General features: G+C 43.3%; 8 protein-coding genes across 15 annotated transcripts; all 8 read left to right on the top strand.

The window, feature by feature from the left end:
* The first annotated feature begins 14070 nt into the window (after positions 1 to 14070).
* LOC139312027 (zinc finger protein 420-like) lies at positions 14071 to 20850 on the top strand. The gene is made up of 2 exons (XM_070936550.1): positions 14071 to 14771; positions 19357 to 20850. The coding sequence occupies exons 1-2, from the start codon at positions 14080 to 14082 to the stop codon at positions 20213 to 20215; spliced, it is 1551 nt and encodes a 516-aa protein (XP_070792651.1). The 5' UTR covers positions 14071 to 14079; the 3' UTR covers positions 20216 to 20850.
* Positions 20851 to 27416: 6566 nt separating this feature from the next.
* Positions 27417 to 36548, top strand: LOC139310064 (zinc finger protein 84-like). The gene is made up of 6 exons (XM_070934229.1): positions 27417 to 27458; positions 31718 to 32768; positions 32818 to 32940; positions 32983 to 33218; positions 34285 to 34452; positions 36519 to 36548. Exons 1-6 carry the CDS (start codon positions 27417 to 27419, stop codon positions 36546 to 36548), a joined length of 1650 nt encoding a protein of 549 aa, XP_070790330.1.
* LOC139312025 (zinc finger and SCAN domain-containing protein 2-like) lies at positions 27825 to 68602 on the top strand. 4 transcript variants are annotated; one of them, XM_070936549.1, is made up of 5 exons: positions 27825 to 27893; positions 36483 to 36619; positions 38003 to 39710; positions 47743 to 48600; positions 58871 to 61124. In XM_070936549.1, exons 3-5 carry the CDS (start codon positions 38557 to 38559, stop codon positions 60315 to 60317), a joined length of 3459 nt encoding a protein of 1152 aa, XP_070792650.1. In that variant the 5' UTR covers positions 27825 to 27893; positions 36483 to 36619; positions 38003 to 38556; the 3' UTR covers positions 60318 to 61124. The 4 variants fall into 4 exon arrangements, with proteins under 4 accessions (XP_070792650.1, XP_070792646.1, XP_070792648.1 ...); XM_070936545.1 differs by lacking the exons at positions 27825 to 27893; positions 36483 to 36619; positions 38003 to 39710; positions 58871 to 61124 and adding an exon at positions 45756 to 45892 and having other exon boundaries at positions 47334 to 48898; XM_070936547.1 differs by lacking the exons at positions 27825 to 27893; positions 36483 to 36619; positions 38003 to 39710; positions 58871 to 61124 and adding an exon at positions 45756 to 45892 and having other exon boundaries at positions 47331 to 48898.
* LOC139312020 (zinc finger protein 271-like) lies at positions 55892 to 76881 on the top strand. 2 transcript variants are annotated; one of them, XM_070936539.1, is made up of 3 exons: positions 55892 to 55961; positions 66799 to 67000; positions 74218 to 76881. In XM_070936539.1, exon 3 carries the CDS (start codon positions 74808 to 74810, stop codon positions 76530 to 76532), a length of 1725 nt encoding a protein of 574 aa, XP_070792640.1. In that variant the 5' UTR covers positions 55892 to 55961; positions 66799 to 67000; positions 74218 to 74807; the 3' UTR covers positions 76533 to 76881. The 2 variants fall into 2 exon arrangements, with proteins under 2 accessions (XP_070792640.1, XP_070792641.1); XM_070936540.1 differs by lacking the exons at positions 55892 to 55961; positions 66799 to 67000 and adding an exon at positions 73484 to 73552.
* Positions 55899 to 93804, top strand: LOC139312022 (zinc finger protein 135-like). 4 transcript variants are annotated; one of them, XM_070936543.1, is made up of 2 exons: positions 55899 to 55961; positions 91412 to 93804. In XM_070936543.1, the coding sequence occupies exon 2, from the start codon at positions 92272 to 92274 to the stop codon at positions 93577 to 93579; it is 1308 nt and encodes a 435-aa protein (XP_070792644.1). In that variant the 5' UTR covers positions 55899 to 55961; positions 91412 to 92271; the 3' UTR covers positions 93580 to 93804. The 4 variants fall into 4 exon arrangements, 3 of the variants coding, with proteins under 3 accessions (XP_070792644.1, XP_070792645.1, XP_070792643.1); XM_070936544.1 differs by lacking the exon at positions 55899 to 55961 and adding an exon at positions 81277 to 81346; XR_011599961.1 differs by lacking the exons at positions 55899 to 55961; positions 91412 to 93804 and adding exons at positions 81283 to 81346; positions 81950 to 82019.
* LOC139312019 (zinc finger protein 850-like) lies at positions 82253 to 86120 on the top strand. The gene has a single exon (XM_070936538.1). The coding sequence runs from the start codon at positions 82574 to 82576 to the stop codon at positions 84716 to 84718; it is 2145 nt and encodes a 714-aa protein (XP_070792639.1). The 5' UTR covers positions 82253 to 82573; the 3' UTR covers positions 84719 to 86120.
* A 7650-nt stretch (positions 93805 to 101454) lies between the features above and the next one.
* Positions 101455 to 103447, top strand: LOC139312021 (zinc finger protein 271-like). The gene has a single exon (XM_070936541.1). The coding sequence runs from the start codon at positions 101619 to 101621 to the stop codon at positions 103329 to 103331; it is 1713 nt and encodes a 570-aa protein (XP_070792642.1). The 5' UTR covers positions 101455 to 101618; the 3' UTR covers positions 103332 to 103447.
* Positions 103448 to 107236: 3789 nt separating this feature from the next.
* LOC139312018 (zinc finger protein 208-like) lies at positions 107237 to 118143 on the top strand. Its single transcript, XM_070936537.1, has 2 exons — positions 107237 to 108937; positions 115620 to 118143. The coding sequence occupies exons 1-2, from the start codon at positions 107626 to 107628 to the stop codon at positions 117344 to 117346; spliced, it is 3039 nt and encodes a 1012-aa protein (XP_070792638.1). The 5' UTR covers positions 107237 to 107625; the 3' UTR covers positions 117347 to 118143.
* The last annotated feature ends 301 nt before the right edge of the window (positions 118144 to 118444 follow it).

Genomic DNA, 118444 nt, shown 5'->3' with positions numbered 1-118444 from the left:
AATTTAAATCAGAAGTTAATGTCAAGATGAAAGACAATGATTATAAAATTGATGAAGTTGACAATAAAATGCAGAGAATTGAAGATGAGATTGTTATGATACAATTCCGGGCGATGGAATTTGCTATACGGCTTCGGGGAATTCGAGAGGAGGAGAGACAGGACTTGAGACAAGTTTGCTCTGAAGCCTTGGCTAAGATTTTACAAGCTAGTCCTGATTTGGTATTTCACAAAATAGATAAAATTTACAGAGTCAACTCTTGGGTGGCCAGACAAAGACAACTGCCTAGAGATGTGGTGATATATTTCACTGATAGAGAAATTAGAAATCATATCCTGCAAAAATCTTTTCATACTTCTGTACAAGTGGGGGGTTCACGACTTGAAATTTTTAAAGAATTACCTCCTAAAATGCTGAAAGCTAGAAAAGAATTTGGTTTTCTTGTTAAGGAATTGAAAAATTTACAGATACCCTTCCGGTGGGATGCACCAGCTGGGATAATTTTTAGATACAAGGGAGAAGGATATCGGTTGAATACCGTGGAGAAGGCACAACATTTTTATAGTACTATACTTAAGGAAAGAACTCCATCTCCACGTACATCTACAGTTTTGGAGATTAAGGAGAGTGAAGAGAGGCAATTGGAAGAACAGTCTAAGCAGGAATTAGAAACAGTGCAAGGTGCAGAAGGAGGTTTTTTGAGTGAGCCCTTGCTGGATTCTTCTCCAATTTTGGATTTGATTCAGTTGGCTGAAGTGAAAGATCAACGTATAACTAGAGCTCAATCTAAGCTATTTAAACAACAGCAACAACAACAACAGGAAAGACAAGACAAGAAGGCAGTTAAGAGTACCGTACAAGAGAGTGGCGCTATGGGAGGAGCGAGATCGAAGCTTTCGGAGGAACTTCAAAGATATTGCTCCGCGCTCCAGAAAGAGGCCGATGACCTTTAAGTGTCTATCTTGGAATGTCAATGGGTTGAATTCAGCACAGAAAAGGAAGAAAATATTTACATATTTGAAACAATTTAATAATGATATAATATGTTTACAAGAAACGCATATAACTACTCAAGATCAAAAATATTTGATAAACTCAAAATTAGGAGTACATTTTATATCTTCGACTTCGCAGAAAAAGAATGGTGTGGTTATTTATGTAAATAAAAAATTAATAGCGAAAGTTATAGAAGCAGATCAAGATGGTAGGTTTGTAGCAATTGAATTGCTTACAGCAAATGGACCAATTCTTTTGATTGGAATTTATGCTCCCAACCAACAACAGGATTATTTTTATAAGATATTACATACTAAAATATTGCAATGGGACTATAGATCTATTTTAATTATGGGAGACTGGAATGGAGTAATTGATTCTAAATTAGATAAAAAGAGCTTGGCAAAGTCTAGAATTAGACTACCACAGACTTTTTTTGATATGAAAGAAGATATGGAATTAAAAGATGTTTGGAGAATACATAATTCAAATGTATTGGATTACACTTTTTTTTCTGATAGACATAGATCTTTTTCTAGGATTGACTTTATCCTGTTGTCAAATGATCTACTTGTTAAGACCAAAAGAACAAAGATTTTTCCAAGAACCTTGACTGACCATAGCCCTGTATGGATAGAAATTGAGATGGATAAGGTTGAGAGACGCTCTTGGAGATTAAATGAGAACTTGTTTAGATATGAAAAAAATATAATAGAACTTAAAAAGCATTTGAAAGAATTTTTTGAAATAAATTTGAATAAAGGTACTCCAATTGAAATTGTTTGGGATGCAAGTAAAGCTTATATGAGAGGGGTACTTATCTATATGAACTCTAAACACAGACAGTTCCGACAAAAGAAAAGAATCGAGTTGGAAATGGAAATAAAGAATAAAGAACAGCTACTTATTAAAAACCCAACAGATGAAAGAATTCGAGGTGCTATAAAACTTTTGAAAGACCAATTTCAAATGCTTATGGCGGAACAAGTTGCAACAAGCCTACAATATGCGAAGCATAATACATTTTGCAACGCTAACAAACCGGGCAGATGGTTGGCTTACACATTGAGGAAAAAACAAAGTATACGGACTATTGATAGTATTGATATTGGCGGGAAAGAAATCTTTCAACAAAAATTAATTAAAGAAGCTTTTGTGGATTATTATACTAAATTATATGCTAAAGAAGAGGTGCAGAATGGACTTATAGAAAAATATTTAAATGATAAGAGAATTACAAAAATTACTGATCAACAAAAGGAAAGAATGAATTATCCCATAACAGAGGAGGAGATAACAGCAGCAATTAAACAGTTAAAAACAGCCAAAGCTCCTGGCACGGATGGTCTGACTGCAGTGTATTATAAAACTTTGCAAGCTGAAATGGTGGGACAACTTAGAGACTTATTTTGTAACATTCAACAAGGGGGTAAAATACCCCCATCTTGGACAACTGCTTATATATCTTTGATACCAAAAGAACAAGTTGGTCCTAAAAAACCAGAGAATTATAGACCAATATCTCTTTTGAATACAGACTCTAAAATTTATGCGAAGGTATTAGCCAACAGATTGATGCCAGTAATTCAAAAGGTGATTCATGAGGATCAAGCGGGATTTATTGAAGGCAGATATATGAAGGACAATGTAAGGCAAGTAATAGACTTATTGGAATATCTTGATAAGAATAAACAGATTCCTGCAGTGCTGGCTTTTTTGGACGCAGAGAAGGCCTTTGATAGAGTGGATTGGAATTTTCTATTAAAGACTTTAAAAAAGATGGACTTTGGGGACCAATTTATACAGGCAATCTCAGCAATTTATCAAGAGCAAAAGGCACAGATTATTATTAATGGAAGTTTGACGACAGAGTTTAAAATTGAAAAAGGAACAAGACAGGGATGTCCGTTGTCCCCACTTTTATTTATTTTAACATTGGAAGTCTTGTTAAACACAATACGGGATTCTAAAATTTTGAAAGGCATAATGATAAGGCAAGAGGATTACAGAATAAAGGCATTTGCAGATGATCTGGTGGTTACCCTATCACAACCAATGGAATCAATAATCTTGATGAATGACATTATACAAGACTATGGTAGAGTTTCAGGTTTTAGACTGAATTCAAAAAAGACCAAAATGATAGTTAAAAATATGACACAAGATCGTAAATATGAGCTTGAAAGGAGGGCAGGTTTTGAAATTGTACCTAAGGTAAAATATCTTGGAGTTCAGGTTGCAGAATCAAATTTGAAATTGTTTCAAAATAATTATGAGGTGTTGTGGCGAGAGGTCCAGAAAGATATGGAGACCTGGAAAAAGCTGCAACTGTCTTTACTTGGAAGAATAGCAGCAGTTAAGATGAATATTTTGCCAAGACTTCTGTTTTTGTTTCAAATGATTCCGGTGCTTAAAAGTGATAAACAATTGAAAGTTTGGCAGTCTGGTGTGAATAAGTTTGTCTGGAACGAGAAGAAGCCGAGAGTGAAACTGAAAATTATGCAAGATGTTCCAGAAAGAGGAGGCCTTAAACTCCCAAACCTACAGTTATATTATGATGCTGCAGCTTTAACTTTAACAAGTGATTGGTTTGGAAGTAAAAAGACTGGAATACTAAACGCAGAAAGTTTTGATCTCGAATTTGGATGGCATGCTTATTTATTTTATGACGACAAAGTAGATAAAGTATTTAAAAGCCATATACTTAGAGACTCCTTGATGAGAGTTTGGAAGAAGCACCGACTCAAATGGGATTACAAAATACCGCTATGGCTGGATCTTGGTCATACTTTGTGGAATACAAATATAATGTCACTCGGGGGGTTTTTATACAAAGAGGTTCTTTTTACAGATGCGGGCAGATGGCAGCTGAAGACATTACAGACACTGTTGGATGAAGGACTTAATCTAACTTGGTTACAATATAATCAATTACAATTGAGATGGAAAGAGGACCAAAAAACTGGTATTATGTTGCATGAGGAAGAATTGGTTAGACATATAAAAGAGAAAGGTCCAATGCATATTAAAAGGCTTTATAATGTTTTGCTAGAAAGGGATTCAGAAACCGAATTAGTTAAAGATTGTATGATTAAGTGGGCACAAAATTTTGAAGAACCAGTGATGTTGGAAACATGGGAAAAAATTTGGGTTCAGAATGTTAAATTTACACAGTCGCAGAATCTGAGGGAAAATTTCTATAAAATGTTTTATAGATGGCATTTAGATCCCAAAAAGTTGTCATGTATGTACCCTAATGTTCAGCCAAAATGTTGGAGATGCGAATGTTTGGATGCTACGTATTATCATGTTTGGTGGACCTGTAGGAAAGTTAAGGCTTTTTGGATAAAAATTTGGTGGGTCATGCAGAATGTTTTGAAGAAAAAAATTCAGTTTTCTCCACAACTGTTTTTATTGGGTATAGTTAAGGGTTTTACATTGGGTGAAACAAAATTGATATTGTATATGATAACGGCAGCAAGACTGTTGATAGGTAAATACTGGAAGAATGAAGCTTTGCCCACTATCGAGGAATGGACTGTGAAGATGGCCAGTTTTGCAGAGATGGCGAAGATTTCAGCGTATTTAAAAGATTGTTCACAAGAGACTTATGAATGGGAATGGAAAAGGTGGATAGAATATGTTCAGAACAAATATCAAACTAGAAAGTATCAAATAGCTTTTATTTGAAAATAATGTATTAGAAATATTTTAATGCAAAGGGATAAAGAGGAAAAACTTTATAGGGGGAGGGACGGGTTCAGGCTTATATATTAGTGTCATTAGTTATGAGTAAGTAATAGGGAAGTCTGGGGGGGGAGGGTTAGGGAGGGTTAGGGAGGATGGGAAGTTTGGGGCGGGAGGTGGGGGGTGAAAAAGGGGGTGAAAATGTAATTGTAAAACTTTTGCAATAAAAAAAAAAAAAACTAAGAGGATGGGATCAAGCCAGCCCAGCTAGATGGAACAAGTGTGTCTTCAGGGCCCGATGAAAAGTCCGGAGGTCTGATATCGTGCGTATCTCGGGGCAGGTCATTCCAGAGGGCAGGCGCTGCCACAGAGAAGGCTCTCCCCCTGGGGGTCGCCTGCTGGCACTGCCTGGCCAATGGCACGCTGAGGAGGCCCTCTGTGTGTGAACGAACCGGTCGGTGGGAGGCTATCGGCGGCAGAAGGCGGTCTCGCAAATACCCTGGCCTTAAGCCATGGAGTGCTTTAAAGGTGGTCACCAACACCTTGAGGCGCACCCGGAAGACCACAGGAAGCCAGTGCAGCTCACGCAGGAGAGGTGTTATATGTGAGCGCCCCGTCACTCCCATAATGCCCCGCTCGGCCGCGTTCTGGACCAACTGCAGCCTCCGGGTGCACCCCAAGGGGAGCCCCATGTAGAGAGCATTGCAGTAGTCCAGGCGGGAAGTGACGAGTGCTTGAGTGACCGTGCGTAGGGAGTCCCGATCCAGAAAGGGGCGCAACTGGCGTATCAGGCGAACCTGATAAAAAGCCCCGCTGGCCACGGCCATCATATGCTCTTCTAAAGACAGCCGTGGGTCCAGGAGGACGCCTAAGTTGCAAGCCCTCTCCGTGGTGGCCAGTTATTCGCCCCCAATAGCCAGCGATGGCACCAGCTGGCTATATCGGGACGCCGGAAGCCACAGCCACTCAGTCTTGGAAGGGTTGAGTCGGAGCCTGTTTCTCCCCATCCAGGCCCTCACGGCCTCCAGGCACTGGGACATCACTTCAAGGGCATCGTTGGGGTGGCCTGGGGTGGAGATGTACAGCTGAGTGTCGTCAGCGTACTGATGGAACTCCACCCCAAAGCCACGGATGACCTCGCCCAGTGGCTTTACATAAATGTTGAACAGAAGGAGCGAGAGGACTGACCCTTGTGGCACCCCACGAACAAGGTGCCTCGGGGTCGACCGCTGCCCCCCTGTCAACACGGATTGCGACCGGTCAGAGAGGTAGGAGGAGAACCACTGCAGGACGGTGCCCCCCACCCCCAGCCCCTTCAACCGGTGCAACATGATACCATGGTCGATGGTATCAAAAGCCGCTGAGAGGTCTAACAGGACCAGGATAGAGGAACAACCCCTATCCCGAGCCCTCCAGAGATCATCCACCAACGCGACCAATGCCGTTTCCGTGCTGTACCGAGGCCAGAAACCAGACTGGAGCGGGTCCAGATAGACAGCTTCATCCAGGTACCGGGGAAGCTGCCGCGCTACCACACTCTCAACAACCTTCGCAATGAAGCGAAGGTTGGAGACTGGACGATAGTTAGCCAAAATAGCCGGATCCAGGGAGGGCTTCTTGAGGAGGGGCCTCACCACCGCTTCTTTCAAAGTGGTGGGCAGGATCCCCTCACTCAGAGAAGCGTTAACAATCCCCTGGAGCCAGCCTCGTGTAACCTTCCGGGAAGCCAGTACCAACCAGGAGGGACACGGGTCCAATAAATATGTGGTCGCGTTCAGCCGTCCCAGGATCCTGTCCACATCCTCAGGAGCAACAGGATCAAACTCCTCCCAGATAACATTCTCAAGACCTGCCTCTGTCATCCCGTCTGGACTTACCCAGTCAGAGGCCAAGCCTTCCCGAATCTGAGCGATCTTGTCATACAGGTACTGCACAAAGTCCTCAGCTCGACCCTGCAAGGGATCATCCCACACTTCCAGATGGAGGAGAGAGCGGGTCACCCTAAACAGGGCGGCTGGGCGATTATCTGATGACGGGATAAGAGCGGCAAAATAGCTAGATTTCGCCGCTTTTATCGCCACTAGGTAGGTCTTAATATGAGACCTCACCAGTGTTCGGTCGGATTCGGAGCGGCTGGTCCTCCAACTACTCTCCAGGCGTCTTTTCCGGCGCTTCATCTCCCTCAGCTCCACAGAGAACCAAGGAGCTAGGTGAGTTCGGTGCCGGGTCAGAGGCCGCAAAGGCACGACACGGTCCAAAGCCCCGGCGGCCGCACTCTCCCAGGCAGCCACCAGGTCTTCAGCCGAATCATGAGCCAGAGTCTCAGGAAATGGGCCAAGCTCTGTCTGGAACCTATCAGGATCCATCAGGCGCCTGGGGCGGAACCACCTGGTCGGTCCCGCCTCCCTGCAGCGAGGTGCAGCGGTTGCAGTAGCGATGTGGGCATCCCTGTGAGACCCCAAAGGACAGACTAGGGCTAGATCATCCTAGAGAAAAAAACTTATGGATGTGATGGCTAAGAGTGGAAAACATTAAAAAAAGAAGAAAAACACCTTAGAAACTCCTGATGTCTGTATTTTCAGCCTCACGTCACTAGGGGGAGCTCTAACAACACGAGCGTCTGGCAATCCGTCAATATAATAGCGGTATCCTTGGTGGCTGAGATCCGACATTCAACTGGAGGGGGCGCAGCTGAGGTGAAAGGCGTTAAAACCAGCGAGTATTGAGGAGAGGAGAAGAGCAGAGGAACTTCCTCTTCCGGCTCCTCCATGGAGTCGTGGAGAGTGGAAGTCCTGCTCTTCCCAGGGTGGAAGCAGCAGCAGCTGGAAGGTGAGCTGTAGGCAGATGGGAGGAGAAGCCTGGAGCAAGTGAGGCTCTTTGGTTTCCTCCAAGGGGTAGATGCAGAGGAAGCAACGAGGCTGAAACTTGGCTGCTGCTGCTGCTGCTGCATGTTATTTCTCTCCCCAAATGTTTTTATCCTTTTGCTGCATGATTTTAAATTGCTGCCTGTGATTTTTTTTTTTTTTTGGCTTGGAAATGGGAGAGACTATAATTGAAAGGGGACATATGAAGAAGAGTTGCAGATTTGGGAATGGCTTAGTCTAGACCCGTGATGGCGAACCTATGGCACGTGTGCCACAGGTGGCACGCGGAGCCATATCTGTGGGCAGACGAGCGTTGCCCTAGCTAGCTTCAGTGCGCATGCGTGCGCCAGCCAGCTGATTTTCGGGCCCTCCAGGCCCACTGGATCCAGAGGCTTTCTAGGAGCGTAGGGCGTTCCGGTCCCACGGAAGTTGGCAAACAGGCCATTTCCTGCCTCCGGAGCGCCTCTGGGGGGATGGGGAAGGCTGTTTTTGCCCTCCCCAGTCTCCTAGAAAGCCTCTGGAGCCTGGGGAGGGCTAAAAATGGGCCCACTGGGCCCACCATGCCATCGCATGCCAAAAAAAGGGGGACCACGGGGGGCATGCATGCGCGGAGGGGAGGCACATTGATTTATGGGTGTGGGCACGCACGCGTGTGACACCCCCCCCTGGTGCTGCCCCCACTTTTGGCACGTGACAGCAAAAAGGTTAGCCATCACTGGTCTAGACCAGTGTTTCTCAACCTTGTTAGCTTGAAGATGGGTGGACTTCAACTCCCAGAATCCCCCAGGCAGCAGCGCTGGGAGTTGAAGTCCACCATCTTCAAGCTTCCAAGGTTGAGAAACACTGGTCTAGACCAGTGGTGGGTTCCTCCCGGTTCGCGAGAGCCGGTAGCGGTGACAATGTGACGTCACCGAACCGGTTCTCTGTCTTCGGGAGCTGGGCCCTCCCGCCCGCCCCAGCATTATGCCGACCTTAAATTTCTTATTTTTTTGCCCAGCTGAGAGGTGCGGCAGAGCGGATTGCCGCACCTCAGCTGGGCAGATTCGCAATGCGCCTGAGCAAAGCGCAAGTTTGGCACGCAGGCAAGCAAACCGAGCATGCGCATGGCGATCGCGCACAAAGTGTGCGACCGAAGAGGTGATCACGCGTGAAGCGTGAGCACAAAGAGAACCAGTAGTAAAGCTGGTTAGAGCCCACCCCTGGTCTAGACTTAGAGAAAAGAAGGACTAGGGAGGACATGATAGCAGTATTCGAGTATTTGAGAGGCTGTCACAAAGAAGAGGGGGTCAATTTATTTTCCAAACCTCCTGCAGGCTGGACGAAAAACAATGGATGGAAACTAATCAAGGAGAGAAGCAACGTGGAATTAAGGAAGAAACTTCCTAATAGTGAGGACAATAAGCCAGTGGAACATCTAGAAATTCCATCTAGAAGTTGTGGGTGCTTCATCACTGGAGGTTTTTAAGAAGAGACAGGACAATCGCTTGTCTGAAATGTTATAGGGTCTCTTACTTGAACAGGGGGTTGAGCCAGAAGTACAAAGACCCTTTGACATCTGGGAGATTTAAAAAATCCTTATTTTTCATAACTCTCACCTCTCTCTCTCTCTCTCTCTCTCTCTCTCTCTCTCTCTCTCTCTCTCTCTCTCTCTCTCTCTCTCTCTCTCCCTCCCTCCCTCCCTCCCTCCCTTCCTCCCTCCCTCTGTCTTCATGTAATACTTGATTCTTTGACATGTTGTTTTCCTGGTGAGGAGTTTCGTGAGCAAGGTAGATGCTTTAAATATTAAATAGAGCCTGGTGGCGCAGCAGACTAATAGCCTGTTATTAACATTCAGCTGCCTGCAATTTCTGCTGGTTCGAATCTCTCCAAGGCTCAAGGTTGACTCGGCCTTCCATCCTTTCTAAGGTAGGTGAAATGAGGACCCAGTTTGTGGGGGCAATAAGCTGACTTTGTATAAAAATATACAAAAGTATGAAGGCTATTGCTTAACGCATTGAGTCTCCAGAGAAGGGCGGCATATAAATCAAATTAAAAAAAAAAATATTGCATAGGATTTGGACACCATTTTTTCTCTTAGTGTCCCCATCTTTCTAAAATTAGATTTAAAAAAATTGAGAAAATGCACTTCTGGCATGTTTTGCCCACTGAAATACACACAGATTTTCTACATACATAATTCATATGTGTGTATTTCTGTGTGTATATGCATGCATATATCAATCAGATTACAGCCGGAAGGGACTTTGGAGGTTGTCTACTCCAACCCCCTGGTGAAGCAGGAAACCCTTTACCATTTCAGATAGGAGGCTGTCCAGTTTTTTCTTAAAAACCTCCAGGAATGAAGCACCCACAACTTCTAGATGGAATTTGTTCCACTGGTAAATTGTCCTCACTGTTAGGAAGCTTCTCCTTAATTCCAGATTACTTCTCTCCCAGATTAATACATGGTTTCTTGCCTTGCCTTCTGGATGCTTTGAAAATAAGTTGACTCCCTCTTCATTGTGGCAGCCCCTCAAATACTGGAATACTGCTATCGTGTCCCTCCTAGTCCTTCTTTTCTCTAGACTGGCCATACCCAATTCCTTCAACCATTCTTCATATATTTTTGTCTCCAGCCTCTTAATCATCTTAGTTGCTCTTTTTTGCATTTGCATCCTTTTAGAGCATGGTATCAAACTCGCAGCATCACGTTGCTGTCGTGTGATGTTTCATGATGTTGTTCCCCTTTGGGGAGCTGGGGTGGGAGGTTATCTGTGACCTCAGGGTTACCTGGGTAGTGCAAATGGATGAGTAGTTTTGGAACTGCTGAAATGACTGTGTTGTAGACTGGAGATAGATGATGTCATATCCCTCCCCCTCTGTTGAGAGAGGGCTGTTCAATTTTGAGGCCTCGAAAGAGGAATTCAGCAGTTCCAAGAAGGCTCCACACCCATTTCTACTACCCAGATGACTCTGAAGACACAGATAAACCTCCAAGTGCCTCACCAACTCTCCATCTGTCTGCAAGGAATATAAATCGTTCCATTCCCCACCATCCAGTCAGAGCTGAATAAGCTTGGAGGAGAAGTGAAATGTCTTCAAAGAAAAACAAGAAAGTCCAGTTGCCTCCTTAAAAAGCACTTTTGGGACAACCATGATCTGGATGACTGAGAATCTCCATAGATAATTGGTCTCCAGTTTTCTGGGTCTGGTTTTTATTATTATTATTATTTTTTGAAGATGGTAACCACATCAGCTCTTTTCCGATCCTCTAGTACAGTGATAGCTAACCTTTTTGCTATTGCATGCCAAAAGGGGGGGGATATGGGGGGGTCACGCATGTGTGTGCGCACACCCATAATTCAGTGCCCCCCCACGCATGCATCCACGACCCCCCCCCTGCTCTCTCCCTGCTTTTGGCACGCAGTGGCAAAAAGATTACTGGTGGGCCTGGTGGGCTTGTTTTTTCCCCTTCCCAGGCTCCAGAGGCTTTCTTGGAGCCTGGGGAGGGCAAAAATGTCCTCCCCCACCCTCCCGGAGGCTCTCTAGAGTCCAGAAATGGCTGTTTCCCAACTTCCAGTGGGCCTGGAAGGCCCGAAAATCAGCTGGCCAGCACACGCATGCACGCTGGAGCCCAGCCAGGGCAAAGCTCGCATCCCCACAGATATGGCTCCGCGTGCCACAGATTCGCCATCACGGCTCTAGTAATTCCCCAGTGCTCCAGGATGTTTTAAAGATATGGTACAATGGTTCTGAAATAACATCTATCAGTTCCTTCAGAACTCTGGGAAGTGATTTATATTCATCAAGATCAATCAGATAGGTGTCCTCTTTTTCTTGCTTATTTTAATTTTTATTTCTTATCTGTCTTTTACGGTTATGTTTTTGGTAGGTTGGGCTATAGTTTCATTTTGATAAAGACTGATGCAAAGATAAGAGTTAAGCATCTCTGCTTTCTCTCTACTGTCTGTTAACAGTAACAGAGTTGGAAGGGACCTTGGAGGTCATTGCAACTATCGCCATCTGCTGGTCTTTTATCTGAATAGCACAGACCCGGAGCAGAAAGGCGGAGAGATGTAGTGATCTTTTATATATAATGCAACTCCACCTTTTCTTTTGTTAGAGGAGATCAAGTTTCTGTTTCTTTTGAACAGTTTGTATCCCTCTATCAGGACATTCCAGTCATGAGTTTCATCCCACCAAGTTTCAGTAATGGCAACTATATCATATCTGCCTTCATGTACTAATACTTCAAGTTCACCCTGTTTGTTCCCTAAACTTTTAGCATTGGTGTATGGGCATTTGAGTCCTTTATGGGTCTTGGATATGTTTCTTTTATCTCTTACTTTGTAACTGGGATTTACATCCTTTCCATCAGTCTCAATCAACTTCATTATGTTTTAATTCTTTTTATTTCTTTCTCTTTATTCCCTATGTCCGTGATGGCGAACCTATGGCACGGGTGCCACATGTGGCACGCGGAGCCATATCGGTGGGCACGTGAGCTCAGCTCCAGCACACATGTGTGCGCCAGCCAGCTGATTTTTGGCCCTTCTGGGCCCACCAGAAGTCAGGAAACACACTGTTTCCGGCCTCCGGAGGGCCTCTGGGGGGGGCATTTTTGCCCTCCCCAGGCTCCTAGAAAGGCTCTGGAGTCTGGGGAGAGCAAAAAACGGGCCTACTGGGCCCACTGTGCTATCACGTGCCAAAAGCGGGGGAGAGCACGGGGGGCGGGGCGCATAGAATTATGGATGTGGGCACATGTGCGTGTGACCCCACTGTGCTCCCCCCACTTTTGGCATGTGATGGCAAAAAGGTTAGCCATCACTGCCCTATGTGATTGGTTATTTAGTGGTTTTTGCTTGGAATTACGTTCTAAAGGTCGTGAAGATTGGCTCTCCCTCCCCCTCAATTTCAGTTTAAAGCCCTTCTGAAAAGATGAGCCAGTCATTTTCCAAATATATTCTTTCCAGTTCTTGTGAAGGTTCACTCCGTCCCTTGCCAGCAGCCCTTCATGTAAGTAATGCAAATCATGGTCTAGGAAGCCGAAGTCCTGTTGACAACACCAGTTTTTAAGCCAGTAGTTCATTTCTAAAACAATTTGCGGGAGCATCATTGGATGTTGGCCTTTTGTTGGAAGTATAGACGAAAACACCTCTTATGCTCCTACTTCTTTTAACTTTCTTTCCTAGGTATTCGTCATCTCTTGTTTTCAGATTCATTGTTGTGTCATTGCTCCCCACATGTAGGAGAAGAAAGGGATTGTAAACCACGGGGTTGATTATTTTAGTGATATACCATTTCCCCCAAAATAAGACATCCCCTGATAATAAACCCAATCAGGCTTTTGAGCACATGGCAATAGGGCGAAGCGCTTATTTCAGGGTTCAAAAAAATAATAAGACCAGGGTCTTATTTTTGAAGAAACACGGTAGAGTAGTAGAGATGTAGAGTAAAAGAGATATGTGTGGTCTATTCAAGTTAAAAAGAATTTTATGATTCAGTCAATATTTCAACATGAATCCTGCTATTCTTCTATACGCCAAATGAATCATAGTTAATGTTAGAGCTTAAACTAGAATTTTGATGCTTCATGGTAATATTTGGGGATGTTTTTTTGCTGCTTCCACATATTATGCAGCCATTTTTTTTATACAATAATGAAACTAATCCATTAATATGAATCTTACAGACAAAAAGCCAAGAACAGCAATCTGGAGAACAGAAAATGAGAAGCAGCCTTAAAATGCAAAACAAACCATCAATCAAGATCTTTTCTACTTTCTTCAGGCAGTGTAAAAACTGCTCTTATCAGATGACAAACAAGGGAGAGAATAACGAGCAGTTTTGAGCTGGAATAAACAGAGAATATGGAACTCAAGGAAATATTACATGGGACGTGAAAGGGGATAATTTCCAAATAAAAAGTAGGAAGTACCTGGAAGTCAGTGGGAAGGAAAAGGCCCAGATGGCCAAAATGGGCAGGCATCAATTAAAGCCTTTGAAGAAGGAAAGAGCGGCATAAATCAAAGAACCTCCAGGTAAGAGATCAGAAATATTGTTGGCCGCCTCAAGAATCCAAGAATATTAGTGTTGGAAAAACCCTACAGACAGCTTATTGTTTGTAAATCACAGCTGATTATGGGAAGAGGATCCACCCAACGAAAATCCATAGAAATGTTTGGCGTATAGCAAAAGCTTTAATCAGAACAGCTTTCTCATGATTCGTGGAATGATTTCTACAAAAGAGAAGCTCTACCAGTGCTCCCAATCTGTTATGTTGAAACACGAGATGACGACCATGGGGAAAAAACCACATGAGTGTCCAGATTGTGGGAAAGGTTTCAAGCAGAATTCTAAGCTGGTGCTCCATCAGAGGACTCACACAGGAGAGAAACCATTTGAGTGTCTGTATTGTGGCAAAGGTTTCAGTCAGAATTACAACCTGGTGATACACCAGAGGACCCACACAGGAGAAAAACCATATGAATGTCTGAATTGTGGCAAAGGTTTCAGTCACAGTTCCTCCCTGGTGAAACACCAGAGGACTCACATGGTAGAGAAATTGTATGAGTGTTCAGATTGTGAGAAACGTTTGAGTTGCAATACCCATCTGATGGTACATCAGAGCATTCTCACAGGAGAAAAAACCTATGAGTGCCTGGATTGTGGGAAAAGTTTCAGTTGCAATTCCTACCTGGTAGAACACCAGAAGAGTCACATGGGAGAGAAACCATATAAGTGTCCAGATTGTGAGAAAAGTTTCCAGCATAATTCCAAGCTGGTGATACACCAGAGGACTCACATGAAAGAGAAACCATATAAGTGTGAGGATTGTGGGGAAAGTTTCAGTCAGAATTCTTTCCTGGTGAAACACCATAGGACTCATACAGGAAAGAAACCATTTGTATGTCTGGATTGTGGCAAAAGTTTCAGTCAGAATTACTACCTGGTTATACACAAGAGGACTCACACAGGAGAGAAACCACATAAGTGTCCAGATTGTGGAAAATGTTTCAATTGGAATTCCGAGCTTGTGGTACATCAGAGAACACACACAGGAGAGAAACCATATAAGTGTCCTGATTGCGGAAAAGGTTTCAATCGAAATTCTAACCTGGTGGTACATCAGAGAACTCACACGGGGGACAAACAGTACCAGTGCCCAGATTGTTGTAAAAGTTTCACTCAGAATTCCTACTTGGTGAAACACCAGAGAATTCACACAGGAGAAAAACGATATGAGTGTCTCTTTTGTGAGAAAAGTTTTATTCAGAATTCCGACTTGGAGATACATCAGAGGACTCACACAGGAGAAAAAACACATCAGTGTCCGTTTTGCTGGAAAGGTTTCCTTCGTAAGTCCGGGTTGGTGATACACCAGAGGAGTCACACAGGAGAAAAACCATATGAGTGTCCTGACTGTGGAAAAGGTTTCATAAGGAATTCCAGTTTAGTGATACACCAGAGAACTCACACAGGAGAGAAACCGTATGAGTGTCCAGTTTGTGGGAAAGATTTTGGGACCAGGTCTAGCCTTATAAATCATGTAAGGTTACACACAGGAGAGAAACCATATGAGTGTCCAGATTGTGGAAAATGTTTCACACAGAATTCAATTTTTTTCATACACAAAAAATCACACACAAGCCAAAATTTGATGCATTAATTTCTTGCTTGATTCTTTTTAGTCAAATGTGTCGTAGTATCAAAATATGAGGGGGGGGGAGATGTGAGCTTTCTTTCTCTGGCCCAGTGCTGCAGTTTCCTTTCATGGAGTCGAGGTGCTGGGCCAGGGAAAGCAAGCTTAGATCTGTATTAGGTATATTTGCCGCCTTGAGGTATTTGTACATATCATAAAGGGGGATATAAATATGTATAAGTATGTATGATTTATTTTAAAAATGTATATCGCAGCCCAATTCCTGTTGACTTTGGGCAGCTTGCAGCAATAAAACCCTACTACAGAAATCAATAAACCCTACATATTGCAAATGGCAAAATACAAAGCCTCCACATTTAAGATGTACTTGCCCTGCAAGTACAGGTAATGCTCGAGTTACAAATGTAATGGAGCCTCACCATTCTATTTGTAACTTCATTCGTAGGAGTGAATCTCGTACGTTGAAGTTTTGTCTGCTTGTAAATGCGGCGTTTGGAAACTGAGTGATTCGCTCCATTTTCAAATGCCCCATTTGCACACAAATGAAGCTTCTAATCTCCGTCAGGTCTCTGGGTGAAAAGTGTCCCGGTGGTGGCGGAAAGGAGATGGTGGATGGAGAAGCAGGAGACAGGCACCGTAAACGCTTTTTGTGTGGAGAATAAAAGTTTCTGGGGTCCATGAACTCACGAGAGTTCAGGCACCCAGTTTCTGCAAAAGAAGATGGGGGTGCCAGAACTCTTGTGATATTACAGCACTGAGAGTGGAGAGGAGAGTTCTATTGACTCTCCTCTCCCTCAAAGGCAAAGAAACCTTTGAGGCAGAGTGGAGCCAGATCTTGTTAGTCTGGCGTGGCAGGATGGGAGAGGGAAGCAGTTGTGGGGAGAGGGGGGTGGGAAATAGGTGTGAATGTTGCACACCCTCTGCAGTCTTCATAAGGCCGAACAACTGCTGTGGCGCTGCAACATTCGTAATTTCGGGACTTGATCGTAAACACTAGGGGGCATTTATCTCGTAACTTCGAATGGGCGCTAAATGAATGAATGCTCGTAAATTGGGGATTACCTGTATAGGACACTTTTAGCAAGGTTGATGGAATTTTGATGGTCAGGGAGCTCCAAAAAAGTCCACGACTGCCTGTATATAATTAGATATGTTAAAAAGGAGGAGCAAAAGGCTTGAGCCACGAGATCCCAAATTGAAGAGGCCAAGATTCAGGCCCTCTTTTACCAATACCCACTGGAACCAGCCATGGAGGCAGAAGTAGAACCACAGTAATAAAGTGCCTCCCATTTCCTGTCTCCAAAGCTGGTCCAGAAGGATATCCTGGTTGATGTATTGAAACCTGATGGGAGGTCTAAGAGGGATATAATGGTTGTAGTCCCATCTATCTCAAACCCTCCAAAAGTCCATGATAATTGCAACCAATACCGTTTTGGTGATGTGCCCTGGCCTGAATCCAGACTGAGAAGGGCCCAGGTGTTTTTCTCCTGCACAGCCCTTTCTCCAGGTGGCAAAGTCAGAGCTGGAAGCAGAGGGTGAATTGAACTCCCAGGCTGCCAACCTTTCATTGCCCTCTTCAGCTGCACTTATAAAAGATCTTAATCTGCAGCAATGCCTTGAATTCCTCTGCCAGGAAAACCTCTCATGATTTTATTATGCATTACAAACGGCTGTTGAAGGTGTAAAGCGCGGGGATGGGGTGGGGAATTACGCTTCCAGCCCTTTCTTGAGCTTGGAAAAGAAATATGGGTAGTTCTCAATTTGCGACAGGAATTGGTGCCAGAATTTCCATTGCTAAGCAGGGGTGGAGCACCAATAAGAAATACCGAGCTTGTTAGCTGAACATGGAAGTAAATGAAAATAAAATCACAGGGGCGAGGGGTCAAGCTTCGTTCTTACAGCTTCACTAAGTTACAGAGGCAGGTTTTTGAGAAGTTATCCTGCTTCCCTCCAGAGGAAAAACTGTCTGGAACCAAGGGAGGAGGACTTTCCCACCTTCCTATTTGCACATCATTTCCAGCCCCACCCCACCCCCTCCAAAGGGCGCTTTCCTTTGGTTTAGTGGCCGTTCCTTGCAAACGAAGCTTTGGGCTCAACTCCAGGGACAATGAATACCCACTTGGGCGACCTGAAAGAAAAGGTTTGGGGATGGAGCCTCAGGGAGAAAAGCTACCGATGAGCTCGATGAGAGTCGAATAGGACTTGATGGCACACAAGGAAGAACAGAATCCATGAGAATATCTTCAAGCGCCTTAGGGTAGATAGAACGAGCGTGGTCTTCGGCCTTTCGTCGCCAGAGGGCGCCCTACTCGCGTCCAGGAATAAGGTACGGTACAGCGGCGGCAGAGGTATTCTAGGGAAGGAGCAGAGGCTGGGCTGGAACGGGTTGATAACGATAGAGTATTGTATTCCTAGAGAGTTCATTGATTCGCCCTGGGGCCGTATTCCTAGAGGGGATGTGGAGGAGAGGAGGCGAAGGACAGAGGAACTTCACCCAAGGATAATGGCGTCGGCGGAGCCTCTTGTGCCGCTTGGAGGGTGGAAGCGGCTGCTGGGAGGTGAGTGGAGGGAAGGTCGGAGGAGAAGCCGGGAGCAAGTCGGGCTCTTTAGGTTCCTCCACGGGGTATGAAGCAGAGGAAGCAACGAGGTTGAAACATGGGGGCTGCTGCTGTATATTCTTCCCCCTCCCCAAATTTTATTCCTCTGGGGATTTAAAATCTGCTGCCTGTGATTTTCTGCTGGGAGGTGGGAGATTTTTTTTATTATTTTTTTTTAAATTAGATTTATATGCCGCCCTTCTCCGGAGACTCAGGGCTGCTTACAGTGCGTTAAGCAATAACCTTCATACTTTTGTATATTTATACAAAGTCAGCTTATTGCCCCCACAATCTGGGTCCTCAATTTACCTACTTTAGAAAGGATGGAAGGCTGAGTCAATCTTGAGCCTGGGGAGATTCGAACTTGCAATAATTGCAGACAGCTGAATGTTAATAACAGGCTTTTAGTCTGTTGAGCTATCCAGGCTCCTGGATAGCTATTTTAAAGGCTATTTAAAGAAATATTTATATGTTTTTTATAGTTTTTAAGCGCCCATCAGTTTCATGGGCAATGCGGATGCTTTAAATCTTGCATAGCATTTGGGCACCATTTCATCTATTATTGTCTCCACCTTTGTAAATTTAAATAAAAAGTTTGTGTGGATGCACTTTTGGGACATTTTGCACACTTGATACATATACATTGCCTACATACATAAATTCATAGGTTTTTATCTCTGTGCAGAGAGGCGTGCATATTTGTGTGATCTATCCAAGCCAAAAAGAGAATATTGTAATTGATTCGATATTTGAGCTTGGATCTTGCTAGCCTTCTATATGCCAAATGAATCATAATTAATGTTAGAGCTTAAACTACGATTTTAGTCTTTGTTTTTCCATGTTAATATATGTGGGTGCTTTTCCTGTTTCACATGTTCTGCAGCCATTTTTTAGACAATTAATGAAACTAACTCATTCATATGAATCTTACAGACAAAGAGGATGCCAAGGAGATTACTGTGGAAAACAGAAACCGAGAAGCAGCATTAAAAAGGAAAACAAGCCATCAAACAAAAATTTTTCCCTTCCTCTGGAAAGTGAAAACCTCATTTCATTCCTCAGCAGATGAGAGACAAGGGAGAGAATAACAAGAACAACCTTTTGAGCTGGAAAAAATAGACTTTATGAAAGCATTAAATGAGAAGGCAAGGAGGATAATTTCCAAGTAAAGAAAAAGTGGGAAATTCCTGGAAGTCAGTGGAAAGGAAAAGGTCCCTTGGATAGCCAGATTGGGCAGGCATTATTTGAATTCTTTGAGGAAGGAAAGAATGGCTTGAATCAAAGAACCTCCAAGTAAGAGATCAGAAATATTTTTGGCTTCCACAAAAATCTAATAATATGAATGTTGGAAAAACAACACAGACAGCTTAATGTGGGGGGAAAACATATTGTAGATCACAGCTGACTATGCATAAGAGGATCCACCAAATGAAAAGCCATAGGAATGTTTGGAATGCAACGAAAGCTTTACTCCGAAAAGCTTCCTCATGATTGATGGAAGAACCCTATTGGAGAGAATCTCTACCAGTGGCAAAAGGATTACAATGCGCATACATGTAAGACAAAAGAGGACTTGCACTGGCGAGAAACAGTTTGAATGTTCTGATTGTGGGAAATGTTTCACATGGAATTCTGAGCTGCTGATACACCAGAGGACTCACACGGGAGAGAAACCATATGAGTGTCCAGATTGTGGGAAAAGTTTCAGTCAGAATTCCAATCTGGTGAGACATCGGAAGACTCACACAGGAGAAAAACCATATGAGTGTCCAGATTGTGGGAAAAGTTTCTGTCAGATTTCCTACCTGGTGAAACATCAGAGAACTCACACGGGAGAGAAACCATATGAGTGTCTATATTGTGGGAAAAGTTTCAGTCAGAATTCCCACCTGGTGGAACACCAGAGGACTCACACAGGAGAAAAACCATATGAGTGCCTGGATTGTGGGAAAAGTTTCAGATGGAATTTCCACCTGGTGGAACACCAGAGGACTCACACGGGAGAGAAACCGTATAAATGTTTAGATTGTGGGAAAAGTTTCAGTCGGAAGTCTCACCTGGTGGTACATCAGAGAACTCATACCGGAGACAAACGGTATCAGTGTCCAGATTGTGGGAAATGTTTCGCTCGGAATTCCCACCTGCTGATGCACCAGAGAACTCACACAGGAGAAAAACCATATCAGTGTCCAGATTGTGGGAAAAGTTTCAGTCAGAATTCCTACCTGGTGAGACACCAGAGGACTCACACAGGAGAAAAACCGTATAAGTGTCTTGAATGTGGGAAAAGTTTCAGTTGGAATTCCAATTTGGTGATACACCGGAGGACTCATACAGGAGAGAAACCATATGAATGTCCGGATTGTGGGAAAGATTTCAGTACTAGGTCTAGCCTTATAAATCATGTAAGGTTACACATAGGGGAGTAATCATTCAAATAACCAGACTACAGACAGTGTTTCGCACAAAATTATTCCCTTATCACACACAAGAAATTCCATCTGAGGGAAAATTTAATGTGTGTAGAGGAATCATGAATTTTGTTTCTTTTCTCTCATTGGAAGCTCAGCTGAACAATTAACTATTTAATTTTTTTTGCATGATTCCTTTTAGTAAAACATGTCTTAATATCAAACATGAGAGTGGAATAGAATAGAATAACAGAGTTGGAAGGGACCTTCTATGCCATCTAGTCCAACCCATTGCTCAAGCATGTTATCCTATACCTGTGATGGCGAACCTATGACAAGGTTCATAGCAGCGACCCTGCCCGAGCTACTCGACGTCATTGCCGGGGTGGCGGTTGATACCCCCAGACTTATTGTCATGGGGGATTTCAACCTTCCATCCGCGGGTGAGGCGTCAGAGGCAGCTCGGGAGTTCATGGCTTCCATGACGGCCATGGACCTGACCCAGTTAGTTCAAGGCCCCACTCACATAGGGGGACACACTCTGGACCTGATTTTTGTCTCTGGTCAGTGGTTGAATGATCTTGGTAGAGGGGACCTAGATATTAAACCCTTGTCATGGACAGATCATTCGCTCCTCCAACTAGACTTTCCTACCGCCACCCCCCCGCCGCAGGGAGACGGAGCCAACTAGATGGTTCCATCCCAGGCGCCTGATGGAACCCGAAAGGTTCCTGACGGAGCTTGGGCCGTGCCCTGAGACCCTAACACACGACTCGACTGAAGAGCTGGTGGCCGCCTGGGAAAGGGCGGCCGCTGGAGCTTTGGACCGCGTCGTGCCTTTGCGGCCTCTGACCCGATGCCGATCTCAACTGGCTCCTTGGTTTTCTGAGGAGCTGAGAGAGATGAAGCGTCGGAAAAGACGCCTAGAGAGCATTTGGAGGACTAGCCAATCCGATTCCGACCGCACACAGGTGAGGTCTTATATCAAGACCTACCTAGTGGCGATAAAAGCGGCAAAGTCTAACCACTTTTCCGCTCTTATCGCATCTGCAGAGAACCGCCCAGCCGCCTTGTTTAGGGTGACCCACTCCCTCCTCCGGGGGGGAGTGCGGGAAGATCCCTTGCAGGGTCGTGCTGAGGATTTTGTGCAATTCCTGCACGATAAAGTCGCTCGGATTCGGGATGGCTTGGACTCCGACTGGATGAGTCCACGGGAGGAGACGAGGGCAGGTCTTGAGAATGTTACCTGGGAGGAGTTTGATCCTGTGACTCCCGAGGATGTGGACAGGGTTCTGGGTAAGATTAGTGCCGCCACGTGTTTATTGGACCCGTGTCCCTCCTGGTTGGTGCTGGCCTCCCGGGAGGTTACACGAGGCTGGCTCCAGGGGATTATAAGTGCTTCTCTGAGTGAGGGTGCCTTTCCTGCCGCCTTGAAAGAGGCGGTAGTGAGGCCCCTCCTCAAGAAGCCTTCCCTGGACCCGGCTGAATTAGCCAACTATCGTCCAGTCTCCAACCTTCGTTTTGTGGCGAAGGTTGTTGAGAGCGTGGTGGCACGACAACTTCCCCGGCACCTGGATGAAGCTATCTATCTAGACCCGTACCAGTCGGGCTTCAGGCAGGGGTACAGCACTGAAACGGCATTGGTCGCATTGGTGGATGATCTCTGGAGGGCTCGGGACAGGGGCTGCTCCTCTGTCCTAGTCCTATTAGACCTCTCGGCGGCTTTTGATACCATCGATCATGGTATCATGCTGCAGCGGTTGAGGGGGTTAGGAATAGGGGGCACCGTTTTGCGGTGGTTCTCCTCCTTCCTCTCCGACCGCTCGCAGTTTGTGTTGGCAGGGGGACAGAGGTCGACCTCGAGGCATCTCGCATGGGGAGTGCCGCAAGGGTCGGTCCTCTCGCCTCTCCTGTTCAACATTTATGTGAAGCCGCTGGGTGAGATCATCCGTGGTTTCGGGGTGAAGTGTCATCTGTACGCTGACGATACTCAGCTGTACATCTCCACCCCAGACCACCCCAACGATGCCCTTGATGTGATGTCCCGCTGCCTGGAGGCCGTGCGGGCCTGGATGGGGAGGAACAGGCTCAGACTCAACCCCTCCAAGACCGAGTGGCTGTGGCTTCCGGCGCCCCGATATAGTCAGCAGGTGCCATCGCTGACTATTGGGGGTGAATCTTTGCCCCCCACAGAGAGGGCTCGCAATCTGGGTGTCCTCCTGGACGCACGGCTGTCTTTAGAAGAGCACATGACGGCCGTGGCCAGGGGGGCCTTTTATCAGGTTCGCCTGATTCGCCAGTTGCGGCCCTTTCTGGATCGGGACGCCTTGCGCACGGTCACTCACGCCCTTGTCACCTCCCGGTTGGACTATTGTAATGCTCTCTACATGGGGCTCCCCTTGAAGAGCACTCGGAGGCTCCAACTGGTCCAGAATGCGGCCGCGCGGGTGGTTATGGGTGCAACTCGTTGCGCCCACGTGACACCCCTCCTGCGCGAGCTGCACTGGCTCCCAGTGGTCTTCCGGGTGCGATTCAAGGTGTTGGTTACCACCTTTAAAGCGCTCCATGGCATAGGACCCGGGTACCTTCGAGACCGACTTCTGCCACCAATAGCCTCCCACTGACCAGTCCGCTCCCACAGAGAGGGTCTCCTCCGGGTGCCATCAGCCAAGTTATGTCGGCTGGCGACACCCAGGGGGAGGGCCTTCTCTGTGGGAGCTCCAGCCCTGTGGAATGAACTGCCCCCCGAAATACGAAAGATTTCCGACCTCCGGGTGTTTCGCTGCGCTCTGAAGACCCTGTTGTTCCGCCAGGCAGGGCTATTAACATAACGTTTTAAATTGGGGTATTTTAAATTTCTGGGATTTTAATTGGAGCCTAATGATTTAATGATTTTAAATTTTAAATTGTTGTTGTGTTTTTTGTGTTTTTAAATAGGCTGTACACCGCCCTGAGTCCTTCGGGAGAAGGGCGGTATAGAAATAAAATTATTATTATTATTATTATTATAAGTGTGCCAGAAGAGGCACGCAGAGCCTTCTCTGTGGGCATGCAGGCTGTTGCCCCAGTTCAGCTCCGCTGTACATGCACGTGCGCCTCCCACTGGCCAGCTGGTCTTTAGGTCTCTGCCGTGCATACACGAGGGGCGGGCAAGGAGGCAGTGCACGCACGCTCAGGAGAGGCGCACGCATGGGGGGTGTTGGGACGCATGGGGGGGGCTGCAAGTGCATTGCATTTTGGGGGTTCAGGCGCGCACACGCGCTTTGGGTACTCCAGTCTGAAAAAGTTTAGCCATCACTGTCCTATACCATTTCTGACGAGTAGCAGTCACATCTCTCCTTGAAAGCCTCCAGTGATGAAGCACTCACAACTTCTGAAGGCGAGTTGTTCCGTTGGTTGATTGTTATCACTGTCTCAGAATGTCTCCTTATTTCTAGGTTGAATCTCTCCTTGATCAGTTTCCATCCATTGTTCCTCGTCTGCCCTTCGGGTGCTTTGGAAAATAGACTGTCCCCCTCTCTTTATGACAATCCCTCAAATATTGGAAGACTGTTGTGTCACCCCTGGTTCTTCTCTTCACTAGACTGGCCATGCCCAGTTCTTCTAACTGTTCTTCGTATGTTCTAGCCAGGAGGCCTCTAATCTGATTTGAGCTTCCTTTTTCTTTCTTTGTTCTTCGTTTCTCTTTCTTTTCTCTAACCTTATCTGACCTTCCTTTCTCTGGCCCAGTGCGGTCGTTCCTTATCACGGAATCAAGGGGAAGTGCTATGCTGGGCCAGAGTAAAGGAGCTTGCATCTCTTGTTATGTATGTTTGCCGCCTTGAGTTATTTCTACATATAATAAAGGATATAAGCATGTATGTATGTATGTATTTTTACTTAGCATGAAAATATGTATGGCAGCCCCACTCATAATGACTCCACATGGTTTACAGCAATAAAACTAATACAGAAATCAATAATCCCAATATATTTCAAATGGCAAAATGCAAATCCTATATATTTAACATTTACTTGCCCTGCAAAGAGAAGGCACTTCTAACAAGGTTGATGGCATTCGGGTGGTCATTCGGATTCCAAAAATGTGATTCAATTTATAAGTTAACCAGGCCTCCTGGCCTTATTAATTATATTCATGTCAGGTGCCATTCTTGCCCAAATCTGGTTATCTTTCTCCTTGCAAGGAGTTAAATTGGAGAAGTTCACCGCAGGTTTAGCAGCATATCAATTTGATAATTAAAGAAATGCATAGATCTTCAGAGCCTCAAGCAACCTGCAGATGGGCAACCTCAGTAGCACCATTTTCCAGATTAATCTTTTTCCTTTGATTTATTTAAAATATTTATGTAGCCATCCATGTTATAACAAACACTGGCCAGCTCCCAATCAGTAATTAACTTAACCATATTAAAACTAAATGCATAAAAACAAACACCTGGCTCCCAATCAAGCTTCTGATGCACAGGCATCTCTTTTTAATCCCAGTGTTTAGGGGGAAAGCTACATCTTCTTTCCTTTATGGAAGACTAGGGGGATAAAGGCCTTCCAAATGTCAGGGGGAAGAGTGTCTGATAGGGCAGGAGCTGCAACGGAAAAGACTCACTTCCTAGCTCCTATCAGATGGTAATATTTAAGGCAAGGGGCTAGGAATGTGTCCACCCTATCTGACCTGGTAGAACAGGCAGATGGGAAAATAATAAAGGTGGGAAACTAGTGACGTGCCCTGGTGGCTCAGTGGTTAGAATGCAGTATTGCTGGCTGACTCTTCCCACTGCCTGGAGTTCGATCCTGATAGGGCTCGAGGTTGACTCAGCCTTCTATCCTTCTGAGATTGGTAAAATGAGGACCCAGATTGTTGAGGACAATATTCTGACACTATATACCGAGAGAGCTATAAAGCACTGTGTGGTGGTATATAGGGCTAAGTGCTATTGCTATTGTTATAATAAATAGCTTTAAAGGTGATGACCATCTTCAATTGCACCTTAAAAAACGAATCCAGTGAAGCTTGCGTGACAAATATGTTACATGGGCAACCTAGAAGCCTCCATTATTGTGTGCACTGCTGTGTTCTGGACCAGTTGAAGTTTCTAGTTGGCCCATTGGTCCAGTGCGGTAAGCCAAAACTAGGTGAACAAGGCATTAATGACCTGTGTGCAAGGCCTCTTAACTATCTGAAGTTTGATCACATGACCATGGGCATGCTGCAATGTGAAAAATGGCCATGTCAATTTTCTATGCCCTTGTAACTTCAAATGGTCACTGACTGAAATGTTGTAAATCAAGGACGACCTGTACATAATTGGGTATCTCAGAATGGATGGCCTCCCCGAGCAGTTTCATGTAGATGTTGAAAAGCAGCAGCCAAAGGCTTGAGACCCGGGACACCCCAATTTCAGGGGCCAGGACTCTGTTCCTCTTCTACATGATGATGTTCGTCCATTGTGTTCGAAGAGGACCTTGACATCTAACGGTTGTGGGCTGTCAACGGTTTGGTTGCAGGTGGCTGGTAAGGCCTATACAGGCACGGGATGTTCTGCCACATGTTGGGCAGATATGTGTAGGCACCATTGTTGCAGCATTTACAGCTCTGGCTTTGCGGAGTGCTTGCTCCTCTTGTGCTGTGGATGTTTCTCTGTCTTTAAATGTCCGGCAGTGGATCAACGTCCGCCATGTCAATCGATCTTGTACCAGGGTTTCCCAGGAGGTGATGTCGATATCCAGGAACTTGAAGGAGGCTTTCAACCTGTCTATCGCTTCCTTTGTCTCCCGTGTGATCGCTTACATTGAGACAACTCACCATAGAGGAGCTGTTTAGGGATGCGATGGCATGGCATCCTTGCAACTTGGCCTGCCCAGTGTGTCTGGGCTTTCATATCAGCAAGGTGTGAACTGATGACAGGCCTGCTCTGGAGAGGACTTCTGTGTCTGGCACCTTGTCCTGCCACCAGATTCTCATAAGTCTGCAGAGGCAGGTCGTGTGGAAGTGGTTCAAGAGCCATGGGTGGCGCAGCTGACTAAGTGCTGTTAAAGTAGCACCAACTGCCTGCAATTAGTGCAAGTTCAAATCTCACCAGGCTCAAGGTTGACTCAGTCTTCCATCCTTTCGAGGTAGGTAAAATGAGGACCCGGATTTTGGGGACAATAAACTGACTTTGTATAAAAAAAGAACACCGCTTGGGGGGGGGGGCGAAAGCCGTACTAAGCAGGTATATACAAAATTATGAAGGCTATTGCTTAACGCATTGTAAGCCACCCTGAGTCTCCGGAGAAGGGCGGCATATAAATCGGACCAATAAATAAATAAATTGCCTAGCATGCCTCCTGTATACGGTCCAAGTCTCACTGGCATACATCAGGTGTCCTCTTCTACACACGCCAACTGAACGTAGAAATAGAATCACCATAATAAATTGCCTCCCATTTCCTGTACCCAAAGCCGGTCCAGAAGAATAGCATGGTCGATGGTGTTGAAATCTGAACTAGGAAAGACATAATGGTTGTGCCCCATCTATCCCAAGCCCTCCAAAAGTCCATGAGAATTGCAACCAGTGCTGTTTTGGTGATATGTCCTGGCCTGACCCCAGACTAAGAAGGGCCCAGGTGGCTTTCTCCTGCACAGTCCTTTCTCCAGGTGGCAAAGTCAGAGCTGCAAAGTGAGTGAGGGTGAGTTGAAGTTCCAGGCTGCCAACCTTTCATTGCCCTCTTCAGCTGCACTTAGAGAAGATCTTAATCTGCAGCAATGCCTTGAACTGCTCTGCCAGGAAAACCCCTTATGATTTTATTATGCATTACAAACTGCTGTTCAAAGTATAAAGCTTGCCAGGATGCCAACTGTCCGGGGGGAGGGATTACTCTTCCAGCCCCCTCCTGAGCTTGTAAAAAAAAGGGGGTATTTCTTGCATTATGACAGGAATTGGTGTCAGGATTTTCACTGCTATACAATGTGGTCATAAAAAGTGATGTGACCAGATTGCTTAGTGAGGGCAATCCTGGCAGTTCCATTTCATTAGCCTCTTCAGCTGCACTTACAAGTGATCTTAATCTGCAGCAATGCATTGAGCACCTCCGCCAGATAAAGTTCTCTTGATATCGATCGCTTACAAAGCTATCCATACGGATGGCACATCAGGAAGCAGGGAATCCGGGAAAACCTCTTGCAAATCCCTTAAGAGTTGAAGTAGTAGAACGAACACGTTCTTCAGCCTTATGGCGCTAGATGGCGCTCTACAAAGAAGCAACACTCGCGCCTAGGCAGCAGGTAGGGTACAGGGGCAACAGAGCTACTCTAGGAAAGCGGGAGAGGCTGGGCTGGAACGAGACGAAACGATAGAGTGTTAGTCTTCCCAAAGGATTTATAACGGAACTGGCTTGTCTACAAGGAGTATAAATAAACACTTCCATTCCCCACTATCCAGTCAGAGCTGAAGAAGCTTCTCGGATGAGGAGCGAAACGTCTTTAAAGGAAAAGCAGAAAATCCAGTTGCCTCCTGAAAAAGCACCTTTGGGACAACCATGACCTGGATGACTGAGAATCTCCAGAGGGGAGATAAGAGTATTGGATTGCTAGAGGGGATGTGGAGGAGAGGAGGCATGGGGCAGAGGGGACTTCCTCTTCCGGCTGACCCACGGGGAGGAAGATGGCGTCGCTGGTTCCTCTTGTGCTGTTTCAAGGGGTCGAAGATGCTCCTGGGAGGTGAGTGGAGGGAAGGTCGGAGGAGAAGCCGGGAGGAAGTCGGGCCCTTTGGGTGCCTCCACGGCGGAGAAGCAGCGAAGGGACAAGGATGAAAGATGCGGGCTGTGCTGCATATTCTTTCCCTTCCTAAAGTTTTAAAGTTTGATGGCTGTGATTTTCTGCTGGGAGATTTAAAAATAATATGTATTTTTCACATTTCCTAACCGCCCATCTCCCTCAGCCTTCACCTCACACCTCATTCCTTGTGATGTTATTGACATGTTTGCTTTCCTGGCAAGTGAGGAGTTTCGTGGGCAAAAACGGATTTTTTAAATCTTGCCTAGGATTTGGTCCCCACATTTCATCTGTTCCCCGCCTTTTTCAACTAAGATCAAAACTTTGGAACCAGGGTGGATTTGATTTAAATCGAGTTGATTTAAATCACAAATCATAATTTAAATCACTAGTAAAAAGGCTTGATTTAAATCAACTCGATTTAAATCATAATTTTTAAAGAGCAACTGTCATCTCTGCTACTCCTTTGACCCACTGTTGACCCACCGATAGTCCCAGTGTTGCAGAATATACAGCCTCATGCTACATAACTAAGCTCCATTTCATGCTGAATAAACTAAATTATTTATGTATCTTAAATAGAAAACTATCTTACGATAGATTTTTACCCCAAAAGTTTTTTATTAAAATAAATTTGATAAAAATAAAAAAAAATCCTATTTTAATCAAAAAAATACATTTTTTTTATTTTTTTTTTAAAAAATCATTGATTTTTATCCACCCTGGTTGGAATGAATAGAATTCTGGGACATTTTGCACACTGAAGCGCATATAGATTGTCAACATATATAAATTCACGGGTGTGTATTTCTGTGTTCCTATGTTTTGAGTAACAGAAGAACAGAGTTGGAAGGGACCTTGGAGGTCTTCTAGTCCAACCCCCTGCTCAGGCAGAAAACCTATATCATTTCAGACAAATGGTTATGCAATTTCTTCTTTAAAACTTCCAGTATTTGGAGCATTCACAACTTCTGGAGGCAAGGTGTTCCACTGATCAATTGTTCTCACTGTCAGGAAATTTCTCCTTAGTTCTAGGTTGCTTCTCTCCTTGATTAGTTTCTGTTCAGTTTCTTGTTCTGCCCTCAGGTACTTTGGAGAATAGCTTGACTTCCTCTTTGTAGCAGCCCCTGAAATATTGGAACACTGCTATCATGTTTCCCCTAGTCCTTTTCAGTAAACTACTGTGTTTCCCTGAAAATAAAACCTTGTCTTATTTTCTTTTTAACCCTGAAATAAGCGTTTGGCCTTATTGCCATGCACTCAAAAGCCCGATTAAAGCCTTATTATCAGGGGATGTCTTATTTTGGGGAAAACAGGGTAGACAGAGAGTTCCTGCAACTGTTCTTCATATGTTTTAGCCTTCAGTCTCTAAACCTCTTTCTTGCTCTTCTCTGCACTCTTTCTAGAGTCTCCACATGTTTTCTACATCGTGGGGACCAAAGCTGGATGCAGTACTCCAAGTGTCATTTTACCAAGGCATTATAAAATGATACTAACACTTCACATGACCTTGATACTACCCCTCTGTTAATGCAGCCTAGGACTGTCCACTAGTTTTGATAAGAATGCAATAAGATATGTCTGGCATACAGGGTGGATAAAAATCAATGATTTTTTTAAAAAAATCAAAAAAATTGGATTTTTTTTATTTAAATCGGATTTTTTTTATTTTTATTGAATTTATTTTAATAAAAAACTTTGGGGGTAAAAATCTATCGTAAGATAGTTTTCTATTTAAGATACATAAATAATTTAGTTTATTCAGCATGAAATGGAGCTTAGTTATATAGCACAAGGCTGTATATTCTGCAACACTGGGACTATCGGTGAGTCAACAGTGGGTCAAAGGAGTAGCAGAGATGACAGTTGCTCTTTAAAAATTATGATTTAAATCGAGTTGATTTAAATCAAGTTTTTTTACTAGTGATTTAAATCACGATTTAAATCAAATCCACCCTGCTGGCATGATCTGTTTTTGACAAATCCATGTTGGTTTTTGGTTATAACTGTTTCCCTCTAGGTGTTCGCTGTTTGTTGCTTATCTTTTCCAGAATCTTCCCAGATTTTGACAAAACAAACAAAAAAGCAGATTAGGAACAAAGGTTAAAATAGGCAAGAAAATGGTAAGTGAACACCTGACCACCCCTGACAAGTTCAGATTGCCAGGACCAGATGGATTACACCCCAAGGTTCTGAGGGAAGTGGCAGACGTGATCTCAGAACCACTGAACTATATCTTTCAAAGATGCTGGAGCACTGGGGAACTACCAGAGGACTGGAAAAGAGCTGATGTAGTTCCCATCTTCAAAAAAGGGGAAAAAATGGACCCAGGAAACTACAGACCTATTGGTCTGACCTCAAAACCTTTTCTGGAAAAGATAAGCAACAAACTCCCCCCCAAAGCGGTGTTGTTCTATACAAAGCTGGCTTACTGCCCCCATAATCCGGGTCCTCAAATTACCTACCTCGAAAGGATGGAAGGCTGAGTCAACCTTGAGCCTGGTGAGATTTGAACTCGCACTAATTGCAGGCAGCTGGCAGCTAAGTGCTAGCCCTTAACAGCACTTAGTCCGCTGCACCACCGAGGATTAGTTTCCATCCATTGCTTCTTGTCCTGCCCTCAGGTGCTTTGGAGAATAGTTTGACTCCCTCTTCTTTGTGGCAGCCCCTGAGATATTGGAACACTGCTATCATGTTTCCCCTAGTCGTTATTTTCAGTAAACTTACATATCTGCTCTATTTCTATAGAGATGTAGCTATTTCTTATATATATTGCAACTCCACCTCTTCTTATATTTGGTCTGTTTCTTTTAAATAATTTAAATCCTTCTAGCTGTATATTTGTGTGTATATGACTGATTTACCCAAGCCAAAAAGGGAATCTTATGTTTGAGTTGATATTTCAGTTTCAATCTTGCTAGTCGTCTCTATGTCAATCAGTCAGAATATAGTTGGAACGGACCATGTAGATCTTCTATCTAGTACAACTCCCTGCCTCAAGCAGGAGATACTGTACCATTTCAGACAGGTGGCTGTTTAGTCATGCCAAATGAATCATAATGTTAGAGGTTAAACTAGAATTTTGGAGTTTGTTTTTTCATTGTAATACATGGGGGGAGTGTTGCTGCTTTCACATGTCCTGCAGACATTTTTTTAAGCAATAATGAAATTAACCCATTCATATGAATCTTACAGACAAAGAGAATGCCAGGAAGAGCACTCTGGACAAAAGAGAATGAGAAACAGCATTAAAATGTAAAACAAACAGAATCTTCATGAAACATCAATCAGAATCTTTTCCACCACCTCCAAAAAGTGTAGACAAAGTAGAGAATTACAAGGACAGAGTTTTCACTTGGAAAAAGTGGAAAATAACTGGAAGTCAGTAAGAAGGAAAAGGTCCCTTGGATAGCCAAAATGGGTAGGCATTAGTGAAAGCACTTGAGGAAAGAAAGAGTGGCTTGAATCAAAGAACCTCCAAGTAAGAGATCAGAAATATTTTTGCCTCCTCAAGAATCCAAGAATATTAGTGTTGAGAAAACCCCACACATGGCTTTTTGTGGGAAAAACACAGATTGCAGATCACAGCTGATTATGCACGAGAGGATCCATCCAGTGAAAAATGATACAAATGTTTGGAGTGCAGCAAAAACTTTACTCAAAACACCTCTCTCATGATTCGTTGAATGACCTATACAAGAGAGAAACTCGTACCAGTGCTTCCAATACGATTAAAAGATTGAGCATGAACAGTCATCTGATGAGACAAGAGGACGCACACTGGGGAGACACACTTTGAATGTGCTGATTGTGGGAACAGTTCCACACGGAATTCTGAACTGGTAACACACCAGAGGACTCATGTGGGAGAGAAACCATATAAGTGTTCTGACTGTGGAAAAAGTTTCAGTTGGATTTCTCACATGATGATACACTGCAGGACTCACACAGGAGAGAAACCATATGAATGTCCAGATTATGACAAAAGTTTCAACCAGAATTCCTACCTGGTTGATCATCAAAGAACTCACACAGGAGAGAAACTATATAAGTGTCCAGATTGTGGGAAAGGTTTCTCTCAGAATTTCAGCCTGGGGGTACACAAGAGGATTCACACAGGAGAGAAACTATATAAGTGTCTGGATTGTGGGAGATGTTTTAGACAGAATTCCAAGCTAGTGATACACCAGAGAACTCACACAGGAGACAAACCATACAAGTATCTGGATTGTGAGAAAAGTTTTAGTCTCAATTACAACCTGGTGGTTCACCAGAGGACTCATACGGGAGAGAAACCATATGAGTGTTTGGATTGTGGAAAAAGTTTCAGTCGGAATTCCCACCTGGTGGAACATCAAAGGACTCACACGGGCAAGAAACCATATAAATGTAGTGATTGTGGGAAAACTTTCAGACATAATTGCAACCTGATGAAACACCAGAAGACACATACAGGAGAAAATCCATATGAGTGTTTGGATTGTGGGAAAAGATTCAGTTGTAATTTCCATCTCATGATACACCAGAAGACTCACAGAGGAGAGAGACTATATGAGTATCTGGATCGTGGGAAAAGTTTCAGTCAGAATTCAAACCTAATGATACACGAGAGAACTCATACAGGAGAAAAACCATGTAGGTGTCCAGATTGTGGGAGAAGTTTCAGTCAAAATTCCCACCTGCTTGATCATCAGAGGACTCACACAGGAGAGAAGCCATATAAGTGTTGTGATTGTGGGAAATGTTTCACTTGGAATTCCAAGCAGAGAACTCACACGGGAGAGAAACCATATGAGTGTCTTTATTGTGGGAAAAGTTTCAGTCAGAATTCCAACTTGTTGATTGATATACCAGAAAACTCACATGGGAGAGAAACCATATCAATGTCCAGATTGTGGGGAAAGTTTCAGCCAGAGTTCCAACTTGGCGAAACACCAGAGGACTCATACAGGAGAGAAACCATATGAGTGTTTGGATTGTGGGAAAAGTTTCAGTCGGAATTCCAACCTGGTGATTCACCAGAGGACTCATACAGGAGAGAAACCATATGAGTGTTTGGATTGTGGGAAAAGTTTCAGTCGGAATTGCAACCTGGTGAAACATCGGAGGACTCACACAGGAGAGAAACCATATGAGTGTCTTGAATGTGGGAAACGTTTCAGTCAGAATTTCCATTTGGTGATACACCAGAGGACTCATACAGGAGAGAAACCATATGAATGTCCGGATTGTGGGAAAGATTTCCATACTAAGTCTAGCTTTATAAATCATGTAAGGTTACACATAGGGAAGTAGCCATTCAAATATCCAGATTGCAGGCAAAAATAGTTTTGCACAAAATTTCTCCCTTATCACTCACAAGAAATTGCACTTGAGTCAAAATTTAATTTCTTGCATGATTCTTTTTAGTGAAATATGTTTTAGTATCAAACACGAGGAATAGAACAGAACAGAACAGAACAGAATAGAATAATAGAATCTATATTAGGTATGTTGGCCGCCTTGAGTTGTTTCTACATGTAATAATGGGGGATATAAATATATATATATTCCTCTCTATGTATTTTTGTTCAGTAAAAAAAGTATATGGCAGCCTAACTCATATGTCTCCACATGGTTTACAGCAATAAAACCTTAATACAGAAATCAATCAACCCCATATATTTCAAATGGCAAAATGCAAAGCCTCCACATTGAAAATGTAGTCCTACAAATACAGAGCACTTCTAATAAAGTTGATGGCATTTTGATGATCTGGGAATCCTGAAAAGGTGATTCTTCAATTTTGAACTTAACCAGGCCTCCTGGCCTTACTAATTATGTTCATGTCAGGTGCCATTTTCCATTGTGATGCTTAGGCAATTCAAGCGTGGGTTTTCTCTCATCTGCTTGCTAGGGACTAAGTGTAGTATTTCTTTAAATCTGTTGTGACCACGCCTCCTTTGTTCTGCTGAGCTTCAGTTGTTTCGCTCAGTCTAGCAATAGGGATGTGTGTTAAACTGCTCTTGCAGTTAGTGTAGTTAATTAGGATTTTTTTGTGTTTTAAAAATTTTTTAATTTGAGAGTTTGTTTTTGTTAGGAGGGAGCAGAAGAGGATTTATTTATTTCAGGAGCCAGTTGCGGCTGCAGCTGGTTTTCCTTGTGCTGCAGAGTGGGCAGATCGGCTCTGGGGCTCCAGGTCGACTGCCCACGAGGTGGATTTACTTGCAGCGTGCGGGTTATTGCCCTTTGGGAGGGCAAGCCCATCGAGCTATTTTAGCTTGATAGTGCTGCCGGCAGTTGAGCTGGTTGCCTAGTCTGCTGGCATAACTGCCTCCGCCATTGCTCCCACATAAAGGCGGCTTCAGAGTTACCACTCGGCAGCACCGAGGCAGGCTCTGTGGAATTCAACCTTGCGGCATTTTTTCTGAGCGGTTTTAGTTCCAGCGCCTTAGAAAGCAGCGTTTGGTGGATGGTGAGGGAGACTGGAACCGCCGGGACAGATGAAGAATTGCGAGCCGGCTGGGTGAGCAGAGATTTGAATCTCCCGCCTATTTGCCTTGGCGGGCTGCTTAGCAAGGCAGCAAATTGGGGGTGGTAACTCCTCCCAAAGCCTAAATTGTTTTTTTTTCGGAAGTGAGTGGGGGTGCTGGGAGGAAATTGATCCTAGCTTCTACTTTCGTTTCTGGAGGAGCTGCTTGGAATTGGACTTGGTCGTTGGCATTGAAACCTAATCAGAGGTCTATGAGGTACACAGTGATTTTACCAGAAATGGAATCCAGCAGGTTCTGACAGGTTCTGGAGAACCGGTAGTGGAAATTTTGAGCAGTTCGAAGAACCAGTAGTGGACATTTTGAGTAGTTTGGAGAACTGGTAAATACCACCTCTGGCTGACCCCAGAGTAGGGTGGGAATGAGGATTTTGCAGTATCCTTCCCCTGCCATGCCCACCAAGCCATGCCCACAGAACTGGTAGTAAAAAAATTTGGATTTCACCCCGTCTATCTGAAGCCCTCCAGAAGTCTTGAGAATTACAACCAATGGCATTTTGGTGTGTAGGAAGTCAGCAACCAACAACCAACCCCACCCCTCCAAGGAATGAAATATTTGGGGAATATTAAAAGAGACAAAATATTACAATTTCCCCCAAAATAAGACATCCCCTGATAATAAGCCCAATCAGGCTTTTGAGCCGGTTATAAGTAGAGACGCAACATTAATCATAATAGTAATCATAATAGACATATCAGTATTAATCACAAAATAGTAATACAATTAGTTTGTCCATCTTATAAAATTTTCAAGAAAATTTATCTTTTTAGTCTTTTTAGATTCTAACCTCTGTTCTATGTTCTGTGTTTGTTTTGGTAAAACAAATCTCATGTTAAAAAGTATTCTGTTTCTTTTTTTCTTTTATTTTAAGTGTTAATTTATCCATCTCAGTACATTCTAGTACTTTTTATAACACTTTCATCTATTGGAATCTCTTCATTTTTCCATTGTTGTGCAAACACAATTCTTGCTCCCATTAATACATTTAAAATTAAGTATGTTTTCTCTTTATTATACTGTTCTGGTATATATCCAACAAAACTATTTCTGGTTTCAAATCTATATGTTGCTTTATCATTTTTTCTAACCAAGTATGTATTTTAGTCCAATATTTTTTTGCCTTTGAGCATGTCCACCACATATTTGAACCTGGTATCTGATTACATTTCTAACATTTAGCTGATAAGTTTTCATACATCTTTGCTAATCTCGCAGGTGGTAAATGCCACTTATAAAACATTTTGTATAAATTTTCCTTTGACATAATTAACGTAGAAATTGAAGAGGCCAGCTTTTAGAAATGCAGATTTGGTAATCCATTCAGAAAGACTGGGTCAGACAGGAAACTCCAAATTAGCAATTAGACAAGCCAAAAAGGTTGAGAGCAGCGTTGAAATCCTCTGAAGCCAGCTACTGGTTCTTTGAGTCTGCTACCGAGTGTGCGCTTTGCGCAAATGCACACCTGAGGCACGCCCGCACAGCACTAAAAAAGGAATATTTTGAAGCCAAGTCCGCAAAGATAAGTAGAACAGGGGGGGGGGAATCCGCTGTACTACGCGATTTAGATTAGCTAGAGAGCAGGAAATCCGACGATTCTAGCTAATATAAATCGTGCGTCACAGCTGATCATTGCCCAGCTGATCGTCGGAAATACCAGTTCAGCTGAACCCGTAGCATTTTTTACTACCGGTTCACCTGAACCAGTCTGAACCGGTAGCATTTCACCCCTGGTTGAGAGGATTAGCTCAGACAAGCACCGAGGATTTGCAGTTCCCCTTTTGCCTATAGAGCCAGCCATGACCCCATAGGAATCTGATGACAGCCATTAGAATATTGAAAGACATGTTCTTGCACAGGAATAGGAAGCTCAAATACAAAGCCCAAAGAAAGTATCAAAACCCACCTACTCTCAACTCCATTTTGTCAGCTGTCCCAGAACTCCTGTTAAGTTGTGTTCATCATCAAACTTTCTTTCCAATCAGTCTCCATTTTATTTTATTCCCAGCTTGGACCTGAACCACATGGATTTTTCTTCTAACAGGTGATGTGCCCCAGCCTGAACCCAGACTGAGAAGGGCCCAGGTTTCTTTCCTCCTGCACAGCCCTTTCTCCAGATGTCAAAGTCAGCGCTGCAATCAGAGGGTGAGTTGTACTGCCAAGCTGCCAACCTTTCATTGCTCTCTTCCGTTGGAAAACTCAATTTAAAAAAAAAAAAAATCTGTCTCCAGATAGAGACAGAATGAGCGTATTTTCAGGCTCACGTCACTAGGTGGAGCTGTAACACAACTGCAGCACCTTGAACACTTGCTGAGTTGCGACATCCAACAGAAGAGGATGCAGGGGAGGTGAAAGGAGTTAAAACCAGGGAGTATTGCTAGAAAACATGTGGAAAGGATACAGGCAGAGGAACTTCCTTTTCTGGCTCACCCATAGGAGGATGGAGGCGTGGGGTGGGGGTGTGCCAGTCCTGTTCTTCCCAGGGTTGAAGCAGCATCTGGAAGGTGAATTGAGCATAGGTTGGAGGAGAAGCCAGGAGCAAATCGGGTTCTTTGGTTTCCTCCAAGGAGTAAAAGCAGCGAAGGAACAAAGCTGAAACTTGTCAGCTGCTACGTGTTCTTTCTCTCCCCAAATGTTATTACAGTTATACTGTATAACTTATCTGTTTTCGCCCTCCCCAGATGCATAGACAGGATCTGGAGCCAGGTGAGAAAGAAAAATGGGCCTTCCCCACCCCACCCCCCCAGGCCCTCCAGAGGCAGGAAACAGCCTGTTTCCCTATTTCTGGTGGGCCCAGAAGGCCCGAAAACAAGCTAGCCGGCACGCACATGCACGCCAGAGCTGAGCTGGCATACCCACAGATATGGCTATGGGTGCCACCTATGGCACGCGTGCCATAGGTTTGCCATCATGGGTATAGAGTTTTTTGCTTGAGTAGAGCGTTGGGCTAGAAGACCCACAAGGACCCTTCTAGCTCTATTCTGAATATAAGACATAGGAGATTTAAAAAATCTTAATTTTTTTATATTTCATATCTGCCCATCTCCCTCAGTCTCTTGATTCCTTGATATATTATTGTCATGTTGTTTTCCTGGCAAGTGAGGAGTTGCATAGGTAAAATGGATGATTTAAATCTTGCATAGGATTTGGGCACCATTTCGTCTGTTAGCGCCCCCACATTTCTAAATTTAGATAAAAAAATTTGAATGCACTTCTAGGACGATTTGCATACTAAAATGCAGATAGATTTTCTACATAAATGATTTTTTTTTTATTTAGGCATGCATATATGTGTGATTTTACCCAAGCCAAAAAAAGAATTTTGTGATTGAGTTGATATTTGAACTAGGATCTGGTAGTCTTCAACATGCCAAATGAATCATAATTAATGTTATAGCTGAAACTAGAACATTGATGTTTTTTCTTTCATGGTACTATATGGGGGTTGGGGTTTTTTGATGCTTTCACATGTCCTACAGCAAATTTTTAAATAAGAATGAAACTAATCCATTAATATTAATCTTACAGACAAGGAGGATGCCAAGAAGAGCACTCTGGACAACAGACAATGAGAAGCAGCCTTAAAATGCAAAAGAAGTCATCAATCAACATTTTTTTCCATTTCCTCCAGAATGTGTAAAAACTCTTCTTCTTCCTCAGAAGATGAGAGACAAGGGAGAGAATAACAAGAACAAAATTTTGAGCTGGAAAAAATATGTGTATGTGGAACTAAAGCAAACATTACCTAAGAGGTCAAGGGGGATAATATTGAAATAAAAAAACAGTGCAAATAACTGGAAGTCAGTGGGAAGGAAAAGGTTCCTTGTACAGCCAAAATGGACAGGTATTAATGAAAATCTTTGATGAAGGAAAGAATGACATGAAGCAAAGAACCTCCAAGAGATCAGAAATATTGTTGGCCTCTTCAAGAGTCCAAGAATATCAGTGTGGGAAAAACCTCACAGACTGCCTATTGTGGAAAAACACGGCTGACTATGGATGAGAGGATCCACCCAATGAAAAGCCATACAAATACTTGGAGTACGGCAAAAGCTTTACTCAAAAAATCTTCCTCATGATTCATGGAAAGACCCATACTTGAGACAAACCCCACCAGTGCTCCCAATGTGGCAAAAGATTTAGCATGCAATCTGGTGAAACACAAGAAAACTCACACTAGGGAGAAACTCTTCGAATGTCTGGATTGTGGGAAAAGTTTCACACGGAATTCTGACCTGGTGATACACCAGAGGACTCACACGGGAGAGAAACCATATGAGTGTCCAGATTGTGGGAAAAGTTTCAGTCAGAATTCCCACTTGGTGGCACATCAGAGGATTCACACAGGAGAAAAACCATATGAATGTCCAGTTTGTGGAAAAAGTTTCTCTCAGAATTCCCCCCTGGTGGATCATCAGAGGACTCACACAGGAGAGAAACCATATAAGTGTCCAGATTGTGGGAAAGGTTTCACTCACAATTCTAGCCTGGTGGTACATAAGAGGATTCACACAGGAGAGAAACTATATAACTGTCCGGATAGTGAGAGACATTTTAGTCAGAATTCCAAGCTAGTGATACACCAGAGGACTCACACAAGAGAGAAACTATACAAATGTTCGGATTGTGAGAAAAGTTTCACTGGCAATTCCAACCTGGTGATTCACCAGAGGACTCATACGGGAGAGAAACCATTTGAGTGTTTGGATTGTGGGAAAAGTTTCAGTCGGAATTATCACCTGGTAGAACATCAGAGGACTCACACAGGAGAGAAACCATATGAGTGTCCAGATTGTGGGAAAAGTTTCAGTCAGAATTCCAATCTGGTGAGACATCGAAGGACTCACACAGTAGAAAAACCATATGAGTGTTCTGATTGTGGGAAAAGTTTCCAGGATAATTCCAACCTGGTGAAACATCAGAGGACTCACACAGGAGAGAAACCATATGAATGTCCAGATTGTGGGAAAAGTTTCAGTCAGAATTCCAACCTGGTGATTCACCAGAGGACTCATACAGGAGAGAAACCATATGAGTGTTTGGATTGTGGGAAAAGTTTCAGTCGGAATTGCAACCTGGTGGAACATCGGAGGACTCACACAGGAGAGAAACCATATGAGTGTCTTGAATGTGGGAAAAGTTTTAGTCAGAATTCCCATTTGGTGATACATTGGAGGACTCATACAGGAGAGAAACCATATGAGTGTCCGGATTGTGGGAAAGATTTCAGTACTAGGTCTAGCCTTATAAATCATGTGAGGTTACACATAGGGGAGTAACCCTTCAACTACCCAGATTTCAGACAATTATTGTTTTGCACAACATTGCTCCCTTATCACTCACAAGAAATTCCACTTGAGGCAAAACTTGATGTGTGTAGAGGAATCTTGAATTTTGTTTCTTGTGTCTCATTTGTTACCCAGCTGAGCAATTTACCATTTAATTTCTTGCATGATTCTTTTTAGTTAAAATCCGCCCTGTAGCACTGTATGGCACTGAATGTTGGGCAGCAACAACAAGGGACCGAAAGCTATCTCCATGCCATGGAAATGTGAACGCTTCGTTGGATATCGGGCATCTCCCTTCTTGACCACATCACAAACGACAACATTTTGTTGTGGCACCAATTATAGAGAAGGTGAGAGAAGGCTGACTCTGCTGGTATGGACATGTCCAGAGAGCAGCACCTTCCATCATGGCCAAGACTTCCTACGAAGTAGAAGTCAATGGTTGGTGACCTCACAGGCATCCAAAACAGAGATGGCAAGATACCATCAACAAAGATATGCAAGCCATTAGCCTGTGCCTTGGAGACACAGCTGACCGTGCAAAATGGTATTCAGTAATGTGAAAAGTGGACTCTGCACCTGCGGGAATACGCTAGAAAGAAGATTCTTTTTACTGAAACATGTCTTGGTGTCAAACATGTAGAATAGAATAGAATAGAATAATAGAATAGAACAGAATAGAATGATCTGTATTAGTTATATTTGCCACCTTGAGTTATTTCTACATATAATAAAGGGGGATATAAATATATATGAATTTTTCTACAGGAACAAAATGTATCTGGCAACCCCACTCAAATGACTCCATATGGTTTACAGCAATAAAACCCTATTACAGAAACCAATGAATCCCATATGTAGCAGGTGGCAAAATGCAAAGCCTCTGCATTTACAAATACAGATCACTTCTAGTAAAGTTGATGGCAATTTGATGATTTCGGAATCCCGAAATGGTGATTCTTGCTTTTGTTCAATTTTGAACTTAGCCAGGCCTTCTGTCCTTACTAATTATGTTTATTGTCAGGTGCCATTCTTGCTCAAAACTGGTTATCTTTTTCCTTGCAAGAAGTCAAATTGGAGTAGTCAACCTCAGGATTAGCGGCATATAAATTTAATAAATATAAACAAAAACCTGGTTCCAAATCAAGTTTCTTGTGTAGAGGCAACTCTTCTTATCCCAGGACTTAGGGTCCTTATTTTACAGAGGACCAGGAGGATAAAGGCTTGTCAAACTTCGTGGGGAAGTCGTGTTTCATAGGGCAGAGTCTGCAACGCGAAAGAGACACTTTCCAGCTCCTATCAGATGGTAATATTTACCAGAAGAGGCTAGCAACATGTCCATCCTGTCTGACCTGGTAGAATAGATAGATATAAAAATAATAAAGGTGGAACAATGATGACAGCTGTCTTGGTGGTCTAGGGATTAAAGGCCAGTATTGCTGGCTGACTCTGCCCACAGCCTGGAATTCAATCCTGATGGCGCTTGAGGTTGAGTCAGTCTTCCATCCTTCTGAGGTTAGTAAAATGAAGACCCAGATTGTTGGGACAATATGCTGACACTATACACCGAGAGTGGTATAAAGCACTGTGGGTTGGTATATAATTAAGTGCTATTAAGAAATAGCTTAAAAGGTGATGACCAGCATCTTCACTTGCACTTTAAAAGAAACGAATCTAGTGCAGCTCTACTACAAAGATGTTACATGGACAACCTAGGGACACCATTACTGTGTGCACTACTGCATTCTGGACCAGTTGCAGTTTCTGAATGGTCCAGGGCAGTAATCCGTACAGGAGGTGACCAAAGCAAGAAGGACCGACTGCAAAACCTTCCCGGTCCAGAAAAGGGCATAATTGGTTGACCAGATGAATCTCTGCAAGGTCCCTTCCCCCCGGTCACAATTTCTTCAAGCAGGAGCCATAATTCCAGGAAGACCCCCAGGTTCTGCGCCTGTTCAGTCCCCAAAGGGGATCACATAACCCCAGGACATATCACAAATAAGACTCTACTTGCCCCATTTCTGAATTTTGATCATCTTGACAAAGGGTGTTACTGCAACGGTGAGAAAAAGACTTCTACCCACACTAGAATCAGCCATGGAGGCAGAAGTAGAAGCACTGTAATAAAGTGCCTCCTATTTCCAGTCCTGAAAAGCTGGTCGATGGTATTGAAACCTGATGGGAGGTCTAGGAGGGACATAATGGTTGCATCCCGTCTAATCTCAAACCCTCCAAAAGTCAATTAGAATTGAAACAGATGCCATTTTGGTGATGTGTCCTGGTCTTAACCGAGGCTGAGAAGGGCCCAGGTGTCTTTCTCCTACACAGCCCTTTCTCTGGGTGGCAAAGTCAAGAGTTGCAAGCAGAGGGTAAGTTATAGTTCCAGGCTGCCAACCTATCATTGCCGCCTTCAGCTGTACTTTTAAAAGATCTGAATCTGCAACAATGCCTTGAACTCCTCTGGCAGGAAAACCCTTCATGATTTTCTTATGCATAAGAAACTGCTGTTGAAGGTATCAAGATGGTCATGATGTCAAGTGTCCAGAAATGGGGAAATGACTCTTCCAGCCCTCTCCTCAGCTTGTAAAAGAAATTGGGTATTTCTTGGGTTGTGACAGCAATTGGTGCCAGAATTTCCATTGCTATGCAATGAGGTTATAAAAAATGACACCATGTGACTACATTGCTTAGTGAGGGCAATTTTGGCAGTTCCAATTGCCATGGCTATTCTAGCACCACGTGGGTCATTAAGTGAGGACCTCATGTTATTTGGATGTGGGAAGAGGTAGGAGTCCCAGGCCAGCAGCTGAGAGTTTCAGGCAAGTGGTTGGTCTCCAGGCCTGCTCCTTTCTGGGCCTGGGAGAGGAATTGAGAACCAAATATTAAAGCCCAGGACTCTTTAGATCAGCTTTCTACAAACTAGCGCACTCCAAATCTTTTGCCCAAACTCCCTGGGAATATTCAACGCTGGAATCTTGACTCCTCTGGAAACTGGCTCCTCAGACCAATTCTGCCCTCTAGTGAGATTTAGAGATCTGCAAGAATGCAGATGGAAAATCAATATCTGCTATCTAGATGTGTTTGGAGCAATGTATGACGGGGGGGAGGGGAATTCAACGTTTTCTCCCATATTTCATTCTTTTATTAATGGGATGAAGCTGGCAATCGTTTAAAGTTCATGGAGCAGATTGTAATCTTGTGAAGCTAAGTAGGATCAAGCTTCACTTTTCAAGCTTCCCTTAGTTGCAAACTTAATTTTGGGGAGTTTTCCTGCACCCCTAAGATGGAGAACTGGCTGGAATAGTCTTTGCTGATCCTGTAAGGAGGCGTACTTTCTTGTTGCCTGATGGCACATTGTGTTTCCCCCACGGGTGCTTTCCCTTGGTTTAGTTCTTGCAAATGAAGCTCCAGGCTCAGTTGAAGTGATGATGAGGAGGTCCCTGCGAGACCCCAAAGGACAGATTGTGATTCTCATTTTTTTACTACCGGTTCTATGGGCGTGGCTTGGTGGGCATGGCTTGGTGGGTGTAGCAGGAGAAAGATACTGCAAAATCTCCATTCCCACCCCACTCCAGGGGAAGGATACTGTAAAATCTCCATTCCCTCCCAATCAGCTGGGACTCAGGAGGCAGAGAATAGACAGGGGTGGGCCCAGTCAGAGGTGGTATTACCAGTTCTCCGAACTAGCTACTGGTTCTCCAGAATTGGTCAGAACCTGCTGAATACCACCTCTGGATAGATCGTCCTGGAGAAAAATTATGGATGTGGTCACTTAACAGTGGAAAATGGCACTTCATTAGAAAAATCTTAAAAGCATCAGATTAGGACAGAATGAGCTTATTTTCAGCATTCTGTCACTAGATGGAGCTCTAACACCACACTGGAAAACCTCCAGTCTCATAGCGGCATTGGTGGTGGCTGAGATCTGACATCCAACGGGAATGATAGAGTTAAAACCACCGAATATTGCTAGAAAGGATTTAGAGGAGGAAAGAGGAGATGGGGAGAGGAGCTTCCTCTTTCGGTTCCCATAGGCGGTGGGAGGAGTGGAGGGGGGGGGGCTGTCTGGCTTTTCCCACGGTCCAAGCAGCAGCTGGAAGGTGAGTCGTGGTCAGGTCAGAAAAGAAGCCGGGAACAAGTTGCGGGGCTCCTGGTTTCCTCCGCTGTGTAAAAGCAGAGTAACAACTAGGTTTCTATATATTCCTTCTCACCCTGGATTTTATTCCATCGGTGCTGCAGTCCATAAAACTGATGCCCACAATTTTCTGCTGGTTGGAAGCTTTAAAAAGTCTCCTTCAAATTAAAATTAATTCCTTGGGTATTTTACGGGCATGTTCTTTTCCTGGCAACATTATGGGACTGATCTGCCACTGCTCTCTTCTGGGATTTTACTTTCTTTTACTTCCATGAATAAAATAGGAATAGAATTAGGAATACAAGAGACATAGACATAGAGCTGGAAGGGACCTTGGAGGTCTTCTAGTCCAGCCCCCCTGCTCAAGGAGGAGAACCTATACCAGTGATGGCTAACCTTTTTGCCATCGTGTGCCAAAAGTGAGGGGAGTGTGGGGGGACGCATGCATGTGTGCCCACACCCTTAATTCTATGTGCCCCCCCCCCCCGTGCATGCACGCACGACCTCTCTGCACTCCCCCTGCTTTTGGCACACAATGGCACTGTGGGCCCGATAGGCCCATTTTTCACTCTCCCCAGGCTCCAGAGCCTTTCTAGGAGCCTGGGGAGGGTGAAAACGGCCTTCCCCACAGCCCCGGAGGCCCTCCAGAGGCCGAAAACAGCATGTTTCCTGACTTCTGGTGGGCCCAGAAGGCCCGAAAATCAGCTGGTCGGAGCTGAGCTCGCGTGCCCACCAATATGGCTCTGTGTGCCACTGTGGCACACGTGCCACAGGTTTGCCATCACGGACGTATACCATTTCAGACAAGTGACTGTCCAGTCTCTTCTTAAAAATCTCCAGTGATGGAGCTCCCACGATTTCTCAAGGCAAAGTTATTCCATTGGTTGATTGTCCTCCCTGATTGGAAGTTTCTCCTTAATTCCAGGTTGCTTCTCTCTTTCATTAGTTTCTAACCATTATTTCTTGTCCTGCCTTCTGGTGCTTTGGAGAATAATTTGACACCCCCCACCCTTCTTTTTGGCAGCCCCTCAAATACTGTAATAGTGGTATCATATCACCCCTAATTCTGCTTTTCTTTACACCAGCCAGACCCCAAACCTGCATCCGTTCTGTATATGGTTTAGTTTCTAGGCCTTTGATCATCTTAGTTGCTCGTCTCTGAACTTTTCCCAAGGTCTCAACATCTTTTAAGTAGTATGGTGACCATAATTGGTTGCAGCGTTCCAGGTGTGGTCTTACTAGGGTTTTGTAAAGCGGCAATAATACTCCACGTGTTCTTGATTCTATGCCTCTCTTTATACAACTCAGGATTGTACTAGCTTTTTCTTGCTGCTGCTGCACATTGCTGGTTTATATTCAAATCATCACTCACTAGGACTCCAAGGTCCCTCTCACAGTTACGGTTTTCTTGCCTCTTTCCCACTGCAGGACTAAAGCAAACAAGCGTGTCCCCGCCATGGCTACCGGCAATAGAACGGGAGCGGAAGCAAGAGGGAAGGGGCTATTCTGGCCATCCCCAGCATCAGGGCACTGCAGGCCTAGCCACGGCCCCAACAGTTTCCTTGGCTATCCCATCTGCATAGGGTCCGCACAGAGATTGGTGGCCCTGCAGGGCCCAATGGGGGCTGCGGCTGCAGAAAGGAAGGGAAGGGGCCTGTGGGAGGCAGCAGTTTCCTTCCTGGTAGGGAAGGCTGGGCAAGGCCAGCTGGGACTCCACAGGGCAGGCTGCCTGTGTGTCCTGTCCTGCACTCCACCGCAGGAGGAGAAGAAGTACTATTAGTAACCAGGTTTTCTACCTGTAAATTAAAAGCACCTTCCAAGCTGATGGTCTTAACTGTGGCTTATTTTTTGGGTAGGACTTATATTATGAGCCTCGGTGGAGCAGTGGTTGGAGTGCAGTACTGCAGGCAACTTCTGCTGACTGCCGGCTGACTGCAATTTGGCAGTTCAAATCTCAACCGGCTCAAGGTTGACTCAGCCTTCCATCCTTCCGAGGTGAGTAAAATGAGACCCAGATTATTGGGGGCAATATGCTGACTCTCGTTAACCTCTTAGAGAGGGTTGTAAAGCATTGTGAATTGATATATAAGTCTAAGACCTATTACTATTAGGCGCAAACTATGCTAGGGCTTATTTTCTGGTTGGGCTTCATTTTGGGGGAAACACGGTAGATGTGTTCGGAAGCAACGTGTGGACACTTCAAGGTTTTGTTCTGTATTTCATTCCATATAATCCTCAACTTGCGAACACAGTCAAGCCCAAAATTTATCTTGCTAAGTGAAACATATATTAAGTGAGTTTCCCCCATTTTACGACCTTTCCTGATACTTCTTAAGTGAATCACTGTAGTAGTTAAATCAATCAAACTCTCAATGTAAATCTGGCTTCCCCATTGACTTTGCTTGTCAAAAAGTCACGAAAGGGAGTCATGTTGCCCCAGGGCACTGGGGTATAATATAAATATGAGTCATAAATACGAGTCAATTGCCAAGCAACTGAATTTCCATTATGGGTGGTCTTCAGGGTGCGCTTCATGGTGTTGGTGATCACCTTTAAAGCGCTCCATGGCTTAGGGCCGGGGTATTTACGAGACCGCCTTCTGCCACCAATAGCCTCCCACTGGCCAGTACGCTCCCACAGGGAGGGACTCCTCAGGGTGCCGTCGGCCAGACAATGTCGGCTGGCGACCCCCAGGGGGAGAGCCTTCTCTGTGGCGGCACCTGCCCTCTGGAACGACCTACCCCCAGAGATACGCACGATACCAGACCTCTGGACTTTTTGTCGGGCCCTGAAAACACATCTTTTTCACCTAGCAGGGCTGGCTTGATCCCATCCCTTCAGTTTTAATTTGTAATTGGTTTTAACCCGGGTTGTTTTAAATGGATAGCCAAAATTATTTAATGTTTTTTAAATTGTTTTTAAATTTTATATGTTATGTTTTACCATGGCTGTTCACCGCCCTGAGTCCGTTGGAGAAGGGCGGTATACAAATAAAATAAAATAATAAATAAATAAATAATGGGGACGCTGCAAGACCCATAGGTGGGGAAAAATTGGTTATAAGTTACTTTTTCAGTGCTGTTAATAACTTCAAACAGTCACTGAAAGAACTATTATAAGTGGAGGACTACCTGTACAGGTAGTCCCGATAGTCCCGAGGTAACGAGTGTTTCCTTAGCGAACATTTGAAGTTACGCAATAAGCATCCCCTAGTGCAGGGGTGGGCAAATGTGGCTCTTTTACAACCTGTGGACTTCAACTCCCAGAATTCCTGAGAGCTTGGCCAAGCTGTCTCAGGAATTCTGGGAGTTGAAGTCCACAGGTAGTAAAAGAGCCACATTTGCCCACGCCTGCACTAGTGTTTATGAACAAGTCCCAAAACCATGAATGTTGCAAAATGTTACACGAAAGTATAAAAACTCTTCTTCCTCAGCAGATGAGAGACAAGGGAGAGTTTTGACCTGGAAAAAATTAAGAGTATTTGGAACTGGAGCAAACATTTCCTAAGATGTCAAGGGGGATAATATCGGAATAACGAAAAAGTAGAAATAACTGGAAGTCAGTCGGAAGGGAAAGGTTCCTTGGATACCTAAAATGGGGAGACACAAGAGGACTCGCACTGGGGAGAAACTCTTTGGATGCCTGGATTGTGGGAAAAGTTTCACTTGGAATTCTGGCCTGGTGATCCACAAAAGAACTCACACAGGAGAAAAACCGTATGAATGTCCAGATTGTGGGAAAAGTTTCCAGAAGAATTACAACCTGGTGGAACATCAGAGAACTCACACAGGAGAGAAACCATATAAGTGTTGTGATTGTGAGAAATGTTTCAGTTTCAATTCCAGCCTGGTGAGCCATAAAAGGACTCACACAGGAGAGAAACCATATGAGTGTCTGTATTGTGGGAAAAGTTTCAGTCACAGTTCCCAGCTAGTGAAACACCAGAGGACTCACACAGGAGAGAAACCATATGAGTGTCCGGATTGTGGGAAAAGTTTCAGTCACCGTTCCCACCTGGTGAAACATCAGAAGACTCACACAGGAGAAAAACCGTATGAATGTCCAGATTGTGGGAAAAGTTTCCAGCAGAATTACAACCTGGTGGAACATCGGAGGACTCACACAGGAGAGAAACCATATAAGTGTTGTGATTGTGGGAAATGTTTCTCTCGGAATTCTAGCCTGGTGATACACCAGAGGACTCACACAGGAGAGAAACCATATAAGTGCTTGAATTGTGGCAAAACTTTCAGTCAGAATTCCCACCTGCTACAACACCACAAAATTCACACGGCAGAGAAACCATATGAGTGTCCGGATTGTGGGAAAAGTTTTAGTCAGAATTCGGAACTAGTGAGTCACCAGAGGACTCACACAGGAGATAAACCATATGAGTGTCTTGAATGTGGGAAAAGTTTCAGTTGGAATTCCAGTTTGGTGATACACCAGAGGACTCACACAGGAGATAAACCATATGTGTGTCTTGAATGTGGGAAATGTTTTTCTCGGAATTCTAGCCTGGTGATACACCAGAGGACTCACACAGGAGAGAAACCATATGTGTGTTTTGAATGTGGGAAATGTTTTTCTCGGAATTCTAGCCTGATGATACACCAGAGGACTCACACAGGAGAGAAACTGTATGAATGCCCGGATTGTGGGAAAGATTTCAGTACTAAGTCTAGCCTTATAAATCATGTAAGGTTACACATAGGGGAGTAATCATTCCCTGATTGCAGACAATTATTGTTTTACACAACATTGCTTCCTTATCACACAAAATTCAGTTGGGGCAAAATGGGTATAGAGGAATCTTGAATTTTGATTCTTGTCTCTTGTTTGTAACCCAGCTGAGCAAGTTACCATTTAATTTCTTGTATTATTTTTTTAGTGAAACAGATCTTAGTATCAAACATGAGGGGTAGGGTACGGTAGGGTAGGGTGATTAGGTATGTTTGCCATTTGAGTTATTTCTGCATAGAATAAATGGGGATAAAGATACGTATGTATTTATGTATTTTTATTCAGTAACAAAATGTATCTGGCAACCCAACTCATATGACTCCATATGGTTTACAGCAATAAAACCTTATTACAGAAACCAATGAATCCCATATGTAGCAGGTGGCAAAATACAAAGCCTCTGCATTTAAAATGTAGTCCTGCAAATACAGATCACTTCTAGTAAAGTTGATGGCATTTTGATGATCTGGGAATCCCCAAAAGGTGATTCTTGCTTTTGTTCAATTTTGAACTTAACCAGGCCTCCTGGCCTTACTAATTATGTTCATTGTCAGGTGCCATTCTTGCTCAAAACTGGTTATATTTCTCCTTGTGAGGAGTCAAATTGGAGAAGTTAACTGCGGGATTATCTTAAAAGGTGATTTTTTATTTTTATTTATTTATTTTATTGAATTTGTATACCACCCTACTCCCGAAGGACTCAGGGCGGTGAACAGCCATAGAATAAAACATATAGATACAAAATTTAAAATAAACTAAAATGAATTAAATAATTTGGCTGAACAAATTTAAAACCCCAATAATTTAAAACCAAATTTCAAATTTCCATTTAAAAAGGGGAAAGACTTAGGTCAGGCCAGCTTGATGAAATAAGAAAGTCTTGAGCATGCGACGGAAGGTACGCAGATCCGGGATCCTCCGTATCTCCGGGAGGAGCTCATTCCAGATAGTAGGTGCCCCCACAGAGAAGGCTCTCCCCCTGGGGGCCGCCAGTCGACATTGTTTGGCCGACGGCACCCGGAGGAGCCCCGCTCTATGGGAGCGTACTGGTCAGTGGGAGGCTATTGGTGGTAGCAGGCGGTCCCGTAAATAATGATGACGAGCATGTTAAATTGTACCTTAAAGAAACTAATCCAGTGCAGCTCCACTGCAAAGATGTTACATGGGCAATCTAGGGATGCATATTACTCTGTGCGGTGCTGCATTCCAGACCAGTTGAAGTTTCTGGATAACCTAGGGCAGTAGTCCATACAGGAGGTGACCAAGGGATGAGTGACCCCCTGTGGAAATCCTTCCTGGTCCAAGAAATGGCATAATTGGCTGACCAGATGAATCTGTGCAAGGCCCGTCCCCCCAGTCACGATGTTGTCAAGCAGGAGCTGTGAATCCAGGAGGACCCCCAGGTTGTACACCAGCTCAGTCCCCAAAGGTGATCACATGACCCCAGGACAGTGAAACTATCACAAGTACAGTATGACTCAATTGCCACGTTTCTGAATTTTGATTGTGTGATAATGGGGATGCTGCAATGGTTATGAGAAAAAGACTTGGCCTCTTCTACCCACACTGGAACCGGCCATGGAGGCAGAAGTAGAAGCACTGTAATAAAGTGCCTTCTATTTCCAGTCCTGAAAAGCTGGTTGATGGTATTTAAACCTGATGGGAGGTCTAGGAGGGACATAATGGTTGCATCCCGTCTATCTCGAACCCTCCAAAAGTCCATGAGGATTGCAACCAATGGCATTTTGGTGATGTTCCCTGGCCTGAACTGTCAGTTTATTGCAAAATCAAATCCAAAAAGCACACACAGGTAAACTGATTCAGCAGGATTCATTAACTTCTTTATATACATAATAACACATGAATTTACAATAACAACAGCAGATTCTTCCAATGTGGTAGAGAGTTACAGGCAGAGGAGAGAACAGTTCTTGGTTTCAATTCAGCAGAGCAGATAAGGCCAGACTTGTTTGGTTCTCAGCACAGATCCAGATCTGCAGAGCCACGCCCAGGCTCCTTCCAGTTTCAGTTTCCAAGTCAGCTCCCATTGGCTGGTCTGTTGCCATGCTTATTCATTGGCTGACCTTGTTACTACGTCTTATTCTAGCCAGCCCCAATGGCTGACCTGTTACCATGTCTATCCCAGTTCATGAATATTCTGACATGAACCCAGACTGAGATGGACCCAGGTGCCTTTCTCCTTCACAGTCCATTCTCTAGGTGGCAAAGTCAGAGCTGCAAGCAGAGGGTGAATTGAAGTCCCAGGCTGCCAGCTTTTCATTGCCCTCTTCAGCTGCACTTACAAAAGATGTTAATCTGCAGAAATGCCTTGAACTCCTGTGCCAGGAAAACCCTTCATGATTTTCTTATGCATAAGAAACTGCTGTTGAAAGTATCAAGATGGTCATGATGCCAAGTGTCCAGAAGTGGGGAAATGACTCTTCCAGCCCTCTCCTCAGCTTGTAAAAGAAATATGGGTATTTCTTGGGTTGTGACAGCAATTGGTGCCAGAATTTAAAATATGACACCATGTGATTACATTGCTTAGTGAGGGCAATCCTGGCAGTTCCAGTTGCCATGGCTATTCTAGCACCCTGTGGGTCATTAAGTGAGGACCTCATGTGACTTGGATAAGGGAAGAGGTAGGAGTCCCAGGCACGATGAGGACGTCCCTGCAAGACCCCAAAGTCTCTCGACTGGGGCTAGATCGTCCTGGAGAAAAGTTATGGATGTGATGGTTAAGAGTGGAAAATGGCACTTCATTAGAAAAATCTTAAAAGCATCAGATAGGGACAGAATGAGCGTATTTTCAGTCTTATGTCACTAGATAGCGCTCTAACACCACAAGAGGCCTGGAAAACCATAGCGGTATTGGTGGTGGCTGACAGCCGATATCCAACAGGCGTGATAGAGTTAAAACAAGGGAATATTGCTAGAAAGAATTTCGACTAGAGGATAGGAGCAGACGATGGAGCCAGCAGTCATGCTCTTCACAGGGTCGAAGCAGCAGCTAGAAGGTTAGTTGAGGGCAGGTCAGGAAAAAAACCGGGAGCAAGACTTTGGCTTCCTCCACGGTGTAAAAGCAGAGAAGGAACTAGGCTGTTACATATTCCTTCCCAGTCCATATTTTATTCCACCGTTGCTGTAGGCTTTAAAACTGATGCCTGCAAATTTTTTGCTGCTGGAAGATTTAAAAAGTCTTCAAGCTAAGATTGATTCCTTGGGATTTTATGGACATGGTATTTTCTTGGCACCATGAATATGGGACTGGAAGGAATGAATGAATGAATGGAATTAATGAGCTGGAATGGACCTTGGAGGTCTTCTAGTCCAGCCCCCTGTTCAAATAGGAGAACCTATACCATTTCAGGTAAGTAAATGTCCACTCATCTTAAAAACCTCCAGTGATGGAGCTCCCACGATTTCTGAAGGCAAAGCTGTTCTATTGTTTAATTGTCCTCACAGTAAGGAAGTTTCTCCATAATTCCAGATTGCTTCTCTTTTTGATCAGTTTCCAACTGGTGCTTTGGAGAATAATTTGACCCCCTCTTCTTTGTGGCAGCCCCTCAAGAACTGGAATACTGCTATCATGTCCCCCCAGTCCTTTTTTTCTCTAGACTGGTCTTTTCTGGGATTTTACTTTCTTTTAATTCCATGTTTAGCTCCTATTGGAGCCTCATCAATGTATTAACCAGGTTGAACCGTTCTTAAGCCAGCATTTTTGTAAAAAAAATAGCTGTTAAGGATCTTTTGTGAGGTTCAGTTGTGTAGGGAGTCCTCCCTTACCATTTCTTCCCTGAGCCTTCAAAATTACTATGGCACTAAAAGCAGACATACACCTGGTCCACCGATTTGTGGCCATGGTGGCACTTCTTCAGTGACTGCACTTCAGCCCTTCCTGTGGTTCTGAAGGTCCAGGAAAAGGAGTTGCATCAATTTGGATGCTGCCACAGGTGCACATTTATGATCCCGTTTGTGACCTTCCCAGCTATCTTCTGACAAGGGGATACTGGCAAGAAGTCGCCAGACACAGTCATGTGAAAGTACCTTTAACAACCCACAGTGATTAGGTTAACAACCACAGAGGAGAAGATATAGCAGTGATGGCTAACCTTTTTGGTTGCCAAAAGCGGGGGGGGGGGGGGACACACGGACATGTGCCCACATCCATAATTCTATGCACACACCCCTCATGCCCCCCCTGCTTTTGGCACATGATGACACAGTGGGCCCAGTAGGCCCATTTTTTGCTCTTCCCAGGCTCCAGAGCCTTTCTAGGAGCCTGGGGAGGGCAAAAATAGCCTTCTCCATGCTTCTTTGAGGCCCTCCGGAGGCTGGAAACAGCGTGTTTCCTGACTTCTCGTGGGCCCAGAAGGTCCGAAAATCAACTGGCCAGCGCACTCATGCTTGCCAGAGCTGAGCTCGTGTGCCCACCAATATGGCTCCACGTGCCACCTGTGGCACCCGTGCCATAGGTTCGCCATTACGGAGATGTCATGTTGCACTGTCATGCGACATGATTAATGAATGGGCTACTTAGGTGACACAGATGCCAGTCCCAATTGCGGTCAGTAAGTGAGGACTACTTCAATGGGTATGTCACAAGAGAGGTTTTGGGCAGTATTTTCTGTCCTTATTGTGAGCTGAAGACTTCCATGGGCAAAACTGGTGCTTCAAATGTTGCGGGGGCTTTCGGCATCATTTCATCAGTTAAAGCCCACATCTCTAAAAGTAGCTCAAAAGGTTTGACTGTAACCATTTTGGGACATTTTTCAGACTAAAATATATGTGGATTTTCTCTCTCTATATATACACACCTTTGTAGGTGTGTATATTTGTATTTCTCTCTGTGTATATATCTGAATATAATCTTATCCCCCAAACTTCCAGATATATAGTGGATATAGAATGTCTACACACCCCTTGTAAAATGCCAGGTTTGCGGGATGTAACAAAATCAGACCTCAGAATTTTTTCCAGCTTTCAAATAACTTATTAGATGTACAATTCAATTGAAATACAAACTGAAATCTTTTACTGGGAAGAAATGACAATAGAAACTTACAACAACATGGTTTCACACCCTTAAACTAATACTTTCTTGAAGCACATTTTGGTTTTCTAACAGTATGCAAGCTTTTTGGGGAACAGCCTATCAGCATGGCACATCCAGCCTTGGGAATCTTTTGCCCACTCTTCCTTGCAAAATGCTCCAAATATTTCAGTTTGTGAGGGTCACAATGGCTCTAGTCAGGCCATTCCAAAACTTTGATCATCTTCTGGTTAAGCCATTGTTTTATTGACTTGGAAGTATGTTCTAGGTCAGGGGTATCATACTCCCGGCCCTTGAGCCGAATGCGTCACCTACTGACCACGCCCATCCCCGGTTTAGCAAATGGGGGAAAAGTTGTGATACTTCATGTAACGACTTGAGTTTGACACCCCTGATCTAACTTATTGAAAGGTGGAATTATTCTTCATCTTCAGGATTCTGGCAGAGACTTGAAGGTTTTCTCCCAAAATTGACTGATATTTAGAACTGTTCATAATTCCCTCCACCTTGACTCAGTGGTGAAATCCAATTTTTTTTACTACCGGTTCTGTGGGTGTGGCTTGGTGGACATGGCTTGGTGGGTGTGGCAGGGGAAGGATACTGCAAAATCTCAATTCCCATCCACTCCAGGGGAAGGATATTGCAAAATCTCCATTCCCACCCCACTCTGGGGCCAGCCAGAGGTGGTATTTGCCGGTTCTCCAAACTACTCAAAATTTCCGCTACCGGTTCTCCGGAACCTGTCAGAACCTGCTGGATTTCACCCCTGCCTTGACTGAAGCTCAAGTTAGAGGTGAAGAAAAGCAGCCTCAAAGCATAAGGCTCCCACCACCATCCTTCAGTAGAGCCACAAGAACTCGTTCATCAAATTGTAGGATTTAAAGAAGTTTTGACCTCCCCTAAAACCACTGCTAAAAAAAGGACAGGAATTCTTAGACCAGCTTTCTGCAAATTGGTTTCCTCTAAGTGTCTTGCTCGAACTGCTTGGGAATAAATGAGGCTGAAAGATAATAATGCTGGGAATTGGGGAGGCTGCTCTGAGCAATTCTACTGCCTAGGAAGATTTAGACTCCCCGATGAAACAGACAGGAAGATCATATCTACCTCCTATCTAGAGGTGGCTCAGAGGCACTTCAGAGTTGCTCCAGTATTTAATTATTCTATTAATAGCATGAAGCTGGCAACCATTTAGGGCCACACAGAAACAAAAACTTCATGAACTTTTAGGGTACAGCACTTGCCTAAACCTGTGAACCTAAGTAGGGTCAAGCTTCATTCTTACAGCTTCAATCTTTTGCCAAAGCAAGTTTCAAGGAGTTGTCTTGCACTCAGTGGTGGGTTGCCCCTGGTTAACACCAGTTCTATAGAACAGGTAGTAAAACCGTCGGGAGGCTCCGCCCACTGACCCCGATGTCACCAAAACGCTTCTGAGCATGCGCAGAAGAGCATGCGCACCCCACTGCGAACCGGTAGTAAAGCTAAGTAGTAGTAAAGCTTACTATCTGTTTGCAGCGGGGCCGCATGCTTTGCCTCTCATGCACGCTCTCTTCTGCTGCGCATGCGCAGAAGCATTTTGATAACGTTGGGGTCAGTGAGCGGAGCCTCCCGCCGGTTTTACTACCAGTTCTATAGAACCGGTGCGAACCGGGGGGCAACCCACCACCGGAACCCACCCCTGCTTGCACCCCTTAAGACAAAAAACTGGCTGGAACAATCTTCACCAGCCCATAAGGGAGGTCCACTTTCTGGTTGGCTGTTATAGTCACTCGCCCGCCTTGGACGCTTTCCTTGGGTTTAGGTTGAGCAACTGGGACAGTGGGTGCCCTCTTGGGAGACCTGAAAGAAAAGGTTTAGGATAGTTTGTCCTGCACAAAAACTATCCATGTGCTGAATACGAGTCGGATGCGACTGGATGGCAGCGAAGGAAGCACGGAAATCAATGAAAACATTTTGCTTTAGAGTAGAAATAGAACGAGCGTGATTTTCAACCTTATGTCGCTAGATGGCGTACTTCAAAGAAGCGACTCTCGCGCCTAAAACAGCAGCGAATACAGTACCATAGTAGTGGCATCGATAGTCTACTGGGGGTGGGATCTAGAGGCTGAGCTGGAATGAATGGAAACGATAAAGTATTGGATTGCTAGAGGGGATGTGGAGGAGAAGAGGCGAAGGGCAGAGGGACTTCCTCTTCCGGTTGACCCACGGGGAGGATAATGGCGTCGGCGGAGCTTCCTGTGCTGCTTGGAAGGTGGAAGCGGCTCCTGGGAGGTGAGTGGAGGGAAGGTCGGAGGAGAAGCCGGGAGCAACTCGGGCGCTTTGGGTTCCTCCATGTTGTAGGTAGAAGCAGCGAAGGGACAAAGCTAAAACATGGGGGCTGCTGCTGCTGCATATTCTTTCTCTCCCCCAAACGCTGTTATCCTTATGCTCTATGGTTTGAAACAGCTGCCTGTGGTTTTCTGCTGGGAGTTTTGGGAGATTTTTTTTAAAAAAATCATATTTTTTAACCGCCTCTCTCCCTCGCCCTGCACGTAACACTTTCATTCCTTGTGATGTTATTGAGATGATGTTTTCCTGGCAAGCGAGGAGTTTCATGGGCAAAACGGCTGCATTCAATCTTGCATAGGATTTGGGCATCATTTCATCTGTTAGTGTCCCCCCACCTTTCCAAAACTGGATCAAAAAAAAATTGAGTGAATGCACTTCTGGGGCATTTTGCATGATGGTTCACATGAACAAATTCTTAGTTGTGTATTTCTGTGTGAATAGGCATGTATATATGTGTGATTTACTACCATTCTTTTTACAAGGCTCCCAAAGTGTCTTAGTTTAGTTTACCAAATACAGGCAGCTTCTTTTCCAGCTCCCTTTTTCTAGACCTTGCTGTGTCTCACTCACTTTGACTTAATGGAGATTTCTGTGCTAAGGAAAATACAGAAACACATGGCATTTAGCAGACTTAAAATCTTACACATGGCCCTGATGAGCAGGAGTGAGGCTAGATCCCTTGGCGCCTCTGGCCTGTTGGGGCTTCTGTGTCCTAAATCCTTTGGAGCCAAAGGAAATCAGTCATAAAATGTTGGGATGTAGAGAGGTTTTGAGGGTGATTTGAGAGCCATCAACACAGGACACTTTAGCTAAGGCTTATTTTCTGGTTGGGTCTCGTTTTCAGGGAAGCACAATAGATGTGTTCGGAAGCAACATGGGTGGGCACTTCAAGAATTTGTTCTGTATTTCTTTCTAGTTAATCCTCAATTTATGATCACAACTGAGCTCAAAATTTCTGTTGCTAACTGAAACATATATTAAGTCAGTTTGCCCCATTTTATGGCCTTTCCTGGCGTACTTGTTAAATGAATCACTGCAGTAGTTAATCAAACTGTTGAAGTGAATCTGGCTTCCCTATTGACTTTGCTTGTCAGAAGGTTGCGAAAGGGGGTCATGTTATCCCAGGGCACAGGGGTATAATATACCGTATTTTTTGGAGTATAAAATGCTCCGGATTATAAAACGCACATTAGTTTTTGGGCAGGAAAACAAGAAAAAAAAATTCTGCCTCTGCCTACCAGCATACATTGGTATTCATCTGGCTAGCATCTACAGCAAATAGGCTGATCAACTTCAGCACATTATTGCAGCCTGATTCAGCTGTTCCACGCTGCGGAGATCAGCACAGCCACCTCTGCACATTGCGTCTTCAACCTCCACGTGCTCCGTTCTAGACCTGTTCCAGGCTGTGGGGATCGCCACAGCACATCGCCGCCAATCGCCACCTCTAAATGTTGGGTTTTTGGCCGGTTCCAGGCAGCGGGGAGGCCAAAAATGGGGCATGCGGAGGCTGAAAACATGATGCGCGAAGGCAGCGATCGGCAGCAATGTGCTGTGGTGGTTCCCAGAGCCTGGAATGGGTCTAAAATGGAGCGTGTGGAAGCCAAAAACGCGACGCGCAGAGGCCAAAAATGGCCAAAGGGTGGGGGCCGAATGGTGGGCGGGGCTTCAGCAACATTCACTGTATAAGACGCACCACAATTTTCACCCACTTTCAGGGGAGAAAAAAGTGTGTTCTATATTCTGAAAAATATGGTAAATATTAGTCATGAGTCAATTGCCAAGCGATTGAATTTTCAATACATGACCACAGGGATGCTGCAAGACCCGTAGGTGTCAAAAAAATTGGTTATAAGGTACTTTTTCAGTGCTGTTATAACTTCAAGTTCTTTTGAAAGAACTGTTATAAGTGGATGATTACCTGTACTGGTAGTCTCCAGGTTACGAGTATTCCCCTAGCGAACTTTCAAAGCTACGTAATAAGGGCCACCTAGCGTTTACGAACAAGTCCCAAAACTACGACTCTTGCAGCACCACTTATGTTTGCCCTTATGAACAACTACAAAGGCTCTGCAACATTCGTCCTGCACGTTGCCAGCCAAAATGCAGCTTCTGAGGGGTGAAGCAGCCCCTCCGGAGCTCCATTCAGTCCTCCACCGGTTGTTCCTGGCACATTGCAGGCCGAAATGAAGCTTCTGAGGGGAGGGCAGTAAGTTTAAAAACTCTTCTCCTTCCTCAGCAGATGAGAGACAAGGGAGAAAATAACAAGACCAAAGTTTTGAGCTGGAAAAAATAGAGTATATGGAACTGAAGCAAACATTACCTAAGAAGTCAAGGGGGATAAGATCCAAATAAAGAAAAAGTGGAAATAACTGGAAGTCAGTGGAAACGAAAAGGTTCCTTGGACAGCCAAAATGGACAGGTATCAATGAATGTCTTTCACGAAGGAAAGGCTGGCTTGAATCAAAAACCTCCAAGTAATATCAGAAATATTTTTGGCCTCCTCAAGAGTCCAAGAATATCAGTGTGGGAAAACTCGCCACAGTCTGCCTATTGTGGAAAAAACACAGATTGCAGATCACAGTTGATTATGGACGAGAGGATCCACCCAGTGAAAACCCATACAAATACTTGGAGTGTGATGGAAGCTTTACTCAAAAAACCTTCCTCATGATTCATGGAAGCACCCATACTGAAGAGAAGCTCAACCAGTGCTCTCAATGTGGCAAAAGATTTAGCATGCAGACCAATCTGGTGAGACACAAGAGGACTCACACTGGGGACAAACTCTTTGAATGTCCGTCTTGTGCGAAAAGTTTCACTAGGAATTCTGACCTGGTGATACACAAAAGGACTCACACAGGAGAAAAATCATATAAATGTTCAGATTGTGGGAAAAGATTCAGTCAGAATTCCCACCTAGGGGTTCATCAGAGGACTCATTCAGGAAAGAAACCATATGAGTGTCCAGAATGTGGGAAAAGTTTCAGTCAGAATTCCAACCTGGTGATTCACCAGAGGACTCACACGGGAGAGAAACCATTTGAGTGTCCAGATTGTGGGAAAAGTTTCAGTCAGAATTCCCACCTGGTGATTCATCAGAGGACTCATTCAGGAAAGAAACCATATAAGTGCTGTGATTGTGGGAAAAGTTTCTCTCAGAATTCAAGCCTGGTGGTACACCATAGGACTCACACAGGAGAGAAACCATACAAGTGTCCGGATTGTGAGAAAAGTTTCAGTCTCAATTCCAACCTGGTGATTCACCAGAGGACTCATACGGGAGAGAAACCATATGAGTGTCCAGAATGTGGGAAAAGATTCAGTCAGATTTCCCACCTGGTGAGACATCGGAGGACACACACTGTAGAAAAACCATATGAGTGTTCGTATTGTGGGAAAAGTTTCCAAGATAATTCCAACCTGGTGATTCACCAGAGGACTCATACAGGAGAGAAACCATATGAGTGTCCAGAATGTGGGAAAAGTTTCAGTCAGAATTCCAACCTGGTGATTCACCAGAGGACTCATACAGGAGAGAGACCATACGAGTGTCCAGATTGTGGGAAAAGTTTCAGTCAGAATTCCCACGTGGTGAGACATCAGAGGATTCATACAGTAGAAAACCCATATAAGTGTTCGGATTGTGGGAAAAGTTTCCAGGATAATTCCAACCTGTTGATTCACCAGAGGACTCATATGGGAGAGAAACCATATGAGTGTCCAGATTGTGGGAAAAGTTTCAGTCAGAATACCCACCTGGTGAGACATCAGATGACTCACACTGTAGAAAAACCATATAAGTGTTCGGATTGTGGGAAAAGTTTCCAGGATAATTTCAACCTGGTGATTCACCAGAGGACTCATACAGGAGAGAAACCATATGAGTGTCCAGATTGTGGGAAAAGTTTCAGTCGGAATTCCCACCTGGTGAGACATCGGAGGACTCACACAGGAGATAAACCATATGAGTGTTTGGATTGTGGGAAAAGTTTCCAGGATAATTCCAACCTGGTGATTCATCAGAGGACTCATACAGGAGAGAAACCATATGAGTGTCCAGATTGTAGGAAATGTTTCAGTCAGAATTCCCATCTAGTGGAACATCATAGGACTCACACAGGAGAAAAACCATATGAGTGTCTTGAATGTGGGAAATGTTTCAATCAGAATTCCCATTTGGTGATACACTGGAGGACTCACACAGGAGAGAAACCCTATGAATGTCCGGATTGTGGGAAAGATTTCAGTACTAGGTCTAGCCTTATAAATCATGTAAGGTTACACATAGGGGAGTAACCATTCAAATACTTAGATTGTACACGAAAATGGTTTTGCACAAAATTCCTCCTTTATCACACACAAGAAATTGCACTTGAGTCAAAATTTGATGTGTGTAGAAGAAATGTGTCTCTCATTTGAATCCCAGCTGAGCAATTTACCATTTAATTTCTCTTATGATTCTTTTTGGAATAGAATGGAATTTCTGAATTTTAAACATGTGAGAATGGGGATGCTGCAATGGTTATGATAAAAATGGTCATTTTTTCTCAGTGCTGTTGTAACTTCAAATGGTCGCTAAATGAAATCTTATAAGTCCCAGACTACCTCTACATAATTTGGTATCATCGGCTGGATAGCCTCCCCAGCCGTTCCATGTAGATGTGAAAAAGCCACAGGAACAGGCTTAAGTCTAAGGGCATCCCAAATTTCAGGGCTAAGACTTTTTTATTTTGCATACAAATAATACAAACATAATACATATACCGTAGAACCTCTGGGCAAATATCCTTTTGTTTACAAACAACAGTGCCCCACGTGTGGCCGCTTCATTAATTTTGGTTAGGTTCGGGTCACAACCAAATTGGGTTGAGACCAAACTTATGGAACAAATTATGGTTGTGACCAGAGGTTCCACTGTAACTCTAAATACAAAAAAAAAAGAGGAAAAAAATACAAATATTACAGTGCACACACACCCTGGAGAACATTTTTTCCCTTATATTTCTTCTATAACAACTAAAAGATATATAATATATTTCAATTGTGCCCTTATCCGCTCCAAAACAACATATATTTTTGAGTAGGTTTATTCCCTTTGCCTTCCACCCCCATATTTCATTATAATAATTTACTTTAATTATCCCTTTTTAAAATTTAATTTCTCTTGTTAATTTATAATTTGTTGCCATACTCCAAATTTCGTTATACCACTCATTTCTTTGAATATCCCAATTTTGTCCCCAATACTTAGCCATCACATGGTCACTAAATGAAATCTTATAAGTGCCAGATTACCTGTACATAATTCGGTATAAGGTGGATGGCCTCCCCGGCAGTTCCATGTAGATATGAAAAAGCAACAGCAAAAGGCTTGAGCCCTGGGGCATCCCAAATTTCAGGGCTAAGACTTGTCCCTTTCTACCCACACTGGAACCAGCCATGGAGGCAGAAATAGAACCACTGTAATAAAATGCCTCCCATTTCCAGTCCTGAAAAGCTGGTCCAGAAGGATATCCTGTTCGATGGTATTGAAACCTGATGGGAGGTCTAGAAGGGACATAATGGTTGCATCCTGTCTATCGCAAACCCTCCAAAAGTCCATGAGAATTGCAACCAATGGCATTTTGGTGATGTGCCTCAACCTGAAGCCAGACTGAGAAGGGCCCAGGTGCCTTTCTCCTTCACAGCCCTTTCTCCAGGTGGCAAAGTCAGAGCTGGAAGCAGAGGGTGAGTTGAACTGCCAACCTTTCATTGCCCTCTTCAGCTGCACATACAAAAGACCTTAATCTTCAGCAAAGCCTTAAACTCCTCCACCAGGAAAACCTCTCATGATTTTCTTATGCATAAGAAACAGCTGTTGGAGGTATAAAGCCAGCCAGGATGCCAACTGTCCAGAAGGGGAGAAATTACTCTTCCAGCCCTCTCTTGAGTTTGTAAAAGAAATATGGGTAGTTCTCGGGTTGTGACAGCAATTGGTGCCAGAATTTCCATTGTCATGCAATGTGGTTATAAAAAATGACATCACATGACCACATTGTTTCGTGAGGGCAATTTTGGCAGTTCCAGTTGCTGTTGCAATTCCAGGACCCCGTGGGTCATTAAGTGAGGACCTCATTTGATTTGGATGTGGGAAGAGATAGGAGTCCCAGGCCAGCAGCTGAGAGTTACGGGCAAGTGGATGGTCTCCAGGCCTGCTCATTTCTGGGCCTGGGAGAGGAATTGTGAGCCAAATATTAAAGCCCAGGACATTTTAGATCAACTTTCTATCAGCTAGCACCCTCCAAATCTTTTGCCCAAGCTGCCTGGGAATATTCAATGCTGGAATCTTGACTCCTCTGGAAACTGGCTCCTCAGAGCAATTCTGCCTTCTAGTGAGATTTAGGCCCTGCAAGAATGCAGATGGAAAAATAATATCTCCCATCTAGATGTGCTTGGAAGCAATGGGGGGTGGGGGAAAATTCAACGTTTTGTCCCATATTTTATTCTTTTATTAATGGGATGACGTTAGCAAACGTTTAAAACTGATGCAGCAGCTGGTAATCTTGTGAAGCTAATTAGGATCAAGCTTCACTCTTCAAGCTTCTCTCAGTTGCAGAGGTAGTTTTGGGGAGTTTTCCTGCACCCACAACAGGAAGAACTGGCTGGAATAGTCTCCATGCATCCCCAGGCCTGGAAAACTGTCTAGTGGTGGCTGAGATGTGACATCCAAGGGGAGTGAAGGAGTTAAAATCAGCGAGTGTTGCTAGAAAGGATGTGGAGGAGACAGGGCGGATAAAAATCCATGTTTTTTTTTTAAATTTAAAAAAAATAGGATTTTTAAATTTTAAATTGGATTTTTTATATTTTTATCAAATGTATTTTAATAAAATGCTTTTGGAGTAAAAATCTGTCTAAAGAGAGTTTTCTTTTTAAGAGACATTAATTTAGTTTATTCAGCATGAAATGGAGTTTAGTTATGTAGCAAGAGGCTGTATATTCTACAATATTTACACCTTTGGTAAACTCAATGAATCCAAGCTCTGCAAGCTAAACAGGAAGCCTTCATTTTGTTTGCAAATAATAATATTAAAGATTCTAACTACCAGCAAGAATGAGTCCTTACATTTAAAGAGCACCTGTCATTTCAGATCCATCATGGCAGCGTCTGTTAGCGGGCATCCACTCACCTGCTTCCCGCCATGTCCCCCACCTTGTTGTGTCACTGCCGCATCACCAGCCATCCTATTAAAGTGAATGGGACTGTCAGTGAGTCAACAGCGCGTCAGAGGAGAAGCCACTGTGGGACAGAGATGACAGTTACTCTTTAAAAATTATTATTTAAATCCAGATGATTTAAATAAAGCCTTTTTACTAGTGATTAGCTTTGCTGGCTGAGGAATTCTGGGAGTTGAAGTCTACAAGTCTTAAAGTTGCCAAGGTTGGAGACCCCTGGTTTAAATAAAATCTACCCTGGTAGGAGAGATTACGGGCAGAGGAATTTCCAGCTCACCTATAGGAGGATGGAGGCATGTGGGGATGCCACTTCCATGTTTAGCTAACAAACATGGTATTTTCTAGTGTAGCCTCATTAATGTATTAACCAGATTTAACTATGCTTAAGGCAGCAATTAAAAAAAAAAAAGCTGTTGAGGACCTTTTGTGAGGTTCACTTGTGTAGTCAGTCCTCGCTTACCATTTCTTCCTTGAGTCTTCAGAGTTACTATGGCACTATAAAATCAGGGACGCGGTGGCTCAGTGGCTAAGACGTTGAGCTTCTCGGTAGAAAGGTCGGCAGTTCAGCGGTTCGAATCCCTAGTGCCGCGTACAGGGGTGAGCTCCCGTTACTTGTCCCAGCTTCTGCAAACCTAGCAGCTCGAAAGCACGTAAAAAATGCAAGTAGAAAAATAGGGACCACCTTTGGTGGGAAGGTAACAGCGTTCCGTACGCCTTTGGCGTTTAGTCATGCCGGCCACATGACCACAAAGATGTCTTCGGACAGCGCTGGCTCTTTGGCTTTCAAATGGAGATGAGCACCGCCCCCTAGAGTCGGGAACGATTAGCACATAAGTGCGAGGGGAACCTTTACCTTTACCTATAAACAAATTTGTGGCCATGGTGGTATTTTTTCAGTGACTGCACTTCAACACTTGCTCTGGTTCTGAAGGCGCAGGAAGACGAGTTGTACCCATTCTACCACAGATGCACATTTATGATCCTGTTTGTGACCTTCCCAGCTATCTTCTGACCAGGGGATGCTGGCAAGAAGTCGCCAGTCACAGTTATGTGAAATTGCCTTTAACAACCCACAGTCAGTGATTAGGTTAAACAATGGCAAAGGAGCAGATACAGGTTGGCACTGTCATGTGACACCATGCTTAATGGTCAGGCGTCTTAGTGACACAGATGCCAGTCCCAATTGCAGTCACTAAGTGAGGACTAATTGAATTGGATTGTCATTGGATTGTGGAAGGGTGGAGTACAGAGCGGGGAAAACAGGCAGGCTGCCCTGTGAAATGTCGGCCGGCCTTGCCCTGCCTTCCCTGCAAGAAAGGAGACTGCTGGCTCCTGCCGGACACTTCCCATCATTCCTGCAGCCGCATCTCCCCTCGGGCCCCAGAAGGCCGCCCATCTCTGCATGGACCCTGTCCGGATGGGTGACCAAGCAAACTGTTGGGGCAGTGAGACTTGCAGAGTCCTGATTGACAGGACAGTGACTGAAGCAGCCCCTTCCCTGTCTCACCTGGGAGCGGCGGCCAGCGAGGCGCCTTCTGCCGCTGCTCCTGTTCCACTGCTGGTTGTTGCAGCAATGGCTGGTATTCCTGCCGCTGCTGTACCGCTGTCACCTCACCCCCACTGTCAGCCGTGGGGGTGGGCAGCACAGGAGGTGGCGGGCACAGGTCTTAATGCTTTTAATTTACAAATAGAAAACCTGGTTACTAATACCACTTCTTCTCCTTCTCTTCTTTTTCTTGGCCTCGCTTTTTCCCTTTTCCTTGTCATCTTTCCTATCCTTATATCCCTCCTTCCCCTTCCCCTCCTTCTTCTCGGTGTCTCTTTTGGCAATCTTGTTGATGAGGTTGTGCAGCACTACCACCCAACAGATCAGGCGAGGCAGGAGGCAGGGTGGGGTTGGCGCCACACCATAGTCCCTATGCCACTTCTCTAGCTTTGCCCGTCCAGGCTTCTTCACTTTACTCCTGCAGTGGAAAAAAGGCAAGAAACCCACTCGAGGCTCCAAGGCTCTTTCCGTTGCTGTGCCCAAAGGCCAACTGGATGAGACGGCGTTAATTTTTCTGCAGACAGTTTCAGGTGGGTGCACTGAATCCACTCAGGGCGGCAAATTGCTGCAGCGGTACCACCAAATGAATTAGGCGAGGCATGGGGTGGGGCAGGGGTGGCGCCGCACCATAGTGCCTGCCGTCCAACATCATCCTCCAGCTGTGCCACAAATGTAGGGTGAGCAGCACTGGAGGATGATGTTGGACAGCAGGGTGGATCATACAGGGGCCACGGTGCGGAGGCACCATCACCCTGCCCCAATGCCTTGGCTGATCTGTTTGATGGTAGCACTGCAGCAATTTACCGCCCTTTGTGGATTCAGCTCACCCTCCTGAAACTGGAAAATCAAGCAATGGAGGGAAACTAATCAAGGAGAGAAGCAACCTAGAATTGAGGAGAAACTTCCTTGAGAGTAAGGACAACTAAGCAGAGAAAGAGCTTGCCTTCAGAAATTGTGGGTGCTTCATCATGGGAGGCTTTTAAAGAAAGACTTGGACAGCTACTTGTCTAAAATGGTATAGGATCTCTTGCTTTTTTTTTTTTGCTTTAATTTATATGCCGCCCTTCTCCGGAGACACAGGGCGGTTTACAATGCGTTAAGCAATAGCCTTCATACTTTTTTTATACAAAGTCATCTTATTGCCCCCACAATCTGGGTCCTCATTTCACCTACCTTAGAAAGGATGGAAGGCTGAGTCGACCTTGAGCCTGGTGAGATTCGAACTTACAGTAATTGCAAGCAGCAGATGTTAATAACAGTGCTTAGTCCACTGTACTACAGGCTCTTTGCTTGAGCAGGGCATTGGGCTAGAAGACCTATAAGGACCCTTCCAGCTCTATTCTGAATCTCAGATTTGGGAGATTTAAAAAATCTTTATTTGTCATATTTCATATCCGCCCATCTCTCTCAGTCTTCACATAATACTTGATTCCTTATGACTTTATTGACATGTTGTTTTCCTGGCAAGTAAAGTGTGTCATGGGCAAAATGGATGCTTTAAATCTTGCATTAGGATTTGGGCACCATTTCAGCACTTACTGTCCCTACCTTTCTAAAATTAAATAATGCACTTCTGGGATACTTTACACACTGAAACACCGATAAATTTTCTATATACATAAATTTATGGCTTTGTATTTCTGTGGGCCTATGTGTCCATATGTGTGTGATATATACTGTATCTAAATCAAAGGGAGAATTTTATAATTAAGTCAATAATTGAACTACAATCTTGCCAAATGAATCATAATGTTAGAGGTTAAACTACAATTTTGATATTTTCGTAATCATATATTGGGGTGTGGTTTTTTTTGCTGCTTTCACATGTCCTGCATCCATTTTTTAAACAATAATGAAATTAACCCATTAATATGAATCTTACAGACAAAGAGGATGGCAAAAAGAGCACGCTGGACAACAGAGAATGAGAAGCATCATTAAAATGCAAAACAAGCCATCAATCAACATTTTTTCCCATTTCCTCCAGAAAGTTTAAAAATTCTTCTCTTTCCTCAACAGATGAAAGACAAGGGAGAGAGTAAAAAGGAGAAAGTTTTGAGCTGGAAAAAATAGAATACGTGGAACTCAAGGAAACATTATATGAGAAGTCAAGGAGAATAATTTCTAAATAAAGAAAAGTGAGTGGGAAGAAATATGTTCCATGGATAGCCAAAACTGCCAGGCCTTTGATGAAGGAAAGAGTGAACCAAACAACCACCAGGTAAGAGATCAAAAATATTTTAGCCTCTTTAAGAATTCAAGAATATCAATGTTGGGAAAAACCCACCACAGACTGCCTATTGTGGGAAAAACACAGATTACAGATCACAACTGATATGCATGTGGGGATCCAGCCAGGCAAAGGCTATACAAATGTTTGGAGAGAGACAAAAGCTTTACTTGGAACAGCTCCCTCATGATTCATGGAAGGAGCCATACCGGAGAGAAGCTCTATCATTGCTTCCATTGTGACAAAATATTTAGCATGCAAACCAATTTGGTGAGACAGAAGAGGACTCACACTAGGGAGGAACTGTTTGAATGTGCTGACTGGGGGAAAAGTTTCACTCAGAATTCTGACCAGGTGATACACCAGAGGAGTCACATGATAGAGAAACCATATGAATGTCCGGATAGTGGGAAAAGTTTCAAGCAGAATTCCCACCTTGTGGAACATCAGAGGACTCACACAGGAAAGAAACAATATGAGTGCCCAGTTTGTGGGAAAAGTTTCCAGCAGAATTCCAAGCTGGTGATACACCAGAGAACTCACACGGGAGAGAAACCGTACAAGTGCCCAGATTGTGGGAAAGGTTTCAGTTGCAATTCCGACCTGGTGAAACATCAGAGGACTCACACAGGAGAGAAACCATATGAGTGTCTCTATTGTGGGAAAAGTTTCAGTCAGAAATCCAACCTGGTGATACATCAGAAAAACCACACAGGAGAGAAACCATATGAATGTCCAGATTGTGGAAAATGTTTCCCACATAATTCCAAGCTGGTGATACACCAGAGAACTCATACAGGAGAGAAACCATATCAGTGTCCGGATTGTGACAAAAGTTTCAAGCAGAATTCCAAGTTGGTGGTACACCAGAGGATACACACAGGAGAAAAACCATATGAATGTCTGGATTGTGGGAAAAGTTTCAGTCAGACATCCAACCTGGTGGTACATCAGATGACTCACACAGGAGAGAAACCGTATGAGTGTCAGTATTGTGGGAAAAGTTTCAGTCAGAAATCTAACCTGGTGATACACCACAAAAACCACACAGGAGAGAAACCATATCAGTGTCCAGACTGTGGGAAACGTTTCCAGCATAATTCTAGGCTGGTAGTACACCACAGGACCCACACTGGAGAAAAACCTTATCAGTGTCCGGATTGTGGGAAATGTTTCCAGGAGAATTCCAAGCTGGTGGTACACCAGAGGACTCACACAGGAGAAAAACCGTATGAGTGTCCAGATTGTGGGAAGGATTTCAGTACTAGGTCTAGTCTTATAAATCATGTAAGGATACACATAGGGGAGTAACCGTTCCAATTCCCAGGTTGCAGACAAAGATAGTTTTCCACAAAATTGCTCCCTTATCACACACAAGAAATTATTGCACTTGTGGCAAAATTGGAAGTGTGTAGAGGAATCCTGAATTTAGTTTCTTGTCTCATTGGAAACCCAGCTGAGGAATTTACCATTTAATTTCTTGCATGATTCTTTTTAATGAAACATGTTTTATTATAGTTGTAATGTAGAGTAGAATACAGAGTAGAGCAGAGCAGAGTAGAGTAGAATACATGGATTTGTATTAGGTATGTTTGTTGCCTTGACATATTTCTACATATAATAAAGGGGAATATAAATATGTATGTATTTATGTATTTTTATTCAGTAACAAAATCAGCCTAACTTGTATGACTCCACATGGTTTACAGCAATAAAACTTTAATACAGAAACCAAAAACCCCATATATTGCAAACGGCAAAATGCAAAGGCTCCACATTTAACATGTATTTGCCCTGCAAATACAGGACAGTTCTACCAAGGTTGATGGCATTTGGATGGTCTGGGAATGCCAAAAAGGGGATTCTTGCTTTTGTTCAATTATGTTCATGCCTGGTGCCATTCTGCCTCAAAAGTGGTTATCTTTCACCTTGCAAGGAGTTAAATTGGAGAAATTCACCACAGGATTAGCGGCATATAAATTCAATAAATATAAACAAACACCTGGTTCCGAAACAAGCTTCTGACGTGCAGTCCTCTCCTATCCCTGTGCTTAGGGGGAAAGCTAGTTTTTCTTTATGGAAGACCAGGAGGATAAAAGCCTGCCAAACTTCAGGGTGAAGAGTGTTTCATAGGGCAGGGTCTGCAACGCAAAAGGCTCACTTCCTAGCTCTTATCGGATGGCAATATTTAAGGCAAGGGACTAAGAACGTGCCCACTCTATCTGACCTGGAAGGACAGATAGATGCAAAAATAAAGATGGAACAATAATGACAGGTGCCCTGGTGCCATAGTTATTACAATGCGGTATTGCCAGCTGATTCTGCCCACAGCCTGGAGTTCAATCCTGATGTGGCTTGAGGTTGACTCTGCCTTCTATCCTTCTGTGATCAGTAAAATGAGGACTCAGATTGTTGGGGACAATATGCTGACACTGTAAGCCAAGAGTGCTATGAAGCACTGTGAGGTGATATATATGCCTAAGTGCTATTGCTGTAATAAAAAAAAATGCTTTAAAGGTGATGATCTTAGGAGCCTGGATAGCTCAACAGACAGAGCACTGTAATTTAACACCAGCTGTCTGCAATTAAAGTAAGATCGAATCTCGCCAGGCTCAAGGTTGACTCAGCCTTCTATCCTTTCTAAGGTAGGTAAATTGAGGACCCAGTTTGTGGGGGCAATAAGCTGACTTTGTATAAATATACAAAAGTATGAAGGTTATTGCTTAACACATTGTAAGCTGCCCTGAGTCTCCGGAGAAGGGTGGCATATAAATCAAATTTAAAAAAAAGAAAAAAAGAAATGAATCCAGTGCAGCTCACACTACAAAGATGTTACGTGGGCTACCTAGAGGCCTCCATTACTGTGTGTGCTGCTGTTTTCTGTACCAGTTGAAGTTTCTGGGTGGTCAGTGTAGTATGAGCAAGAGTAATCCGTGTGCAAGGCCTCCCGATCCAGGAAAGAGCACAATTGCCTCACCTGATTAATCTGTGCAAAGCCCCTCCCCCAGCTATGATCTCAAGCAGGATCTGTGAGTCTAGGAGGACCCCCAGGTTATGCACCAGCTCAGTCGATAAAGTTGATCACATGACTCATGATTTTTTTTATGCAAACTGCTGTTGGAGGTATCCAGCCAATCAGGATGTCAACGGTCCAGAAGGGGAAGAAATGACTCTTACAGCCCTCTCCTGGGCTTGGAAAAAAAATATGGGTAGTTCTCAGGTTGTCACAGCAATTGGCACCAGAATATCCATTCCTAAGTAGGGATAGGTCTTCAATAGGAAATACCATGCTACTTAAGTAAACATGGAAAGAAAAGAAAAATAAAATCCCAGAAGAGACAAAGTGCCGAGCTTCACTTTTACAGCTTCGCTAAGTTGTAAGGCAAGTTTTCCTTGGTTTAGTTTTTCCATAAGAAGCTCCTGGCTGAGTTGCAGTGACGATAAGGGCGTTCCTTCGAGACCCCAAAAAAACAGACCAGGGCTAGATTGTCAGAGAAAAGTTATGGACGTGGTTGCTAAGAGTGGAAAATGGCACTTCATTAAAAAATCTGAGAAATGTCAGATAGTTGGAAGATGATCAGCAGCTGGAAGGTGAGTTGTGAGGGCTGGCCGGAGGAGAAGCCCCAAGAAAATAGGGCTGCCTGGTTTCTTCCACGGTGTAGAAGCAGCGAAGGAACAAAGCTGAAACATGTTGGCTGCTGCAGCATATTCTTTCTCTTCCCAAATTTATTGTATTTATCAGAATCAGGATCTTGGAGGTCCTCTAATCCAGCCCCCTGCTCAAGCCAGAGATCCTGTACCATTTCAGACAAGTGGATGTCCAGTTTCTTCTTAAAAACCTCCAATGATGAAACACCCACAATGTCTGAAGGCAAGCTGTTCCATTGGTTAATTGTCCTTATTGTTAGGAAGTGTCTCCTCAATTCCAGGTTGCTTCTCTCCTTGATTAGTTTCCATCCATTGTTTCTTGTCCTGCCATCTGTTTCTTTGGAAAATAAATTGACCCACTCTTCTTTGTGGCAGCCTCTCAAACACTGTTATCAGAATACTGCTATCATGTCCCCCCTGGTCCTTTTCTCTAGCCTAGCCAAACCCAAATCCTGCAACCATTCTTCATATGTTTTTAGTCCCCAGGCCTTTAATCATCTTCGTTGACCTTCTCTGCACTTTTTCCAATGTCTCAACATCTTTTTTGTAATGTAACCAAAACTGAATGCAGGTGTAGTCTTGCCAAGGCTTTAAAAAGCGGTACTAATACTTCACTTGATTTTGATTCTATGCCTGTTTTGACAACCTTTTTTTGCTGATGCTGCACACTGCTGACTTATGTTTTAGTGATTGTCCACCAAGACTCCAAAGTCTTTCTCAGTTACTGTTTTGGAACCAGGTTTCACCTAATCTGTACTTCTACCTTTGTTTTTTTCTGCCCAGGTGTAAAACTTTGCTTTTTTCCACATTAAATTTCATTTTGTTGGATAGGACCCATTGTTCAAGTCTGTCAAGATCTTTTTGGATCCTGAGCTTGTCTTCTGGGGTGTTGGCTGTTCCTTCTAGTTTAGTGTCATCTGCAAATTTGATGAGTTCTCCTTCTATTCCCTCACCTAAATCATTTATGAAGATATTGAAGTATACTGGGCCTAAAACAGAACCTTGTGGCACCCCACTGCTTACTTCCCTCCATGTAGAAGTAGTATTATTAAGGACTACTCGTTGAGTACAGTTTGTCAGCCAGCTACAAATTCATCTGGTGGTGATGCTAGCTATCCCATATTTTTCTAGTTTACCAAGAAGTAGATTGTGGTCTACTTTGTTAAATGCCTTACTGAAATCTAAGTATAGTATGTCCACAGCATTTTGCTGGTGTACTAACTTAGTGATCTTATCAAAAAATGAAATAAAATTGGTTTGGCATGATCTGCTTTTAAAAAACCAATGCTGGCTACTAGTTATAACTTTATTTGTTTCTAGATGTTCACACGTCTGTTTTTTGATTATTTTTTTCCAGTATCTTTCCAGATAGTGATGTTAGGCTGATTGGTCTGTAGTTTCCTGTGTCTCTTCCCCCCTCTTTTTTTTTTTTTTTTTTTTTGAAGATGGGGACTACACCAGCTCTTTTCCAATCTGCTGGTAGTTCCCCAGTGTGCCAAGATTTTTCAAGGATACGATACAATGGTTCCGAAATAACATTTGTCAGCTATTCAGAACTCTGGGATGTAGTCAATCAGGTCCCGGTGATTTACATTCATCAAGGTCAAACCTCTACCTGTAATTCTCTGCTGGGAGAGGGGGAGACTTAAAATTTAAAGAAAATAAGACAAAAACATGAAGAAGGGTTGCAGAATTTGGGTACGGCTAGTCTAGAGAAAATAGGACTGGGGTGACATTTTAACAGCATTCCAATATTTGAGGGGCTGCAAAGAGGTGGAGCTCAATTTATTTTCCAAAGCACCAAAAGGCACCACAAGGAACAGTGGATGGAAACTAATCAAGGAGAAAAGCAACCTGCAATTAAGGAGAAATTACTAATAGAGAGAACAATTAACCAGTGGAACAATTTGCCTTCAGAAGTTGGATGTGGGTGCTCCATCACTGGAGGTTTTTAAGGAAAGACAGAACAGCCACTTGTCTGAAATGGTAGGGGGTCTCTTGCTTAAGCAGGGGGTTGGGCTAAAAGAGCTATAAAGACCCTTCCAGCTCTATTCTGAATTTGAGATTTGGGAGATTTAAAGTCTTTATTTTTCATATTTCTGAACTGCCCAGTTCCCTCAGTCTTCAGGTAACACTTGATTCCTTGTGACTTTATTGACATGTTTTCCTGGCAAGTGAGGAATTTCATTGGGGGTGGGGGTGGGGGGATCCCAGGAGAGACATGGGGTGAAGCTTCATTTTTACAGCTTCGTTAAGTTGCAGAGGCACGTTTCCAGGAGTTATCCTGTACCCCCTGCTCCCGCCCGACGAAAAAGAGCCTGGAACAAAAGGAAGGTACGCTTTCTCCTTTCCAATCTGCACATCATTTCTCTCTCCTCCCCCTCCACCCGCTTTCCAAAAGAGAACTTTGCTTTGGTTTATTTCCCGTTCCCGGCAAACGAAGCTTCGGGCGCAGCTCCAGGGGCAATGGATGCCCTCTTGGGGGACCTGAAAGAAAAGGTTTGGGGATGGAGCCTCAGGGAGAAAAGCTACCGATGAGCTCGATGGGAGTCAAATAGGACTTGTTGGCACTCAAGGAAGCACGGAATCAACGAGAACATCTTCAAACGCCTTCGGGTAGAGAAAGCATGTCCTTCCGCCTTGTGTCGCTAGATGGCGCGCTACAGAGAAACAACACTCCCGTCTACAAAGCAATGGCGACAGAGCTATTCTAGGCAAGGGAGAGAGGCTGGGCTGGAACGAGTTGAAACGATAGAGTATTAGATAGCCAGAGAGAATATGGAGGAGACGAGGTGAAGGGCAGAGGAACTTCCTCTTCCGGCTCATCCACCGGAGGATCATGGTGTCGGCGGAGCCTCTTGTGCTGTTTCAAGGGGTCGAAGAGGCTCCTGGGAGGTGAGTGGAGGGAAGGTCGGAGGAGAAGCCGGGAGCAAGTCGGGCCCTTTGGGTTCCTCCACGGCCTGGAAGCAAGAGCAAGCAACGAAGCTGAAACGTAGCGGCTGCTGCTGCATATTCCTTCCCTCCCCAAATTTTGTTATCCTTATGCCGCACGACTTAAAACTGCTGCCTGTGATTTTCTGCTGGGAGATTTAGGACACTTTCTTTAGTTTTCATATTTCTTAATCGCTCAGTTCCCTCATCCTTTTACATGACACTTGATTCCTTGTGATATTATTGACATGTTATTTTGATGGAAAGTGAGAGGGGTTTCATGGGCAAAAGAGATGGTTTACACCTTGCATAGGATTTGGGCACCATTTCATCCATTATTGTCTGCATCTTTCTAAACTTAGATAAAACTTGAGCAAATGCACTTTGGGAACATTTTGCACACTAAAACAAATATACGTGCATAAATTCATAGGTCTTTATTTCTGCATGAATACGCAGGCATATTTGTGTGATCTATCCAAGCCAAAAAGAGAATTATATGAGATTGAACTACAATTTTTGTGTTTGTTTTTTTCATGCAAATGTATGGGGTATTTTTGCAGCTTTCTTGTGTACTGCGCTAGTATTAAACAATCATGAAACTTAATTCATTAATATATATCTTACAGATAAAGAGGATGCCAAGAAGGGCAATCTGGACCACAGAGAATGAGAAGAAGCATTAAAATGTTAAACAAGCCATCAATCAAAATCTTTTCTACCTTCTCCGCAAATTGTAAAGACTCTCTTTCTTCCTCAGCAGATGAGAGACAAGGGAGAGAATAAAAAGAAAAAAGTTTTCACCTGGAAAAAAATTCAGTATCTACAATTCAAGAAAACATTACATGAAAAGTCAAGGAGGATAATTTCCAAATAAAGAAAAAGAAGGAAATACCAGGAGGTCAGTGGGAAGAAAAAATATCCCTCCAAGTAAGAAATCACAAATATTTTTGGCCTCCTCAAGAATCCCAAAATATCAGTGTTGTAAAGACCCCACAGAGTGCCTATTCTAAGAAAAACACAGATTGCTGATCACAGCTCACTATGCATAAGGGGATCCACCCAGTGAAAAATGAAACAAATGTTTGCAGTGTAGCAAAAGTTGGGGGTTATTCTGGAACGCTGACACTTTATTCAGAAAAGTTTCCTCATAATTCATGGCATGATCCATACATGAGAGAAAATCTAGCAGTACTTCCAATGCGACGAAAAATTAAGCATGACCACCAATGTGCTAAGATACAAGAGGATTTACACAGATGAGACACACTTTGAATGTCCTGATTGTGGGAAAAGTTTCACACACAACTCTGATCTGGTGATACACCAGAGGACTCACACACAGGAGAAACCATATATGTGTTCCGACTGTGGAAAAAGTTTCAATTGGATTTGTCGCCTGAAGATACACCAGAGGACTCACAAAGGAGAAAATCCATATCAGTACCAAGATTGTGGGAAAGATTTCAGTCGGAAATCTGACCTGGTGAAACATCAGAGGACTCACACAGGAGAGAAACCATGTAAATGTTGTGACTGTGGCAAAAGTTTCAGTCAGAATTCCTACCTGGTGAAACACCAGAGGACTCATACGGGAGAGAAACCATATGAGTGTTCAGATTGTGGGAAAGATTTGAGTTGTAATTCCGACCTGGTGAAACATCAGAGGACTGACACAGGAGAAAAACCATATAAATGTCATTATTGTGGGAAAAGTTTCAGTCAGAATTCCTACTTGGTAAAACACCAGAGGACTCACACGCAAGAGAAACCCTATGAGTGTTCAGATTGTAGGAAAGGTTTCAGTTGCAATTCAGCCCTGTTGAAACATCAGAGGACTCACACAGGAGAGAAACCATATGAGTGTCTGCAGTGTGGGAAAAGGTTCATTCAAAATTCCAACCTTGTGCGACATCACAGGACTCACACAGGAGAGAAACCATATAAGTGTCCAAATTGTGGGAAAAGTTTCAGTCAGAATTGTGACCTGGTGATACACCAGGGGACTCACACACAAGAGAAACCGTATGAGTGTTCAGATTGTAGGAAAGGTTTCAGTTGCAATTCCGCCCTGTTGAAACATCGGAGAACTCACACAGGAGAGAAACTATATAAATGTCATTGTGGGAAAAGTTTCGGTCAGAATTCCGCCTTGGTGAAACACCAGAGGATTCACACAGGAGAGAAACCATATAAATGTCAGGATTGTGGGAAATGTTTTGGTCAGAATTGTTACCTGCTGATACACCAGAGAACTCACACAGGGAACAAACATTATCAGTGTGTGGATTGTGGTAAAAGTTTCACTCGGAATTCTAACCTGGTAATACACCAGAGGACGCATGGAGCAGAAAAATTATATGAGTGTCTATTTTGTGGGAAAAGTTTCAATCAGACTGCCAACCTGCTGCAACACCAGAACACTCACACCGGAGAAAAACCATATGAGTGCTTGGATTGTGGGAAAAGGTTCAGTTGGAATTTCCATCTAGTGATACACCAGAAAACTCACACAGATGTAAAACTGTATGAGTGTCCACAATGTGGGAAAAGTTTCAATTGCAAGTCTGAACTGGTGAAGCACCAAAAGACTCACCAAGGAGAGAGACTGTATGAGTGTCCAGCTTGTGGGAAAAGTTTCCCTCGGAATTCTAAGCTGTTGACACACCTGAGAACTCACACAGGGGAGAAACCCTTTGAATGTCCTGATTGTGGGAAAAGTTTCAGTCAGAAAGCTAACTTAGTGGTACACCAGGGAACTCACACAGGAGAAAAACCCTATCAGTGTCCAGATTGTGGGAAATGTTTCCAGCATAATTCCAAGCTAGTGGTACACCAGAGGAGTCACACAGGAGAAAAACCATATGAGTGTCCAGATTGTGGGAAGGATTTCAGTACTAGGTCTAGCCTTATAAATCATGTAAGGATACACATAGGGGAGTAAGCATTCCAGTTCCCAGATTGCAGACAAATATTGTTTTGGACAACATTGCTCCCTTGTCACACACAAGAAATTGCACTTGAGGCGAAATTTGAAGTGTGTAGAGGAATCTTGAATTTGGTTAATTATCTCTCATTGGAAACCCAGCTGAGCAATTTACCTTTTAATTTCTTGTATGATTCTTTTTAGTGAAAATTAGGATAGGATAGGATAGGATAGGATAGGATAGGATAGGATAGGATAGGATAGGATAGGATAGGATAGGATAGGATAGGATAGTGTAGGGATCCATATTAGGCAATGTTTGCTGTCCTCACTTATTTCTACATATAATAAAAAAAGGATATAAATATGTAGGTATTCATGTATTTTTATTCAGTAACAAAATGTATATGCAGCCTAACTTGACGAATGTATCTTGTCTTTTTATGTACACTGAGAGCATATGCTCTCAGACAAATTCCTTGTGTGTCCAATCACACTTGGCCAATAAAGAATTCTATCCTGTCCTGTCCTATGCTATCCTATCTCATATGACTCCACACGATTTACAGCAATAAAACTTTCATAGAGAAACTAATAAACCCCATATAGTGCAAATGGCAAAATGCAAAGGCTCCACATTTAAAATGCACTTGCCCTGCAAGGTTGGTGGCATTTGGGAATGCCAAAAAGGAGATTCTTGCTTTTGTTCAACTATGTTCATGACTGGTGCCATTTATCCTCAAAAGTGGTTATGTTTCACCTTGCAAGGAGTTAAAATGAAGAAATTCACCACAAGTGAATTCATAAATTATAAATTCAATAAATATAAAGAAACACCTGCTTCCAAATCAAGCTTCTGATGTGGAGTCCTCTCTTCTTATCCCGGTACTTAGGTGGAAAGGTAGTTCTTTACCAGGAGGATAAAAGCCTGCCAAACTTCAGGGTGAAGAGTGTTTCATAGGGCAGGGTCTGCAACGGAAAAGGCTCACTTCCTAGTTCACATCAGATGGCAATATTTAAGGCAAGGGACTAAGAGTGTGCCCACCCTATCTGACCTGGTAGAACAGATGGATGCAAAAATAATAAAGGCAGAGCAATAATGACAGGTGCCCTGGTGGCTCAGTGGGTAGAATGCGGTATTGCCAGCTGTTTCTGCTCAGCCTGGAATTCAACTCTGAGAGGGTTTGAGGTTGACTCGGCCTTCCATCCTTCTTAGATTGTTAAAATGAGGACCCAGATTGTTGGGGGAAATATGCTGACACTGTAAACTGAGAGTGGTATGAAGCACTGTCTGGTGGTATATAATTCTAAGTGCTATTGCTATAATAAATGATTATATTTAAATCATAACTAACATTTTCAATTGCACCTTAAAGAAATGAATCCAGTTCAGCTTGCATCACAAAGATGTTACATGGACAACACAGTACTGGACAACCCATTACTGTGTCCACTGCTGCGTTGTGGACTAGTTGAAGTTTTTTGGTGGGCCGGTGCAGTGATCGAAACAGGTGGTGACCAAGGCATGAGTGACCCATTTGTAAGGCCTCCCAGTCCAGGAAAGGTCACAATTGGTGCAATAGATGAATCTGTGCAAAGCCCCGCCCCCGTCACACTCTCAAGCAGGAGACATGAGTCCAGGAGGACCCCCAGATTGTGCACCAGGTCAGTCGCCAAAGGTGATCACATGACCCCAAGACACTGCAACTATCACAAATATGAAGTCAATTGCAAAGCCTCTGAATGTTAACCATGTGACAATGGTGATGCTGTAATGGTTGTAAGGGTGAAAAATGGTCATAAGTCACTTCTTTCAGTGCTGTTGTAACTTCAAATGATCACTAAATGAAATGTTATAAGTCCAGGTCTACCTGTACATAGTTGGGTGTCATAGTATGGATGGCCTCCCCTAGTGATTTCATGTAGATGTTAAAAAGGAGCTGCAAAAGGCTTGATCCCAGGGGCACCCCAAATGGCAGGGGCCAAGATCGGCCTCAGTTCTCCTACCCATCCTGACTGGAACCGGGCATGGATGGGGAAGTAGAACCATAGTAACAAAGTGCCTCCCAGTCCCAGTCCCCAAAGCCGATGCAGGAGATTCAGGTGGTATTTAGCAGGTTCTGTCCAGTTCTGGAGAACCGGTAGCAGAAATTTTGAGTAGTTCGGAGGACCAGTAAATACCACCTCTGACTGGCCCCACCCCCATCTATTTTCTGCCTTCCAAGTCCCAGCTGATTGGAAGTGGGGATTTTGCAGTAACCTTCCCCTGGAGTTGGGTGGGAATGGAGATTTTACTGTATCCTTCCCCTGTCATGCCCACGAAGCTGCTCCCACAGAACTAGTAGTAAAAAAATTTTAATCCAACCACTGCGGAGAATATCATGGTCAATGGTATTGAAATCTAATGAGAGGTCTAGGAGAGACATAATGGTTGCATCCCGTCTATCGCAAACCCTCCAAAAGTCCATGAGAATTGCAATCAATGGCGTTTTGGTGATCTGCCCCAACCTGAGAAGGACCCAGGTGCCTTTCTCCTTCATAGTCCAGGTGGCAAAGTCAGAGCTGGAAGCAGAGGGTGAGTTGAAGTCTCAGGCTGCCAACCTTTCATTGCCCTCTTAACTGCACTTAGAAAAGATCTTAATCTGCAGCAATTCCTTGAACTCCTCTGCTAGGAAAGCCTCTCATCATATCCTTATGCATAGGAAACTGCTGTTGGAGGTAGTGTATATTGCCTGCCAGGATACCAACTGTCCAGATGGGGGGAAAATGACTCTTTCAGACCTATCCTGAGCTTGGAAAAGAAATATGGGCAATTCTCAGCTTGCAACAGCAATAGGCATCAGAATTTCCATTGTTAGGTAGGGATGGGACACCAAAAGGAAATACCATGCTTGTTAACTAAACATGGAAGTAAAAGAAAATAAAATCCCAGAAGAGACAAAGAGGCCAGTTTCACTTTTACAGCTTCACTAAATTGCAAGGCAAGTTTCCCTTGGATTAGTTTTTGCAAAAGAAGCTCCTGGCTGAGTTGCAGTGACGATAAAGGCGTTCCTTCGAGACCCAAAAAAACCAGACTAGGGCTAGGTGGTGTTAGAGAAGTTATGGATGTGGTTGCGAAGAGTGGAAAATGGCACTTCATTAAAAAAACACCTTAGAAATGCCAGATAGTTGAAAGGTGAGCAGCAGGTGGAAGATGAGTTGTGAGGGCAGGTCGGAGGAGAAGCCTGGAGGTTTTAGTAGGTCGATTTTGTTTCCTCCACTGAAGAGAAGCAGTGAAGGAACAAGGCTGAACTATGTAGTCTGCTGCTGTATATTCCTTCTCTTCCCAAATGTTATTTCATTTATGTTGCATAATTTTAAACTTCTACCTGTAATTCTGCTGCGAGATGGGAGAGACCAAAATCTAAAGGGTATGAGACAAAAACATGAAGAAAGGTTGCGGAATACTGGTATGGCTTCTCTAGAGAAAAGACGACTAGGTGGGACATGATAGCTGTATTGCAGTATTTGAGGGGCTGCCACAAATGGAGGGGATCAATTTATTTTCCAAACCACCAGAAGACGAGACAAGAAGCTATTGGTGGGAAAGAAATCAAGGAGAGAAGGATCCTGGAATTAAGGAGAAACTTCTAATGGAGAGAAGAATTATCCAGAGGAAGAGCTTGCCTTCAGACGTTATGGGTGCTTCATCACTTTTTAAGAAGAAACAGCCACTTGGCTGAAATGGTAGGGGGTCTCTTGCTTTAGCAGAGGGTCAGGTTAGAAGATCTATAGAGACCTTTCCACTCTATTCTGAATTTGAGATTTGGGAGATTAGAAAAAAAATGTTTATTTTTCATGCTGATTAAGGGCCCATTTCCTTCAGTCTTCTTGATCCCTTGTGACTTTATTGACATGTTGTTTTCCTGGCAAGTGAGGAATTTCATGGGCAAAAAAAAAAAAAAAAATCCCAGCAGAGACATGGGGTGAAGCTTCATATTTACAGCTTTGTTAAGTTGCAGAGGCAGGTTTCGAGGAGTTATCTTGCCCCCCCCACACCCCCATGAGGAAAAAGTGCCTTGATGCAAGGGCATCCTTTCTCCTTTCCAATTTGTACATCATTCCCCCACCCCACCCCATAGACACATGGAAAGGCAACTTTCCTTTGGTTTAGTTGCTGTTTCTGACAAACTGCTGGTTCGAATCTCTCCAAGGCTCAAGGTTGACTCAGCCTTCCATCCTTTCTAAGGTAGGTGAAATGAGGACCCAGTTTGTGGGGGCAATAAGCTGACTTTGTATAAATATACAAAAGAATGAAGGCTATTGCCTAACGCATTGTAAGCCGCCCTGAGTCTCCGGAGAAGGGCGGCATATAAATCAAATTTAAAAAAAAACGAAAACGAAACGTCAGGCTCACAGACAAGGAGTTCCCTCTTGGGGGACCTGAAAGAAAAGGTTTGGGGATGGAGCCTCAGGGAAAAAAAAGCTATCGATGAGCTCCGTGGGAATCAAATAGGACTTGATGGCACTTAAGGAAGCACGGAATCAATGAGAACATCTTCAAACGCCTTAGGGTAGAACGAGCATGTCCTTCCGCCTTGTGTCGCTAGATGGCGCCAGACAGGCAAGACTCCCGTCTACGAAGCAAGTACGGCGCAACGGCGGCAGAGCTATTCTAGGGAAGGGGGAGAGGCTGGGCTGGAACGAGTTGAAACCATAGAGCATTGTATTGCTAGAGAAGATGTGGAGGCGACGAGCAGAAGAACTTCCTCTTCCGGCTGACCCACGGGGAGGAAGATGGCGTCGCTGGTTCCTCTTGTGCTGTTTCAAGGGGTCGAAGCGGCTCCTGGGAGGTGAGTGGCGGGAAGGTCGGAGGAGAAGCCGGGAGCGAGTCCGGCCCTTTGGGTTCCTCCACGGCGGAGGAAACAACAAGGATGAAACGTAGCGGCTGCTGCTGCATATTCCTTCCCTCCCCAGATTTTGTTAATATTACTTTATTTAATTCTTCAAAGAATTTCCTTCCTAATTTTATCGGTTTTATCGATTTCTTGTGATATTGTTGACATGTTGTTTTGATGGAAAGTGAGGCGTTTCATGGGCAAAAGAGATATTTTACACCTTGCATAGGATTTGGGCACCATTTCATCCCTTAGTGCCTGCGTCTTTCTAAACTTAGATAAAGCTTGAGCAAATGCACTTTGGGAACATTTTGCACACTGAAATAAATATACGTACATTGTCTACAAACATAAATTCATAGGTCTTTATTTCTGCATGAATATGCGTGCATATTTGTGTGATCTATCCAAGCCAAAAAGAGAATTTTATAATATTAAACTAAAATTTTGGTGTTTGTTTTTTTATGCAAATGTATGGGGCATTTTTGCTGCTTTCTCATGTATTGCACTAATTTTTAAACAATAATGAAACTTAATGGATTAATATATATTTTACAGATAAAGAAGATGCCAAGAAGAGCACTTTGGACAACAGAGAATGAGAAGCAGCATTAAAATGTAAAACAAGTCATCAATCAAAATCTTTTCCACCCCCTCTGCAAATTGTAAAAACTCCTCCTTCCTCAGCAGATGAAAGACAAAGGAGAGAATTAAATCAAGAATTTTTTCACCTGGAAATAAATACAGTATCTGGAATTCAAGAAAATATTACATGAAAAGTCAAGGAGGATAATTTCCAAATAAGGAAAAAGAGAGAAATACCTGGAAGTCAGTATAAAAGTATCCCCTGGATAGCCAAAATGGACAGGCATTAATTAAAGCCTTTGAGGAAGGAAATAATGGCTTGAATCAAAGAACCTCCAAGTAAGGGATCCCAAATATTTTTGCTTCCTCAAGAATCCAAGAATATCAGTGTTGTGAAAAACCCACAGACTGCCTATTGTGAAAAAACACAGCTTGCTGATCACAGCTGATTATGCAGAAAAGGATCCACCCACTGAAAAATGATACAAATATTTAGTGTGTGGCCAATGCTTTATTTGAAAAACTTCCTCATGCTTCATTGAATGACCCAAACTGGAGGGAAACTATCAGTGCTTCTAGTGTGATAAAAGATTAACCATGAACACCAATGTGGTGAGACACAAGAGGACTCAGACTGGGGACACAAACTTTGAATGCCCTGTTTGTGGGAAAATTTTCACACGGAATTCTGATCTGGTGATACACCAGATGTCTCACAGGGCAGAGAAACCATATAAATGTTCCGAATGTGGAAAAAGTTTCAATTGGATCTGTCGCCTGAAGATACACCGAGGGACTCACAAAGGAGAAAATAAATATCAGTGCCAAGATTGTGGAAAAGGTTTCAATTGGAATTCTCTCCTGGTGGAACATCAGAGGATTCACACAGGAGAAAAACCCTATGAGTGTCCTGATTGTGGGAAAGATTTCAGTCGGAAATCTGACCTGGTGAAACATCAAAGGACTCACACAGGAGAGAAACCATACAAATGTCATGACTGCGGGGAAAGTTTCAGTCAGAATTCCTACTTGGTGAAACACCAGAGGACTCATACAGGAGAGAAACTGTATGAGTGTTCAGATTGTGGGAAAGATTTCAATTGCAATTCTGCCCTAGTGAAACATCAGAGGACTCACACAGGAGAGAAACCATATAACTGTCCTGATTGTGGGAAAAGTTTCACTAACAATTCCTACCTGGTGAAACACCAGAGGATTCACACAGGAGAGAAACTATATAACTGTCCTGATTGTGGGAAAAGTTTCACTTACAATTCCTACCTGGTGAAACACCAGAGGAGTCACACGCAAGAGAAATCATATGAGTGTTCAGATTGTGGAAAAGCTTACAAGTGCAATTCTTATCTAGTAACGCACCAAAAGATTCACACAGGTGAAAAATCTTATGAGTGTCTGCAGTGTGGGAAAAGTTTCATTCAAAATTCCAACCTTGTGCGACATCACAGGATTCACACTGGAGAGAAACCATATAAGTGTCCAGATTGTGGGAAAAGTTTCACTCAGAAATGTGACCTGGTAATACACCAGAGGATTCATACGGAAGAGAAAGGGTATGAGTGTTCAGATTGTGGGAAAGGATTCAGTTGCAGTTCCAACCTAGTGATACATCAGAGGACTCACACAGGAGAGAAACCATATAAATGTGATTGTGGGAAATGTTTCAGTCAGAATTCCTACCTGGTGAAACACCAAAGGATTCACACAGGAGAGAAACCATATAAATGTCATGATTGTGGGAAAAGTTTCAGTCAGAATTCCTACCTAATGAAACACCAGAAAACTCACATGGCTGAGAAACTCTATGAATGTTCAGAGTGTGGGAAAAGTTTCAGTCAGAATTCCTACCTGGTGAAACACCAGAGGACTCACACAGGAGAGAAACCATATAAGTGTACTGATTGTGGGGAAAGTTTCCATCAGAATTCTCACCTGATGGTACATGAGGCTATTCACACTGAGGACAAACTGTATCAGTGTGTGGATTGTGGTAAAAGTTTCCCTCGGAATTCTGATCTGGTGATACATCAAAGGACTCACGGAGGAGAAAAATTATACGAGTGTCTGTTTTGTGGGAAAAGTTTCAGTCAGACTGCCAACCTGGTGCAACATCAGAATACTCACACAGGAGAAAAACCATATGAGTGCCTGGATTGTGGGAAAAGATTCAGTTGGAATTTCCACCTGGTGATACACCAGAAGACTCACAGAGGAGAGAAACTGTACGAATGTCCAGAATGTCAGGAAGGTTTCAGTATTAAATCTGAATTGGTGAAGCATCAGAAGACTCATAGAGGAGAGAAACTGTACAAGTGTCCTGATTGTGGGAAATGCTTCCCTCGGAATTCCAAGCTGTTAAGACACCAGAGAACTCACACGGGAGAGAAACCATATGAGTGTCTGTATTGTGGAAAAACTTTCAGTCAGAATTCTAACCGGCTGATGCACCAGAAAACTCACACAGGAGAAAAACCATATCAGTGTCCAGATTGCGGAAAAAGTTTCAATCAGAATTCCTACTTGGTGAAACACCAGAGGATTCACAGTGGAGAAAAACCGTATAAGTGTCTTGAATGTGGGAAAACTTTCAGTCGGAATTCCCATTTGGTGATACACTGGAGGACTCACACAGGAGAGAAACCGTATGAATGTCCGGATTGTGGGAAAGATTTCAGAACTAGAACTAGCCTTATAAATCATGTAAGGTTACACATAGGGGAGTAAACTTGCTAATGCCCACATTGTGGACAGTGTTTCGCACAAAGTTCCTCCCTTATTACACAAAATTTGCTTTGTGTTGAGTAATATTGAATCTCATTTCTTGTCTCTCATTGTAAGCCCAGCTGAACATTTAATTACTTGTTCTTTTTAGTGAAACTTGTCTTAGTATCAAAAATGAGTGAGGAATAGCATAGAATAAAATAATAAAGTTGGAGGGGATTTTGTCCCTATTCCAATCCAGCAGTGGAGTGGTCATCTAATCCAACCCATTGCTCCAGGAGGAGACCCTATACCATTTATGACACTTGATTGAGTCTCTTCTTGAAAGCTTCCAGTGATGAAGCATCCACAACTACTGAAGGCAAGCTGTTCCATTGGTTGATTGTTCTCACTGTAGAAAATTTCTCCTTATTTCTAGTTTGAATCTTTCCTTGATCAGTTTTTATCCATTCTTCCATGTCTGGCTTTGGGTATTTTGGAAATAGTTCCCGCCTGGACTATTGTAATGCTCTCTACATGGGGCTCCCCTTGAGGAACACCCGGAGGCTCCAACTGGTCCAGAATGCGACCGCGCGGGTGGTTATGGGAGCGTCATGGCGCTCTCATGTAACACCTCTCCTGCGCGAGCTGCACTGGCTCCCGGTAGTCCTCCGGGTGCAATTCAAGGTGTTGGTTACCACCTTCAGAGCGCTCCATGGCTTAGGACCTGGGTACTTACAAGACCGCCCTCTGCTACCAATAGCCTCCCACCGGCCAATTCGCTCCCACAGAGAGGGGCTCCTCCGGGTGCCTTCGGCCAAGCAATGTCGGCTGGCGACCCCCAGGGGGAGAGCTTTCTCTGTGGGGGCTCCTGCCCTCTGGAATGAATTGCCCCCCGAGATACAGAGGATTCCCGACTTACGTACCTTCTGCCGGGTCCTCAAGACGCTTTTATTTCAACAAGCCGGCCTGGCCTAATTTTAATTTTTTTAATCGTTAATTCTTAATTTTAAATGTCTAAATTGGGTAGCTTTATTTTAATTAGATATGGGCCAAACTATTTAATATTTTTAAACTGTTTTTAAATTTTATATTTGTGTGTTTTATGTTGGCTGTACACCGCCCTGAGTCCCTTTGGGAGAAGGGCGGTATATAAATTAAATAAATAAATAAATAAAATAGGTTGCCCCCCCCCCAGTGACAGCCCCTCACATATTGGAAGACTGCTATCATGTCACTGCTGGTCCTTCTCTTCACTAGAGTAGCCATGGCCACTTCTTGTAACCATTCTTCATATGTTTTAGCCTGCAGGTCTCTAATCTGGGAACTCCTTTGGTGGGTGAGAGAAAGTGAGTTTGGATCTGTAGGAAGTATGTTTGCTGCCTTGAGTTATTTCTATATATAATAAACAGGGATATAAACTATGCATGTATGTAATTTTACTTAGTAAGAAAATGTATATAGTAGCCCAATTTATATGACTCCACACGGTTTACAGCAATAAAACCTTAATAGAGAAACCAGTAAATCCCATATATAGAAAATGGCAAAATGCAAAGCCTCCACATTTAAAATGCACTTGCCCTGCAAGTACAGGGCACTTCTAGCAAGGTTGATGGCAATTTGATGGTCTGAGAATCCCAAAAAGGTGATTCTTCCTTTTGTTCAATTTATATGTTAAAAAGGCCTCTTGGCCTTACTAATTATGTTCCTGTGAGCTGCCACTCTTGCTCAAAATTGGCTATTTTTCACCTCGCAAAGAGTTAAATTGGAGAAGTTCACTTTAGGATTAGAGACATAAAAATTTAATAAATACAAACACCTGGTTCCTAATCAAGCTTCTGATGCAGGGCCTGCAATGGAAACGACTCAGTATCCAGTAGGAATATTTAAGGGAAGGAGCGTGCCCCCCTATCTGACCTGGTAGAACAGATAGATGCAAAAATAATAAAGGGGGGACAGGACAGTAATGACAGGTGTTCTGGGGACTCAGTGGTTACAATGCAGTATTATTGCTGGCTGACTCTGCCCACAGCCTGGAGTTCGATCCTGATGGGGCTCAAGGTTGACTCAGCCTTCCATCCTTTTGAGATCTGTAAAATGAGGACAGGATTGTTGGAGACCATATTCTGACACTAAACCGAGAGGGGTTTCGTGGGGTGTTATATAATTATAAGTGCTATGAAAGAAATAGCTTTAAAGGTTATGACCAGCATGTTGAATTGCACATTAAGTGAATCCAGTGGAGCTCGCACCACAAAGATGTCACATGGGCAACCGAGGGCCCCCGATTACTGTGTGCGCTGCTGCTTTCTCTACCAGTTGAAGTTTCTGGATGGCCCAGGCTAGTAATCCAAATAGGTGACCAAGTTATGAGTGAATCATATGCAAGGCCTCCCTTTCCACTAAAGGGCACAATTGGTGCAATAGATAAATCTGTACAAAGCTCCTTCCCTGGTCACGATCTCAAGTAGGAGCCATGAGTCCAGAGGACTCCAGTGTCAAGGTTCCAAGTAATACATCCCGTGGCTGCGGCTGTTCACTTGGGTGTTGAGGGGTAGGTAAGGCTCTGCACAATTCCCCCGCTTGTCCCGTTGGCGCCTGTTGCTTCTCCGGTTTCTTCATCTTCCCTGAGTCTTTTCTGCTGCCCAGGTAGACTGGGTAAGTGGCCGGAGCTCAAGACCCCAGACAGCAGCTCCAGATTAAGGGAGCTGCTTTAAGGGTTTGGGAGTCAGTTTAATGTCAGGATTCCAAGTAATACAACATATTCAATAAGAACTCTGAGGCAGGCAGGTTCCTCAAAGAACATTTTATTAGGACATATAAAATTGGTATATTCCTAGTGTAAAACCGGCTCTAAATTGGTGCTGGTTTTTCCCCCCAATTAAAAGTAAAATTTCATCACTTCCCCCAGAGTCTCAGTCACATGATCCAATCAGCATACAAGCCAGTTGCTAGATGATCTCAGTCTCCAACCTGCAGACGCCTGCACGAACATCCTTGATTTCCAGGGGAAAGAATTTTATTTAGGCTACAACACCCCAGCTAATCTCTACCCCCCTCCCCCGGCCCCTTCACTCCAGTCTCTGTCAGCCCTGAAGCAGTGAGAAAAGAATCCTCCCTAAAAACTACAAAAAAGAAAATGGCCAGAGTTCAGCCAACAACTTGTACCTATGACTATCATTAAGTGTTGTACCTTATGATTCTTGATGAACGTATCTTTTATGTACACTGAGAGCATATGCACCAAGACAAATTCCTTGTGTGTCCAATCACACTTGGCCAATAAAGAATTCTATTCAGGGTTGACATCCAGGTTGTGCAGCAGCTCAGTCACAAAAGGTGATCACATGACCCCAGGACACTGCACCTGCCACAAATATAAGTCAATTGCCGACCTTCTGAATTTAGATTATGTAACAATGGTTGTGTGAAAATTGGTCAAAAGTCACTTCTTTCAGTGCTATTGTAACCTCAAATGGTCGCTAAATGAAATGTTACTAGTCCAGGACTACATGTACATAATTGGGTATCAGGATGGATAGCCACCCCTAGTGATTTCATGTTTAAAAAGAGCAAAAGGCTTGATCCCCAGGGCACCCCAAATTCCAGGGGCCAAGAGACTGCCTCTCTTCTCCTACACACACTGACTAGAAGTGGGCATGGAGATAGAAGTACAACTGCCATAATAAAAGTACCTCCCATTTCCAGTCCCTAAAACCAGTCCAGAAAGATATCATGTTCATTGTTATTGAAACCTGATGAGAGGTCTAGGAGGGACATAATAGTTGTAGTCCGTCTATTCCAAGACCTCCAGAAGCCCATGAGAATTGCAATCAATATACCCCGCCTTGAACCAAGACAAGAAGGGCCCAGTTGTCTTTCTCCTACACAGCCTTTTCTGCTGGTGGCAAAGTCAGAGCTGGAAGCAGAGGGTAAGGTGAAGTCCCAGGCTGCTAACCTTTAATTGCCCTCTTCAGATACACTACAAAATATCTTAATCTTAGCAATGACTTGAATTCCTCTGCTAGGAAAACCTCTCATCATTTCCTTATGCATAGGAAACTGCTGTTGGAGGTATATAGCCTGCCAGGATGCCAACTGTCCAGATGGGGGGAAATGACTCTTTCAGACCTATCCTGAGCTTGGAAAAGCAGTATGGGCAGGTCTCAGTTCTCACACCTAGAGTACTGCATCCAGTTTTGGTCACACTTTAGATGTTGAGACTCTAGAAAAAGTGCAGAGGAGAGCAACCAGGATTATTAGCGGACTGGAGACTAAAACATATGAAGAACGCTTACATGAACTGGGCATGGCTAGTCTAGTGAAGAGAAGGACAGAGAGGAGACATGATAGCAGTCTTCCAATATTTGAGGGGCTGCCACAGAGAGGAGGGGGTCAAGCTGTTTTCCAAAGCACCTGAAGGCCAGACAAGGAATGATGGAAACTGACCGAGGAGAGATTCAACCTAGAAATGAGGAGGAACTTTCTTACAGTGAGAACAGTGAGTAGGTCCATTTGGTTTCCTCCACTGAATAGAAGCAGCGAAGGAACAAGGCTGAAGTCTGCTGCTGCATATTCCTTCTCTTCCCAAATGTTATTACATTTATATTACATAATTTTAAACTTCTACCTGTAATTCTGCTGCGAGATGGGAGAGACCAAAATCTGACAAAAACATGAAGAAAGGTTGCGGAATATTGGTATGGCTTCTCTAGAAAAAAGAAGGACCAGGTAGGACATGAAAGCAGTATTCCAGTATTTGAGGGGCTGCCATAAAGAGAAGAGGGTCAGTTTATTTTCCAAACCACCAGAAGATGAGACAAGAAGCAATTGGTGGAAAAGAAATCAAGGAGAGAAGGATCCTGGAATTAAGGAGAAATTTCTAATAGAGAGAACAATTAAATCAGTGGAACAGCTTGAATTCAGAAGTTGTGGGTGCTTCATCATTGGGGGTTTTTAAGAAGAACCGGAACAGCCACTTGTCTAAAATGATAGGGGGGTCACTTGCTTGGGCAGGGGATTGGGCTAAAAGAGCTATAAAGACCTTCCGGCTCTTAATCTGAATTTTGAGATTTGGGAGATTTTTTTTTCATATTGCCTTTATTTTTCATATTGCCTAACCACCCATCTCCCTCAGTCTTCTTGATTCCTTGTGACTTTATTGACATGTTGTTTTCCTGGCAAGTGAGGAATTTCATGGGCAAAAAACAACCACCACCCAACAGAGACAAGGGGTCAAGCTTCATTCTTACAGCTTCGTTAAGTTTCAGAGGCAAGTGTCGAGCAGTTATCCTGGGCCCCACCCACGAGGAAAAAGAGCCTGGATCCAAGGGCATCCTTTCTCCTTTCCAATTTGCACGTCATTCCCCCCCCCCCCCCCTTAATATACAGATGGAAAGGAAACTTTCTTTTGGTTTAGTTGCCGTTTCTGGCAAACGAAGCTTCGGTCGCAGCTCCAGGGACAGTGGACACCCTTTTGGGAGGGGGGGGGGCTGAAATAAAAGGTTTTTTTTTGGGGGGGTGGATCTTCAGGGAGAAAAGCTATCGATGAGCTCGGTGGGAGTCGAATAGGAGGGAACCAATGAGATCATCTTCAAACGCCCTAGGGCAGGGGTGGGCAACTGTGGCCCTTTTAGAACCTGTGGACTTCAACTCCCAGAATTCCTGAGACAGCCAAGCTGGCTCAGGAATTCTGGGAGTTGAAGTCCACAGGTCATAAAGGGGCCATATTTGCCCACCCCTGCATTAGGGTAGAACGAGCATGTTCTTCCGCCTTGTGTCGCTAGATGGCGCTCTACAAAGAAGCAACACTTGCGCTAAGAAAGTAGGTATGGTGCAGCGGCGGCCGAACTATTCTAGGAAAGTGGGAGAGGCTTGGCTGGAACGAGTTGAAACGATAGAGTATTGGATTGCCAGAGAGGATGTGGAGAAGAGGCGAAGGGCAGAGTAACTTCGTCTTCCGGGTCACCCACGGGAGGATGATGTCGTCGGCGGAGCCTCTTGTGCCGCTTGGAGGGTGGAAACGGCTCCTGGGAGGTGAGTGGAGGGAAGGTCGGAGGAGAAGCCGGGAAGAAGTCGGGCCTTTTGGGTTCCTCCATGTTGTAGGTAGAAACAGCGAAGGGACAAATCTGAAACATGGGGGCTGCTGCTGCATATTCTTTCTCTCCCCAAATGCTGTTATCCTTATGCTCTATAGTTTGAAACAACTGCCTGTGATTTTCTGCTGGGAGATTTAGGACACTTTCTTTAGTTTTCATATTTCTTAATAGCCCAGTTCCCTCATCCTTCACGTAACACTTGATTCCTTGTGATATTTTTGGCATGTTGTTTTGATGGAAAGTGAGGAGTTTCATGGGCAAAAGAGATATTTTACACCTTGCATAGGATTTGGGCACCATTTCATCCGTTATTGTCTGCATCTTTCTAAATTTAGATAAAATTTTGAGCGAATGCACTTTGGGAACATTTTACACATTGAAATAAATATACGTCCATTGTCTACAAACATAAATTCATGAATCTTTATGTCTGCATGAATATGCATGCATACTTATGTGATTTATCTAAGCCAAAAAGAGAATTTTATGAGATTAAACAACAATTTTGATATTTGTTTTTTCATATAAATGTATGGGGTATTTTTGCTGCTTTCTCATGTATTGTACTAATGTTTAAACAATAATGAAACTTAATTCATTAATATGTATCTTACAGATAAAGAGGATGCCAAGAAGAGCACTTTGGACAACAGAGAATGAGAAGCAGTATTACAATGTAAAACAAGCCATCAATCAAAATCTTTCCCACTTCCTCTGCAAATGGTAAAAACTCACCTCTTTCCTCAGCAGATGAGAGACAAGGGAGAGAATAAAATCAAGAATTTTTTTACTTGGAAATAAATACAGGATCTGGAACTCAAGAAAATATTACATGAAAAGTCAAGGAGGATAATTTCCAAATAAGGAAAAAGAGGGAAATACCTGGAAATCTGTGGGAAGAAAAATGTCACTTGGATAGCCAAAATGGGCAGGCATTAATTAAAGCCTTTGGTAAAGGAAATAATGGCTAGGAGCCTTGGTAGTACAGTGGACTAAAGCACACTTATTAACATCTGCTGCTTGCAGTTACTGCAAGTTCAAATCTCACCAGGCTCAGGGTTGACTAAGCCTTCCATCCTTTCAAAGGTAGGTAAAATGAGGACCCAGATTGTGGGGGCAATAAACTGAGTTTGTATAAAACATACAAAAGTATGAAGGCTATTGCTTAATGCATTGTAAACCGCCCTGAGTCTCCGAAGAAGGGCGGCATATAAATTAAAGCCAAAAAAAAAAAAAAAGAATCAAAGAACCTCCAAGTAAGGGATCACAAATATTTTTTGCCTCTTCAAGAATCCAAAAATATCAGTTCTGGAAAAAACCCTGATTATGCATGAGAAGATCCATCCAGTGAAAAATGATATAAACGTTTAGAGTGTGGCAAAAGCCTTTACTCAGAAAAGCTTCCTCAAGATTCATTGAATGACCCATTTCGGAGAGAAAATCTATTAGTGCTGCCAATACAACAAAATATTAAACATGAACACCAATGTGGTGAGACAGAAGAGGACTCAGACTGGGGAGACAAACTTTGAATGCCCTGATTGTGGGGAAAGATTCACACAGAATTATGATCTGATGATACACCAGAGGACTCACATGCAAGAGAAACCATATAAGTGTTCCGACTGTGGAAAACGTTTCATTTGGATTTGTCACATGAAGATACACCAGATGACTCACAAAGGAGAAAATCTATATCAGTGCCAAGATTGTGGGAAAGGTTTTACTTGCAATTCTCTCCTGGTAGAACATCAGAGGACTCACACAAGAGAGAGACCATATAAGTGTCCTGATTGTGGGAAAGATTTCTCTCGGAAATTTAATCTGGTGAAGCATCAGAGGACTCACACAGGAGAGAGACCATATGAGTGTCCTGATTGTGGGAAAGATTTCCCTCAGAAATTTAACCTGGTGAAACATCAGAGGACTCACACAGGAGAGAGACCATATGAGTGTCCTGATTGTGGGAAAGATTTCCCTCAGAAATTTAACCTGGTGAATCATCAGAGGACTCACACAAAAGAGAAACCATATAAATGTCCTGATTGTGGGAAAAGTTTCAGTCACAATTCCTACCTGGTGAAACACCAAATGACTCACACAGGAGAGAAACCATATAAATGTCATGATTGTGGCAAAAGTTTCAGTCAGAATTCCTACCTGGTGAAACACATGAAAACTCACATGGCAGAGAAACAGTATGAGTGTCCAGAGTGTGGGAAATGTTTCAATCAGAATTCCTACCTAGTGATACACCAGAAGACACACACAGGAGAGAAACTGTACGAATGTCCAGAATGTCAGGAAAGTTTCACTATTAAATCTGAATTGGTGAAGCATCAGAAGACTCATAGAGGAGAGAAACTGTACGAGTGTCCTGATTGTGGGAAATGCTTCCCTCGGAATTCCAAGCTGTTAAGACACCAGAGAACTCACACGGGAGAGAAACCATATGAGTGTCTGTATTGTGGGAAAACTTTCAGTCAGAATTGCAACCGAGTTATACACCAGAAAACTCACACAGGAGAAAAACCATATCAGTGTCCAGATTGTGGGAAAAGTTTCAATCAGAATTCCTACTTGGTGAAACACCAGAGGATTCACAGTGGAGAAAAACCGTATAAGTGTCTTGAATGTGGGAAAAGTTTCAGTCGGAATTCCCATTTGATGATACACTTGAGGAGTCACACAGGAGAGAAACCGTATGAATGTCCAGATTGTGGGAAAGATTTCCGTTATATGTCTACCCTTATAAATCATGTAAGGTTACACATAGGGGAATAACCATTCAAATGCCCAGATTGTGGGCAGTGTTCCTCCCACACAAAGTTCCTCCCTTATCAAACAAGAAATTCCAAGTGAGGCAAAATTTGATTTTCATTTCTTGTCTCTCATTGGAAGCCCCGTTGAACAATAATTACTTGTGTGTTTCTTTTTAGTGAAATTTGTCTTCGTATCAAAAATGAGTGAGGACTAGACTAGACTAAGAATAGAATAGAATAGAATAGAATAGAATAGAATAGAATAGAATAGAATAGAATAGAATAGAATAGAATAGAATAGAATAGAATAGAATAGAATAGAATAGAATAGAATAGAATAGAATAGAATAGAATAGAATAATAAAGTTGGAAGGGACTTTGTCATCTATATGCCTGTGATGGCTAACCTATGGCACGTGTGCCACAGCTGGCACGCAGAGCCCTCTCTGCGGGCATGCAAGCCATCACGCAGCTCAGCTCAACCATGCATACGTGCACGCCTCCCACCGGCCAGCTGATTTTTGAGATGTGCAGGGGGCGGGGCGCATGGGGGAGACACGCAATTGTTGAGGTGACGTGCCCGTGGGGGGGGTGTTGCACGTCCCCCCACGCCCTGTTTTTGTTCTCAGGAGGCTGCAGGTAGGCCTACTAGGCCCAAAACAGGGCGCAGGGGGAGAACGGTGTGCCCCCCCCCCACGGCCCATTTTTGTTCTCAGGAGGCTGCGGGGAGGCCTACTAGGCCCAAAACAGGGCGCAGGGGAGAACGGTGTGCCCCCCCCCATGGCCCATTTTTGGTCTGGGGAGGCTGCAGGGAAGCCCACTAGGCCCAAAATGGGGGGGCGGGTGGTGGGAGAAGTGTGGGGGGTCACGTGTGCATGGGCGGGGGGGCACGGGAGGGTCGTGCGCGCATGTGCAGGGGGAGTGTGGGGGCGTGTGTGCATTGCCTTATGGGTGCTGGTACACGTACGTGCTGTCGACAAAAAGATTAGCCATCACTGCCCTATACTATTTCTGACACGTGGCAGTCGAGTCTCTTCTTGAAAACATCCGGTGATGTAGCAACCATAACTACTGAAGGCAAGCTCTTCCATTGGAAAATAGGTTGCTCCTCCTGTCTGTGACAGCCCCTCACATATTGGAAGACTTCTATCATGTCACCACTGGTCCTTCTCTTCACTAGACTAAACATTCCCAGTTCTTGCAACTATTCTTCATATGTTCTAGCTGAGCTTCATTTCTCTGGTCCAGTGTGGTTGAGGGGTACTCCTTTGATGGGCGAGCGAAAGCGAGTATGGATCTCTAGAAATTATGTTTGCTAGATTAGCAAAAATATTTCCCAGTGCTTCAGCGATATGTTGGAAGTGTGGAAAGGAGGTTGGCACCTTCTTTCATATGTGGTGGTCTTGCCCCGAGACAAAAAAGTTTTGGACAAAAATACGAAATTGGCTCTAGAAATTATGTTTGCTGCCTTGAGTTATTTCTATATATAATAAAGGGGGATATAAACTATATCATATATATATATATATAAAATAAATGTATGTATTTTTACTTACTAAGAAAATGTATATAGCAGCCTAACTCGTATGACTCCACACGATTTACAGCAATAAAACCTTAATAGAGAAACCAGTAAATCCCCATATATAGCAAATGGCAAAATGCAAAGCCTCCACATTTAAAATATACTTGCCCTGCAAATACAGGGCACTTCTAGCAAGGTTGATGGCAATTTGATTATCTGAAGATTCCAAAAAGTTGTCTCTTGCTTTTGTTCAATTTATAAATTTACTTACCTTACTAATTAAGTTTGTGCCTGGTGCCATTCTTGCTCAGAACTGGTTATTTTTTCACTTCGCAGGGGTTACGTTGGAGAAGTTCACCTCAGGATTAGCAGCATATAAATTTAATAAGTAAAAATTAAGCTTCTGATGCAGTGTCTGCAATGGAAATGACTCACTATCCAATAGGAATATTTAAAGGAAGAGGCTAGCAGCGTGCTCACACTATCTGACCTGGTAAAAGAGATAGATGCAAAAATAATAAAGGTGGGACAATAATGACAGGTGCCCTGGTGACTTAGTGGTTACAATGCAGTATTGCTGGCTGACTCTGCCCACAGCCTGGAGTTTGATCCTGACGGGCCTCAAGGTTTGCTCAGCCTTCCGTCCTTCAGTGATTGATAAAATGAGCCAAATTGTTGGGGCCAATAAACTGAAAGTGCTATAAAACACTGTGGGGTGGTAGCCAGAGTTTCTTAACCTTGGAAACTTTCAGATACATGGACTTCAACTCCCAGAATTCCCCAGCCAACCGTGCTAGCTGGGGAATTCTGGGAGTTGAAGTCCATACATCTGAAAGTTGCCAGGGTTGAGAAACTCTGTTCTAAGCGCTATTTCTATAATAAATAACTTTAAAGTCGATGACCAACATCTTCAGTTGCACTTGTAGAGAAATGAATCCAGCGGATCTCGCACAACCAAACTGATAGATGGGCAATCTAGGGACTCCCATTACTGTGTGTGTTGCTGCTGTGTTCTGGACCAGTTGAAGTTTCTGGGTGGCCCAGTGCAGGGATCCACAGGAGGTGAGCAAGGCATGAGTGTCCAATGTACAAGGCCTCCCTCTTGTCAAGCATCTCAATTTTGAACAAATGACCATGGGCATGCTGCAGTAGTCTTTGAGTGTGAAAAATGGTCATTTTTGTCAATGCTGTTGTAACTTCAAATGGTCACTAAACGAAGTGTTGTAAATTGAGCACTAGCTGTACCTAATTGGAACATCACAGGATGGATGATCTCCTCTAGCGGTTTCATGTAGATGTTAAACCATATTGCTTACTGAGGACAAGCCGGACAGCTCCAGTTGCCATTGCAACTCCAGGACCCTGTGGGTCATTAAGTGAGGACCTATTGTGATTGTTGTATGGGAAGAGGTAGGAGTTCCAGGCCAGCAGGTGAGAGCTTGAGAGCTATGGGAACGTGGGTGGTCTCCAGGCCTGCTACTTTCTGAGGCTGGGAGAGGAATTGAGAGGCGACTGCTTAATCCAGGATTCTTTAAATCAGCTTTCTTCAAACTAGCACCCTCCAAACGTTTTTCCGCAAGTTGCCTGAGAATATTCAATGCTCGAATCTTAACTCCTGTGGAAATTGGGAAGGCTGCTCAGAGGAATTCTGCCCTCTAGTGAGATTTAGGCCCTGCAAGAATGCAGATGGAAAAATAATATCTCCCGTCTAGATGCATTTGGAAGCAATGTGGGAGGGAACCAGTGGTGGGATTCAGCCAGTTCGCACCACTTCGGGAGAACCGGTTGTTAACTTTCTGAGCAGTTTGGCAAACTGGTTGTTGGAAGAAATAATTAGGGCACAGAATCGGTTGTTAAATTACTTGAATCCCACCACTGGAGGGAACTTCAAGGTTTTGTCCTTTATTTTATTAATGGGATGAAGCTGGCAATCATTTAAGGCTGCACATACAAACAAGACCTTTATCAACTTTCAGGATGCAGCACCTGGCTAAACTTGTGAAGGTAAGTAGGGTGAAGCTACACTCTTCAGGCTTCCCTCATTTGCAAAGATAGTTTCAGGGAGTCATCCTGCACCCCCAAGAGAGAGAGCTGGCTGGAAGAGTCTTCACTGATCCTCAAGGGAGGTGCCCATTCTTATTGCCCAATGGCACATTGTGTTCCCCCCCAGATGCTTTTCCTCGGTTTAGCTCTTAATAATAACAGTAACAGAGTTGGGATGGATCTTGGAGGTCATCTGGTCCAGGGGTCACCAACCTTTCGGACTTCAGGGACCACTAAATTCATAATTTCAAATCCCATGGACCACTAATATGATCTGCCTAATGACTGGCTGGGTGGGCATGGCTAGGTGGGCATGTGACTGGGTGGGCATAGTCAATTTGATGTCACTCATGTTGAGGGGTGCCTTGCTGGCCTCTACTTGCCCCTCCTCGCCTCCCCACCTGGGCTTCTTAGGGCCCCAACAGGAAGCAGTTGTTGGAGCTAAGCAGCCACCACGAAAAAAAAGTTGGCAAAATAGCTCAGTTCAAATTGGATCTGACTTGAGAAGGAGGCTCAGCAGAAGTACCTCACTGAGGACTATGAGCATAGGCTTTCCAAGCAGAGGGAAGACCTGCGGGAGTGCAAGGCCAGGTGTCGGGGCCTGGAGGCTCAGCGGGCTAAGATGGTTAGCCAGTTCCAGGCCATGATGCAGTCCCACTGGAACAAGGCCCTCCGTCTCTTTGCCACCAGCGGCACTTCTCTCCAGCCTTCATCCATAGCCCCACACCAGGAGGCTGAAGTAGACCACAAGTCGGAATTTCTTCCCCCCTCTGACCACACAAGACCCCAAAGGGGTGAGACTGTATGCAGCAACACAAATGTTCATTGCATGTATTCAGCCCAGGGGGTGTAGTTTGAGGACCCCTGATTTAGTGCAATATAAAAAATGCAAATAATTTTTCTGTGGACCACCAAAATTTGCTTGTGGACCACCAGTGGTCCACGGCAGTGGTGGGTTGCCTCCGGTTTGTACCGGTTCTATAGAACCGGTAGTAAAACCAGCGGGAGGCTCCGCCCACCGACCCTGATGTCATCAGAATGCTTCTGCGCATGCACAGAAGAGCGCTCACGCGGCCCCGTTGCAAACCAGTAGTAAAGGTAAGTAGAACCCACCCCTGGTCCATGGACCACCAGTTGGTGACCGCTGATCTAGTCCATGGACCACTGGTGGTCCGTGAGAAAATTTTGGTGGTCCACAGAAAAATTATTTGCATTTTTATATTGCACTAAATACAGTGGTGGGTTGCTCCCGGTTTGCATCAGTTTGCAAGAACCCGGTAGTAAAAATTTGTAGTAGTTCGGAGAACCGGTAATAACATTGGCTGGCCATGTCCCCAAACCGGTCGCCGCTCACTTACCCCACCCACCTTATCCGGCTTTTTTTTTTTTTACTTTTAAAAGCATTTTTTCTACCACCTCTTCGGCCGAAAAAATGCTTTTAAAAGTTAAAAAAAAAGGCTCTGATGATCTCGCGGCTCAGCTGGGATCGTCAGAGGCATCTAAAAGCATTTTTTTTCTGCAACCTCTTAAGGTTGTAAAAAATATGCTTTTAAAAGTAAAAAAAAAAAGTTGGCCATGCCCACCCAGTCACATTACCCCTCACCAAGCCATGCCCACAAAATAAACCACACCCACAAACCCGGTAATAAAAAAATTTAGAACCTACCCCCTGATTAAATACTATTGATCTTTTAAAAAATTCATATTAGTGGTCCTTGGGATTTAAAATTATGAATTTAGTGGTCCCTGAGGTCGGAAAGGTTGGGGACCCCTGATCTAGTCCAACTCCCTGCTCACGCAGGAGACCTATACTAGGGATTTGAACTGCCATCCTTTCTGATCGACAAGCTCAGTGTCTTAGCCACTGAGTCACCTAGCCAGGCCAAATCTTTCAAATGAAGCTCCTGGCTCAGCTGGAGCAACAACCAGAGCATCCCTTATGAGACCCGATAGGACAGACTAGGGCTAGAGATGGTTCCGGAAAAAAGTTATGGCTATGATGGCTAAGAGTTGGAAAACGGCACTTCATTAAAAAAAGAAAAGAGCCAAGGTGGCGCAGTGGTTAGAGTGCAGTACTGCAGCTACTTCAGCTGACTGCTAGTTCAGCAGATCAAATCACACCAGCTCAAGGTTGACTCAGCCTTCCATCCTTCCGAGGTGGGTAAAATGAGGACCCAGATTATTGGAGGCAATATGCTATTTAGTATACTGTCTTTGGTGTAAGCCGCCCAGAGTCCTTGGAGAGTGGGCGGCATAGAAATATGACTAATAATAATAATGACTAAGAAAAGAAAAGAAAAAAGTCTTCGAAACGCCAGCCACAAAATAAGCGTATTTTCAGTCTCACGCCACTAGGGGGAGCTCTAACACAACGCCAGGGCCTTAGAATACCGTCAATATAATCTGCATCGCTGGTGGCTTTGTTGGGACATCCAAACGGAGGGAGAGCAGCAGAGGTGATATGGAGTTAAAACCATCGAGTATTGCTAGAAAGAATGTCAAGGAGAGAATACGGGCAAAGGAACTTCCTCTTCCGGCTCATCTATGGATGAGGATGGAGGCCAGAAAGGTGACAGTCGTGCTCTTCCCAGGGTCGAAGCAGCAGCTGGAAGGTGAGCGGAAGGCAGGTCGGAGGAGAAACCGGGAGCAAGTCGGGCTCTTTGGTTTCCTCCACGGCCTGAAAGCAGTGAAGCAACTGGGCTGAAATATGTTGATTACTACTGAATATTCTTTCTCTCCCCAGCTGCTGTTACAGTAATCCTGCATGATTTAAAACTTCTGCCTGTAATTTCCTTCTGGCAGATGGGAGAGACTAAAATTAAAAGTCCTGGAGAGTAAATCATATGAAGGAAGAGTTGCAGGATTTGAATATGACCAGTCTTGAGAAAAGAAGGTCTAGTGGGGACATGATAGTGGTTATTCCAGTATTTGAGGGGCTGCCACAAAGAGGAGGGGGTCAATTTATTTTCCAAAGCACCAGAACACGCGACGGGAAGCAATGGAGGGAAACCAATCAAGGAGAGAAACAACCTGGAATTGAGGAGACACTTCCTACCAGGGTGGATTTGATTTAAATCGAGTTGATTTAAATCACGGTTTAAATCATGATTTAAATCACTAGTAAAAAGGCTTGATTTAAATGAACTTGATTTAAATCATAATTTTTAAAGAGCAACTGTCATCTCTGCTACTCCTTTGATCCACTGTCGACTCACCGATAGTCCCTGTGTTGCAGAATATACAGCCTCATGCTACATAACTAAGCTCCATTTCATGCTGAATAAACTAAATTATTTATGTATCTTAAATAGAAAACCATCTTACGATAGATTTTTACCCCAAAAGTTTTTTATTAAAATAAATCCAATTTTAATAAAAAAATATCCGATTTAAATTAAAAAAATCTGATTTTTTTTAATTTTTTTTTTAAAAATCATTGATTTTTATCCACCCTGCTTCCTACCAGTGAGGACAATTAACCAGTGGAATAGCTTTGCCTTCAGAAGTTGTGGGTGCTTCATCAAAGGAAGTTTTTAAGAAACGACTGGTCAGCAACTTGTCTGAAATAGTATAGAGTCTCCTGTTTGAGCAGGGAGTTGGGCTAAAAGACTTATTTTAATTGATAAACACATGCATGTGCACACAGAAATACATCCATTCTTAGGTGTCTATTTCTGTATATGTGTATATATGTGTGATCTATCCAAGCCAGAAAGATAATTTTATGATTGAAACAATATTTGAACTTTAATTTTGCTAGTGTTCTATATTCCAATTTAATCATAATGTTAGAGGTGAAACTAGAATATTGTTCTTTTCATGGTAATATATGAGAGGGTTTTTTTTGCTGCTTTCACATGTCCTGCAGCCATTTTTTAAACAATAAAGAAACTAATCCATTAATATGAATCTTACAGATAAAGAGGATGCCATGAAGAACACTCTGGACAGCAGAGAATGAGAAGCAGCATTAAAATGCAAAACAAACCATCAGTCAAAATCTTTTCCAATTCCTCCAGAAAGTGTAAAAACTCTTCTCCTTCCTCATCAGGTGAGAGACAAGGGAGAGAATAACAAGAACAAAGTTTTGACCTGGAAAAAATACGTGCAAATCAAGGAAACATTACGTGATAACTCCAGGGGGATAATATCAAAATAAAAAATTGCAAATAACTAGAAGTGAATGGGAAGGAAAAGGACCCTTGGATAGCCAAAATGGGCAGGTATAAATTAATGATGAAGGAAAGAGTGACTTAAAGCAAAGAACCTCCAAATAAGAGCTCAGAAATATTTTTGGCCTGCTCAAGAATTTGAAAAGGCCCACAGACTGCCTAATCTGGGAGAAATAGAAGCTGTAGATAACAGGTGATTATGCATGAGATGAACCACCCAGTGAAAAGTGATACAAATGTTTGGATTGTGGCAAAAACTTTACTGGAGAGATATTCTACCAGTGCTCCCAATTTGGCAAAAGATTTAGCAAGCACACTAATATGGTGAGACACAAGAGGACTCACACAGAAAAGAAACTATATGAGTGCCCAGATTGTGGGAAAAGTTTCAGTTGGAATTCCCACCTGGTGGAACATAGGAGGACTCACACAGGAGAGAAACCATATGAGTGTCCTGATTGTGGGAAAGATTTTTCTTGGAAATGTGACCTGGTGAAACATCAGAGGATTCACACAGGAGAGAAACCATATAAATGTCGTGATTGTGGGGAAAGTTTTAGTCAGAATTCCTACCTGGTGAAACACCAGAGGACACACACAGGAGAAAAACCCTATGAGTGTCAAGATTGTGGGAAAGATTTCACCTGCAATTATGACCTGGTTAAACATCAGAGGACTCACACAGGAGAGAAACCATATAAGTGTCCAGATTGTGGGAAAAGTTACAGTCAGAAATCTTACCTGGTGATACACCACAGGACTCACACGGGAGAGAAACCGTATGAGTGCCTAGGTTGTGGGAAAGGTTTCAGTTGCAATTCCGACCTGGTGAAACATCAGAGGACTCACACAGGAGAGAAACCATATAAATGTAATGATTGTGGGAAAAGTTTCAGTCAGAATTCCTACTTGGTAAAACACCAGAGGTCTCACACAGGAGTGAAACAGTATGAGTGTTCAGATTGTAGGAAAGGTTACAGTTGTAATTCCGATCTGGTGAAACATCAGAGGACTCACACAGGCGAGAAACCATATAAATGTGATTGTGGGAAAAGTTTCAGTCAGAATTCCTACCTGGTGAAACACCAGAGGTCTCACACAGGAGAGAAACCATATAAGTGTGCGGATTGTGGGAAAATTTTCCATCGGAATTCTCACCTGGTGGTACACCAGAGAATTCACACAGGGGACAAACAGTATCAGTGTCTGGATTGTGGGAAAAGTTTCATTCGAAATTCCAACTTGCTTATTCACCAGAAGACTCACAGGAAAGAGAAACCATATGAATGTCCTGATTGTGGGAAAAGTTTCAGTCAGACTTCCAACCTGGTGCAACACCAGAATACTCACAGAGGGGAAAAACCGTATGAGTGCCTGGATTGTGGGAAAAGATTTAGTTGGAATTTCCACCTGGTGATACACCAGAAGAGTCACACAGGAGAGAAACTGTACAAGTGTCCAGAATGTCAGGGAAGTTTCAGTTGCAAATCTGAATTGGTGAAGCATCAGAGGACTCACAGAGGGGAGAGACTCTATGAGTGTTTGGATTGTGGGAAATGCTTCCCTCGAAATTCCAAGCTGGTGAGACATCAGAGAACTCACACTGGAGAGAAACCATATGAGTGTCTGTATTGTGGGAAAAGTTTCAGTCAAAATTCCAACCTTGTGATACATGAAAGAACTCATACAGGAGAGAAACCATATCAGTGTCCAGATTGTGGGGAAAAGTTTAGTCAGAATTCCTATCTGATGAAACACCAGAGGACTCACACAGGGGAAAAACCATATGAGTGTCTGGAGTGTGGGAAGAGTTTCATTCAAAATTCCTACTTGGTGATACACCAGAGGGCTCACACAGGAGAAAAACCTTATGAATGTCTCGAATGTGGGAAAACTTTCAGTCGGAATTCCAATTTGGTGACACACTGGAGGACTCACACAGGAGAGAAACCTTATGAATGTCCGGATTGTGGGAAAGATTTCAGTAGTAGGTCTAGCCTTATAAATCATGTAAGGTTACACATAGGGGAGTAACCCTTCAACTACCCAGATTTCAGACAGTTTTTTGCACAAGATTCCTCTCTTTATCACACACAAGAAATTCCACATGAGGCAAAAATTGATGTGTATAAATGAACCTTGTATTTTGTTGCTTGACTCTGATTGGAAAACACAGCTAAGCAATTAACTGTTTAATTTCTTGCATGATTCTTTTTAGTTGAAACATGTCTTAGTATCAAATATCAGTGAGGAATACAATAAAATAACAAAGTTGGAAGGAACTTTGCATGCAGCAGACCCAATACCATTTCTGACAAATCGCTGTCCAGTCTCTTCTTTAAAAGCTTCCGGTGATGGAGCACCCACAACTCCTGAAGGCAAGCTCTTCCATTGGTTGATTTTTGTCACTGTCAGAAAATTTCTCATAATTTCTAGCTTGAATCTCTCCTTGATAAGTTTCCATCCATTGTGCCTTGTCTGCCCTTCTTTTGCTTTGGAAAATAGGTTATTCCCTTGTCTGTGACAGCCTTTCAAATGTTGGAACAGTGCTATCATTTTATCACTGGTCCTTCTCTTCACTAGACTAACCTTTCCCAGTTCTTGTAACCGTTCGTCATATGTTTTAGCCTGCAGGCCTCTTAATCTGACCTGCGCTTCCTTTCTCTGGCCCAGTATGGTACTCCCCTTTTATGGAGTCAGGAACTGCTTTTCTGGGTGAGAGAAAAAGAGCGTGGATCTGAATTAGGTATGTTTGCCGCCTTGAGTTTTTTCTCTATAAAATAAAGAGGTATATAAACATGTATGCATGTATTTTTATTTAGCAAAAACTAAATAAATAAATAAATAAATAAAAATGGCAGCCCAACTCACATTATTTTTAGCAATTAAATCTTAATACGAAAACCAATTTTTGTGTCTTTTAATGACCCTGTAATCCCTTATTAATATGGAAATCAATAAACCCCATATATTGCAAATGGCAAAATGCAACGCCTTCACATTTAACATGTACTTTCCCTGCAAATATAGGGCACATCTAGCATGGTTGATGGCATGTGGACGATCAGGGTGAATCTTGCTTTTGATTCTTGCTTTTGTTCAAATTAGAAGTTAACCAGGCCTCCTTGGCCTTACTAATTACATTCATGCCCAGTGCCATTCCTTCTGGTGAAAGACGGGTAGATTTTCTCCTTGCAAGGAATTACATTTGAGAAGTTATCTGCAGGATTAACATTATATAAATTTGATAATTAAAGAAATGCATTGAACTTCAGTGCCTCAAGCAACTTGCAGATGGGCAGCCTCAGTGGGGCCATTTTTCAGATTCATTACCTTTTCCTCTGATTTATTTAAACTACACTGCCAACCATGTTATGACAAACTCTGGCCAGCTCCCAATCAGTAATTAAAGACCACATTAAAACCAAATGCATAAAAACAAAAACCTGGTTCCAAATCAAGCTTCTGATGAGCAGGCATCTCTTCTTATCCCAGTGCTTAGGGGAAGAGCTAGAGCTTCCTTCTTTTCGGAAGACTAGGAGGCTAAAAGCCTGCCAAACATCACGGGGAGAGTCTTTCACAGGACAGGGTCTGCAACAGAAAAGACTCACTTCCTAGCTCCTATCCAATAACAATATTTAAGGGAAGAGGCTAGGAGTGTGCCCACCTTATCTGACCTGTAGAACGGATGGAAATATGCAAATATAATAAATGTGGGGCAATAATGACAGGCACCCTGTTGGCTCAGTGGTTAGAATGCAGTATTGCCATCTGACTCTTCCCACAGCCTGGAATGCAATCCTGACAGGACTCGAGGTTGACTCAGCCTTCCGTCCTTCTGAGATTCCTAAAATGAGGACCCAGATTGTTGGGGACAATAAACCCAAAAGTGCTATAAATCACTGTGGGTGGTATATTAATTCTATGTCCTATTGCTATGATAAACAAATAATTTTAAAGGTGATGAGCAGCATGTTGAATTGTACCTTAAACGAATCCAGGGCAGTTCACACCACAAAAATGTTCCATGGGCAACCCAGGATTCCCCATTACTGTGTGTCCTGCTGTGTTCTGGACAAGTTGAGGTTTCTGAGTGGTCCAGTGCACTAATCTCCCCATATTGGAGAAAAGCTCTACCAGTTCTTGTACACTAATGGGATGAGTCACAAGGGGGCTTACATTGGGAGAAACTCTGAATGTCCTAATTGTGGGAAATGTTTCTACAGGACTCACACTGGAAAGAGACCATATGAGTGTCTATTTTGTGGGAAAGTTTCAGTTGGAATTCCCACCTTGTGGAACATTAGGGAACTCAAAGAGGAGAGAAACTACTGTATAGGAGTGTCCTAACTGTGGGAAAGATTTCTCTTGGAAATCTGACCTGTTAAAATACCAGAGGACTCACACAGGAGAGAAACCATATGAGTACTCATATTATGGAAAAAGTTTCAAGGGGAATTCTGATCTGGTGATACATCAAAGGACTAACACAGGTGAAAAAACATACAAGTGTCTGCAGTATGGGGGAAAAAAATAATTCAAAATTCCCACCTTGTGAGACGTCACAGGACTCACACAGGAGAGAAACCATATTGCAAAAGCTTTTGGGTAGAAATGGAACTAGCGTGTTTTAAAGCCTTATGTCACTAGATGGCGCTCAAGAAAGAAGAAACACTCCAGACTAGAAAGCTGTGAATACAGTACAGTAGTGGCATTGCTACTGGCAGTCCACTGGAGGGGTAGAGCCTGAGGTGGAACGAGTTGAAACGATAGAGTTTTGGATTGCTAGGGGGGATTTTGCAGTAGGACAGAGGAACTTCCTCTTCCGGGTCACCCACGAGAGGAAGATGGCGTCGCTGGTTCCTCTTGTGCTGTTTCAAGGGGTCGAAGAGGCTCCTGGGAGGTGAGTGGAGGGAAGGTCGGAGGAGAAGCCGGGAGCAAGTCGGGCCCTTTGGGTTCCTCCACGGCCTGGAAGCAAGAGCAAGCAACGGGGCTGAAGCATGTGGACTGCTGCTGTATATTCTTTCTCTTCCAAAATTTTATTACCCTTATGCCGCATGATTTAAAATTGCTGCCAGTAATTTCCTACTGGGAGATGGGAGATTTGGGGCATTTAAAAGTCTTTATTTCATATTTCTTAACCGCCTATCTCCCTCGGTAACACTTCATTCCTTGTGATATTTTTTTCCTATCAGTTTCATAGGCAAAACGGGTGCTTTAAATCTTGCATAGGATTTGGGCACCATCTCATCTGTTAGTGTCCCCCACCTTTCTAAAATTTAGATCAAACAAATTCAGTGAATCCACTTTCTGAAACATTTTGAAGACTGACATAATTTTCTAAATAGATAAATTTATAGGTGTGTATTTATGTGTGCATAGATATTCTTCAGTGTTTTCAGGTAATTTTAATAACAGTTTGAAATGATAATAATTTCTGATTTACCTAAGGCCATACGAGAATTTCATGATTTGAAATATGACTGGATATTTGAACTTGGATTTTGCTATATTTCTATGTGCCTAATGAATAATAAAGAACGTTAGAGGTTAAACCAGCATATTGATATCTTTGCTTTTCCTAGTAATATATGGAATTTTTTTTTTGTTATTTTCACAGGTTCTGCAGCCATTTTTAAAAGAATGAAACTAATCCATTAATATGAATCTTAGAAACAAGGGGGATGCCAAGAAGAGTCATCTGGACAAAAGAGAATGAAAAGCAGCATTAGAATGCAAAACAAACCATCACTCAAAATATTTTCCACTTTTTCCAGAATGTGTTAAAATTCTTCTCTTTCCTCAGCAGTTGGAAGGAGACAATGAAGAGAATAACAGAAACAGAGTTTTCAGGTGGAATTGATTATGTGGAACTTCATGAAAATATTGCATGAAAAGGTAAAAAGATATAATTACCAAATTCAGAAAAAGTAGGAAAAGCTGGACATCAGTGGGAAGGAAAAGGTCCCTTAGATAGCCAAAGGGATTAATGAAAGCCGTTGAGGAAGGAAAGAGTGTCTTGAATCAAAGCACCACCAGATAAGGGTGCGAGAATTATTTTTCGCTCCCTCATGAATCCAAGAATATCAGTTTTGCAAAATCTCCACAGACTGCCTATTGCGGGACAAACACAGATTGCAGATCACAGTTCATTTATTCACGGGAGGATCCATTCCATAAAAAAATGTAACAAATGCCTAGAGACAGGTAAAAGCTTTACTCAGAATAGGACTCCCATGACTCATGGATCTGCTGATGCAGAAGGAGCAGTTCTACCAGTATTCCCAATGTGGCAAAAGATTTAGCATACACACCAATCTGGTTAGACATGAGGACTCATACTGGGAAGAAAATGTATCAGTGTGCAGATTGTGGAAAAGGTTTCAAGGGGAATTCTGACCTGGTGATACACCAAAGGATTCACACAGGTGAAAAACCATATGAATGTCTGCAGTGTGGGAAAAGATTCATTCAAAATTTCCACCTTGTGCGACATCACAGGACTCACACAGGAGAGAAACCATATAGGTGTCCAAATTGTGGGAAAAGTTTCAGTCAGAATTCTGACCTGGTGATACATCAGAGGACTCATACGCAAGAGAAACCGTATGAGTGTTCAGATTGTGGGAAAGGTTTCAGTTGCAATTCTGACATGGTGAAACATCAGAGGACTCACACAGCAGAGAAACCATATAAATGTCATTGTGGGAAAAGTTTCAGTCAGAATTCCTACCTGATGAAACACCAGAAGATTCACACAGGAGAGAAACCATATGACTGCCAAGATTGTGGGAAAAGTTTCAGTTGGAATTCTCTCCTGATAGAACATCACAGAACTCACACAGGTGAGAAACCATATGAGTGTCCTGATTGTGGGAAAGATTTCTCTCGGAAATCTGACCTGGTAAAACACCAGAGGACTCACACAGGAGAGAAACCATATGAGTGTTCAGATTGTGGAAAAGGTTTCAAGGGGAATTCTGACCTGGTGATACATCAAAGGATTCACACAGGTGAAAAACCGTATGCGTGTCTGCAGTGTGGGAAAAGATTCATTCAAAATTTCCACCTTGTGCGACATCACAGGATTCACACAGGAGAGAAACCATATAAGTGTCCAAATTGTGGGAAAAGTTTCAGTCAGAATTCTGACCTGGTGATACATCAGAGGACTCACACGCAAGAGAAGCCGTATGAGTGTTCAGATTGTGGGAAAGGTTTCAGTTGCAATTCTGACATGGTGAAACATCAGAGAACTCACACAGCAGAGAAACCATATAAATGTCATTGTGGGAAAAGTTTCAGTCAGAATTCCTACTTGATGAAACACCAGAGGACTCACACAGGAGAGAAACCATATAAATGTCATTGTGGAAAAAGTTTCAGTCAGAATTCCTCCCTGGTGAAACACCAGAAAACTCACACTGGAGAAAAACCATATCAGTGTCCAGATTGTGGGAAAAAATTCTGCCATAATTCCTACTTGGTGAAACACCAGAGGATTCACACTGTAGAGAAACCATATGAGTGTCTTGAATGTGGGAAACGTTTTACTTGGAATTCCCATTTGGTGATACACCAGAGGACTCACACAGGAGAGAAACCCTATGAATGTCCGGATTGTGGGAAGGATTTCAGTAGTAGGTCTAACCTTATAAATCATGTAAGGGTACACATAGGGGAGTAACCATTCAAATAGCTAGATTGCAGGCAGTGTTTCACACAAAGTTCCTCCCTTATCACACAAGCAATTCCACATGAGGCAACATTTCATGTGTGTAGACTAATCTTGAATTTTGTTTGTTGTCTCATTGGAAACCCAGCTGAACAATTAAACATTTAATTACTTGCCTGATTCTCTTTAGAAAACATCTTAGTATCAAACATGAGAGAGGAATAGAATAGAATAACAAAGTTGGAAGAGACTTTCTATGTCATCTAGTCAAACCGCCTGTTCAAAATCACTGCAGGATTAGTGGCATATTAAGTTAATAAATATAAGCAAACATCTGGTTCAAAATGAAGCTTCTGATGAGCAGGCATCTCTTCTTATCCCAGTACTTAGGGAAACAGCTAGATCTTCTTTGCTTTAGAGAAGACTAGGAGGATAAAGACCTCCAAAGTTTAGGGGAAAAGTTTTTCATAGGGCAGGATCTGCAACGGAAAAGACTCACTTCGTAGTTCCTATCAGATGGTGTGGGGGTTGGCAGTCGTGCTCTTCCCAGGGCCGAAGCAGTAGCTAGAAGGTGGGTTGAAGTCAGGTCAGAGAAGAAATCAGGAACAAGTAGAGCTGCCTGGCTTCCTCCACAGTGTAAAAGCAGAGAAGGAGCTAGGCTGCTTCTATATTCTATATTCCTTCCCACCCCAGATTTTATTCCACCTGCGCTGACTTTAAAACTGGTACTTACAATTTTCTACATTGGAAAAAGTCTCCTTTAGCTTATGATGGATTCCTTGGGATTTTATGGACATGTTTTCTTGGCAACAATATGGGACAGATCTGTTACTGGTCTCTCCCTCTCCCCCCTTCCTCTGTCTCTCTCCCCATCCTCTATTTAGCTAGCTAACCCTGTTCTTTTGCACAGATGTGAGCAATGTGGAAGGAAAACATTGGTCTGAATTTCTCCGAGGAATGGACTTAAGGCCAGGATCTGTTTTTAAGAAGAGTTTTCTTCTGACTGACGGGACTCAATTTCCAAACAGGAATGTATATGACTTAATAGAAAGAAGGAGGGAAGACATAAATGACCTGTTTTCCCCCAAATTTCTTGTTTATTGCTGATTTTCTATGGTTTTTGTGTGTTTTGATCATTAAAATTTTAATTTAAAAAATGAGTGTCAGGCAGAAACACTTATGTGTGCACATGCATGCTACCATTCTTTTTAAAACACTTTCAAACATTTCTTTGAAAAGTATATTAGTGTTGATTACCAAATACAGTAGACAGGCCCTTTTTCTAGGCTCTGCTGTGTACATGTCTCACTCACTTTGACTTAATGCAGAATTCTGTGCTAAGGAAATTACACATGTACATGTCGTTTAGCAGACTTAAAATCTTAGACACAGCCCTGGCTGGGACTGAAGATAGTTCCCTTGGAGCCTTTTGCCTGCTGGTGCCCCTTGGGAGCCACAGGAAATCAATAATAAAGTGATTATTTAGAGAGGTTTTGACAATGACTGAAAGTTGACTAACAGATTAACACATTAACAGAGTTGGAACGGACCTTATAGGTCATCTAGCCCAACCCACTGCTCAAGGAGGAGACCCTACACCGTTTCTTGACACGTGGTCGAGTCTCTTCTTGAAAGCCTCCAGTGATGAAGCACCCACAACTACTGAAGACAGGCTGTTTCATTGGTTAATTGTTCTCACTGTCAGAAAATTTCTCATTTCTAGTTTGAATCTTTCCTTGATCAGTGTCTGTCCATTCTTCCTTGTCTGGCCTTCAGGTGCCTTGGAAAATAGATTGACCTCCATCCTCTCTCTGGCAGCCCTTCAAATATTGGACGACTGCTATCATGTCATCACTGGTCCTTCTCTTCACTAGATTAGCCATACCCAGTTCTTGTAACCGTTCCTCATATATTTTAGCCTGCAGGCCTCTTAATCTGATCTGAGTTTCCTTTCTTTGGCCCCGTGTCATCGTTCCCTTTCACAAAGTTGAAGGGAACTGCTTTGCTTGGTGAGAGAAAGTAAGCATTGATCAGTTTTTTGTTTTTTTTTTAATTTGATTTATATGCCGCCCTTCTCCGGGACTCAGGGCGGCTTACAATGTGCTAAGCAATAGCCTTCATCCTTTTGTATTTTTATACAAAGTCATCTTATTGCCCCCACAACTGGGTCCTCAATTACTCAGTTAAGTATGTTTGTCGCCTTGAGTTATTTCTATATCTAATAAAGGGGAATATAAGCATGTCTGTATGCATTTTTACTTAGTAGGAAACTCCACACGGTTTACAGCAATACAACTTTAATACAGAAACCAATAAACCCCATATATAGCAAATAACAAAGCCTCATAGAGTATGTACTTGCCCTGCCTATACAGGGCACTTCAAACCAGGTTGATAGAAATTAGATGGTCTGGGAATCCCCAAAAGAGGATTCTTGCTTTTGTTCAATTTAGAAATTAACCAGGACTCCTGGCCTTACTAATTACCTTTGTGCCTGGTGCCGTTTGGTATTTTTCACCTTGCAAGGAGTTAAATTGGAGAAGTTCACAGCAGGCTTAATGGCTTATAAATTTAATAAATATAAACAAACTACTGGTTCCAAATCAAACTTCTGATGTGCAGGCATCTAATCTTATCCCAGTGCTTAGGGGGAACAGCTAGATCTTCCTTGCTTTATGGAAGACCAGAAGGATAAAGTCCAGGCAAACTTCAGGGGGAAGAGTGTTTCAGAGGAATGGTCTGCCAGAGAAAAGACTCACTATCCAGTATGAAAATTTAAGCGAAGCGGCTAGGAGCATGCTTACCCTATCTGACCTTGTAAAAGAAATGGATGCAAAAATATTAAAAGTGGGACAATAATGACAGGTGCCCTGTTGACTCACTGGTTAGAATATACTATTGCCAGCTCACTCTTCTCACAGCCTGGAGTTTGATCCTGACAGGGCTCGAGGACTCAGCCCTCAGTCCTTCAGAGATTGGTAAAATGAGGATCCAGATTATTAGGGACAATATTCTAACTCTGTAAACCAAGAGTGCTATAAGGAACTGTGGGGTAGTATATAGGTAGTACATAGGTCTGACTGCTTTTGTTGTAACAAATAACTTTAAAGGGGATTACCTTGAATTGTACCTGTAAATGAATGAATCTAGTACAGCTTGCATCACAAAAGATGTTACATGGGCAACCTAGGAGCCTCCATTACTGTGTGCGCTGCTGCGTTCTGGAACAGTTGACGTTTCTGGGTGGTCCAATGCAGTGATCCAAACAGGAGGGTGACCAAGGCATGAGTGACCTGTGTGCAAGGAAAGGGCACAATTGGTGCACAAGATCAATCTGTGCAAAGCCCCTCCCCCGTCACAATCTCAAGCAGTAGCCATCAGTCCAGGAAGACCCCCAGATTGTGCACCAGGCCAGTTTTACGGACATGTGGTTTTCTTGGCACCAATATGGGACTGAACCGCCACTGGTCTCTTCTGCGATTTTACTTTCTTTTGTTTCCATGTTTAGCTAACAAACACATTTTTTTTCTTATTGGAGCCCCATCAGTTAGGTTCATCTGTGGTTAACCCACTATTTTATAAAAAATGCCATTGAGGATGTTAGAAATTATGTTTTATTCTATAGAAATGGTACCAGGGGATTGTCATATAGCCATACAGCTTGGTAGCAGAGGAACTATTGTAAGGTTCAGTTGTATAGGCAGTCTTCATTATTTGTTCCCTAAGCCTTCCAAGTTACTATGGCGCTGTAAAGACAGACATACACCTAAGCCCACAGATTTGTGGACATCGTGGCACTTCTTCAGTGATCGCATTTCAGCACTTCCTGTGGTTTTGAAGGTGCAGGAAAAGGAGTTGCACCAATTCTGGTGCTGCCAATCAATCCACATTTATGATCCCATTTGTGACCTTCCCAGCTAACCTCTGACAAGGGGATGCTATCAAGAAGCTTCCAGTCACAATCGCATGAAAGTGCCTTTAACAACCCACAGTGATTTAAGATCTGCGGAGGAGTAGATCATGTAAATTGGCACTGTCATGTGATATCATGCTTAATGATCAGGCATCTTAGTGACAGAGATGCCAATCCCAAATATCACCGGTAAGTGAGGACTACTTGAACAGGGATGTCACCAAAATACAGTGGACAGTATTTTCTGCCTTTATTTGCAAGTGAGGATGTCCATGTTGAAAACTGTTGGTTCAAATCTTGCTGAGGTTAAAGGCATCATTTTGTCAGTTAAAGGCCCCACATCTCAAAAAGTAATGCAGAAGGTTGGACTGTAACAATCTTGGGACATTTTTTAGCTAAAATACAAATTGATTTTTACATATATACATTTTGTAGGTGTGTGCATTTGTATTTCTTTAGATGCATATATCTGCACCTGTATTATTTTGTCCCCAATATTTCCAGATACGCATTGGATATAGAACATCTACACACTCCTTGTAAAACGCCAGGTTTTTAGATGTAAAACAAATTAGACCAATATATAATTCAATTGAAATTCAAAATGAAATCTTTTCTGGAGAAGAAATGACAATAAAAAAACTTACAACAACAGTTTCACAAAGATTTGCACCCTTAAACGCTAATACTTTCTAGAAGCACTTTTTGATTTTTATCACAGCATGCAGGGCAGGAATCTTTAGACCAGCTTTCTACAAACTGGCTTCCTCCAAGTGTTTTGCTCAAGCTGCTTGGGAATAAATAAGGCTGAAAGGTAATAAGGCTGGGAATTGTGAAGGGGCGTGCATAAGAGCACCAGCGTGCCTACCGTCCCTGTCCTAATGTCCCTTTAATAGTATTCATTTTATGTATTCAATTCATGCTTATATATATTATCTAATAGGTACTTGACAAAATAAATAAATAAAATGAAAATAAATAAAGGCCGCACTGAGCAATTCTGCCTTCTAGCAGGATTTAGACTCCACAACAATACAGAGAGGAAGATTACATCTACCACCTATCTAAATGGGGTACAGAGGCAATGCCAGTGAGTGCTCCCCGATTGCTCCCCTGTTCCATTCGTCTGTTAATGGGATGTAGCTAACAACCATTTAGGGCAGAGGTCTTCAAACATGGCAGCTTTCAGACTTGTGGACTTCAACTCCCAGAATTCTCCAGCATTCTCCAGCTGGCTGGAGAATTCTGGGAGTTAAAGTCCACAAGTCCTAAAGCGGCCAAGTTTAAAGACCTCTGATTTAGGGCCACACAGAAAAAAAGAACTTCATGAACTTTTAGGGGACTTTTCGCACTTGGCTAAACCTGTGAACCTAAGTGGGGTCAAGCCTCAATCTTACAGCAACACTCGTGCCTAGAAAGCAGCGAATACAGTACAGTACCTGCATTGCTAGTCTACTGGGGAGGCGGAGATGGAACAGGTGGAAATGATAGAGTATTGGATTGCTAGAGTGGATGTGGAGGAGGGCAGAGGAACTTCCTCTTCCGGGTCACCCACGGGAGGAAGATGGCGTCGGCGGAGCCTCTTGTGCTGTTTCGAGGGGTGGAAGAGGCTCCTGGGAGGTGAGTGGAGGGAAGGTCGGAGGAGAAGCCGGGAGCAAGTCGGGCCCTTTGGGTTCCTCCACGGCCTGGAAGCAGAGCAAGCAACGAGGGTGAAGCATGTGGGCGCTGCTGCATATTCTTTCTCTCCCCAAATTTGATTATCCTTTTGCTGCATGGTTTAAAATTGCTGCCTGTGATTTTCTACTGGAAGGTTTAAAAAGTCTTTGTTTCATATTTCCATCTCCCTCGCCCTTCGCCTAACATTTCATTCCTTGGGATGTTATTGACATGTTGTTTTCTTGGGAAGGGAGGAGTCTCATGGATGATTTAAAACGGATGCTTTGAATCTTGCATAGGATTTGGGCACCATCTCATCTATTAGTGTACCCCACCTTTCTAAAATTTAGATCAAACAAACTCAGCGAATCCACTTTCGGAAACTTTTTGAAGACTGACATAATTTTCTACATAGATAAATGTATAGGTGTGTATTTATGTGCGTAGATAAACCTCAGTGTTTTCAGGTAATTTTAATAACAATTTGAAATGATAATAATTTCTGATTTACCTAAGGCCACACGAGAATTTCATGATTTGAAATATGAGTGGATATTTGAACTTGGATTTTGCTACACTTCTATGTGCCTAATGAATCATAAAGAATGTTAGAGGTTAAACCAGCATATTGATATCTTTTCCTAGTAATGTATGGATTTTTTATTTTTTTTGCTATTTTCACAGGTTCTGTAGCCATTTTTAAAACAATGAAACTAATCCGTTAATATGAATCTTATAGAAAGGAGATCAGAAGTATTTCTCGACCCCTCATGAATCCAAGAATATCAGTGTTGGAAAAATGCCAAAGACAAGCTATTGCGGAACAAACACAGATTGCAGATGACAGTTCATTTATTCACAAGAGGATCCATCCCGTAAAAAATGTAACCAATGCCTAGAGACAGGTAAAAGCTTTACTCAGAATAGGACTCCCATGACTCGTGGATCAGCCAATGCAGGAGGAGCAGCTCTACCAGTGTTCTCAATGTGGCAAAAGTTTTAGCATACACACCAATCTGGTGAGACACAAGGATTCATACTGTGGAGATAATGTATCAGTGTGCAGATTGTGGAAAAGGTTTCAAGGTGAATTCTGACCTGGTGATACACCAAAGGATTCACACAGGTGAAAAGCCGTATAAGTGTCTGCAGTGTGGGAAAAGATTCATTCAAAATTCCCACCTTGTGCGACATCACAGGACTCACACAGGAGAGAAACCATATAAGTGTCCAAACTGTGGGATAAGTTTCAGTCAGAAGTATGACATGGTGATACACCAGAGGACTCACACGCAAGAGAAACCGTATGAGTGTTCTGATTGTGGGAAAGATTTCAGTTGCAATTCTGACATGGTGAAACATCAGAGAACTCACACAGCAGAGAAACCATATAAATGTCATTGTGGGAAAAGTTTCAGTCAGAATTCCTACCTGATGAAACACCAGAAGACTCACACAGGAGAGAAACCATATGACTGCCAAGATTGTGGGAAAAGTTTCAGTTGGAATTCTCTCCTGGTAGAACATCACAGAACTCACACAGGTGAGAAACCGTATGAGTGTCCTGATTGTGGGAAAGATTTCTCTCGGAAATCTGACCTGGTGAAACACCAGAGGACTCACACAGGAGAGAAACCATATGAGTGTTCAGATTGTGGAAAAGGTTTCAAGGGGAATTCTAATCTGGTGATACACCAAAGGATTCACACAGGTGAAAAACCGTATGCATGTCTGCAGTGTGGGAAAAGATTCATTCAAAATTTCCACCTTGTGCGACATCACAGGATTCACACAGGAGAGAAACCATATAAGTGTCCAAACTGTGGGAAAGGTTTCAGTTGCAATCCTGACATGGTGAAACATCAGAGAACTCACACAGCAGAGAAACCATATAAATGTCATTGTGGGAAAAGTTTCAGTCAGAATTCCTACCTGATGAAACACCAGAGGACTCACACAGGAGAGAAACCATATAAATGTCATTGTGGGAAAAGTTTCAGTCAGAATTCCTACCTGATGAAACACCAGAAAACTCACACTGGAGAAAAACCATATCAGTGTTCAGATTGTGGGGAAAAATTCTGCCATAATTCCTACTTGGTAAAACACCAGAGGACTCACACTGTAGAGAAACTATATGAGTGTCTTGAATGTGGGAAACGTTTTTCTTGGAATTCCCATTTGGTGATACACCAGAGGACTCACACAGGAGAGAAACCACATGAGTGTCTGTATTGTGGGAAAAGGTTCAGTCAGAATTCCTACCTGATGAAACACCAGAAAACTCACACTGGAGAAAAACCATATCAGTGTTCAGATTGTGGGAAAAAATTCTGCCATAATTCCTACCTGGTAAAACACCAGAGGACTCACACTGCAGAGAAACCATATGAGTGTCTTGAATGTGGGAAAAGTTTTACTTGGAATTCCCATTTGGTGATACACCAGAGGACTCACACAGGAGAGAAACCACATGAGTGTCTATATTGTGGGAAAAGGTTCAGTCAGAATTCCAACCTGGTGATACACCAGAAAACTCACACTGGAGTAAAACCATATCAGTGTTCAGATTGTGGGAAAAAATTCTACCATAATTCCTGCCTGGTAAAACACCAGAGGACTCACACTGTAGAGAAACCATATGAGTGTCTTGAATGTGGGAAACATTTTATTTGGAATTCCCATTTGGTGATACACCGGAGGACTCACACAGGAGAGAAACCATATGAATGTCCGGATTGTGGGAAAGATTTCAGTAGTAGGTCTAGCCTTATAAATCATGTAAAGGTACACATAGGGGAGTAACCATTCAAATAGCTAGATTGCAGGCATTGTTTCACACAAAGTTCCTCCCTTATCACACAAGAAATTCCACATGAGGCAACATTTTATATGTGTAGACTAATCTTGAATTTTGTTTGTTGTCTCATTGGAAACCCAGCTGAACAATTAAACATTTAATTACTTGCCTGATTCTCTTTAGGAAACATCTTAGTATCAAACATGAGAGAGGAATAGAATAGAATAACAAAGTTGAAAGAGACTTTGTATGTCATCTAGCCGAACCGCCTGCTCAAAATCACTGCAGGATTAGCGGCATATTAAGTTAATATAAGCAAACATCTGGTTCAAAATGAAGCTTCTGATGAGCAGGCATCTCTCCTTATCCCAGTACTTAGGGAAACAGCTAGATCTTCTTTGCTTTAGAGAAGACTAGGAGGATAAAGACCTCCAAAGTTCAGGGGAAAAGTTTTTCATAGGGCAGGATCTGCAACGGAAAAGACTCACTTCGTAGTTCCTGTCAGATGGTGTGGGGGATGGCAGTCGTGCTCTTCCCAGGGCCGAAACAGTAGCTAGAAGGTGGGTTGAGGTCAGGTCAGAGAAGCAATTGGGAGCAAGTAGAGCTGCCTGGCTTCCTCCACAGTGTAAAAGCAGAGAAGGGGCTAGGCTGCTTCTATATTCTATATTCCTTCCCACCCCAGATTTTATTCCACCTGCGCTGACTTTAAAACTGGTACTTACAATTTTCTACGTTGGAAAAAGTCTCCTTTAGCTTATGATGGATTCCTTGGGATTTTATGGACATGTTTTCTTGGCAACAATATGGGACAGATCTGTTACTGGTCTCTATTGGGATTTTACTTTATTTCCATGTTTAGCTAACAAGCAGTGTATTTCTACATATAATAAAGGCAGGATATAAATATTTATGCATGTAGGTACTGTATTTTTAATTTATTAAAAAAAAATTATATGGCAGCCCAACTCAAGGTGACTCCAGGCAGTTACAGTAATAAAACCTTAATATAGAATATTGCAAATGGCAAAATGCAGAGCCATATACAGAAACCAATAAACCCCATATGTGCAATCAATCAGAATAGAGCAGGAAGGCACTTTGGA

Source organism: Pituophis catenifer, unplaced genomic scaffold (assembly GCF_029215685.1).
Source record: "Pituophis catenifer annectens isolate HBS135680 unplaced genomic scaffold, rPitCat1.0.hap2 SCAF_2, whole genome shotgun sequence".
NCBI lineage: Eukaryota > Metazoa > Chordata > Lepidosauria > Squamata > Colubridae > Pituophis > Pituophis catenifer.
This window is presented reverse-complemented; position numbering and strand designations above follow the sequence as displayed.

What these genes read in the sequence shown, in the direction of transcription:
- LOC139312020 (XM_070936539.1), top strand. Translation starts at nt 74,808, where the DNA reads ATGACCACCAATGTGCTAAGATACAAGAGGATTTACACAGATGAGACA.
- LOC139312021 (XM_070936541.1), top strand. Translation starts at nt 101,619, where the DNA reads ATGGTGAGACACAAGAGGACTCACACAGAAAAGAAACTATATGAGTGC.
- LOC139312018 (XM_070936537.1), top strand. Translation starts at nt 107,626, where the DNA reads ATGAGGACTCATACTGGGAAGAAAATGTATCAGTGTGCAGATTGTGGA. An exon ending in TTGTGGGAAGGATTTCAGTA is followed by an intron (nt 108,938 to 115,619) that starts GTAGGTCTAACC and finishes ATTGTGGAAAAG; the next exon opens with GTTTCAAGGTGAATTCTGAC.
- LOC139310064 (XM_070934229.1), top strand. Translation starts at nt 27,417, where the DNA reads ATGGCGCTCTACAAAGAAGCAACACTCGCGCCTAGGCAGCAG. An exon ending in TTATTGTGGGAAAAGTTTCA is followed by an intron (nt 32,769 to 32,817) that starts GTCAGAATTCCA and finishes CTCACATGGGAG; the next exon opens with AGAAACCATATCAATGTCCA. An exon ending in GGATTGTGGGAAAAGTTTCA is followed by an intron (nt 32,941 to 32,982) that starts GTCGGAATTCCA and finishes GGACTCATACAG; the next exon opens with GAGAGAAACCATATGAGTGT.
- LOC139312022 (XM_070936543.1), top strand. Translation starts at nt 92,272, where the DNA reads ATGAACACCAATGTGGTGAGACAGAAGAGGACTCAGACTGGGGAGACA.
- LOC139312027 (XM_070936550.1), top strand. Translation starts at nt 14,080, where the DNA reads ATGGTAGAGAAATTGTATGAGTGTTCAGATTGTGAGAAACGTTTGAGT. An exon ending in ACAGGAGAAAAACGATATGA is followed by an intron (nt 14,772 to 19,356) that starts GTGTCTCTTTTG and finishes AAGACAAAAGAG; the next exon opens with GACTTGCACTGGCGAGAAAC.
- LOC139312025 (XM_070936549.1), top strand. Translation starts at nt 38,557, where the DNA reads ATGGAAAGACCCATACTTGAGACAAACCCCACCAGTGCTCCCAATGTG. An exon ending in GGGAAAGATTTCAGTACTAG is followed by an intron (nt 39,711 to 47,742) that starts GTCTAGCCTTAT and finishes TTTCAATTCCAG; the next exon opens with CCTGGTGAGCCATAAAAGGA. An exon ending in AGCCTTATAAATCATGTAAG is followed by an intron (nt 48,601 to 58,870) that starts GTTACACATAGG and finishes GATACACAAAAG; the next exon opens with GACTCACACAGGAGAAAAAT.
- LOC139312019 (XM_070936538.1), top strand. Translation starts at nt 82,574, where the DNA reads ATGAACACCAATGTGGTGAGACACAAGAGGACTCAGACTGGGGACACA.